Raw genomic sequence first — 144,179 nt, 5'->3', positions numbered from 1 at the left:
AACCCCACACGATTACGCCTTCTTCCAATTACGCGAATAATTAAACTTGTCTGTCCGCCACTGTTCTCCCTGTTGGATGTTGCAATTGAATACGAGCTCATGAATGTGATATTAGTCCCCGGCAAGAATGTGGGGACCATAGGGGAATTGATCGTGTCCAAAATGTTGGGGGTAGTCTTGCCAATTACGTGACCTGATTAGGACGACCATTCATTGATGGGTAAACAGACGTCTGGGCTGACATGGAATAAGGAAGCCGGTATCTGCCTTGAGCATACATTCATAATTACGGAATTTGTTTCCATAGTAAGCAAGAATGTGTTCAAAGAATGTGTATTGTGTAGCAACCTATCTCTCAAGCGTCTAGCAGTTTATGCAAAACGTAAACGAATCAGAATAACTATTAAAACACTTGTGAACAATTACGTCACAGTTACATTGGCATGCTTATTTCGCAGGATCTGAAAGTTTGGTAGTCACGATCGAGGTGAAGATAACAGACGCCGATCTGATGTGCATGCCTTTTGCGCACAAGGGAATTACATGGCACCGCTTGTAAACCAATCCGTCCTCCAATTATACAGCATGTGTGTTCATTATATACGATATTAAAATGAATGATGTATCCGATGTAAGACATTCATATATTCTCGATTTAACAAAAGGCTGACAGTAAAAGAGCGAGACAAGACAGGCTATATAAGGGCTGTGCATCGGAAGCGGATACCCGAGTACCCAATCGTTGATGTCAGGAACAGGTTCCAGATTATGGGATCGGGTACTCGTAACCAACTTTATAAATTAACTTCTCAGACAATCTCAGACAAACATATTTCACATCAATGACGCACGCAAAAGTTGCAGTTTACACCATAAAGCTATAAAGCTTACTGTACAGTGTAGAATCGTGTATCTTGCTGCATTGATGCACCGATGTACATGTAGTAGTATTATCGTGTGGACCTTTACGAACAATCTGGACAGCAACTTCCCAGATTTGAATTTTGGGGTGGGATTTCTTTAACAGGTACCCGGGTACCCATTCTTTTTTTTTAAATCAGGTAACTGGTTCCCATACTATCCGTAAATACGCACACTTAGGCTATACATGTATATGTTAGGTCCAAGAACGCATTTTCTGCCCACCGCCGATGACCCAGACCATTAAAATTTATACTCGTAATGTTGTGTCCCAGTGTTGAGCAGGAGGCGGCCAAATCCATCATTATTTTTTGACGTCCACGACGTTTTTAGTTTGTCTTGGCTTGGAATTTTCCCGGTGACATTTATTGAATGGTTAATACCATACTGTCCTTTGTGGCTTGTTTAAAATGGTGTAGATTTTCCTTGTCCGTTTCAATATGTACTTCCCTTGTCCTTCCATCTTTTAAGATGGATGCTGTCATGCTACTCGGAAACTTAAAAACAAACCTTGATTTTAGTAGATCTTGACCTAATTTGCAGTAGGTTGTAATATTTGCTAACGTTTGATTAGTGATTGTAAATCTGTTTTTAATTCATCCGAATTTAATGCTGCTTATGTTGAACCCTTCACTTGCAGAACCATTTCAATATCGAGCTTGATGTCGATTTGATAACAATAATGTGTGGTTGATATACACACGTATCAAACAGCTTCATTTTCTTTAGTTCAAAGCCAACAGTACAATTTAAACATATGTCCAAATAGGTGAAAAAAGGGGCTTTCGAAAGAGTAGGGTTTACAGCCTCAAATCACATTATTGAAGACTTTTTCAAAATTAATCCCGTTTGTAGCAACCTTAGCCGTAAGATGGAAACTAAATCCGTGGCAATTGTCCACTTCACACCTACAGACGCACGCGGAAATACGATCCAAGCTGGGATACCTTCTTTTGATCCTATTGAAACTGAATACTGTAGTTAACAATTAAAAACTGCTGAACTATCCAGAGATTCGGCACAACCTGGATGAATCGGACATTGTTCCCAGATCAAATAAGTTACTAACGTTATGAAATCAAAGACGTGCATGTTTTTAAATTTCGCGATCATACTTTCACTTGCCTACGTAGCCCGCCAAAAGTGTGTGGACGTTCTTTTGTAATCGGTTACACAAATCCAGTTTCCAACACTGATATATTGGTCAGGTTTTGTTTGAAGCAATGGCAGCATTTCTAACATATTTGGCGCTGAAGCCCCCTGGATAATGATATACATTCAAAAATACAGATACGACTACTTTATGGCTCGCGGCATCAATTTAAGGTGTGGGTTGGGTCAATGTTTTGCATGGTCATCGGTTGTGGAATAATAGCTCTGCTCCAAGATATATTAAGTGGTTCGAGTACGTTGTACGCAATCCTTTTCAGGACTATTCTGGCTAAACTAGGTATAACTTGAATAAGTGACCAAAAAGAGGTCGCGATCAAAGGCGGATTGATTGCCCGTATTGAGTTTAATAAGCCTCAGGGCTTGAAACTGCCGACAGTGCAATTGTAGCTAGTAGTATTATACGAATCCTGAGGGGTTTGGCACAGATTCTTCCTTTTGAAACGGCAGGGAAAATATCAAAGATGTGGCGCCGGCGGTATATGAATGTCTGCATGCCGCGGAGAAAATGTAAATACAAGATATTGAAAGCGCACCATAATTATCCACTACGTCTTTGCTTGTGCTTTGGTGTTAAGGTGATTTGTGTCGTCTCGGAGAATAGACAACTTTTGGTGTTTTCTTTCACTTTGCCTCTGTTTGTTTTCCTACTCATCTGCTTAAATGCTATGACATTAAACATCCCGTGTCCCTGCTGCGACCCTAAATGCGTTGGGTTGGGTTACTGTGTAACCGGAGCGTGGCGAGCAATGGGACTAGAATATAATGTTAGAAAGAAAAGGGAAAAAAACGTAGGTGTAAAAACAAGCAGGTTGTGTTCTCTCTCTCTCATTACTTATTAAAAGGGAAGGAGAATGGAGGTGTTTGAAAGGAGAGGACGGGGGGGGGTGTTGCAGGGGAGCTATCTCTGGCGATGAAGACCCTCGCTGGGATATCGGTTGCTCCCGGCCCAGAGATCATTAAGGCACCTTGTCGTTAATCACGATTCGTATGCAGACGCACGGTCTTGGGGGAGGTTCGAGGATCGCTTGTCTTTCCGGCCCGGGCCTGCCCCTCATACGGTCCCAGAAACTGAGGGAGAACCTCAACTGGTTACCATTATCAGCGGCTGATATTATTGCATATGGTTGACATCTTAGGAAGGCCCTGTGTCTTTTCTGACTCAATTTGAATTTCACGTTGAGATCATTAATCTCAAGCTAGATCGGCTAAATTACGGGTAGCTTTCTCCTGAGTAGTTTCATGGATGGCATATCAGTGTCTTCTAAGTTGAATAGATGATTGGGCATCAGCAAGGAGTGGTCGATATCGTGATTATATATAAGGCAAGATGATGTGTTCACTTATATTCAATTTCTTTAAGAAATAAACTGGGTTTTTTTCACATTTGTTCCAGCTACTCTATTCTGCTTGCTGCAAAGTAGTCCATAAATTCAACTTCACTGTGTGATTTCTTAAATCGACAACACGAGTCAAGCGCATTGGCATCCATGGTAAACTTTCCCTTTTTGAGTTCATGGAATGGATCAATTCCAAAATTCCAAAATCAAGACCGATTGTCTAACTGTGAATCCGAGTTTTTCTTTGGTGTAAGAGGTCCGAATATGTATAAACAAAAATTTCAAAAGCAATTCATTAAAACACAACAGACAGCAAAGTTGCAGCGCAGGGTACTGTAATGGCCATGTCATTATATGGTGTTCATTCAGCCCTCTACTCGATACTAAGGACATTGCCTCCAATAACTCAGTATGCAGTATAACACACATGCCCTCCTATCGGAATGGTATAGGGAGATATATCATTCAAATGGTTTTTTTAATGCATGTGTCTGAATCGGCAATGGACCCTGTGGAATTAGAGGAGGGATAATAAAATCAGACTGAGTGAATGGAAGTCGCATCCATTTGGTTTATTTGTAAGTCTCGGGCCATTGTAATCGCAGTGTGGACTTCTTTGCTGGAGACCTGGCCTCCTTTGTCCAATTGTCAGTACAAAAGCGGGAGCATCACATCTCTCGCGATTTCATTCGTTGCCATGCTTTGTTAATTCTATTGTTCCTATAGTTTGATTGGCCAAGATAAGAAGTCTGCAAGTGTATACATTAAATGAGTTAACTCTGCATCAGGGGTCGTTTGGAAGAATTTTGTTTCTTCTGAAGCGGTGACTTGTTTCTGGATTTTTATGTTCGAGAGTCTGACACGCTGGTCAGACAGCGTAGACTAGACTCAAGATTTACAAATACCCTTTTCTTTTTCTATAGCCATTGAAAAGTCACAATTCAGTAACGAACGGGTCAGTTTTTCTTTACTTTTTTTATTTTATGCACAGCCTTTCCTTCTAAACAAACACTAACTTTTTATTCTCCATGGTTTTTATAATTGTAACTGCTTAATCTAATTGCGATCAAAAGGAGCGACTGTATTCTCCTGGATATTTATTTAAAAAAAAAAAAAAAACCTTTTGATACCTCATCCCTACTAAGTGCTGCCTATAGTCCAAATGTTTATTTTTATCATTTGCATAATGTCTACTTTAAAAAAGAGCTCTGAGCCGTCATAGGTAAATGCACTTCAGCGCGTTTTTTTCCCCTGATTTCTTCAAAATGTAAAAACCGTGGTGCTTGCAATCGGAGTTAAAGATTAACGAACCAGAAATAGGACGACAAACATGCAGCCTCGGTACATATCACGTACATATCTAACGCTGTTGTACTTTCGATGTGAGGGTCGTCGTCTTTGGGATGGAAATGGTCTGTCATCGAGCTTATACCGCACAGTACAATCCGGCTGCATGATTAGGGACTACAGTAACAAGCAGTTGACCTGCGGTTGGCCTCATGGATTGTCAATGTCTCCATGTCATTCAGGACGCAAGACAAGCGATCAATGGGCAAGGTGGACACAAGACTGTTCAGGGGCAGATCCAGGAATTTGTTGTGGGGGGGGGGGGGTTCATCAGCAAATCAATGTTGAAATGTAGACAGTTTTTATTTCTCCGGACACTTGGCCTCCGTAAAATTACAAATATCCCCGTATCCCAGCTGGCTCAGAATGTTGTATTACCGGTGTAATTGTCATAATATTTTTTGGTGTCAGAGCAGGGGTATTTTTAATATATTATTTCTATATATTTCTATGAGTCAAACCTGGGTCCAAAACCCCAGCCCCCCCCCCCCCCCCGTCTGGATCCGCGCCTGATGTTATGTGCTACATAACGTATTCAATGACTAAAAAATATCTCAAACCTTCAGATATGCGATGAGATCGTGCTTTGTGTTCATTAAGAAATGTGCTCGGCGTGAATTCTATGACTCTTGATGGCAAGTGAAGGAGGTGCGTGGTTCAGTCCACTGTTCATGGTGTCGGAATAAGGTTAAGGCGTGTGTGTGTGTAAAGAGGTCCGATTACATGTTCATTCTTGGAGGAGAAGCAGATTGTTATCGTGCTTGGGGATTATGTCAAGGGCAATACACAGACAAGTCTCTGATTTATGCGGTTGTGCATCCTCGCTGCAGCTCCTTCTCGGAATTAAAGGCACGGAAATGAAAGTAATTCGTGTGGTCAATTTGGGGTCTGATGAACAAAAGAAGATAATATATCCAATTTCCTCTTCTGTCGAGACGTTGAAAACAAATCGTCTGATTTCTTTTCATCGCCATGTTATTGTCCACGTAGTTAATCAAAAGTAATTAAAGCATCGCAATCTTTTCCATTCGGAATCGTCGGATGTATAGCTGCACGTTTGAAAAATTGGAAACTGGCTGGTGATTTATTTATGATTAATCTGTATGTGTAAAATTTCTGTCAAAAAGAATATCTTAATTGTAATAATTTGTTATTTTATTTCAACTGGTTTTATACGAACATTACATTAGTAAACTACTGGTGAAAAGGTCATTATACACTTTTTATGGAATATAATATGCCGAGGGCATGTGTGGAATAAAGGACTATTTACACCCACAAAAATGATGCGTCAGACTAGTGTGGTCATATCTTAAAGCCACACAAAACAAATGTGAAACAGTCCTAGCCTACAAAATATTTAAGCTGCCGTTGTTGAAATGTAAAGAAAACTTGTCTGGGTTTCTTTATATAGCTTGCCTTTCATTCTCGCTTGTTTTGCCTTGCTCATGCACACAAACCATCTGTCGAAATATAACTCACTTAAAAGACCGAACAATTTGAAGTATTGTGCACTTTTTTATCCGGTAATTCTTTATAGTAAAACTTAAACGTAATGCCGACTGAGATTTTTTTTGAAAAGTCCGTATTCGTGCAAAATTGAATGGCTTATTCTTTTCACCCCGTGGCTAAAACGTCGTCTTTGTCAGCGAATTACTGTCCCAGAGCTGCATAGGTGAGTGTCGACACTTTATAGTCGTGCCTAATTCAATACCAATTCAAGCCTTTAAATGCAAGGCTACTTCGCCAAACCCCTTTCATGACTTCGCCAGACATTCCAGCGCCGGCCTAATGTAATAACGCTGTTCTCGCATCTGGTATAAAATGCCAAAAAGACAAATCGAATCGCAAAAAAATGACATTCGGTCGGAGTCCATCAAGTACGCCAGACGACAAGCTGTAGAATAGGTTATCGGTTGAAATTCGTAATAAAATTGTCAGAATACCAAAGTCGTGCCAGACCGTTTGAGGAGCGATATTTAATGGACAGTCGTTTGTTTTACAACATGAAGGTCTCGTCCCTGCGCTTGTTTTCTGGAAGTAGCGGAACCAGCCTTCGAACGAAGGGGACTGTTTTACGCAGACACTTTTTTTTTTAATTTGCAAAAAAAATGGAGTACTGGACTCATCCTGCAGAGGAAAGCAAATCTGCTCTTTGTAATTGTGGTAGATAAATGTATAAACATTGTTACAATATATTCAGTTATGTTTGAAACGGTATTACATGAAAAGGGCTTTGGAAATGGGTATGATTTCACAGTTGGTTTTTATGTCGCATACCATACCAGTGTTTCTTGCCAATGCTTGTAAGGGCGAGTGTTGGTTGTCGACATAACTGCATGTCCGTATTGCAACTGTAAATTGGAAAGCATTACCAGCACCTTTGACAAGTGGCCCTGGCTTCTTTTTTTTCGGCTCAGGTGGTGATACTCAGAGTTCTATATCACGCTCCACTTATTGATGATGAATAGAAGTGGTCCTGGAGGGCTTATCTGACGAGGCATATGGTTGAGGAACTTTCATTTCAATGTCGTCTGGTGCCCCTACCTGACAAAAAAAAAATCTTTCTCAACAAAATACGGGCATTCAGTTTAAAAGAACAATGACCCATGAGTACCAAAAAACAAACCTTTCACAAATGTACCTATTCAATAATAATAATTAATATAATAATAATAGCTTTATTTACAGACGGTAGCCATGTCACCTGACAGATGATTTTCAATGGGCCATTCAATAGCACATATCTGCTAAAGGACATACATTTGCCAAGGAAAGATATTATATATTATGGCTGATTTTTGGCTATGAACCGATTTTTTTTTTTGGCAAACAAGATTAAGCTTACCACGCGATATTTACTGCTTCAGAGCGGCACCTTAACATTGAGGCCATGTTTTCGCTGAGGGTCTAGCGACGCACCTTGAGCAGTTTGTCAAACGGAGTGTCTGCAGACAGTCTGTCTAATTTGCTCTGCATTTAATTTCATGCTCAAATTCATGATTCCAGTTGTTGCGATTTGATTTAAGCGAGGCCGGGGCCCTGGAAGAGTCCTGCGGTCTCGATGATATATATGTTTTTGGTTACAGACAACAGTTATAATAGTAATGACGGAACTGCAGAAGTTCTTTGAGTGTAATTCGGGCTTGAAAAAAAATACTTTTTTTGACGCTGAATTATTTATTATTATAGTGTAGTCCGTTTATCCTAGTTCCAAACCTAAGAACAACAAGAACAACTGCCTAATTCCCAACAACCACCATTAACCTTTTACAAAACATTTTATAAGCATAATTCTTTCTGTAATGTTTTCTGCTCCTAGCTATCCGCTATCGCAACAGCTGAACGGGAATTACAGAAATGTATATTTCTTTAGCGCAGCCAAAAACTGATCGATAAATGTATCATGTAAAGTATTTACAACTGACAGATTGTCTGAGCATGTAGTATTGCATAAAAAAAACCCGCGTTTTGTAGCGTTTGTGTTCAAACATACTATGCAACGAGGGAAAATGGATCGTTAAAACCAATCTGTTTTAGTCACAATATATTTGTGATGTCGAGATTACAAGTAAATTGTTTTTAAATTCAATCCGTCGATTTTTCCTAAAAATTCAATTTAATTACACAATCGGATTGCTGTTTGTGTTTTTCCTAATAATCGAAAATATTATGACAAGCAGTGTTCCATGTGAAGCGTGCTTTGATAAGGAGTATTTTAATAGGGAGTACTTCAGATAGCGTACCTGTCAATCATCGCTGAACATGTTTCAGCTGTCAAACTAATGAGTAAATTTCCAAATGGCAAGCGTTTTTGAACGTGCAGCGCATGCGCTGTGCGCGTGTATTGTGTGGAAATTAGAGTTTAAAGTTAAAATGCGATAACTTCTGTGTTCTAAATTTTAAAAATTGACAAATGAATGAGCTAAACGCATGAGATTGCACGTCCCTATCGCATATCAGTGGGTTATATCTTATTGTAAATATGTAGTAGTAGAAACACTTATTGTTCAATGTTGCCATCAAATAGTTCCACACTATAAAATGTTACAATGTCGTGTAAACTTATTATACAGAGCAAAATGCAATGAATTATGTAATGTTGTATCATAATGTACATGGATCAATACTTAAACAAATTTACGACAACATTTAGGTATAAGGTGAAGCGTCATGCTTTTGTACCCTAACCTATCGACAGACAAGAGGACATGATCGAGAAAAACAGAGACAGTGACAAAGTACAAAATGGACAACAGTCAGACACAGAAAGACACAACCTAGAAAAACAGAAACTGGTATGAGACGAGAGCATACTTCTAGATTCATAAATGTACAGTTAATGTAGATAAATAATATTCTCGCTGTACTTTGGGTAAAGCCGTGTCACAGTCAACTGCTTGTCATAAAATATGTTTTCTGGAACGGCTCAGCTCAACGGGGTACATCTGTTTGGAAAGCGCAATTCCTTAAAATGGTCCGACTAATACACCACAATCTGTATTTAAAAAAATATTTGACCTGAAGATGTACTCGAACTGTTACAAAAGTCGATTATTCCTGGATTACGTTTTGCGATTCGTCATTCAGCGACTGCCCATTGGTTCATTGGAAGGAGAAGACTCATGAGTGAAAATAACGAAACAAATCTTTTCCATAGGAAAAAGCCGATTGGCAATAACGATTGATCGTCATTATCAGAATTACCAAGGAAAAAAACAGTGGGTGTTACATTGACCCAGTGAACAAAAATACCGACATAAACAGGCAAAACGATGATTGAGTATAATTCTCCACCTGTGTTATGGTCACTACTATGGTATGCACTTTTTTTTAATCTCAGTGGCAGTTACAGTGTCTGATATTGTCTGATTATACAGACAGCCTAATCAATGAATTGATGCGTCCTGTCGATTCCATACAAGACTTCCTTTCTACTTGTATCTCGTCGCCTACAAGCACCAAAATGCATTTCATCGTATGCACCAAATTGGCTGTTGAAATAATTGTATTCCTGTAGCCCCCTACTGATATTGAAGCAGAAACGCATGCTGCATTTCAACACGTCCTTTTCGTGTATGATTTCTTGTCGGGAGTGGGGGGAGGGTGGTGTTCTCCATATCAACTCTATGAATAAATCCATGGTGTATTCATCTTTCGCACCATCTGGCGAGTTTATTTAGCCCCATACCCTACAGGCCATGGGCCTGTGTGATCTTCACTTCATGCAGAAAGTCATTCAAACTCATGAATAATTGAATGATGTGTGTTATTTCCGAAATTAAATGCATGCTGACTTAAAGATATAAATACGAGCGGGTTTGCTATATGCTCTGGGAATAGGAACGAATTAAATTGAGCATCGTAGGTACATGCACAGTGAGTCTGCATTCCGAAATATGAATGAAGCTCTTACACAAGTTTCATTATTAAACGGCGCTGGAGGGATTCGCTGAAGCGTAGGCCTAAATAAGTCCTGTGGTTTTCCAAAATCTCTAGCGTGATAACTGTTGATTACGAATATCAATCCGGTTTATTTTTGTTCTGTGCAGGGTGAGTCAGAAAAAAATGTCCCTTTGGATACGTTCTTGTCTCCGACAAAAACGGGAAAGGTTACCAAATGTTTCTCTTCGGCCAACATTCATTCATTCGTTTACTTCATATGCACTGCGTTGCGTATAAGTTACCTCATATACACTGCGTTGGGTATAAATAATTTCTGCGTTGCGCGCGCGTGACGGGCAGGCCCCCGGGCTTCGCGACATTTAACGAGAGCAAGCGGAATGTCAAAGACCATCCTCCGAGGAACATGCAGGTAAAGAGGAGATAGGGCAGACAGAGGAAAAAGTGGACAGACAACATCGCCGAATGGACCGGAGAAAGCTTTGCCACAACACAGGCCCTAGCTCACAACCGTCAGAGGTGGAACCAGTTGATTCATAACGCTCATCCATGCAGCGCCCCTACGACCCCGGCGGGTTACGGGACCAGTAAGCAGTAAGCAATAAACATACACCCGCTACCACCACAACCAGCCCTGAATGCCATCACCGACATCTTTCCTGAAGCTCAACAAGCGCCAGATTAACTTTAGTCTGGTTCCCTGACTACATTGTCCTTTGGACTTTAAAAGTGGGGCCCGGTAGCTAGCGGTGAATCTTCCATATATTGCAAGAAACTCCGTGTAATGTATGCTAACTATATGTACAATGTATGACGTGTGTAGGTCTGAATCCCGCCTTCTGAATTGAAAATCGCAACGGTAATGGTTGCCCGCAACCAGCCTATTGCAAAATGGCAATAGGCCGCGCCACGGATGTACAATTTTGGAGGTGATGAGCTTAGACTTTTGCTGAATTCTAAAGTGTCTCCGGCAAATATCAATAAAGAGAGGGAAATTACTGTTCAGTATTAGAACCTATGCAGTTGAAATGCTTGAAAGTTACCTTCATGGAAACACTATTGATATCCGTACTTTTGTGTGGTACGACAAGAGTGATTTTGTTTGATAATCGTGATTTCAATCACTGTCCATGCACGGAGCTCAACAGCGATTTGAAGTTAAATAATCATGATGCGTGCGTGTAGAGGTGATCCAATCAATGGTTTTAAATGGGAGCTTCTACCAGTCCCCCAACCTCGCCCCCAGTGCTTACTTTATTTCCAACCTCGTTTCCAATAGTAAGCCCTGGATAGGAAATTTTCTTCCTGTATCCTGATTCAATATCGCAGTTTGTTATTTCCAACGTACATTACGTGTTTTCACAATCACTAATTATAACGTCCACGCCTTCTCAAAAATATTCCTTTCCTTTCCAGTTTCCTCATACAGGGTGAGCGGAACCCAAACCCCAAACAATATATTTCATATTTAAAAAAATATGTAGAACCAAAAATGATAATGACTGGAAAGCCAATTTCATAGCTACTTTTAGATGGAAAAATTACTGAAATTGGTCAATCCGTTCAAAGAATATCACCATTTAAACCCAATGAACCCAAAACCTGTCTCGTCCAAAAAATGCGATTTCAACAATCGTCGTCGCAATTGTCTTCAAACATCATCAGCGATGAAATCTTAGTTTAAACGTTAAGAATACGCAACAAAGTCCTTTTGAAGGCACGTCTTTTCAAATAGTAGATTTTATACATCGTATTGTTTGCCTAACCAGGGTTGTTAATCAAAATATTGTGTACTACAGTTTGTGACAGTTGTTGAAACAAGTATTCTGTGTCATTTTCTTTGTTGTTCCAAACAGTCAAAACACACAATAAATTGCTTTTTTTGGACGAGACAGGTTTTAGGGTCGTTGCGTTTAAATGGTGATATTCTTTGAACGGAGTAAGCAATTTCAGTAATTTCTTCATCTAAAAGTATAGCTTTTGAAATTGGCTTTCCTGTCATTATTATTTTTGGTGCTACATATTTTTTTAAATATGAAATATATTGTTTGGGGTTTGGGTTCCGCTTTTTTTGAATCACCCTGTATTAATATGAAAGGTGATACTGCATATTGGCGGGCCAGATTGTAACATTTTAACTTCACAAAAAATCGTGTTTTCATAACTCACGGCGCGACGAATCGATAGTGTTTTTACCCCAGACACCGCATACAAAAACAAACGCTAATGTAACGCATATGCAGGCACCAGACTATTCCTCATTTGCATACGTGTTCAAAAATCTTGCACATGCAAATGATCCAATACCAGGGTGAGAGAGAGCAGGTAGTGGTGGGCGCGTACTGCTCGACACCCTGGGGACAAGGTTGCCAGTCCCAATATTTTAGGGGGGGGGGGGGGGGTGGCAGTCCAGCGTCACTTCAGTGCTATACAACAATGCGCGCATGCACTTGGTGTACAGTACGCGTACAATACACATGTATGTAGAGTAGAAGTACATAAAATGTGCATACATGTGATTTCGAAAAAATAGCAAGTCCGAATTGATCAATTTACCACGAGCACCCCCAGCTAATATGCATTTATTCATTAATGCATATTCAAAATTATCAATATGCATTATCTGGTGCAACAGCTTGGCTAATCAATGTAACGAATCTTAGAAGACTTGTTCATATATAGGTATATGCAAACGTAAAACACAATCGGAAAATGTTTTGAAAATCTAACTGAACATTTTGCTAATTAAAACAAACCTTTTAAGAACCAATTGAAGTAAGTTTTGGTCTCATCGAAATTGTGACTTCAAATAAATAATGTGCCAACAAAAAGGTTTTTTATAGATATGATTGTGGTCAACCTGTAAAGGATTTTGATCCATTGAAATCGCGCCACGTGTTGCGTGTACACACAGCTGCAAAGATATAGATTAAAAATATCTATGACACAGCTGTTTGAAAACATTCGAACTTACGCGTGCGTGTATCTGTTGATACTGCTCACCGTGGGCTGCTGTGCGTTCTCCACGAAACTTTGGCTGTGCGTATATGCAAACAACTGATTGGGTGTTGGGAATGAATATGCATGTGGTTCAGAACAATCTGCACGCGTTTTTGGAATAAAAACGCCCATTAACTCTAATACTATGCTGTCATTGGCCGCTACGTATAAGGGTAGATTAGCTCCATAGACCGTGTACACATGTCTGGTAGATTGGCCAAGTCTGTGTTTCCGATACTCACATGAAAATAACACGTTTATGTATATTTTTAACATGTTGGTCTGGAACTGACGCTTGAGGGCGCGCGTTATACAAAGATCCGTAGTATATAACCGTGCCATGCATGTAGTGTGTATATTATATGCATCGTTCTACTGCACCGACCAATCGAAACCCGGACTTGGGCCAAGTCTAGCAACCGTACAGTCTCATGTCCGGCAGGAAAGCTCGCAGTTATCAAAGATATAACACTGCAGTGCTTTAATTGATTTCTGGCATGGTGAGTTACAGCCTTTATCTTTCTGAATTGTTGGCACGATATAACACAGCCACTATTGACCGCTGTGATGTGGGATATGAGAGGGTTTAACTCCCGAGGGGTGCATATCACCGCCGGCTTTGCCCCGGGTACAATGCGCCCATCGGGTGTTAAAAACGCCGTATCCCACAAGCAATTGTTAATCGTTATATCGTGTCTTGGATACTGCAATTCCATTGGTCTAGAATGGCCATGTGTCAGTCTATACAAATGACTGTTCACTGTTTAATTCATACAAAATGCTTTACATAATTACCTCATTACATACCGCGTTGCGCACAAGTTACTGCTGCGTTTCGCACGCGTGCATGACCGGCCCGTGCGCCTTACAACTGAGAGCTGCAACCGCTCAGACTGGAAGGAAAATGGCAGTTTTCAAAAGTTTTCAGAGCAGAAATTTAGTTTATTTCTTGCATAGTAAGTTACAAGCCTGAATCTCTTTGGATTGCTGTGATGTTCGATATGTTGTTTTTAACCCTCTCGAGGGGCGCATAGCACCCTCGGCGGGCGCACCTCGGGTGTGAAAAACGTCATATCCCACATCACAGCAGTCAACAATTATTGTTAAATATTCCATGTTGTACATCCGGGGAAATATAAATAATTACACACAATTTAGAACAAATTCGTTATTACCTTCGACCGTAGTCTGAAACATTATCCGGTATTTTCATGCGGACTTTAGGCCGACAAAAGGAGGCATACGTATGTAACTATTGTACAACGCCACTGATCCTGATAACAAGACATAAACATGTTGATTTTAACGGTCACGTACTGGAGTGAGCAGTGTATAGTACGCCAGGCAGCCAGGACAGTATGTTTTCATTGTCGCTACCTCTGGCTCATGATCCCCTGCGCAAGCCGGGGAAGTCTGCAACAAAACACCGAACAAAACAAGCCTTCCTGGAGAAAACATCTTATCCCTCGCAATTGCAAAGCCTGCGTCACCAGCAGCGACGGCCTCATTTTAATGGAAAAGCTGTGTAGAGACAGACAGGAAAAAAATTCGCCCGGCAACCAAAAACTCAAAAGAAGAAACCTCGTCTCGTGCGCTGCCTTGCCATCGCCCAATTTGTGCTTGGGGAATATCGTCCTAGCGAAATCTTTCCCGTTGTACTGCTGTTTAAGGGGGAAAAAACTTTCAAGATGAAAAAGAAATTGTGTTATTTCGACGGAGTGGGAGCAGCTGCTACTCCGCCGCCGTAGTTTATTCAGCAGCTGCCTGCTCCCGGCCAAACGCTGGCAAGTTACTTCCAAATAACGTTAATATAACTCATTTGCTCTTACATCGGGTATGTCAGTGATTTTCGGGCCAGGAGGAGAGGGGATCTTTTTCTTTTTTTTCCGATTTCTGGGTTGATGCATTGCAGTGTCAGCCTGCCGTCAACGCAGGTTTCAAATACATGTGGGTAGAAGGGACTTAATGCACAATCCAAAGTCTGATGTGTTGAGTTGCAGGTCAGTACTTTGATTGAGACTCGGAGCACATTAATAGGCACTTTAACCGGAATAGCAAAACCGCGATGTTAAACAATGTCTACTTTATAAATCCTTATTCTGATGCTAATTATTAACCATTAGGTATGAGATCCCTTACCGCCCGGTTCCCAGACGGTCTGGGCTAAGCCTCGCCCACTCCGAGAAAGGGATTGGGACTCCTCTCCAAAGTGGGCAAGCTCGGATTAAGAGAACGAAGTACAAGCCTGACTGGTGGGCCCTCTCCTGAACCTAACAAAAAAAGCAATTTGCAAGGCGATAATCCTCACTGCCGGGTAACAAAGACCCGGCAAATCAAAGGGCGCGCCGCCGATAATCCCTGCCATGGACTGCTATTGTTGGTGACCCATTGCCCTCGCGCAGGCCTATTGAAAAGCTTGAGTGATCAGTGAACATGGGTTTCAATTAGTCACGTGGTACGTTTTTCTCCCCTTAAATGTATACAAATGTATACGGACATGCACCGATGAATCCCTGAATCTGACTTTTAAAGCAAACAGGGTTGGTATTTTGTTCAGTATTAAGATCAGAATTCCCCAGTTTGTTCTATTTACGTGCATTAAAGTTAATGTGCTCGCTGCGACATTAGAGTTCCGTTTATCACAAAGTATAGTGAAAGGGTATCAGACTAATATGTTTACAGCGTGTATCACACTTTCTGTCTGACACCCAGTCCCGGCGTTGAAACAAAGCAGTACAAATGGGCTGTTCATTCGGTTACATATACATGTACCCCGTTGGGCTGTATGTATTCGATATTAAGACATGAGGGAGATCGTTCAATGAATGACAAAGAAGGTTTGCTCTGCGCTCGCTTGATGCCGGTGTAGCATGAATTTAGGTTGTATGAAGTACGGCCTCATTGGAGGTATTGCGCATGCTCTTGCATAGATAATTAGGAGATGGACCGGTCACGTGAGAGGGTTTAACCAATAAAAGGGGGAAAAGAGTCCGATTTCCATATGAGTCCGATTTTCGTATGACACCGGGTCCCGTACACTGATGACGGGCGGGAACGTGGTCCGTGCAGTAGTCATTCACAAGTTGCTTTCACAGCTCAATGGTTTGACTATATTAGAATGTACGTGTTCACGTACAATTTTGCAATGTCTTATCTTGCATATTTTCTAGATAGAAATTAGAATAGTTAGAAAAAATAGTCCAACTATTAATTGAAATGAGTCTCAGGGTGAACAAAAAATGTACACATAAAATTCTGGTTTCAGGATTTAAAGTGAATGAAATTTTTGCGTCAACAGAAAAACTTAAACCTTAAAACAAAGGGGAAAAAATAATGCGTTTTACGTCAAGCAATCAGTAACCCCCATATAGGCCTACATTTACACGTGTTCATGCAAAGAAAATACTGCCGTTCTATACTCTATAGCAAAGACAATTCTGCAGATAATCATAGCCAGGGCGAACCAACTGCAAGTTGGCCAGGCGCTGTAATCCTCGAACAATAACCACTAATCCGTTGATAGCGACCAAGAGAGCCACTCCAGTCAACCAAGCTCACGCTTGAATAACCGAGCGTTCATACCGATCGGGAGCTACAGAGTTGGTCATTCCCACCCGCTTCTCTAGCGTAATCCTTGAATAAAAGAGTGCCCGGTATTCATACCGATCGGGGCTACCGAGTGGGCCACTTCATACCGATCGGGGGCCAAACCCATCCGCTTCTATTCTCAAACGGGTATCAGACTTTTCTGTTTGAAATGCGTATAAATTAACGTGAATAAGGGGCAAGTGCGGTGTCGTAGTCTAAAATTCAAAAACATCAAATTATTACCACACGCAAAACAATTCATGTTCGTCATATGGGGAATACTTTATTTCAAATAATACAGAATGAGGTATTTCGTAAATTTGATCAAATCCGAGAATATAGATATCGAACATCGTATTTCGACAAATGCAAAGAAAAAAATTCACACCTTGATCATCTAGCTTTTTAACCATTGTTCATTTATAGAACTTTGCAAACTAGGCAGTTGTATCAAGTTTATTTGTCAAATGATTTCATGCAAAAACAAAACACTTGCATTTTATGAAGCTAGAAAAGAATAAAATTCCACCAAAAAATTTAATGATAGCCAGTGTCTTCCACACCAACCCAACCTGAGTTGGGCTCTGTAATCCTCGAACAATAACCACTAATCCGTTGTTAGCAGCTATTGTTGTGACCCAGAGGGCCACTCCAGCAGTCAACCGAGCGTCACGCTTGAGTAACCGGGCGGGTACAGTGTTCGAAGCGGGCGGCAGCTTACTGGGCGGGCCGAGCTCGCCCGGTTCTCGAACGGTCCCATTCCGGATCTCATTCCTTAAATACATCGTACTAAGCAACGGCGTGTTAAGGCAACACTTTTCAGGTATAAGCAGATTTAATATAATTTTCCTATGTCATTTTCATAATATATGTGAAACATCCACGTCTAAGCAAAGCACGTCAAAGGTTAATTGCAAATATTTTGCAATTAACTTTTGACGTGCTTTGCTTATTCGAGCTACTCGGATGCGATCCCCGAGGTGTGCTTTTGCTGGTAATTTACCTCTCTCCTCAATGCCACCAATATGGGGAGGGGGGGTCTTGATCACACATCACATTCTAAAGCTTGTTATTCTTGCGAAAGGTTTGTATTTAATTATGTCGTATTTTTTTATGTAGCACACTAGAGGCTTACGACATTTCTCCAACCTGAAATTGCTTCTATGGACTTCCACCAACAGATGTGATCAGGGGGATCTCAGAAAAGCTGGGAATTTCCTCAAATTGTCCTCTCTCACTACGAATCAATTTCCTGCCCCGCATGACTGTGGCGATAGAATCTCCCCACGGGAATCCATTTCAGTTCGGGCAGGTACAGAAACTAAAGAGCACGGAAAATAATCCTCCAATGATGAAGACTCACCTTCAATCCTCTTAAGACGTCCTGAAGAAAAGGAGCTAAGCGAAGGAATGGAATTTGGAAAGTTTGTTCTTGGATGCCCAGCTGGAATTTTGTTTCCCCCCCCCCTTGTTTTGTCAACCACTTGCTTTGCGTGGATTTGTTTCCCAGCACTGTGTTTGCCAAGCTACGTTCGCGCCGCAAGGCGGGTCGAGTCTTTTACTTCCCACTATCCTTCGGGGCCCGTCGGGGCTCCCTTGAAATCGTCAGACGTGACAGGATGACGGCCCGTGATGCATTGACATGCCGCATCAAGTACCACGCGGCATATAAAGATGCTTGATAGTCACATGTTGTGTGCAACCACGTCTCCCCAACGCCAACAGGTAATCAATTCAACAAATAGCCTGATGCCGCATACGGGTTTGATGCTAAGTCCTCGACAAATATTTGGCGCGAGACTATCTGTTGTAAACTTTTATTTCTTGGTTAGTTTTCTCTGTCCGAATGAGATGGAGATCATCTGCGGAAAGATACAGCTCCGCACCTGAAGGGATCTATTTTGTTGATGATGTTTGTGGACAGCTTTTAGGGCGGTGTTCGCTTGCAATCCGCGCGGTTTTGGCCCCGCCATCTGATCTCAAAACTAACAAAATAATTCTCGATTGCAAGACGGGAATCAGGCGTGAAGAATGTTTGACAGATGCCTCACATATGGATTCCATATGGACGAGCTTGTAATTTAAAGCTTTCGTTGGTGTTACACTCGGTTCAAATGGAAAGGGTTTCAAGTAGAAACTCAAATTGTATATACGCGCTGGGACATTCCATCCAAAATCTTAATCTATAGTGAACTTGCATTTTCAAAATTAAAACCGTAACTATGTGGAATATCTCACAATGCAAGACACACAAAATGTATTTTCTTTCTCCAGACATCACTTGGCTCAGCTCAAGGGAAATTATGATGTTCTGGGGAACGTCGTGAATGCATGCCCTCAACAAAGCTCTTGAGAGCAGGAGACGGACCGGACAGACTCTGCGCAAAAACACTCGGCAAATATTTGGGCTCCTCTTCGTCCCCCAGAGCGGATCACCAGTAACCACGATTGACTAAGATCGAATGCGGTAATTTGAACATTTTCATCGGGGCAAGTGGACTAGGGCTCTATTTTTTCCTCTGTCTTCCTTCCCGCTCACTCGATGGAGTTGGCGCGAGAGACAAGCGGTAAATGCAAAGTACCCGGTTCGTTGTGTCAGCAAGGAGATCCCAGTTCAAGCGAATTGAACGTGATATCCATACGTAGTGGTCTCTATAGCTCTTTCGCCGGCGATCAATTGAAACCATGCAATTTAAATGAACTCACTTAAAAGGTGACAGAGTGTACTGATAAAAAATTCAAATTAGAATTCGTCGAGTGGTTTGTTTTAGCCAACAATGCGGGAAGTGTTTGAATCAGTTATTTGGTCTCGAAACATATGTGTGCTTCATGTAATATATTGGATATTGTCTGTTCTAGAATGGCCTCTGATTTGTTTGCCCCGCGAACGACGAGGATTCTGAAGTAGTGGGTAACAGTAGACAGCACCCCTTGTTGTTGGCTGGTAACTGACTACAGTGCGTAACGGTAAATTCCTTGCAAATCACTCATCCGCGGCGGCCGCTTATAGCTTCGGTTCTAAAGTAGGTCAGGAAGAAACGTTTGGAGTGTTTGCCTCGTTGCCACATGTCTGCGTGTTGAATACCAAAAAGCAGATCTGCGAGATTTGTTCGTACCCGCCAAACTATGCGCTTGCGCTGAGTCCTCATTGGATGTCTTTCACCAATGACCTGGGGTCAACATTTTCTGCCCGCGCACGACACGTGCGCAGTAAATATACGTGCAATGGCCATGGCGTTGAGCTACCTACAATGCCTTTTAGAAGTCTGCCTTTGAAAGTCACTATAGAGTGTACATAGGATAGGGCGATGGGTACTAGCAAAGCTGCAGGCTCCAAAGGTTTAATGCAAAACCCGTCAGGGGCGTTTTCGTACAAGATTCTTTTCGAACAGTGCTCAAGGCATTAGTAGCAGTTTTGAAATGTGGTGCAACATGTCTACGAAATTCTCAAGATAAATGAGCTCAGCGATCGCCTTCTTCGGTCAAGTAATTTTTGCGATCTGTGCATAATTTGCACTTGCTTCTATCCCCAAGTGATTTTAAAATTGGAAGCCCTCGTCCGAATGATCCGCAGGGACATCTGTCTGGTATTTCTCCGTTCAATTTACTTACTATACGTGAAAAGCACTTAGCGTCGAGCGAAATTTATGAAGCAGTTGAGGTGGTCCCTGTACGATGAACGGATGCGAGCGCTAGAAATTACAATGTCAAACATCTGGAACGATTTGTGGCAAATATGAAGCGTTTTCTTGAAGGGTAGAGATGCATCTGTGCGTAAAGTCAGCGCGATGAGGTCGGTGTTGTGCCGTTTATTTCAATAAAAATCGATAGGATGCAGCGGACGGGCATCCTTCTCTGACAGATCGGCAAGGCTGTCGGGCCGGCCGTCATAACACCTGTACATAATTCAAGGCTCTACCAAAACCAGTTAGAGATGAAAGAAGATGTCACGATTATCTCAGCAAGTACAAAATGAAGGATATACTTATACTTATTCGTTAAGAGAGTATTCAAGAGGGGAAGAGAAACACACTGAAAATACAATTTAAATAAGTCACAGATGAGGATATCAAAACTATAGCTGAATTAATGAATTAGCGATATAGTTAACAATTATTGTTGACTGCTGTGATGTGAGACATGGCGATTTGTTCATTGCTGTTGGAGGTTTCTTAACGAACATAGGTCATGATGGGTTGCATTGGTTGGACTGCTCTGCGCGGTGCGCGCGCCCTGCACACACACACCCGCACACCCACCTCTCACCCATGTTTACGTTGCATACCAAGTGTGGACATTCCTTCTTCTTTTTCTTGTAAAAAAGTTAAGAAAAAACTTTTAAAGGGAATGTACATCATTGGCTTTTGCTGTAATTTTCAGAAATGAACTATTTGAGGGGTTAGTATAATAGATCAAATATTGTTACACTGACATTGTTGAAAGGAAAAATGTTCAAGTAGTCTGGTTCCCTGACTCCACAAAAGATAAAATGGATCAATTTATAGATGATGGAAAATTGTAAGGCAAGGGAACCGGTCTAGCTGACCTGCACCCGTTCATGAACATGTAACCAATAGCAAACAAAAAAAATTTACTAAAAAAATGGTAAATTTTGAGCAGTAGTTGAAAAATAGTTAGGTTTTTCCAACGCTGGTCGGCCGACCACCGTTGGAAATGTATATAAAAATATCATTTTCTTGAAAATGACTTCACACCAGGTGCCATAATTTTACAAGATGCTTGAGACTGTCATTTACCAACATCCTAGTAAGGTATTTCGTAAAAACTTGGTAGTTTTATTTTTCGATGTTTGCAAATGTTGTATATTCACTTTAAAAAGACCTCATTTTTCTCACACTGTGAAATGTCTGTGAACACATTTTTTTTTCTCTATGATTCCCTTTAGTGTTTCTCTTCATTTTGCCACGGATAAACCTAACCCCAAAATGCCTCTAAATCTGTTTTCCAGAGGGTGGGAAACATTGTATGGACGTGGGCAAGTCCACACAACGTTGCTGTTACCTGGTTTATGTGGACATCTTTTGTTCGGAACTTCCACACAGTGAATGTAATGCTTGTACACGCGCGCGTGCAAAGTAGTTTTAATGCAACGCGGTGTATTATGAGGTAATACACAGCGCGTTGTATATGAAGTAAACGGTACTTTTTATATTGACTAAGCATGTGACCGTTTTACTTTTAGATCGATGAAATTACGGTATCAAAGACTCGATGTAGCGAACATATTTCTAGCCAATAGTAAATATCTGTACGGGTTAACCAAACGTAATATCCGTACTTTGTTAATAGTAGCGCCACTAGGAGTTCTACATATTGCCTTAGATCGAAAGAATCGTTTTTCTCTTATATCAAACTGATCTGTGCTACTTGGACGATGATCGTCGAATAGTTCCAGATAATGTTGCTGTTTACTCTTGTATCTGATAAATAATTGTTTAATAGTGTGTGCCAATTTCTGACCTAAATTAGTGCGAATACTGCTTCCAGCAACGATTGGGAAAGTGCTTAAAACGCCGCGAGCACGAAAAACCCCTAACATCAAGACAGCGTTATCACATCGTTGTCAAGTGGAGAACAGATTTCACGCCTTCTATCATCAAATCTATGATTCCAGGCCAAGATCGAACGTGGAAGTCCTTCGCTAAACATTACCGAGAAATCGAAGACCCCGGAAGTCAATCTCATTGGGAGTCTCGGCGGCTGAGAAGTAGGTATATATGTGTCCTGATGACGAAGGGAGATGCAAAAGTCAAAGGGGATATGCAGTCTTGCTCTCGTTGAGATCAGGGAATGTTAGGGCCAGGGGTGTGATGGAGTGGGGTGTGTTTCCTTTACATGCATTCCGTCGAAGTCATAAGCCGTCAAACAACAAGTTATTTGACGTACCCGGTGGCTACAACGGACGAGGAGATGGAGGCGTGGCAAAACAGATCGTCTCTGACTTATATCCTTATCGGCCATTCCACCCAAATTCACTCTCAGCCAGTCTGCAGAGCCTGGAGGTTTAAAAAAGATAGACAGCAATGTCATTTGTTGTGCGAGCAGCAACATTATACACGGAGGAACACGTACGGCGATCGTATCGTATTTATGACTCAAGACTATTAAAGTGAAAATGATGTGTCCTCGCGACTATCCAACCTCTTCTGTTACTTCGTTTTGTCGCCCAACGATGTTGGTTGTTTTGACTACTTCTTACGTGCACATGCCATTTTGTTTAAGACAAAACTCATTTCTCTTCATCTCAGGCAATACGAATTATACCTGTCATTTCGAGATGCAGTTTGGTGACGAGGAATAAAACCACCTATAGCTTAACATACAGAAAAACACTGTCGCCCGGATATTGATTTTGCAGAAAAGAAATGATATACACTGCAGGGTACAATTTCAAACCGTGTTAGTATCAATGCATGCAGTAGGTGAAAGTACAATCGATGGATCTCCGCAGAGGCGCATTTATGATGCAGACATAAGTAGTACGCTCCAAGCTTAGGCACCTAACACGTGTGATAAATGGAGGGCTGGCAGGACACACAAGGAAGTACTGATTGGAAGGATATTGATGATATTGGACTTTTCCAAGTGCGCGTTTATTCACCTTGTCCAGCAGGTTGTTCTGTGCTCCGCCCCGGTGAAATAAAGCCCGGAAATCCCATCGATGTTGTCGTCAGGCAAAAGGGGCTGTGATGGAGTGGGCTCCCGGATACTGAGCCTGAGCCAAAACGTGCGCGCCATCTCTCTTTCATTCCCTCTCTTTCGATCTGTCCCCGCCCAATGATCTTTTCCGCAAGCAGCAGTCACAATTGCGAGGGTTTGAGAGAAACACAGCGTGCTGTTGCGGTTGGATTAAAGTTTTGCGATGTGACGGGGTGGGCCTTCCTAGATATATCTTTGATTGGCGGTTTTGATCTCGAAGCCATACAAGATTAAAGGTAACACCGACGTGATTGACAAATCACGTCATCAGTCCAAACCCCAAAAATGACATGTACACAAAGAAGTATCAATCTTTTTTCTTTTTGCAAGGCGGTGTTGTTCTCGGCAAATATGATGTGCCCTTTTTTCAACCACAGACGTTTTTTATTTGGTATCAAGCATGATGTGAGCTTTTGCAACCGTGATGCGCCTTAATTCGGTGGAATCTGCCACAGGCTTATCCGTCGGCTACTTAATTAGTCTCGTGAATAAATGATGAGCTATCAGTGGTGCTTGTAGTCTTTGGCATTAAATTACTGAGCACTGGCTTAAAGTTTGGAAATAAATATCCGGGCGGTGATACAGTCGAGTCCCTGGAGGCAAACCATGTAGATTAATTAGTCTGCAAATCCTAGTATCAATATTCTTTCCAGTTAGCGCCTTAGGGTTATTTGTCTGCATCTAAAATTGACATGTCCTTCATTATCTCCTACTAAACAAAGGATTAAAAAGAAGCCTTCCTAACATTGAGATTCTATTGTCTTGAAATGCCATTGTTTTTCCGAATGATTTATTCATTCGACTTTTGTATTTTCTCTTCAAGGCAAGAATATAATGTTTGATAAGCCATGTGGCGAAACCTGAAAAGCACATCTTGCGTTGGGCGTGTCACTTAAAATGAAGTACGGAATTTCACAGAAAACCCACTACTCACAAGGACAGATGAATGAAACAACAAAGAAAAGCCTCTACAATGGAGCAATCAACTTTGCGCTAAAATGATGACCTCCGACTTGAAAGAGAGAATGGCCATGTACTATTATATTGCCTTTGCAGAAATACAATTAGCGGAAAGAGCGATCTTGTGGTGTGTTAAACGCCATATGATTAATACATGTGTCAATCAAGAATCGCCTTCTGTATATATGGCTAACACTTTAACAGTGTCTGCTTTTTTCTCACCAACAGGTCACTGTGCAGGCCACATGTTTCACCCTGGCCGCCATGACAGTTGACCGTTACTATCTCATCGTGCACGCGGTCAAGTCGCGCAACACTAGAACAGTGACGAAAGCCGTCATCATCAACGTAGCCATCTGGATATGTAAGTCATGAAGCTAATACGAAGCAATTTTTTTGTTACAGTATCTCACGCGTACCCACAGCTACTTCTTATCTGCTGTTATATATATGCGATCAGAGTGAGGCTTTATACCAACGCATTAAAGACATTTTTTTATTTTGTGATAAATCATTTGCGTTACTGACATGAAAGGGCGCTGAATGAAAGGGTCAATGATAAAAAGTTTCGTAAAATGGTAATTGCTCAATGGTATACATTCTAGTTTATGCTGTAAACTACATTTTCATGTTCTATTTGATTGTATGAACAATTCTAGCTTACCATCCAGTTAATCACCGGACTCCTGTATATTCATATGCGGTTTTTATCGCGCAGTGAACCCGGTCAAATCTTGATAAGCACATGCTCAGTTGGAATACCGTTTGGGCTGATTGTTTACAATAGTTTTATTATCGAGTGTCTCTGGTGAATACTATAGAAAAAACAGTGCTTTCTCTAAGCAGGATTTAGATCACACTCAAAAGAGGACTGTTCAAACAAAATAACTTACGTTGCTGGAATCAATCCTTTGCTAACACGTGTAAAATATATTGCTCGTCGGAAAACACATAAGCCATCTGAAACTTATACCGGCAGACGGGATAGTGGCATTAAAATGTCTCTATTAGTTTAAATTTTGGTAGCATTTTCCCTGTAAAAAAGTATAAGCCGGATGAGCAATCCCATTTTGAAGACAAAAAAGGCGTGTCCCTTTCACGTAACAATCAAGACACTTACTTTTTGGTTTAATTTTGTCTTTCCACCCCATCGTCACCATGACCGATGTTTGTTGAAAACTTGCTCCGTCCCCTGCGGGGTTGCACGTTCCCATCAAACTGACCTTCACGAACAGGTGGTCAGTTTCATACAAAATCTTAACATTTGTCTCTTTGTTTTTCGCCGTGCCATAGTTGTAAGTTGCTCAAGCAGCGGAGACAAGAGACACACGTGCGTACACAGACAAACGAAACCCCTGAATATGATAAACGCGAATTGTGGTGATTTCGAACGTGAGCAACCCGAGAATAAGGCACACACGCAAAAGAACTTTGGGATGTACTATAGACGATGATAAATCCGACCTGCGAACGATTTATTTAATCGCTTTTCGACAGCAAAAAAAGCAAACCAACTCGTTGGAGTGTAGGCCTATATGCACAATGTGAAGAAATTAAGGTCTACCTTTACCCTTTTTTTTACAAGCATTTCCTATTGAAACCATGAAAAATATATGTATCTCATAACCCTGTTAAACAGGTATAGGCCTAATGATAAAAGCACACAAACATCAATATCACTATTAACAAACTTCACCAATTGTCTTTAATATAAATGCCTTTTGTTTCTTTTACTAGTCTCGGCGCTGATTCACTTACCTTCGTTTGTGTTCACACACCTCAGTAATGAGAAAGAATGTTCGAGACTCTTCCCGAAGGGACAGAGCGGCGCCGATATATACGCCGTCTTCGTGTTTCTGGTGGTGTACGCCTTGCCTCTTCTGGTCATCCTCTTTTGCTACACAAAAATCCTCATTGAAATATGGCACAAACCGAGCTCATCCTCAGAGTGGACTGAGGGGGCGCAATCGCGCGCCCTCACCAGGAAACGGAAAGTCACTAAAATGGTGTTCACCGTGGTGGTTCTATTTGCCCTGTGCTGGGCGCCAATTCACACCCTTAATACTTGGCTTCTCGTCAATCAAACTGTCGAACCGACAGAAGTCATTGCGAACCTGAAAGGGGCCTTTTTGTGCGTTGCATACCTTAACAGCTGCGTCAATCCGTTCGTGTACGCGTTCACTACCACGAGTTTCAGAAAGTACTTTAGACGTGTCTTTCGACTTGGCTGCGGCAAAGTGCACCGAGATGGGAAAAGTAATAGTGCCGCTGTAAAAACCAAAGTGGACCGGTTAACATCTGGAAAGGAGGAATCTGTTTTATAACTAGCTGCATGTTTGTGGAGACAGTGAGCCGGTGAAGGAAAAACTTATCATATGTAACAAGTCTCTTTTTGTTTCTTTGGCAGTCTCATCCTTGATCCACCTTGCTACATTTGTCTTCGCTTACCTGTCTAAAGATGGCCACTGTGAAAGTAGCTTTCCGAATCCCGAAATCAGTGGAAAAGTCTACGGCATGTTCTCCTTGTTGGCAATGTACATCGTGCCCTTGATGGGGATCATGTTCTGCTACGCACAAATCCTGATTCAGATCTGGCGGAAGACGTCGGGAGGGACGGAGAGTGCGCAGGCCCACACAAGGGCGCTCCGCAGGAAGAGGAAAATCACCAGAATGGTCTTCATCGTCGTGGTACTCTTCGCCTTCTGCTGGGCACCTATCCAAATGTTCACCGTGTGGGCCAGATTCAACGGTGACCAAGTGACCAACGCCAACCCGGCGGTTCTGATGAACATCCATGGGTTCTTCTTGTGCCTAGCCTACGCCAACAGTTGCGTCAACCCTTTTGTTTACGCGTTCACGACGACGAGCTTTAGGAAGTACTTTCGGAAAATGTTCGCGACTTGTTTCAGGGGCGCTTACAAAGAGCGTACGAGCATCAGCATTAGCATGACCACCAAAACGGAGCGCCTTCCACCTGGGGAGGAAGATTCCTCAATTTAAAATCTGGACGGTTAACAGAAAGCAATGATTGCTTAATCGTGACAAGGGAATGTGCAAATCCATGCAGAGAGACTGCAGTGAAGCAGCGGTATATAGCTAAAGGATCTTCATGAATATAACAAAGTGTTGCCGTTCACGGAAATAATCTCAGCGATTCAGAATTGTGCTTAACGGTGGGAAGAGCATTTTGAAAGGAGAACATCTCCAAAATCAGAAAATCGCGAGAGGCAGGTTGGCTTAAGTGTCACGCTGGAGTTGAAATCTTCCTGTATTCGCACCACCTTCGGAGCTACGATGGAAATGTTTTCCACATTATTTGGTATTTTCATGTTAAAAACATTGTCGCACATTTGACAATAAATTCTAATTTTAATAGTTGTAGTACACTTGGGGCAAATTAATGATGTTTAGTCTAATTTATGTTTCGATGGTCCAAGGCAAAGAATCTATTTTGTCTTGAAGTGCACAATATTTACCTTTGAAGTGCAAGTAAGAAATTAAAGGAAAATTATTTTTGTGCGATTTCTTAACTTATATAGATCAAAGGACGATTTTCCATTCGTTTTATTGAGCATCATGTCAATATAACTCAATAATATCGAAACTGCTTATGTTGTGCTTATGTTTTTTTGAAAGGTTACTAACGAATTATTGAGTGATTATTGATATCAACAAGGTAATATTGTTTGTATTTAAGTAACTTTGCACCACAATTTATTTTTATATGGAAGAATTATATGGAAGAATCATATGAAAGAAGGTGGGAATATTTAGGCCCTAAACACGATTTATTTATTGGTTTTCATTTCAAGTTTAAGAACAAAAGTAACTTCCCGTCGCTAAATTCGTATGAAAAAAAGAGTACGCGTTGTTAAAACTGCACTCAACTTCGACGTGCCATCCTGTGTAATCTGTATAGGGACAAATCATATTATAATATGTAAAGTACATTGTAAATTTCGCGCGTCCTGATCAGTTGACTAGCTTTGTCAGTGATTCCTCCTTTAGTGGTATAAAATATACACCGCTATGTATGTAAATATTTATCTTCAAAACAAGTGCTTTGTAAAAAAAAAATCGTTTGACTGACACTTGGACGAAACGAGACACCGCCGTGTACAGATTATCGTTAATGTATTCAGTTGTTCTATTGCAAGTGGTGTCATGTGTTGGACTGTATCGTTACGCATAAGTAGATGTTGTCAATCCTAAATGCTACACTTCGAGGTGCTGGATAAAAAAAAAACACTGGCACAGTATTTACTATATATTCGCTGCTCCTTAATCTGGAATTTGAACGCATGTTTTCTGTGTGGGTGTTTTCTGTGGTGGCGCTTAATTTAAACCCATTTCATTCCAACATTCTGTCCAGGCATCGCGTTGACCAAAAAATAGGCACCGTGTCTGTGAAATATGATCTTATTTTTAAACGTGGGACCAATGGTAAGAATCTATTATTAACTGTATCAGGCGTAGCTGGGTTTATACAGGTCGGATCATGACTGTAATGAACAACGTTTAATGACGCTTGCATGTAGAATCATTTTCATTTATCCCAGAAGTAACCTTTCGAATTATTAAAGATCGTACTGGTACCAAATACCCAGTGAATTTTAGAAGAAATCAAGAAATGAAGATGATTGTTCAACGATCACTTAATTGAAAGATTTGTGGAAATATGATATTATTGACGAAGTCGTGTTTCGTGATCAAAGGGTTGTGCATGGTTTTTACTGTTTTCTCGGAAAATTTTAATTTTTAATCAAATTATGTACAGCTGTGTATAATGTTTAATGAAAACAGTATGTTTAGATAATTGGTTACGAAACATCCGTTATGGGGATTTTTTTATTGGATACCTACGCCTGTTGGCTAACACGCCATGCAGCTGTCACATATCCGGATAGAGCCACTTGTTAATCATCACTGAATGATCCAAAGTGCAGTGATCGGTCCTCGTAGCTTACACCCTTTTGGACCAACCGTTGACATGTGCCTTATAAGTACAGACATGTTTCCTGGACGGGATTTATTTAGTTTTGTTTGTTTGTGTATCTGTTCATTGCATATTAGAAATACGTAAAATACTATACTGATCAAAACAGAATGGGACTTAGTGTATATATATATACCCACCGAAACAGTTGCTTAGATAATTTGCAAATCCAAATCAAGTGAAAACCCAAACTTATTTTAGATGAGTGCCAGCGATGTTGAATTGTGGACAACAACATAGGATATTTACTTCGTGTTGATTTCCCAATCTTTACAGTTTTGAGTGGCCTCATCTAATCCTTAGCTGAAGTAGTCTTGGTTGATGTATGGAGTTTCCAATGGGCAATGTGTGACTTTCAGCGTAGGCCTCGGCATCCGCTTTAGCAATAAAGCGCTTAGAAAATATGAAACTTCTGATGTTTAAAGCGCACATATCCATATCAAGGAAGGCCCAGGGCACTCTGTAATATGCAGAAGCAATAGACACCGTTGATGTCAGTATTCAACCAACATGAAGGTTAAAAAGCACTTTAAAAAGAGCGAGTGGTTAAAGGGAACCTATGCTGCTCACATAGGATTTAGTTATCTGTGGCGTTTAATATCAAAAGAGACACTTTGATTGACTTTTGGCTTCGGTGTTATTCTGATCACTTCGATACTTGATACTATACTGTTTGAGATTCAAACAAATTCATCTGCTTTGACTTGTAAGAAATCTCAAATTACCCCTGCAATCGGTTGCTCAGAATGAAGCATATCAAAGAGAAGATTGCTTAGGGTGCCATCATTGCAGGTATTAAATGCATTATGTCCGCCATCAGTCTCCTGTGGTTTTTCTGCCTTGGCCTGCCAACAGTATCCGTCGGTTTGGGTGTACATGGCCAGGAGCGAAAGTCTCAATTTACTGATGAATTCGCAACTAACATGCAGCCTCGCAAGGCACGTGACGTCGTCCCTAAAGCCGTGCTCTGCACGTAAAAGTTTCCATTAAACAAAACCTTGCAGTTGGTTCCGACAGGAGATATCCACCCTGAGACAGCATTATGCCGTGACTTGCCGTGCACGCTGGCGGCTTATTAGCAACAAAGGTTATTCGGACACAACGTCTCGCGTCGTACGTACGTTCTCAGTTCTTTTCTTTACTTCGGGACTTATAATTATAAGGGGGCGTAGTGGCCGTCAGTCGCATATGCATGCAATCAGATACTACCGACTAAATTGTTGGAAACGCTTAGCAAGAGAAGCCAGACGCGGATCCAGAGGGGTGTTTTGGGGGTCAAAAAAACAAACAAGCTTTGCTAAAAATATATATATATATATCATACAAATGCCTAAAACATAAGTCCCCCCCCCCCCGTGACACCCCCCAAAAATTATACTGGTATAATGTCCGCCGTTCAAAATACGGTACACCATTCTGTAATCTAGTGTTAATAATCGTCGAATTTGAACAGCGCCCCCTATTGAAATATGGTACCAGCCCCCCCCCCCCCCCCCTGCGAAAATTACTGGATCCGCCCCTGGAAGCACCAGGCCATAAGAGTCCGGGAGGAGTTTTGAATAAAACATGGTACTCCGACTATATACCAAACTAGGCGTGCCGAATTAAATTATGTTTTCCTTGGACTTGACTATCATTTTACAAGTAAAGAAAATGCTAGTCACGTCTTAGGTTGCGTCAGCGGAAACTGTTATGTTAGACGACAGTCAGTGTTGGGTTTCCGATATTAATCCTGGACGAAACAGTACCGCATATGTCTAGGCATATGGTTAGCATCATGTCTTCTGCGCTGCGTGAATAATGACTCTCAGACGGCAGTCCTGTGGGTGTGATCAGCATCAAATTCAGCCATAATACAAACAGTGATAGCTGTAGAACAGTTTTTCCTGACCATTGAGATATATAGATATGCGGTGACTATACTTCACCGTGCCAACTTTTGAAAATAAGAAAACACGGGGACGAAGTTTACACCAAAAGGGAGTTAGTGCGGGTTCCAATATATACCCTAACGTAAGGTCCATTTGTTCACGAGTGAAGAGTGCATCTATGGTCAAACTAAAAAGAAGTCTTGCTGCTGAAGTCATTTCATTACATGAGCTAAAGAGGAAGGTTCCTTTTTTATCAAACGATTCAGACGAGAGTCACAAGTTACCTCAATTACCATAAATGGTTGATGCTTGAGCGACAATGAAGTAGCACAGGATCGTGTTTCAATCGGTGTATTTTAACATCAGTCAACTTCAACCTCTGATGTGGAAGCTTTTGGTGAATATTTCCTTGTATCAGTTTACATCTCATCGCTTGTTCCAAACGATGTCTCTATATGGATTCGTGTCAGGATTGCAAGCTGCCAGGAAGCAAACCTTGAGAGGCAACGAGCCTCAACTTACGATTGAAAAAAAGACGCTTGCATTTAGTCTGAAGGTTAGGCCCTAATGGCCGCCGTAACTTGACCCAACAGGTACTGCATTCCTTGTGCATGTGTAGCGCAGGCAAACTTAACTACAGGTAAAATAGATTTGTTAAGGCACATGGCAACAGATGGAATTTCAAACGTGTTTTGCAGACATTGTTTCTTTATTAAATATGCATATACATGTTTAATGTTAGAGGGCGGGCCTTCAGTTAGCATGCTAACTGCTGATTTCAACATTAACCTTAGTATAAGGTATCGTTTTAGAAATTGACAGTCCCTAAGCTACAATGACGCTGACGTCGCATCTGAAATAGATATTCTTTGACTGACAGACGCAACAATACGACTCGCCGAACTGACAGTTGGACTGATGGAAATTTGCGATTTACACTTGTCACTGGTAATCGCATTCCTAAGTGCAGCTAGTTTTTCCAGCGATCATCGGAACTGCAGTAACCATACGAGAACATCCAAACATGGAAATGAAATACCTTACCTTTTTGCGCCTTTGCAATTTTTCTCTTTTGTGCAGGGACAAGCCTTTACCAAATAAAAGTTCAAAATAACACCTTTACAACTCTGCACTTATTAAATTGATGAGCAGAGGAACCTTCCTTCTGTATTGGGGAGAAAAAGGGTAGATAGATGTATGGAATTAATTGAAACGAAGTAAATGTGTGGTTTTTCAAAACATACCGGGTGCTTGCTATGTAAACACTCGGCCATCCGAATTTCCTGTACTATTTATCAGCCTTGTCATTTCTGTCGGTCTGGCTTTGGACAAGAGACGCATCCAAATGGTAATCGGACACGGCAGCCACCTGCCACAGGTGCAGAAAATGAAAACTGGGCCGATTGCAGGAACGGCATCCTGTGAACGCGAGCGAGATCGTCACTAGCCGGAGATGGGTGCGGGGGGGGGGTGTCCCTTTGGGAACAGAATGAGCCATGAACAAGGAGTCATAAATACATGCATAAATGTTACAGGATATTAATTCATTGGAGTTATGACTGAATATCACGTGACCAGTAAAATCCCTTGCCAAAAAAAATCCAAATTCCTGTTAAGTTTCTTTTCAGAATTTTAAATATGTCAATCTTGCGCGGCAGGAAGGGCATTAATGATCTTTATAATGATTAATATATACTTGATAGCTGAGATGTTGTAGTATCTCTTCCAACCAACAGCAGTTCATCAAACAGTTGTACTTCGCAGGGTATTTTGGAATTCATTGCTCGTATTACGTTGATCTTGCCTTGTACATAGCAAATGTCATGAGTTATATGCTGATTAATAACTTGTTGATGAGGTGTTTATGAATTAGATGTGCACTACCACCAATGTTCTGTGATTGCCTTTTTCGTTCTTGTATTAAGCCGCTAACATGTGGTGTGCTAACCCAGATTTATAAATACAGAACCAGAAATTCAATTAAGCTGGGTCAATTAGTCTAAGCATTGAATTGATGGAAATGTTCCGAATGTCGCAGGTCTAAATCCCGCCCCAGTCAGTTTCGTTGTTCAAACTTATATTACATAAAGTGATGCTAGTCATGTTCGCTGTGTGGTTCATCATGAAATCGTTCGGAGCTTGCTTTCGCTGATGTACCATTCAATCACCAACTTATAATAGATGCATGTGTTTTAGCGCATACCTTCTTCGCTGTCGAAACCAGACCGCTTTCTATACCTCATCTGAAGCCGTCGTGGGGTTCTGTTCGCTCTGGCGCGGACGAGGCGCCCAGACATGCCCGCTGGAATTACCAATGGCCTTCTCTGCCGGATCGATTTTATGGCAAACTTGGAAAGGTTCGAGATGTTCATGGAATAAGGCTGAGCGATGGCCCGTCGATATCCGCTGTCAGACGGAGTCTCCTCAATGCCAACCCCCAGGGCCCTGCTAAGGATTCATGGCGGTTGTCATAACTGACAAGGCGGTACCTTAAAATACAAACTCTAATATGTATATGGCGAATATTTATTACGACTCCTTGGAAAGTCAGATATATTTACCCAGGGAACCCACGGCACATTCAGGAAACGATAGGGTTCGACAGCCAGGGGCAATGTCACATTAGTCTTTGATTTCTTCGAGTGTAAACGATAAAAGAAGTGACTTAGTGTGAGTGCTCGATGTTCTCGCTACAATGTGAGCACCTAATAAATGGCAACATGAATACTTGTCCTTCAGAGCGTAAGCCTGCCGCGTCGATACATTCGTCGTGATGCACATTAGGCATGCGTTAATGTCGCTTAAGTAGAAACTCGTCGCGAATCTATGCGGCTGATGTTCCTGACCTTCGTTTCACGGTGGTTTGAAATTGATTGGATGGAGGGTAAAACAAAATGTTCCGTGGGTTGAGTGAGGTTAGGAAACGTACCGTCTGACGTGGTGCTAAGAACATTGGAATAACTGGGAAAATTTGCTGATTTGCTTCGGTACTGTAAACAACTTGGTTCAGATTAAAATTAATAAGCTTTTAAATCATCGCATGTTAAAAATGACGGCTGTTTACTTATCGGTATTACAAAACATAGCATCTACATACGTTCGCCTTTATGTTGCAATGTAATAAGAGAATATTTGATTGATATTCTTTATAATGTTATATCATACATGGGCGCTCATTTAACAGTCTGTGTTACGATTGTTTCATCACGGTAGAAGTGATAAATATTGACTGACTTAACATTTTGAAAAATGAAAACATAAACAAATGACGGTATTTAATATTTCAGTAAAGCTGTGAATGGTAAATGTAAGAAGAAATTACCGTATGTAAATGTATGGTATACTGTTTGTTCGACAATTTATCAATGTAATCTAAGATTTAAAAGACAGTCCAAAGTTATCAACATTTTCAATAGAATACAGGAGGTGGCACTTATAATTGGTAAATGAACGTGAAGTACTCACTGCTCGTTTGGTGTTAGGTAATTGAGTGTCTGTGAACCCTTAGTCAAAAACAATGCTAAAAGAAAAATCTATGAGAGCGTTCGTGTTCTAAAGTGGTGGCTCTTTAGACGAAAACGAAAATGTTGATAGCTTTTGAGTACCTGTCAGTGACTACCAGTTGTGAATTAAAATATACTTATATCTGTACATAATGTGAAAAAACGAAAATAAAGTTTTGCACATATACGCACCGTCCTGAATTGGAGTGAAAATGTCGTCTCGTGACTTATTTAAAAAAGCTGTTTTCTGATATGCTCCGTATATAATTTACTCTTGTATGTTTCCAGCCTGTTAGTTCTGACTGAACTTCTGCAGAGCTATTTTTAACATGGAGCATTTAAAATCGAACATAATGAAAACATCGGAGACAGACACACATGCCTCCCGAGTCAAGTTACGTGATTGAACCGTATGTTTCGAGAGTATAAGACAATCCATTTCCTCCTTTGGTGTTCCTCCCGAGCCCAATGCATACATGCATACCTCGTGAAAACATTGTCTGATAAGGTCAGTGGCCATGAGCCGAGAATAATACATATATCTCTTCATGTGGGTTATTTTCTAAAACTTCTAGTTGCAGCACGAGAGTAAGGGCTGAATATTCTATACCAAATCCCAGGTTTGGCCTCCGCTGATATAATTGATGTTGAATCCCTCTGTTAAATAATAAATATACGTACATTTCCATATGGTATCTGAAGAGCTCTGGATAAAACAAAAACACACGCAGCGACCCCTCCTACGAAGAGGGAAACCTAACCGAATACATTGGATACACAGTTGGAAGATTTTGTCACCCCTTTAACTATTAATAACTTATTAAAAGAAAGTGCACTGATTCATGTATACTCACCTATATTCCCTACAACCTTATCATAATAACAGCCTATAGACACTTGGATATGCAAATTGTTCAATAGCAGGGATAAGAGGAGTAACGCAGTGGGGCCACTACCACTCGAAAAATAATGCCGGGGAAAAAAAGGTTCCACAAACACCACGAAGAGCAAACACAACAGTACAGGCTCGCCTGCTCATTGCAACCCCCCCCCCCCGTGCTTACTGTTTCCGTCAGCACAATGTTTTGACATTAATGACGTCAGGGCACGTTTCACTGACGTTCCGTCCAATCTCATGTTACGCAGAAACAAGACTCGCTGATCGCCGAATCCTTTTTTTTTTACTCAAGCATGAATGGCATCAACAGAAATAGGTATGCCGTATTCACCGTGGCATACTCATGAATTCCTACACTGTCTAATCCTTACGTTTAATCCAACGAGCTAGCTGGTCATTTCTCGTTGCATCGCTGAAGTGTGGATTTTGTCTGTAGGCCTACCTGTTGGGACATGTTCCCTTGGGTTTTACATTAGAAATACTTTTTTCTGTTTGGTTAAAGTTCCGATAACATATTTTTTTCATATCATCAAAGAAATAAAATGAACAAATATAGTAAACGTTGGGAATAAAATTTATTCGGAATTTAATCAGCAATTCAGAGTTCAGACTGTCGCTCTGATAAAATGGGCCTCTTGTATATGTGCGTGTATCCAATTAGTTACATTTTTTCAATAATATCAAATTTAGTTCTTGCAATTAAAATTTTTCGCTTGTTCTCTTTCATATTGGGGTCGTTGTTGGTTTGAAAAGACATAACCTGATTTAGAACAGTTAGGTGATATTTCAAACATATGTGAAAATAACTAAGACTCTCATTTAGCTTGAGTTTGAACAACCTCTGCCAAAACCTTTATATACCATACATTAGAAAGTCAACATTCTGATACCTTTATATCTTAAGTGTAACCACTATATAACACTGAAGTTTTACTCTTTGCTCATGTCCGCAGTTTGATCTGGTACCGTGTAATAAAGCGCCATCGTGCGTCGATAAATCTATAGGTAGTGGTATTTCTTCGCTCGTATCCCCCACTCTGCAAACAGGGCGCTGGGGAGGGCTGATGAGCTTCACAGAATCTTGTGAAGGAAGTTGGGATGGCATTCTGGGTAACTTATCATGACCTTTATAAACACATCCAGCTGCAGCTGTTCTAGACCGTGGTTAGCTAATGCGCGCAAAATGCTATCCGAAAACTTTCTCATAGAAATGCATACATTTCATACTTGATGTGATTTCTTTTTCATTGCAGACCATGTAGACAAAAATTGAGCGTCGCATAATATGCAATTTGACCCTTCCTGAATTCGAAACGGATTTTAATGCAGATTTTCCTACATTATTACGCTTTTCAACAAAAAATAAGCATTTATGAATGGGAATAAAGGAGTAGTGACTCGGTAGTAACGGCCGTTTAAAACCTTGCAGGGTCGTGGCCGTGATGACCTGCAGGTCACAGGTCACACAAAATCTATCCAATCAGAGCTTAAATTCATCAGCCCTTTCCAGCGTCCTGTTTGCAGGGCGGGATGTGCGAGCGAATGGTATTTCTGGGATCAGATGATTCGGCCAACTTCCAGCACGGTAATTTTTGGCTTAAAGCAAGAGCCATATTCAACGAAGGCCTGGAGTGCGCACCCCAACCTTTGCCTCCAAGGTGCACTTTTTAACTTCCAGCTCCCCATCCTATATTGATCATCCTTTGAAAACAAAAGTCGTCGTTGTCCCCACTAAAAACTGATATCGTACAGGGCAAATAGCCGATTCCTTCTGTCAACGGAATGCAATTTTGATCACTCATATATCGACCTTCTTCCACGATGCTCACTATTTCTTTAACTATAGCTTTTCCCGGCTATTTTAACACTTATGTCACACGAATTCCCTATATCGATACTTTAATTTCGTCCCCGAACATCGCCAAGCTCAATTCTCAATTTGAATCTCAAAAAACCACCAATAGATTTCATTTAAGGCTCAGTATAATTCAAATTGTTAGCATTCCGATTCGTGCAAAATCTTTGAAATTTGTCTCGTGAAGCAATCGGCGTTGAATTGACAAAGCAAATTCGTTTTTTGTCATTCGTTTTCATGTTGTTGTCATTACATTTCGTCCCCGGTGACTTAAATCGTATACGATTAGAAAATGCGCCCAATCTTTAGACTTATTTGAAGCATTATGCGTATTAAAACAATGATAATTCAACATCTATTTCCTTATATGTATAAATAAAAGTACTCAGCTGTAAGGTATGAATTTTTATTTCTGTGTTTCACAATTAACATTAGAGTCAGGAATTGACATTTCACAATATGCACTTATGACATGGACACTAAGCATTAAGTTCAAAGACCTTCTAAACGTTGTTCTTTGATAGACATACCTTATTTCTGTTGTTTTATTCATATACATAATCAAAGAGCAACATTACGAAGGTGTTTGATCTCCATTTGCTATAAAGCAAAGAGCATATTGTGAAAGTTCAATTTCTGATTTAAATGTTTATTGTCAAGGAAAACTCAAAACCTACAGCTATACTTTTATTTATAAGGAAATATTTGTTAAAAAATTTAAACTTAATTAATGCGCAAACAAGTCCAAAGAATGGGCACAATTTTAATCGTAACGTTTTAAGTGACCAGAGACGAAATGTAACGACAAGAACATTAAAACGAATGACAAAATACGAATTTGCTTTTTCAATTCAACGCCGATTGCTTCACGAGACGAATTTCAAAGATTTTGGACGAATCGGAGTGCTAACAATTTGAATTATACTGAACCTTGAATGAAATCTAGTGGTGGCTTTTTGGAATTCAAATTGAGAATTGAGCTTGGCGATGTTCGGGGACGAAATTAAAGTATCGATATAGGGAATTCGTGTGATACAAGTGTTAAAATAGCCGGGAAAACCTACACTACCAATTCAGGAAAATGACAATGTTCTATTTCTCCGTCTAGTGACGTATTTCTTTGACAACTGTCTTTGATCGTTCTCTAGTTTCAACAAAATCAGCAACATCAACTACGATCGCCACGAGTGCAAAAGTCGGATGCCGTGCATATTTAATCTGGAAATCTGTCTAGCCGTCACCTTCTTCACAGAAGGTTTACCATTACATGCTTCTCCCCGGTCGAGTTCCTAGCCTGCGCTGAATTCCAGGCACTAGATGCAGCTCGGCAGGAGGCCTACGACCAATAACTTGCTATCAATTTAACATTCAAGCTGAATTCCAAGCAAGTACATGTAATTCTAGAATACCCCCATATATCCCCTAAGTAATCTCGTCATGGTCATGTTGACCTCGGCACAAGAGGGCGCTTCACTTCTGTGATGACATGACGGTTGCATTTTCAATAACCAAGTTTTCCTTAATCAAGCATCTTTGATTCCCAACCGCCCATGCAAAAACAGGGGGCACCTAGTTTTAAGCACCTACACCGAGTCTCCAAAAAAACAAAAACTGTATACTTGGGCCATTATACACTCTAAAAAAAAAAGAAATGTAAACATTTATGTTGTGTAAAACTGTTGTGTAAAAAAAATTGTGTCATTTAAGCTCAATATTGAGCAAAATGAAAATTTCGCTTGTACCTCTTACTTGTGTCAAATGCGTTACACATGAAAACGGTAAAATACAGCGTTTGTCAATAAAAACGCAGGATTAGAAACAAAAATATTAAGAATATAAACCACCCCTATTCATCATAATGTTAACCCTCTTTTCAAAGTACCTTTCCTTCTCTTCAATATGCTTTTTATCCCATCTCATTTGGACAATCCTGTCCAGAGATAGAGTACATTGAAGAAGGGTTATAAATTCCAAGCTGGTCTGATTTGTGAAATCACACATACCTAATGAAGGTTTGAATTCAGTACAGGTGAAAGTATTTGTGGATCACAAAGACGGATATGTGTGGCAGGATTAGGCTTACATAATCCTTTAGTCCACAATCAATGTTATTTGATATGTCAGAGACGACATTCATGATGCTTTGAAACAATGATAGTCCAGTTATTAAATTTAAGTGATACTTATCATCAGTTGTTTCAAAGAAAGTTTTGTTCTGGTTTAATTGTCTTCAATGCATACCTGCATTGTACATAACTGGTCGTTGTGTTAAGGTCATTGAATCAGACCAACCCGCTTCAGAAGGGCTTCACAAAACTTTTCATAACTTTTGAACCAAAAGTCCAAATTCCACCAAACAAAAATCTTGTCAATTATGAAATTATGGACAATCAAATCCTTATCAAATTAGGCACACCAGAAGCATAATTTTCTCAGAAAAAAATCGCTTTGAATCCTGCGTTTTTATTGACACACGGTGTAGTAGGCCCTACCCAATATTGACTACAAGTCCCAGTAGCACAGGCAAAAAGTTAAAATCATGGTATTATTGTACAAGATGGCCGCCGCTTGTGAGACCTTCAACAATTTGGGAATTTTGAAGACGTGATTTCTTTGTTCCAGGTAAGTCAGTGAAATGAATTTCAGTGTTGTTTCCTCCAAATACGATTCTGATGTATGAGGATTAACATCGGGGAGATGTGACATGCTTATTATTTAGACATTATTTGCAACTTGGACGTCACGGCTCTGTCAACCACGATTCCATGCATGCATGATGCATGCGTTTCATGCACCGTATAGTAAGTGTTCTCAGATCTAGAAACACGGAGTAAAGTGACCGACTTTTGGGGAATTGTTTTTGAATGAGTTGATTGAGGGAAATTCTAACACCCCTGCCCACCATTTAGCCCACGTTCCTCATAATAGTCCTCATGAATCCGCAACATATTTGGGGAAATATCATCCTATTCATTTTACTGACTTTCCAACCCAGGACAAATTTATTGAAATCCATCCCGATTGCTGTCTTTAGCATGCAATTCACATTGCAGAGTTCAAAGTTGAATATAACCACAAGGGTCAATAACAAAGGTACACAACAACTAATTTAAAAACAACCCAAGTGATGGGTAAATTTAGAAGCCAACAGTGCAGGGTAAAAATTAGAACCCAATATCTGGGTAAGAAACTGACACAACACTTGGGTAAAAGGAGGGTTGGGTAAAGTTTACCCAATAATTGAGTAAAAAGGGAACATGGTCGTCACATGGGTAAACTTTCTTACCCAACTTTGTTGTGCAAACATGTAACACAATTATGGGTAAAAGTTACACTGAAATGGGTACTTTTCTACACTTTAGCTGTTGTGTAAAAAAAACTACACAAGTTGACGACCATGTTCCCTTTTTACTCTCGAAAAGGTAGTAATTTTACCCAATATTGAGCAACTATTTTTTAGAGTGTACGTTAACTGGAGCTTCAAGTTGGACTTCCCTCCCTGAGAAAGGTTGGTAAAGAAATAATATTCCTATCAGCGACTTCCATTCCTTTAGTGATAGTGACTTCCATTTCAATAGTAACTTCCATTTCAATAGTGACTTCCATTTCAGTAGTGTCTTCCATTTCAATAGTGACTTCTATTCCAATAGTGGCTTTTATTTCTAGAGTGAACTCACATCGCTGATTAGACTTGGGGACAAGTCGCTAGACAGTCTGTCGGCGCACCCAATATTTGCCAGCACGACGCCTGCCGCAAGCATCGTGTTTATAGCAGGCGCTGGCCTCGTACTAACGATTGACTTATGTGGATTGGGACGGATATTCCACCCAACGAGTTGCATGCGCATTACGTTTCTATAAAAAGGGCCACCTTTACCGCTGACGAAGCATCCATTACATGTATTCGAACTTTTTTAGAAGTAGGGAAATCTTTCTCTTGATCAGTGCAGAGAGCTTTTGTACGTTTCTCTCGTTTTTTTTTAATAAGATTTTAGTGAGAATATTAAACTCTGCAGTGGTATAATTATATTAAATTTGAAAACATTGTATGCCAAATTACTGTTTTCTGAATTAAGAAAATAATGTTATGATCAAATACCAAACGGTCCAGGAATTAGCTTTTGAGCAGTCGAGGGATGGGATTCGCTCCATGCTGTATTGCATTCACCACATACAAGGGCGGATCAAGAACACAATTTTTGGTACCCCCAAAAAATGGGGTTCGGGGCCCGCTTAAGGGCCCCGAAAATTTTTTGGATTCCAGATGCTCTGTGGTGCGATCTGAGGCAATTTCTGACCACTTTAACCAATGTTTTTTTGAGGAAAAGATGGTGGTGTACTCATTGCCTGCCTTTATTGCGATGTCACATAAAAACAAAAAAAATTGGTTTAGTTTTGGGAGGGGGGGGCATGGCCCCCTTTGGCCCCCCCCCCCTTTCTGGATCCGCCCTTGACCACACATGTGTACATGAACGTGGCGCGACGTGAGGTGCAATATGAATAGTTTTATTCTTCTGATTCTTTGCCAATCAGACCATTCCGTCCAAATCTGCTAGCGATTGCCATACGTTGTGTAGAAAGCCGAGAACGGATTATTCAAGTCGGTGATTGGTATCGACCTTCACGCGTTATTGTTGCCGAGGATGCACAAACCGTCCCCGCAAGTAATAGCACCATACCGAATGCTGCCCGTATACCCTGACTATGCTGTATCTGTCCGCGCCGTGGCGGTACCGCCGTGCGCTGTGGGTGAACTCAACCCGGCCAATACCGACTTAATGTCAAGTCTAATTACTGATCTGAATAACATGTTTTCATATTTTTGATAATTGCACTGAATTTTTTTAAACCTTCCATTTGTTTCTTCTGTATTTGAAATGTTAGGAATTCAAGACTAGCATGATTTTGCAAGAATAGTGATCTCATAATAGGGGCATATACGACAAGCTTGGAGTGGTCGCATTTCTAACCGTTAAAGGCGCATATTATTGGTTTTATTTCATGGGCAAAAAATCGGCCATGTTTCCTATAACCATACGTTTTCGTGCTCATTGGATGTCAGGCAATGCTTAATTGTCTTTTATCATTTTTTTTTCAAAGAATTTTTCCTTACAACATGACTCTGTTTTAACACTTTTTTAATGAAGTAATTTAATTTCAATAAAGTTACTTGGCCTGTATAGTTTATTTTGCGACAGAACATACTCAACACATAAAAAAGGGAACTACAGATGAAAAGCTTAATAAATCAACAACCCAACACCTCAAAAAACTAAATTAAATTTTACGTTTAACAGGCATACCTTTATCCGAGCTAATAAAGTTGTACGATTTGGCGGTCGGATATCTAAGACTCATATCCAAGACCAAGAATTCAACATGAACGAACAAAACAATATTGAGCAGCGTTTGCCCGGAAAAAAACACTCCTGCCGTACCGGTGAATTGTGAAATTTACAGAAGCACCGACAAAACCAACAAGAAAACTAAACTCGTCAATTCAAAGTGATGTTACAACATTGATGTGCGAGCAAGTTAGACTGAAAAGAAGTAATGCATGTTCACATCAGGACATTCGAAGCAATCATTGGAAAGTATATAGTCTTCAAACGCTACGGTCCGAAGATGCGGAACGTTAATCGGGCGAGAATCGCCGCGTGCGAAAACCTTAAAGCCACGTACCTACAATTATGCATACATCAATGGTGATTTACAGATTTGTTTGTATTTTTGTTAAGAGGCACAAATGGCGGCAGACCACGTTATCCACTTACGCCCTTCAGTGCCCGCCGTCAAGGATGCTTCCTGAAAAAACTTCTTCCAAGACGTCTTCCGTGCAAAAAAAAAAATTGAATGCAGGATTTATAAGGGATAACAGAGGGACTCTGTAAATAGTCCGTCTAGATGAGACGGTTTAACGAGTAGAGCACAAGCATCACAAAATGCAATTCTAAACCTCATTATGAACTCTAGCATTTGTAGTGAATAACAAAATTGCGCGACCAAGGGAAAATATGCTGTTAGGTGATTTCTCCCCTTTCCAACTTGGATATTTAAAAAAGAAATTCGTCGAATTCAACAGGTTAATTGATAATTATCGCACCACGCTTTAGAAGCTCAGCTGATACATCATGGATCATCCTTGTGGATTTATACAAGTATGTCTATGTTATGAAACATAATCGCATATTCAACGACTGAAAATCACAAAACCACAGCGAGCAAAATCAATAAGATGACGGGATTCAAAAAGACGTAACATAAAAGTGGGTAAGCCACCATTATGATAATTTTGTCTTAATTTATTTTTATTTTTAATGGCGCCTTGGCGCGCTCAACCGCGGGTTGATGCCCTGGGAATTTGGTTCATCAAAGCGACTCCGCGCTAAATATATACAAACTCACGCGCAGGTCATTTGTTTTTTTTTTCTCTGCGGGTAATTACCTCTGTCAATTTCCGCCGAACAAAACCGGGCCTGTGTCAACAGTTTCTAATTAACTTCGCCGGCGACATGACCGAGTTAGTCCGGCTCAAGTAAATAATTGATTCTTACCCTCGGCTGTTAAGCAAGCCAACATTATTTCCTCAAGACTTCGGAAATTAGTTGCATTATACAATCTCCCTGGGGGTCATTTGCTCAGTTTTTCCTGAAAAACGTTTCTCCCTATAAATCATATATATAACAACAATTATTATTTACGGGAAATTGTACCTTGAGGATACATTCCCACAGCGTTGTTTTTCCAACTGTAATGTTCCCTAACGCCATTTTACCTCATCCTACCCCCATGAATTCACAGTATTTGGTATGTTTATGTTTTGGACAACGAGCAATCGATCTAGCATATTTTGCGACTGTAAAATTTTGCCTCTAAATAGTTGTGACATTAGGGAGACATTCAAATGTCTCCTCAATGTCCGGTGTCTCCCTAAGGTATAACTATTGATGAAAATGTCTCCTTAAGGGTACATTAACAGGAATAATCTTAAGTGCTGAGTTATGTTTGCCGAAAAATGCGTACACTGCAAATCAGAATATGTTTATAGGAGGTAAACAGAGCAATGCGAAGATGACTTAGGAATTAAAACTTTGCACCAGCTGCAACCACGGTCGGTTTCTACTCACAAATTTGCAGCTTACCTGCCTATTTTGTTCTCACAGCCATATCAGGAATCCACGGCGCTTCAGAGCAGAGCCCGTTTGTAGTATTCTGGCATTATCGTCTTACCTGCAGATCTCTCAGGCTATTAGGTCCTGTTTGCTTTGTCAATTTGTTTCCTCTTTATTTGTTTTCCGTCTGATCGGTGCAGTTTGCTTCCCCGAAAGCTGTCATTTTTTTGTATATATAAAGCTCGTGATGAGTAGAACAGGGTTCAACTGTATTGACAAATGGCCTTGCACTTTACATTATCTCATTTGCGCTAGTTCGGAGAAAGCTATTCAATGCTGAATCTTTCAATGGCGCTTTTTTTAGTTTCAAATATCACAAGTTCACTTTTGCTATTTGCCTTAGACAGTGACGTAACTGGGGTTCGATTTGCGGGAAGGGGGACTTTGGAGGTCTTATTTTCAAGGGAGGGGGCACTCATTTGGTCTTCAATAATACTGAAAAGGTTCATTATACTCCAATCTCTGAAGGGGGCAAAAGAGGCGGGGCACTGGTCTCGGGTGAGGAAGGGGCGTGCCCCATCCCTAGTAACGCCACTTGTGTTGTTACAAGGTTTCCCCCCTCTCTGAAAAACAGTTTGAGGTGAATTTTTGGGTTAGGGGTATCTGTCGAAAAAAGGACGGGAACACCCAAGAAATCATGATCAAAAATTCGGGTCGAAAGAGTATTCACTGTGCGAGTTAATTTTTTTTTTACAACACGAAAACAAATAAGACGTGTCCACACTAGGTATGTGGTGTAAACATTTGTGTGTGCACACATCTTTGTAAACACCTTTAATCGTGGACCCCTATTGTCCCTCTTTTGTTTGTACTTTTTAGGAAGACCTGCCATATATTTTGTACACATATCTCAAAAGTGGACCTTCGGTCAATCTATTGTCCTCTATCATTCTAAGTTCACGAGTTAAATGTGTATACTTGTACCCACGTACATGTATTAGCATCCTTAGAAAACACAGTAGATCAATAGACCCCACTGGGAAGTCTTATAGAAATCTGTCTGCGCGTGTGTGTTCAGTGCTATGATAACCAGTTGTTAACCAACGATATGATCAGATTAATTCTCGACCGGAAGCACGATACCAATCAACTAGTGTGGTACCGACGCAGGTAAATTGAGGTATGGTTTGCCGGGTACTAATGGATTGGTCCCATAACGATTAGATAATTTAATATTTCCCCAAAACAGTCATATGACAGATTTCTGGTGATTTGTTTCACGTCCCACTATCCATTCCCTCCCGTCCCTCGATACTGCCTCCGAAGCGTTACCGCACACGGTCCCATTTATCACCGACAACTCAAGACTTCTAGCTCTCTGCACGATGTGGGTGCATAGGTTTACTATGCAAAGGTTTGTTAATTCGATGTGTCAGTGACGAATTGCCGGCTCTGAGGAGCGAATCGACAGGTTCCCTTACCGATGAATTATTCAGCCCCCATCAAATTTTAATATTTGACGGTTCGGACAGGTTCCTCCCTGTGAACGATTAAATGTAAATAATTCAGGACAGACTGTGTATTCACACACGACACTTCACACTTCAACTGTCACGGAAACAGCTGACCTATTCGCCCCCCCCCCCCATATCGGCAAGCTGGGTATGCCTTTTTACTGCCGTACGCGGTTCCCTCCTTGTTATAAAGTGGGCCTCGGTTATTGATATCTGTATTGGAAAAATCCAGCTGCATTAAGTTGACCCGCCCACCCCTTAAAAAACACCCTGCCCGTAGAAAGGAGCTTATTATTACTGCACAAATAGTGGCGTTGAACGGATACAATGATGGGAAATCAAACTTTTTGTGACAAGTTCAAACGTCATTTTTTTCGCAAATACGAAAATTTGTTTACATTCAGGCTGAACACTGATAATGTACGAATGTCAGCTATAAGCTTGTCAGGAACTGAATTTAAATGACCAACAGCCTCTTCATTGAACCGATTGGTGTAACGTTCGCGTTAAAGGTAATAGAGCCTACGAAACGGAGCAATTTATAGACTTATAGGGAATTTTCAGGTCAGGGAACTAAACTAGTTGGCTTGCACCCGTTCACAGATGTTTAACCCATTGCACAAAATATTTGGACTAACTAAATGTGGCAAATTGGGGCAGTATATAAAAAAGCCTTTCTTTTTCAAACGATGGTTGGTTCTTGAAAATGGCAGCTTATATACAGGTGCCATGACGTTACGGGATGCGTGAGGCTATTATTCATGTACAATCAAGTAAGTAGCTAATAATATTTGTGTATGTTTGCAAATGTTGTATATTACTTTAAGGGCTAAAAAGATCGACCAATGAGGAAAATCGAACGTCTGAGTCACAGCTATTTATGTTCATTTGTAAAAGGGATTAGTGGAAAGCATTTCAAAAACAACACTTTTTTAAAGGTTGATTTGTATTGATTTAGCACAATGACCAAGTATCTCAATATTCTGCACTGATTAATATATCTGGATTCAATTACAAGTAAATCATTTGACCAGATATCTCAATATTCTGCAATGATCAATGAATCTGGATTCAATTACAAGTAACTTATTTGTGCTTAAATGATGACCATTTGGCGAAATTTAAGCTCATCCTGACTAGCACCCTCTATCTCTGTTAGACGATTAGTCGAGGAGAATTGTTATGTTCCTACTCATAGGCAATGAGGGCGCGGTTGCACGCTGGATTCGAGCGGTTCACAATACCTGGACATGGCAGCAGCAAACGTTTGCCTTAAAATCATCAGTCGATACCCTAATTACATAATTACACTGTTAATGTCACTATGATATATTATGTTTTTTACCTGTCCTTTATTGTTTCAGTGCAGCAAAAACATATTTATGTATAATCCTCGTTAAAAAAGCTGTCAATTGTGCAAATCAATCTGAATTCCGTAATTTAAGATTGCATTGTCGAGCCATATAAAATAACATGGAAGTTGGTATGCAGCAGATTAAACTGAACGACTATGCTCGCAAAGTATGTGTCCCTACGTGCTCAGGCTTGTTGTGTACAAACAGTACACGAAAGCTTCCGTGCGGCGCCAGTTCGGGTTAACCTTTCGCGCAGGATAGGTAAATATAAAGATGTTTATGTAAGCCTGTATAAGCACGACAGAGAAGGAAAAACATACATAGACGTCTTTCAAAACGAGGCTAGAAACCACTCCAAATGAGTAATGGAGGAGTAAAGGAAACAGGAGATTGTGGCAACAAAGACAGAAGTGGTGGCATAGCGTACTTCATAGAATACGCACAGTGCCACCGTGGATTCGATTTTGGCCTTTTGGGAAACCGTTCTAATTGTAAATATTTTTAATCTTCAAATAGAACAGACAGTAAAAAATTCAAATTCTTACGGAAGGTAGACTGACTCAATATTTCAACAAGAGCAATTCGCGGGCTACCGCACGAATGGGTGTTCGATGTGGAGAAAGTATGCGAAGTATAATTAGGCAGTAGATCCCAAGAATATTCACAGTGCGTTTACATTATCCTATCCGTCACTTTTAGTTGTCTTACAAGATAGCTGGTATAAAATAGAGCACATGTAAAGTTGTGAACAATGCGTGACGTCATTTTGTCTAAGGTCTATTCTCCGCCGGGATTCCACCTCAATATAGATATTCAGAAGCATTGATGATGGAATGGTGCCATATAGGTTGCTTTGCGAGCATATCCTGGCGCAAGCATAAACTAATGTCATCTTTACTATTACACTATTTTCACACTGTGGTAGCTGTTCGTTAGACATATTATTATACAAATATTGAGTGGCTCAGAGTGCAACGGGAGGAATATAATCGCAAAGAAGGTATAATCTGGACTTTTCTATTTCACGAGACGAAACTGAGTGAAATGGAACAGTCCAGATTTTTCTGAGCGATAATATTCCTCTCATTTCACAATTTAAAGCCACTCAATATTTCTTGTATATAACTGACATAAAGATCCTTGCCATTTGATTTACAGTTAAAACGAACTTCTATTTGAATACAAAATTGTTGGAAAAGACATTTCTCTCTTCCAAACCACCCCTTCACGAAATATTTGAACCCAACTCTGTAGCTTCTGCCTCTCGGGAACTATACGCGCTGTACACGCAACGCTCAACGCGCACACCAGCATGCATTTTTTTCACACAAACACCGCGCCATGGAACAAGAATGATCCTAACTGTTGATAAGTAAATTCCATTTACCATGGGCGAATGGGACTTTTTGAGCCCCGGCGTGAATGGGAGCAATAATGAATGTCACTTAATGTGAGTTCCACCAATCAAATGATAAGGATACGTATGTCAGTTATACAATAACGGCTAAGAGGTGTAAGGTATTGCTTTAGGATTTCAATTCAAAGGAAATACCATGGCCCCTGGCGTTTCTATTTATAAGTCGATCTGCTCGAATCTGCATTATCGCCGGAGTGCACACATTTAACGCCTGTGCCTTCCTACTCGAGGACCACTCAGCTGGCTGGCTCGCTTTCAGGCAAGGATAAGATACCAAAAAAAATGCCAGAAAGCACGGAGAACCGGGCGCCGTTAACGGTGACTTGGGTTTCCAGAATGTGAGTCTCCGGTCGGTTTGATTCGAAAGGAAAACAATTTAGAGGACCGCTTTCCTTGCTCTTCACGTCTCTCACGTTACGCCGATTCGCCCGAATCCCGTCCGTCCGTGCACCGTCTCGTCGCATCAATTCCTATCGGAAGCCAAGAATCATTTTCGCCCCGGTGCTAAACGGCACAAAAAAGGAGAGGATTTTGTTTCTGTGGATCTCATTAAATAAAAACACCGTCCAAAGCCAGGTGCAGAGAATCGGCCGCGCTTCGGGAATATTTTGTTTCGAAATCGAGCTTCAAGGGAAGAAGCTGCGAACCTCCCTTATCATTTTCTTGAAGCCACTTCTTATTGAGCAGATGACTTGATTTCGATTTTTAAAAAAAGTTCAATTAAATGTCAATATATATGATTCCCTGTATTAAAGGACATCCCATAACTGAAGGCCATCAGCAATGTTGGATAATGAAATGTTTGAATGAAATGTCTGAATGAAATGTCTGACTAATTAATATGTACATAGACTACTCTTTAAAAAAAACCAATTCAAAACATTAACACAGTATTATAAGGGGGCGGGGCTACCACCCAACGGCATTTTGTCTATAACATTTTTATTATTTCAGTTTTAAGCAAACGTTGCACAAACACCACAGCGATAACTAGAAACGGTGAAAACTCAAATTCGCTTTAAACAGCTAGTTTTAATGAAAAAAAGTAAGGCCATTTCCCCCATCTTTCCCAAACCGGATACGGTACTCTTTATGAGACAATAAGACTGCACTAAAATCAATGTTCGGGGGTTATTTTCTGCACCTTTTTCGTAATAATCTTTAAAATGTGTATTATTTGCATTCTTTATTAGGTTTCCAATGAAGGTACTGCACATCTGGTTATTGGTTTTAAAATGTTGTCATTTATCAATCATGACAAACCTAATGCAGGCCTCACAGCGAAACCTTTAAACTTATAAAACCTATACAAATTATGTATCAACCTTTGAGCCTATTTTGTTAAGGTAATCTACACAAAACATTAAAAAAAAAACATCGTTTTTTATTTTGCTATACTTTTCAACAAGTTCGGAAGAAAAAATTGAAAATCTTCCTATCTGAAACTTGTCAGAGACAGGAAGAGGAATGTATCGCTGACCATGAAAGGGCTACAAAGAAACTAAGGCACAGTATATTGTACACATATGTAAGGTGAAAACAAATTCCACGGTGCGAAGAAAATCACACTGTTTCATTTCTTTAGTTTTTTACCCTAAAGCTGCTTCAGGCTACTACTCCCTTGCAAAATTCAAGTGAAACTTTAATGTGCAAAGATTCATGATGTATTATGATAGAATGTATGGCCCGGCAGCGAATTTTTTTCTCCCAAACGACATCCGCATACACGGTTGTTTAGCGCCCTCTACGATACTTTTTTTGATACGCACGCAGGTATATAATTATTTGTATATCTTGGCGAGTAGTGCGACAGTTCAGTCAACTGAGGATAGGATTTTGCACCGCGAGGTTGCGGGTTCGAATCTCGATTTTGCACCCGATTTTTTTATTCCTTTTCTAACCTGAGGCTTTGGAGGATTTTTTTTCAAAGGGAAGTAAAGTCCAAATTTCATAACGTTCAAATTCACTTTTTTTCTAATTTTATATTTTCTTCTCATGTTTTTATAAAAGTTAAGTCCAAAACGCCATATGTCGTTTGGGAGAAGAAAAATTCGCGGCCCAGCATGCCTAACTACATAATTTCTCATTTCTGCAAAATACTGTACAGAGTGGTGTAAAAAGAAGGAAACCCACTTTGACAGCAATTTTCACCTACTTGTTGAGCATATTTCAAAATTCAAATTAATTGTATTAAAATATTGATCTTCAAACATAAGTGACGAAAAAAATTATTGCAAATGCAAAGTGTCTCTGAGATATGGTAGTTTAAAAATTTCATTTGCCAAACTGTTTGTTCTTCTGAGCTTGATTTGAAGACAAAAATATTCAAATTAGCATAATAACATTATTCTTGCGATTTTGTTTTAAAGATTTTTTTTCACCATGCATTATTGAAGAGTTATACTCCACTACATTATACCCAAAAAACCAGTAGTTGGAATAAGTTAAGTGAGTGGGTTAAAATTCCTGTCAAGAGTGGGTTTCCTTCTTTTTGCACCACTCCACTCTGTAATGTAGTCTTGGCTTTAAGTACAATCATCCAGTAATAACTGTGCTTCATAAGGTGTCGGTAAATGAACCTTTTTCTTTTCTTTTTCCTTTCTAATCAATATCAATAACGTTATAATCCATATCTACCCTACCATGATATTCACTTTGTTACTGTAAACCATGCACTTCTTGCTGAAGCTAAAGTGAGATTGTAGTATTGTAAAAAGTAGCACATATTGGAGTAAATACCTTACTTTCAGATGAGCATGGTGAGTGAATCTATCCTGATGAGCCAGAAAACACTGAGTCTCCCTTTGTATTTAGGTAATTTTATCTAGTGTGGAAAACTTGAAGTAAACAACCCACTGTATTTCTGCTACCTCATGCTGAAAAAAATGGCATCCTAAAAACCTATAAATGTCTATATTATTTGTGCACCTGGAAAATATTTCCAAACCTACATTTTTGAAACCGATAAAAGAAAAAACTGATTTTGATGAAGAAGGACCCTGTGAGGCCTGTAAATGTCTTAACCTTTTTTTTTATATATATAATTATTGGAAGATTTTGTTCCACTATTCTAAGGGGTTAAATCAAAGGAAACAAATACTGTATATCTCGTTATACTTTTTCCGTGTTTTCGTTTTAACAGAGAAGAATAATAAATGGCTATGAAGGTGGTATTTATTACCGATAATGGGTCACTAGGAAGACATTCCCATAGACGTGTGCAGAATTTTTCCAATTTTAACGGGCCCCTCACCCCAATTTTGCCTTATCCTACCCCCACGAATGTTCGTATTTTTATTAATCGGACCACGAGCAATCGATTTGCGACAATATAATGTTGCCTTTAAATATAGGCTGAGGCATTAGGGGGACATTGAAATGTCTCCCTCATTCCAAATGTCTCTCAAAGGTATAACTTATGACGCTAAGGTGTCTCCCAAATGTAAGAAATGAATTCCGTAAGACTTCGAATGCTGCCGTGCCGTTTAAAATTCTGCAGAAAATGTCACTTTCGGAATGACACTAACTATTAGATGAAATGTGATTGCCCTCAAGAAGAAATTTATTTGGCTACGATAAAAATAGTTTTCAAACACCGACAGTGTCGTTTATCCACACTAACAAAATGACTTCAGGCAAATGAAAACAGATGCACCGCTCTCACATAATAGCCAATCAGTTTGGCGTAGATTTACCGGAGAGTGTGTATAAATGGCTCGGTGATATATCATCATCCAAATGCTAAAGTGGAGGGTCCGTCGCAGTGGTTTCCAGGCAATTGGGCATTCGAAGAACATGCGATCATTACCCTTTCGTTGTAATACTTTCAGCAAACAACTTCAATTAGGGTACGATTGAAAAAGGCAGCCACTCTTGTATTTTTAGGTAAGTCTCTTCCGATAAAAGAGCGTCTGAAAGTACCATTACTGGGGCCCATAAGTAGCCATCCGAGAAAGCACGGCCATTAAGGATGTTTATTTGACTTGATAAATTTAGCCGAGTCCCGGGGCCACTCAACTTTAAAAGCGAATGCTGCTTCTAATTTGTCTGGACTTTTTCCTGATTACAGCATTTGATCATTATTTAGTATTCAATCATAAGTTTGTTTTATTAAGCTTCGAAAACTTGTCCTCGCAGACAGGACTAATGTACTTTCAGACAAAGACAACAGACATTGAGTGAGCCACGATTCAACCAAACGTTAGGTGTTCTATCTCCGATCTTCAATCGACTTCGCCTTGGGAAATGGAACGCACGACGGATCACTTCAAGAGGCTAGTTAAGTTTACTTTACCCCTCGAAGCGATCAATATTTTGTATACTATTACCTTGGAGAGGAAATAAATGTACGAATAATAAAAAAATAATAAGCAGGAATGACTATTGAATGATTTAGCCTACAAGCGGGGGAATTATTTTTTTACAGTCAGATGATCCAGCTTAGACGTATTGAAAACAGACACACACAATTCTGAATTCTTTATTCCCCTCGGCAAACCGTTAATAAAATGAATGAATAAAACTATACATGTTTATATTTTTTAGTGAAAACAAAATTGAAGACATCTATTTGTCTCGTTTGCCTCACATATAGTTCACTGTTTTATTTTGCTCCTTTTTTTTTCTTTTGTATTTATCGCGATGTTAACAATGTCGTGTCCGTCCTCTCGTGTTGGTTGAATACCAAAGCCTACCGAATTCAATGTCTCTGAGGGCGCTGTTACAAATAAGCGGGTAACGACGTTGACCTTATACAAAGCCTATTGGGGGCGCCCTGTACAAAGTCGATCACCAATCCTTTGTACTATACCTAAAACAGTCGTATGCATATGAAACAGACTGGCTCATAATAGGGGATGTGAACGATCGATATCAATCAAAATCTTAAATTTTTACCAACACATACATGTACATATACATTTATTTAACATTCGAATTATTGTGTATGGATGGAGGTCTCCAACAAGCATGAGCTTGATTGTTTAGACCTATGCCACCTGGTGAGATCGCAGACAGAACAAACACACCTGAATCAACACAACAGCTTTAGCAACAGCATTGATTATTACAACTTGATAAATGTACACTGTATTTATTACAAATGTACAACTATGTTTATCTTATATTTCCCCGTGTGTGATTTAAACCTAGGTACAATTCTCTACAGTATACAAAAGGCGCTCTGTGGTTTATACTTGATTCATTTAGAACATATTTTACAATGTTGTTCACAATGTGTACAGTCTTGATGTGACAAAAAAGAATAAATAAATGGTTTGCGGTAACATCATGGTGATACCGCAAACCCTCACTAGTTAATGCTTAATGACAAAGGACATGTATAAGTGTGAAAACACCTTCAATCTTGGACCCCGTGTCTCTTTTTTGTTTGTACCCTAACTTTTCAGGAAGACCTCCCATATGTTTTGTGCACGATCGTCAATTGTGGACCTTCGGAAAATGTGAACCTTATGTCTTCTATTGTTCAACGTCCCCTATTGAGGGCAAAAACGTACAATCTGGTGTGAGAGAAGACCAAAAAGGACAGTTCATAAGTTTAAACTCATTATATGAATAGAGAAATTGAGCTTCAGGTTTATAGCAACTATAGATAACGAGGATGATGATTTTAAAGGATCATCTGAACTGTCCCAGTATAAAGTGTCTCGTTCGATAACACTATTTTTTTAACAACGTCGTTTTGTTAAATTGAAAAATTGACCTTTTTTTTCTAGTGGTAATTCGGGCATTATACAAACGAACATCAGAAGTAAATGTATGAAAGGAATTAAAGCAGGAGGTAAAATGCTTTATAAATATGTACATGTAGCCCTCAGCTTTTAGCTGACGAAATGCGGACGCAAAGCGAACAGCGCCCTCATGTGGCAGAGCGAAGTTTCAGCCATCCGCCACGTCTGAGCAATTTTGTTGAGAGTTGTTTGCAAAAGTTAATCGCAATAAATCAGATATAATCCACTTTTGAAATTCATCTTTTGTTTGTTTTTAATAACTCATCAAGTGCTTCTCTATATCAGAGCACATTTTGGAAAGTTACTGTTGTGTCTCAGTGTTATCTAAACTTTGCCGTCATCTGTTGAGCTGGGCGTCGGGAAGGTGCATGTCATCACGGGACGGTGATCCTGAGTTTGGAGCAGCCAGTGAGCAACCGAGATTTCCACCCCTTGGTCTGGAACCCTGGACGGTGAGGTTTGCTGACTGATTTGCCTGCTGCTGTGGGGATTGCTGGTGCATGACGTTTCAGTTTTCTGGCAACTAAACTGAACCTTGCTGGAGCTTTCGCGAGAAGAGAGTGGTCTCTCAAACTAACACGTGTTCTTGTAATTTTACGCCAGCCGGCTCATCTCTACTCGAGTATCCTTGCCATTATATCCTTCAAGGGGAATATACAACATTTGCAAACATCGAGAAACAAAACTAACACATTTTTTACGAAATACCTTACTAGGATGTTGATAAATGACAGTCTAAAGCATCCTGTAAAATTATGGCACCTGGTGTGAAGTTATTTTCAAGAAAAGTGGTATTTTGCATAAATTTCCAACAGTGGTCGGCCGACCATCGTTGGAAAAACCTAACTATTTCTCAACTACTGCTCCAAACAGTTTACCATTTTTTCAGTCCAAATTTTGTTTGCTATTTGTTACATGTTCATGAACGGGTGCAGGCCAGCTAGACTGGTTCCCTTACCTTACAAATTTCCGGCATCTATAAATTGATCCATTTCATCTTTAGTGGAGTCAGGGAACCAGACTACTCGAACAAAATTTCTTGGTTTTTCCAGCATTTTTGAACACAAAACTTCAAACATGTCAGTGTAACAATATTTGATCTATTATATTAACCCCTCAAATAGTTCATTTCTGAAAACTACAGTAAAAGCTAAAGATGTACATTCCCATACCAGAAAAAGTATCCTGTTTCTGGTATGCGCGCGTCGCCGTAGCCGTGCGCGACGGCAAATTAAAAAGTTTTTTTCAATGTTAGATGATGTCTTAAAACCGCCAAACTCACTGGTTTGACTCGAATCCTGCTGCTGCACAATTTTAACGTGTTTTTAGATGGGGTTACGATCGAGTATAAGCTTTATGTGGCATCTCTGAGCTCCCATACATTTGCAATAAATTTAGTCGGGCCCCATTTGCAGTCATCAGCCATTTGCAGTCATCAGCCGACGGAAAAAAGTAAAAAACAATTTAAAAAAAAACCGCGTCGCCGCACCACTTTTGGGGCAAGCTCCATACCAGAAACAGGAGACTTTTTGTTTTGGTCTTAGCGTCCTGCCTTTTTGAAAAAAAGGAAGGCCCTTTTCTTTCTTTTTTTCCCTCCAAAATCGCCGCCCGGCCGGGATATTTTTCAAGATGGCCGACAGCTTTTTTTTTAAATGGCCGCCATTTGGACTCAGGAAATGACATACCAGCTTTATATGGGCTAGATGCAACAGACAAAGAGGCCAAAATGATGTCACTGTTTAAAATTTATCATTTTCTCGGGTTTTTTTTTTTTTTGGGGGGGGGGGGGTTTGGCCCTATGTTGCAAAAAGGCTGAAACCTATCGTGACAAGGGGGCGGATCAATTGACACCATTGCAACTTATCGTTCTTAGCAATTAATCAACTATTGGGTTGCGTTTAGGACTAATAATAAAAATAATAATATGATAATGATAAAGAACATTTGTTAAGCGCCGGTATCCGCCTAAAAAGGCGCTCATGGCGCTTGAGGAGAAAGTCAAGTTAGGATTGTGTGTTGTGAGAGTAAGCTTGTTTGTACAGGTGAGATTTTATGTTTGTCTTAAATGTTGTGATGGATGGAGATGATTTGATTGCCAGAGGGAGTTGGTTCCGCACTCGGGCTGACGCTGCAGTAAAGGATCTGTCACCCCAAAGAGTGGAGGTCCTGGGCTCATGAAGCATCATAGCTCAGTCCGGTGTGTGCTGTTGAGTACGGGTGGAGGAGGTCGATGAGAAACTCCAGGGCATTGTTGTTGAGGATTTGGTAAACAAACAGGCCCAGTTTGTATTTGATTCTGTAAGACTCTGGAAGCCAGTGGAGATCTGCTAATACAGGGCTGATGTGAGAATGTTTACTAGTGAGAGAGATTATTCTGTAACTGATGTTTTGTGTAGCTGCACACTAACTTCTTAATGCACATAAAATGCAAAATACATATCTACAAAAAATGTATTGAATTTGAGCAGAAATTTGTCAAATTTGCATTAAACGCCCTCTGTTGGTACATGCGGGTATAAACAAATCGTGAAGAAAGTTTTCCAAAAACGAACACAGCGACCTCTAGTGGCAGAAGGTGTAAAAAAAAATATATATATATAAGAGAAAAATATTTATTTCCTCCTTTTCACTTTGTAAAAATCTCCCGTGCTATTTTTTGGTCATTTATGCTCTAAAAACGATGTGGTATCCACGTTTTACTGTATTTTGTTGCAAAGGCTGAACCTTATCATGGCAAAGGGGCGGGCCAGTTGATATCATTGCAACTTATCACACACCCATTGGGTTGCTTTGAGATTCGAACATTTTATGACCATTGTTTTTAAGGGTGATTCTGAAAATCAACATTTTTCAAATTCTACTATCACGGTTATTATTGGAAGCTTACTCCTTTACCTGATCGCCCCACCCGATTTCACCATTTAAGAAAAGGTGCAATGATTACTTGTATGGATGACAAGGCTGGGGGAAAAAAATAATATATAAATAAATAACTTTAAAAAAAAAATTCAAATTATGAAAAAGAGCGGGGATTCCACTGCTCCATATAGATTAAGACACTTGTTTCATTTGTCAAGTCCACGTGTTCAAGATTCAAGAGTCAAGAATCGATTCCTCTCTCCACATACCACTTTGGTTTTCTGATGACAAATTGCTTATTCTACCAGTGTTTTTCTATTTTCTAGACAGTAACTGTTCAGACTGATATCTTTTTGGTAAGTTGTTTAACGTTAATAATTACGAAACAAAATGGTACAAAAAGGAAATTATACTGTGGAGCGTACATTGTTTTTTAATGAGTTTGTCCTTGCTGTTATTTACCCAGCCATAATGCTAAGTCAACTATGGCAAGCAATGCTAACGGAAGCACTTTAGTAATTAGCACTGAAGAATAGTTATTTATTCATGGAAATTTGTCATGGCCATTATTCCTAAAGCTGAGCACGCGTAATTATGAACTTGTTCAGCAATAGCGTGTTTTTTTTTTCGTTTTCAAGAATGGCGTTTCATCATGGTAAGAAATCATCCTGTTAATACCCTGCGAGCGAGTGATTGGTACATTTTTTATAAGTTATTGAGGAGGCAAGGGAAAAGCCGGTGCGTGACATTACGTGAGTTAGCATGAGTTGATGAGCTGAAGATGCCCTTTACCTTATCCTTAGTTTTTTTTTATAATCAGATGACAACAAAGTGTAATGATGAGATATCAAAGAAGCTCCAAAAATAGAACTCCGTCGTTATCGGCGGAAAGTTAGTGTACCTGATGACCACATGTTCTAATTTTGAAGCCATTTCACCCAAGCGTCTTTCTTCTATAGCATTTTTCATTAACGCTGCATCGGCGATATCAACTTTCCCTTTGGCGTTGATATACCAATGATGTGTAATAACGTGCTCTTTTGAAACGGGCTTCCACAGTGACAAAGGGGACACAAATTGACCTGCAGCTCGCCGGTTCGTGCGTTAAAGGCAACTGCATGAATAGATGCCCACCATGCTGTATTAGGCTCCAGACAGCTGACATATTCTCACCTGCAATTAAAATTTGATGCCATTTTCCCTGCTCATGCCACACGCAAAGCCCATTCACTAATTGTGTGGATGCCTCGGGGAATTAGTCTCGCCAAAGAAGCGAAATAATTACTGTTGCTTTCCAGGATATGCGAAGTCTGCATTTCTGGAAATACGCCTCGCTAATACAAAACATTTCCCAGCGATTCTGCTCAGCCATTTTCAGCGGACACTGTTAGCGGCCCAAGGCGATCCCTTTGGCATGTAATTAGCCGCAGTAAATTTTCCAATTATACCTGCATTACCCGCAGAACAAAACACTGCCTCTATTTCTCAACTAAATGGTACAGAAGCTTATAACAATGTAGATGTAAGCCGGATCAGATATCTTCATGAGAAAGTCTTGGCCACACTTGCTTAGTAACAAACTTGATATCTTCTGTATAATATATAGAAGTTACTACAAACAATCAGCTGTAACAATCTTCGCTAACTGCGCTTTTACATACGAGCGCCAGTTGGAGCCGATATTTTTTGCTTTGTCTTGACATTATCCGAGATGTTTTGCACTTCAGTAATTTATGAGTCGCCTTGTTTGACATAATGTACAACCAACCCTTTTACGTGAAAGGTAACATCTCAGCAGCCATTTACTTGTTTGATCTGATACCATGCTCCATATCCAACTCTTGCAGAAATAAGAAGCACAAGTGTTGGCACCCATCATTTCATTTTGGCCTCGATCATGAAACATGAGCATTATTCTTAAAAGGGTCACGAATTTACGGAAATGTCAAAGCTACACAAAGCTCAAAGGTAATGGATACCATTTGCAAAAAAAGTGTAGGTAACTAGAAAAAGGTGACCTGACGAAATGTTAGCTCTGTAGATATACTTTTTGAGAAAACTGTGAAAATGAATCTTCATTTTTCTCTATGCAAAGCATATGTTTTTGTTGAAAGTGCGATGGTTTGGTCCAAACCATCGCGAGGAAATTATGGTAATTCCTCTTTACTCGAAAATGACAGTATATACTAGGAGTCATGATTTCACATGATATATAATCCTATTACCAGCTTTTGCAAAAGGTATCCATTACCTTAACGTTATGCACGGCCAAAGATTTTATAATGTACAACTGGTCCCTCGTATACTGTTTTAAATTAGTGCTGAGAGCTTCAGAAAAAAAAGGTTTATCGCCTTGTCTTTAATATAAAAACAGTCTCTATGTTAAGGTTAAAAAAAGCGAAGGCGCGAAAAGCTATAGAAATGCATCTAGGGAGCAATTTATCACCACCAAGCAGATGGGCACAACAAGTCGACGATAAACAAGCTAATGCAAAAGTAGAATCCTGAAGACAACTATAGCTGGAATGCCCTCAGCTCGTCAGCCAATCTGTTTAATACCGCTGCGCTGGTGTTGTCTCATGAGCCAACAGTTAGCCTATTTCCACAGGGGAAAAGAGGATGGAAGAAAAGCTACCATCAAAATCTGGAAACATCCTATTTGTCGTTCTCGTCTCCTAGATTCGTAAAGTGGGCTGGGGAAAAATGTTCCCCAAATCAATACCTGCCATCGATTGGGCTCAATCCCAACGGCGGCAGCAGAAATGGGTAGTTTAATCGGGTCACCATACTTCTAAAACAGACAGAATGATGTCAATCGTCTTAAGACATCGTGCCTGCAAGATGTTCAAGTTATCAAAGTTGTACCTGTGCAAGCTGTCGTCTCTGTGGATCCCTCTCTGAGTGAGCATTACTCCAACTTTGTTTCATCTGAGTTTCTTTAGACCTTTCTCTATCATAATTTCACTTAATCAGATTTTTCCTCCTTACATCAAGCTCTAGATTTTAGTCGTTAATGCTTTTCCATATTATTTACCTCCCGAAATTACATGGTTGTTTAAATTTCGTGGAGTCAGGGAGGGTTTATTTATTTCTTTTTTTCTCAAGTTTTTTACGCCTATTAACGATATCTCTAGCCCTCGCCAGTAGACAGTTAACAAAAGCGTGAATTACGTCGTCCCGGTTCCTTTTCAGTAGATAATTTTACGTCTCGCCTTTACTGTCATAGTTCATCATTAAAATTTCGCACTTAGATCTTGAACGCTTTCCAAAAATTCTTGGGGCTAATGGTTTAATGGCTTTATGTTTTGAACAGTGGTGTAGCGTGACGGCGGAAGTCTCAACAACACGCGAACGTGAAACGAGACAACCCTTTCTGTGGAAGGAGGTATTAAATATCACTCCCTACGTCAGGGGAAGCTCTGTGTGGAGATAATGGAGACATTTTCAGTTAGATCGGTAGGAAATGATCTACCGAATTGGTCAGAACAGTGTTTACTCGTGAAAAAAATGTTTCAGGTATATCAAGTATATATATAAATATTAAAGTAAACCAATTTCCCCTATAATCTTCAATAAAGTGAATTACCACTGTTTGCCTGCCGTGTACAGTCCAAACATTTTTCCTCTTTGGGCCTTAAAATGGTTTTTCTTTATGTCAACATAGAATCTTTTAGTGAAAAAAAAATACAATGAGTGAAACAAAAAGCGGGAATACAAGATCCGTACGGGAGGACGGTAATGCAAAACGAGAATGAAATGAACATTTAGATAAAATACAGTGGGGCCTGCATCGTGTACAATTACACTTCGGATGATGAATTGTTTAGTCGTGCATTAATATATCGGAATGCTCACTGGGAAAACTGCGTTTATTAAAATGAGTTTGGTATTAACAGTTATTTAAAATCGCCTATCCAATTGACATGAAAATGAGCTTAGGTCGTTTCACAATTGCATGGCATTTTTAGCGATAGTTTAAGTGTTATACTTAAAAGCCTACATCAATGACTTTAATGAATTTTACTTATTCATTGGATTGATTGAAATGATTCGAACTCGAAGAATGCTCTTATCTCAAAATAGAAAGTTGTACATTATGCCGATTCTCTGCCGCCGAGAATTTCGTTGCACTTTTCTTGTCTCTTTTTTTTCTGATGAGCGTTTTCTTTGGACCAAGATGTGTCAAATTCCTGAGACAGAGAAGTGCCCAAAGTGTTTTGATATGAAAAACGGGAGGAGCTATGAACAATTCATAGGCGCAAATCACAGCCCTAAGAAATGGGTGAATTATTCAGAGCTATTTCATCTTGGCAAACATAATAAAACTGGATACAGAAGCGAGAGTCAGGCTGGATGGAACGCGATGACAGGTTTCACACGAGGCTTTGCCAAACAATGTCAACATTGCTTTTGGTTTTGTTTTGAGAGGAAACTGTCGCTTATCTAGGAACGCTGTTAAAAATCCCTCGTACAAGGAAAATGAGAGTGTATATTTACACCTCTCCTTGAATTTTTCTGATAATTTTGTTTATTTTGTGATGAAAATATCAGGATTTCAGGGTTTTGAAGATTGAAATGATTTTTGAACAACACAACTGTCGTCGAGTTTTTTTATTTTTTTATTCGTGTTTATTTGGTAATGAAAAGATCCAGTGTCGTATCACACTGGAGGCGGCGAAGAATTTTGAAAGATTTAAGTGATACTTGAATAACAAGAATCAGCTTCAGTCGATTTTTGGCAAGGTATGCACATCTAGAGTTGGAAAATGTGTGATAGCTTTGCAGTGTAATTTTTTTTGGTATTATCACTTTCAATTTTTCTGAATGGCTGCCAATATGCTTGTTACCGGATTAATTATATGTGGTAACAAGCATGTTTTGGCCGCCATTTTTTTTTTAAAGTGATATCACCCAAAAAGCTGCCACCGCTGCAATGCTATCACACATTTTCCAACTACAGGGGTGCATACCTTGCCAAAAATCACAATGAGCATTATTCCCCTCGTTTGATACCGCCCAAACCCCCAGGCTGATGGCCTACTGTAAGATTATTCAGTTTGAGCTCATGTTTCTCACAACAAAACCTTATACACGCCATTAACGTTGAAATAAGTGCGAGTGCACAATAAGCTCTGGCCGTCTTGCATGAAAATCTTGCAGGTTTGATTGTGCGTACAAGCCCGGGCCGCCGTTCCACACGAAAATCACGCTGCGCTATCGCGCTAGTCTTTCCCCGAAAATTGACCAAAATACCCCTCTAAGTTTCCCATAAAATATAGCGTGCGATACATGTATAGCGTATATAGCGCGCTACACACCACGTGACTATAACGTCACTGCACATATTTTGCCTCCATTTACACAATTTTCCTAAACAATTTTACGCATTGATACAAACAATTTGTGTTAAGTATTTAATTAATTTTGTTCGCCTTTTTTATATTAAAATTTGGTGTTATATTTTATGGGAAACTTAGGGGGCTCGTTTTTTGGTAAATTTTCCGGGGACAGACGTATGCAAAATAGACGCGCATGTTCATCGATCTAAACAAAGCCGGTCTTCCGAAAACTTTCGGCAAAAGTGCATTTATATGACCACGGCATGGCATTTGATCATTTTTTTGTCAGACAGACAGACAGACAGACCGACCAACCGACCGACCACCAAGTGACATGTAGAAGCTCCTGCCAGAACTTAAAAACGTAATGTACCCCTATGTAATAAGAAACCAGAACACAACACTTGAGCAGGAGATGCTGAAGGAGCCTATTCTTCAGTGTTTGGGCGACATTTGTAATATTTGTAAGAGAAAATTATGTTGGAATGCCGTGCGCGGAAACATAAGGCTGCATGCAGTCGACTGCAAATAACCGTGCCTTGCTTTTCTCAAAGGACATTTTGTCCCTAAATAAATACCCTGAGTGAATTTTCTGTTTCTTTGTCCTTCTGTAATGTTTTGCAAAGCATCCATGTAAGGGTATAGGCTAATCGATGAATGACGGTGGCCGGGGAGTCAAAAGCTATAGAACGCAAGGGGGAAAATCAGGACATAAAATGAACCAAGTTCTACTAGCATCAAAGCTCTGACGGCATGGCATAGATTTTATACACACTTATTTTCGGAACGTTACAGAAGAAGTATTAAAACATTTCAAAATGAACCCAGACATCGGGTGCTTAATTCCAAATATCAGATGGTCTTCTCTTGTTTCCCTCATAAGTTGCAGTATCATCTGAATAAAAGCAAAACTTGATTTTCATGTCGTTAGACTATAACAGCTGTGGCATACCACTGCGTAACTTCTTAGTTCGTGAGCTATATACTCAGGTGATGCAAGATGAGCAGTCAATGAATGCCTACAAAATAAGATCAGGAAACTCGCTCGCCCTTCAACCATCAATAGCTCTTGAATAATTGGCATTCCAACTAAACATACAATGCCGATGATACCAAAAATATCATGTCGATAATTAACTTCTAGCACCTGACTTTGTACAGGATACATTACTTTGTTTTATGATATAAATATTGTAAATGAAGCATCTAAACCGTAGAAGTCTTTGCAAAACAAACCATTTTTCCGCCGTTTGAAGAGGGACTAGAGTTTAAGTATTGCACTGCAAAACTAAGATACTCACTGGAAAATTTATTTAGAAATTATTGTCATGTTTCTTTTGTTTTATTTCATTTGAGTTTAATTTGTGGACGCATTTTTACCATGACCGTCGCTACGCTGCAGTCTTAGTACAGCTCCGCGCGTGGATTGATAATTAATATTGTTCCATGAAGGAACCTCTCAATCATTTTCAACTTGCAAGGAGAATATCAGTTCGAAAAAAGTAGGCATCTACTCTCTTCTTTTTCCCCGAGCGGCAAATTCATCAGTCTTTAATCTGGCGTATTAGACCATGACTGATCTGGTGAAAGACAGACTACAGGTGATTACCGTCAGGACCTCAGCAATGTCCTTGAAGTTAGATAGTAAGGTTTAGCATGTCATTTTTTAATTGTTTATTTTTTGTCTATTATTCAAGTTCTCGTCTACTCGTCGCTCCACACTGAAAAATTGCCTGGGTTAATTTTACCAAAGAAAGGGTGAAAACTGGAACTACCCAAACTTGGGTTGTTCTATAACCAATTGTTTGGGTTAGAATTTCTGCTAAATTCAACCAAAACTTGTGGTCATTCAAGACCAAATTTAATTTGGTCTTGTATGAATACAGCTTTTGGTTGAATTTAACATAAATTATAACCCAAACAATTGGTTATAGAAAAACTCAAGTTTGGGTAGTTCCAGTTTTCAACCTTCCTTTGGTAAAATTAACCCAGGCAATTTTTCAGTGCATGGTGTTTTAGAGCCGGTTGGGACTTGGGAGAACAACTTCGCTTAGGTCATACCCTGTCAAACATCCAATTTATACGCAGTCCAATTTATATCACAGGGAATGATGCCGCATGGGTTACATATAGTCTGGATATTAGCTAGTTTGATTGATCACTCGTTTTGATACCATCATATTAGCCACGTGGGTTGATTGCACGTTCACTACTGGCCAACCCTACGAGGGAAATCATAAGCGTACCATTGCCGACTCAAGTAGGACTATCAGTTATTCGTGATCATAAACGCCTTACAGGAAGAGCGCACGCATGCGTCTTGTTGGACACTCCCCCGGATTTATACCTTTGGACGCATTCTGCGAATACTTCCCTTCAGTAAGGAATTCTCAGTTGAAAATCCCGTCTTCAAGTTGTTGACGGCAACCAGATTAAACATCCCCAGACGAACAGTTGGATGTATAAGGAGCAAACCAAATTACTTTTCTCTCGGCAAACTACTGGGTCGGCTCCCCTAAATCCTTTTAATACCGGGATCATTGGTATTGTCATCGGTTGTCTCCCGGCAAGATATCAGGAGGGCACGTAGCGCTGGGATTAACGAGTCCCGTCGACAGACATTGAAAGGTTCTCCTACACACATTATTTACATTCTTTAGAGAATATCTGGAAAGAAGCCGCAGCCCAGCCGTACATTATCTGCGTGAAATGGAATATCTAGACGAACGGAGGACATAGACAAGATCTTTGCACGTGTCACGTGACAATCTATATCCACTCTTGGTTCGCTGTTGATGGAATCAAGGGCAGAGAGCACTTTTGGCAAAATGTTTTCCTCAAAGATGTACGCGTATTTGTCAATTTTAAACAGAATTTTACTTGCATTCAGTTCAGTTTTTATGTGATGTAGGTTCTTTCAAGAAAGAGTGCGAGTTAATGAAGCCACAGGTTTTGATGGCTATGACTAAGGTTGTTATCCTTGTCAGACATTTGTTTTTATTATTCATTGCACTGTGCGCTGCGCGCCACGCGCGCGCCGTGCGTTGGTACGAATAATTCAATGACATGTGATCAACGATCCACCAATCAGATGACGGGGATTTATTCAGATGTTGTATAAAAACAAATATTCAAACAAGTTCAACTCACAAATAATTGGCTGAGACAATGAAGCATTTTACGAAAACTCTGAACATTTATTTTAAATCTGTTTTTACACGCCATACATTTTTTTTATACATCGACATGCTATTTATTGTAATGGTTATATATATATAATTTGTTTATTTTGCAGGAGAAAAACCGGAGACATTTTAATAATAATTCACGTCTTTCCTAGTACTCGTTTGTCAAAAGTCGGTTTTCATCAGTTCTCTCAGTATGAGTGAGATGACAGCTTTCAACCTAGAAACAAATATACTTTTTCAACATTAAAATACGACATTAACAGCACTATATACACGGATGTCATAAACATCAGTCAGTCTATGCGTTTATTCAAACTGTTCTTAGTTGTCTACATGTATTTTGTGTCCTGTTGTACTTTTGCGTGTCTTTTATTCCATACCCATACCAACAGGGAAACAGTGGATGGGGAGTTACGCTTCCACCCTCCACAATCATGCACTGATGTCTTCCGGGCACACAGGTGCGCTAATTATTCTAGTCGATTTCTATTATCAAAACCGCGGCGGATCGATTCTCATCAGGGATTGTTAGTATATTCGTGCTCATCAGTATGCATATGAACAAGGAAATAACGCTCAAATGGATTGGACAGGATTTGGACAGTGGCGCCAGAGATACATCCAAGAGCATAATTAGGTACTCAGATTCCTCATAATGCGAATGACTTTGCATGCATGGTATACATTGTTATCAAACGGCACAATTAAAAGTTTTATATTTCACTGAATAACGCATTCTTAAATGTTGTTAGCATGCACCAACATCACCCAAAGTAGTAGTAGATTTTTACCTGCACTCTTGTAAAAAAAAAAAGATCAACCACGTAATTAAAAGGAACGAAATTATAATTTATATAATATTCGAGTGAGAAATACATTTTACCGTAGTTGATTCGACTATGCAACGCCAATACACCTTATCAAATGAGCTTCCCAGGTAGCTCATGGTGTGACTATATCTGAGAGTTGTTAATAAATTTGAGCCGTTTAAGTTGATTAAACTACCCGCTTGGGACTATACTTATCAGGACCGCTTAACAATGTGCCTTCGTAAATACACACGCCCGTCTGAGGGATCCTTACAACTAATCCTGTCATGCTGACATCGCTTTTGTGAATGCAAACAACGATAAAAAAAGAAAGAAATATATTCAGGAGCACCAAACAAAGTTTTGAAATGCAAAAGTTACAAATGTAGCCCCATTGCACATATTCCTCTACAGAGCCTTACATACAAACAATTAAAAGTTCTTAATTAATCAGAAGTCCTTTTTTGAAAGTTATTAAACAAAATGCCCAGTGTAATGTGCGATCTTTGATTTTTTTCGGGTGGCATGACATTAGGAAAAAACAAAGAAGAAAACATAAGCCCAACTGGGACTTCTGCACAAACCATAGCATTTAATAGTCATTCGCATAGCTTCAGCAACTTCCGTATGGAACATTCGTATAGTAATTAATAGGGACCATTAGAAATGGAGCGGGTACGGGATGCGTAACAGGCTCGCAAAAAAACCCAGCTGGATATATCACCCGTTTGTGGGGTTACTTCACTAAACCCAAATAAATACACCTTAAAATGTTGATGTGAAACGCTCATGCCCACGAGGTGCCAGATGAAACAGCTATATACAAATAAGAGATCTAACAAGCAACTTTGTCCCAGCGGCATACGTGTATCCAGTACGTGTACCATCTCTAATGGGCGCTATAACTTCGTCCTTCGTAGGTAACGAACCCGTCCCAAAATATGCGAGGTATTGTTTCGTAACCGGCTGAGTCAATATAAAAGGACATCTGGATGAAGAAAATACCCCTTTTAAACTGTTGAATGGAGAATCCTAACACTGTATCGGGTCCAAATTCCAATAGCTGTTGACAACGAAGGTGCATTTGCCAAGAGTGGTATTTCACCTTCCACATTTCCAGCAACATGTATCACTTTAGAACACTGTAATTAATACCAGTCCAGATTTCGACATTATACGATATGTACGTAAATAATTAGCAACGAGTATTATAAACAGCGAGTTCCTCATAACAAATCTGATACTTTGATATAATAATAATATTTTATCATTTACACTCTGTACAGAAATAAAACTTCATTGCGGATATTATCTGAATTGTTACTTATCATGGACAACATCATATATTTTCTTTTTCCCATTCACAATCGGAGACAAAGCACACAATTATGACCACTTTCCAACTGGTTAGCAAAAAGGAAGGTAAATACATTGTAAACCATAAATCATTAACTAAGAATGATTTAAGAAAATTAAACAATGATAGCGTTAAAGACAGTCTCGAGATCATTGATATTATAAATATCCTCCGGTGCTTTTGGTTTTGAGATTTCAAATTAAAAATAGTAGACCTCCTTTCAAACACGTCTTCAAAGCTAACATCGCATCGATACTTGCCGGAACCGATTTTAAGTTAAGTACAATATCACTATTATAAGAAAAGAGGAAAATTAATAATCACATTACCCGGGATAATACAAATTCGAGTGACCTTTCCAAACTTGATGTTGATTACGTGGTCGGGGAAAAATATTAAACCAGCAATTGCGCAAATTACTTTTGCGCTTGTGTTCTTCTTTTTTTTCGACCATTATACATCCAATTTGGAAGGGTTAAAATCAACGAAACAGATATTTAATTACTAAAATATATACATTTTTCATGACAGAGATCTCGAGAAGAAGTTGCTTGGTATTACCAGGAAGTTGATTGATATTACCAATCAAGTTATTATCGAGACCTGAGTCATGAAAAATGTATCGCATTATTGTAGCGATTAAAAGTATCAGTTTCGTTGACTTCTATTATTTTTTTTAATTTGAACCAGACTTCATATTCATATTACTAAGTTAATTTTCTCCCAAAAAGTCATTATATATTTCTGCCTAGTACCTACTCCCAGAATTGCTACGGATTGGGCAGTTGAATACTCTCCCAATGGATCAAACATTCCACTTAGGATTCTCATGGATCAAACATTCCACTTAGGATTCTCGCTATAGATCGACCCATTAGTGGGTCCAATAAACATGTGCATTTAACATCCATATAAAAAGCATTTCAATTCGCAGCCTCTGCCTCCCCCCCCCAAAAAAAAAGCAAAAACAAAACTTGCAAACGCGGCCAAACAAATCCAAACAGACCTGTTTGTCGTGGACAAGGCTTACCTTTTATGATTCGATCTGTTTAAGTACCTTTGTATGTCATTTTTAAAGGTTCCAAGATCAAACTTTCATCGGAAAGGGTAACAAAATATCAAACCACAACGACCCCCGCCCCTCCCACTTTTACAGTAAGGCAAGGTATGTCGTCGATGTGTGTCTGTACGTTAAGTCGTAAGTATCGGTTTCGTATAAAATAAAGTCAGAGTTGAGAAATCCGTCCGTTCGTTGAACGTCAGTCTGAACAACATTAACAACCCGTTAGAAAACCTGTTTCGTTGATGATTCCTAATAGATTTCCCGATGTTCTTTATTTGATAACTCTGAACCTGTGTCTATGTCACTAGCCCAAAACATCGCGTATAAAAGTTATGTATGTTCTGCTTCTGAAAATTGGTCCCAAGTTACACAAGTGAAAAATTCCCCTCAAGCTACATATATCGGTAAATTGCTGGCATGCAGTTTCGCACCTGGTTTTGCCTGGAGGCAGCCATCTATTTTTAAAGCTGTCATCGAGATTATTACATACAGGAAAAGGTTAATGTCCCGATTCTACGCCAGATGCAACTGATATTGATCACGAGAATGCAGATGACATGTCTGTGTCATGTCCAAAGGAAGCGGGCAAGAACCTTTTTTTCCCTCAAGTCCCGTACCTCAAGACAGAACATGTCACAAAGTAGGTCAGCCATGACAGGTAATGGTGAGCTGTAACGACAGAAAATGGATGTTCGTCTCTGAGACATTTTCATCTTTGGTCAATATTGATCAAGCAATGCCTCAAGGTAATATCAAAATCAAATTCTCTCATTCCCCCGCGTAATGGCAAGTTACTGTCACGCTACCTGGCCTGTCTCATTACCTATGATCAAAACAATCGATCCACTAGACCTGGTCAGGAAAAAAAGTACACATATAACAAACGAGGTTGATTTAGTCATTAACCAAGATTTGCTCCTTTTTAGACTTGTGTATATAGGCCTAAAAACAAATGAAGACCTACTCTTTCTAATCACCGCAAGTTTTCATTAGTGGTGACCAGACATTAATCATAATTATGTAAGCACTGAAAGCAATATAACCATCAAGTTTAAGACGTGTAATTTCTTCCTATAGTCTCTATTTTGCCGCAGACAATATTTGTTAACAGTCTAGATATAAAAACGGTTGTATATGAGACAGCGGAGAAGCGTACTCTTCAACATGACAGGGTTCTATTTTACACCTCTAACTTATTTTGTTAATAGGAATTCGATTAGTATTTAAAATCGAGGCACAAAATTATGGGGGAAATAATTTACTTAACATAAAACTGATCACTTTTAAGGCAATGTGTAATATGCTTAAATACAAAATTCAAAGAATACTTAATAATTTGTCAATTTTTGGGATTTCCTTTTTTTATACTTTCACCCAGAGTCTAATTTCCATATGTACTTTTGGCGGATTTTTATTGAATCCAATAGTTAGCTTGTCGTGGAAACCTCTCACTTTAACTTTAAAACACAGAAAACCGCTGGAATTTAAACAGTGATACAAAAACATTAATATCCAGGATTCATTAACAACACCGAGGAGTGTCATTGATTTCAGCAAGGATGTTTTCGCACTCGGCTTTTGTGCCTTTGAAAGAGCTCTCTTTAAACAGTGAATAATAATCTTTTTTTTTCTTTTTTTTTCTTTTTTACAATACATAATTTTACAAGAATACCCTTTAGTACCGATAACCTAAATATACCAAATGGAGAATTCATATAAGCACTCGCAAAGCACATTTGATATCAAGACAAGCATTGTCCAACCTACATTATCCTTGAATTTAGCCGGGATTAACAGATATTTACAAATGGCTTACCAAAAACAATCTCGTTTGAATAAAATGAGCAGAATTTTTATTACGAATTGCCTCTGCCGGAGAAACTAGTTGATTGTGTTTACTATCACTTTAAATGCAAAACCATTATATTTACTCTTATCTCTTTGAGAGGCACCGCAGAGAGCACAATTCCCGTTACATACATTACAATTGAGAATACAGTGTTGGAGCGCCGAAGAAAAAAGTCATCCGCGGTGAATATTAAAAAAAAAAAAGGAAATATATTCGGGAAAGAGGCACAATAAGAACGTTCGAGTCATGTTGTCGGTGAAAAGGAACTTGGTCAGCAAATCAGGAAATTCGATAATACATTCACTTTAGTGGACGGTCATGTGCTAGACTAATGGGTGAAGTATTGATATATACATATATATATATATTTCTTTATAAGTTGAAACCTACTTCTAAGGAACAGAAGAGTAAAAACACTCAGCCTAAAAACAACCTGTTTCCGTGAAACAATTTGATGCTTAAACCATTTCAGCATAGGTGTACAGTAGAAAGAGCCTCGTAGTATCGCATTGTATATAATTGCCCGTATTTGACTTAAAACAAATCACACACATTGCGCAAATACACATACTTTGCTTTGTGTACGTAACGATAAGCGAAGCATATTCATACTGCTTATGAGGACAAACACGAAAAACAAGAACGTACTGTCAAGGAGTTTTGAAGACGCGGCAAATTCAAATCTTTAAAGCGCACACGTGGCGCTGTCTTTGCCGGTATGGTGCCGCTACACGTCCTGTGCAGGCTGTCTTGTTTTGAAAGTTGACTGGGACTCGACCAGGAATCTGAAAACAGTAAGGCCGACAAAAGGAAGCCATTAGCCCGGTTCATATCGCTGAGGGGTCAAGTCAGAAGTACGTCTGGTCCTGTGTTGAACCGGTCGATATATTCCAATCAATTTCTGACGACGGTGGGCGTCACAGACATCAAGTATCTTCGTCAGTTTTAGAAAAGAAGCCCATTTGGAGGCACCAAGGTAAGAGCTTAGTGTTCTATAAGCACTGAGACATATCGGTGACTCTTAATGGAATTCCAAATTTAAAATGTGCATTTATTTCCTATTTCGACGATGTTCTACACTGATACTTTGAATGGCGTAAGAGCTCAAGGGGAAACCTCCCCCATTGTTACAAGTCACACTTTAGTGTCACAAGTGTTCACGGAGGAATATTCATTGACGTACTTGCCAATCTTCTTGTAGGTGTTGGAGGGGCCCATGCTTTTCGTGTCAGTGGTTTCGTTGCGGGTTGAGCAGGACAGTACACGCTTGAAGTGTTTCTTAAAACTGGCAGTGGTGAAGGCGTATATAAAGGGGTTGGTCAGACTGTTGGCGTAGGACAGGCAAAACGCAAAGAGACGCAGGACTGTCACGGCCATTTCGGTCGTCAAACTCAGGTCGAAGTTCTTCCGGAACTTATCCCAAAGTAGGATGCAGTGGATGGGCGCCCAGCAGACGGCAAATAGCAGCACCACGATGAAGACCATGCGAGTGATCTTGCGCTTCTGGCGGATGGACCGCTCGTGCGCCTGGGCGCTCTCCGTACCGGCTGAGGTTTTCCGCCACACGATGACAAGAATTTTGGCGTAGCACATGAGAATAACGACCAAAGGGACCACGTACATGGAGAGAAAGGAGCCCAAGTAATAGAACCGGGCACCTGCGCCGTCATGTCCCATGTATAGATAGCAATCGCCTTTCTCCAAGCGGTAGAAGATGGCAACTGGACTATGCACGATAAAAGAACCTGTGTAAAAGAGGGGAAAAAAAACAATCAGAGATTTAACTTGGAAATAAAAAAAATGGGACTATGTGCACCATATCAGTTTAGGAAGCCACATTGTTAAAATCCTTACATAATATACCCAAAGCGATCTCATTCGATCTTTTGATGTAAATACAAAGATTTTTTTTTAAATTAAATTACTCTTCATAGGTTCAATGAATAGAAGTTATAAAGAAGGAGAACTCCCTATATCACAACGCCGCGCTGTAATTTCACTTTTGTATATGAAAGTCGATCGAACCAATTAAAAAAATACTGGCGACCTATTAGTCTTTTAAATATTTATTATAAAATAGCTGCCGAAGCCTTAGCAAATCGTTTATCAAGTGTTATAGGAAACATCTTTAAAGAAGATAAGTCTGGTTATCTCAAAAGAAGGTTTATAGGAAACAATATTAGATTAATTGATGATGTCATTCATTTTAGAAAATAAAGGACAAAAATACGGCAATTCTCTTCTTAGACTATGCAAATGCTTTTGCCACAGTAGAATGGGATTTTCTATTAAAAACGATTATGAAATTCAATTTTGGATTTAGTTTTATGAACTGGATCCGAACAATGTATACAAATATTCAAAGTACAATCATTAACAATGGCTGCATATGTCTCAATTTTTCACGTAAAAGCGATGCCTGAGGCAAGGGTGTCCTTATAAAAAAAATAATGAGTTACTTAGGGTAAACTTACCATCCCTGACTTTCAATGTGTTTTTAATAATTGTATTTGGCAATTAAAGTAATAATTTTGCTCTTAATCACCATTGACATTAACCGCAGTCAGAAGTAGTTTTTTTATAATACATTTTACATGCTCTAATTGACGTCATTGGGAACACCTTTTAAGCATTTGTTATTCGAACCCCACAAAAATATGTTTCGAAAATAGATAACGTACTGTTTTCGTTTATCTGGAATGGCAAAACAGACAAAAATCAAGAAGAACAATGATTTGCAATTTGAACGAAGGCGGTCTTAACTTAACTGACTTCTAATCTCATAATATAGCATGCACTGAACTGTAACTGGATATACAAATTGTTAAACACTACGATCGGGAAACGGAAAATCCTTTGCGATTTGCATCTGTTGTCGAGACCTTTCAGTCCTCAATATGAATTTTAAAAAAGCAAAGTGCTGTTCACGTATTACAATAAGCCTTCCACAATTTTGTAAAGAGTTAATATTCTGTTGGCAGGAACTGAACTCAACAAAGATTTTAAAATGGATTTATAGCCAACTGATATGCCTATCAGAGACAAACTAATTAAGAAACATAACTGGTTAGCAGAAATGTATACATTAAAAAAGGCAATACCAAAAGAACGGTGAATAACCCTAGCAAATAATAAAAACAAAACTCCCTTTGAAAAACAGGTTTACGTTCATGATGCTTTAAGCAGTTTAGAAAATATCACAAAAATATACAAGGTTTTAATTAATGAAAAAAGGTAGAACGCCATAGTCACAAACGCTGGGAAGGTTGTTGTATACACCCTTTACTCTCATCACTTTGGTATTTAGTTCTTGTTGACCATTAGTGTAAGATATTATTCTAGATTCGTGGCACCGTCTCACTCTGAAATTCCCTTGGTATAAGTCTCTTAAGAAATGAAACGTGGTGGGCAAGGGGCAAGCCATTAAGCATTCATAAACACCGTCAAGCTTAAAGGGTATTTAAACTACAAAATTTTGCTTGAATCCCTACGAATCCTATTCAAACATATCCTATGTGCATATTCTTTGCACCTACGTTCTGTACATAATCTTAATCCCTTTTCAAGTTTTCCTTGCCACTCAAGCGGCATATTTGAATGTTTAAAAGCTTTTGTGCATTTGTCATCTTTATTGGTAAGCGATGATGTGCATGGCAGACACAAGGCAAACGTAAATTACAACCAAAACGGAAAACTATGGAGTACAAAAAAAACGTCCCCAGCAACATACAATGTACTCAGTTTTGTGTAAAAAGAAACAAAGGGGGGGGGGGCTCTGTAACAATATCCAGAAAGGGCACCTATAAAATTTCTAAACATTTATTTGCCACAGAAACCTGCACAATAAAATGTGCTAATGTTGATAGGCCTTAAGGGATCGCAGCTGAGCTCAAAGAAACTTGACGCCACCACGTACTGAAATTAGGTACCAGGTTATGGGATGAATTCTGCATGCTCTATTGAGCTATCGATATTCCCTCGTTACCATGAGGCAAACTGGTGAATGGCAACTGACCTGATGGGTAAAAGTCAAATTACTATGCATTCCATTTTGAGCTGCCACATACTTCCTTATTACTCAATCCTAAAGCAAAAATGTAACATGTGGAGGATTTAAGACTTTCATCTTCAAAATTTTGAAAGATTACGTGGGTTCCCGTGTCACAAATATCACAGTGTAACTAAGACATCCCGTTTTAAATCAACTTGCTAACCAACAGGCCAGCTAGCCAGCCAGAAAGATGACCTCCCGCGTGTATACGCGCGGCCTTACCTGGAGGGTCATTTGCTGGAGGACGGATACCAAAAAAACCGCGCGCCAAACGTGACGAACGCAATGCTGTTTACGCGCACAATGCACTGTGCATCGGCACCCTGGTCTTCATGTGCATTGGGTTTCTAGTCCCTACCTGATTCCGTGGGACTTTTTTTCTGGGGTTTTCCTCCCACCTTTAAAACTGTAATTTCTTCTCATTGTCTTCTCTCTGCAGGTTTCTTCAGGTTTGCGAGCTACAGTGCCTGGGGCATGCACTTTTGAGGAATCCTTGGTTTCATAACCAGAAATAAATAATTAAGAAACATCTTTAAAGAAGATAAGTCCGGTTACCTCAAAGGAAGATTCACGGGAAACAATATCAGATTAATTGATAATGTCATTCATTTTAGTAAAATAAAGGACGACAATACGGCAATTTTCTTCTTATAATTCGTTTACTTATTTCAATTATGCACTTGTCATTTTTAAGGCTGGGTTGGGGCAACCTTGAAAATATACAAGCACATATTTCTGCGCAAAAAGTACTGCATTTATTAAAGTTAATCACGAAAAAATAATATTAACAAAATTCATATAAAGTACCGTACAAATAATACCATAGTTCGTGTGAATAAAAACTGGGATTTGCATTTACTGCCCAATTGTTTAGCATTTACTCGCTTCAGTATACAGATAAATCTAAATAAAGCAAACGCTTTTACTGAAAACCAGCACAATGTAAAGGTTAACAGGTTTATGAGTTTGCAGAAAATACAATCATCGTAATCGAAATGGAAAGCGGCACATGTGTGCGCGTTGAGCTAGGTCACGTGCTGCAGGACAGATACATTAAGCTGTATTACTTTATGTTAATTTTTTGCGCGTCCACGAGAGACCACAAAAAGGCGCACATTAATCGCATAGTGAATGGGGGCGTATGCACGCGCTGCCGATCTAGTCTGTTTATTTTATATCTATGAGTTCACTAGGCTTTCATAGGTAGTTAAAAGCGCCATCTACTGTTTGTGCACAGAGATCGTCAACCAGCCAACCAGCAAACAAGCCGGCCACCAATCCAGCAGACCTGCCAACCTACAAGCCAGCAAACCAGCCAGCAAGCCATCAAGCTAGCCGTCCTACCGACCGGCAAACAAGCCAGCAACAAATCTAGCCAACGAACTATCCTACCGAGCGGCAAACAAGCCAGTAACCAATCTAGTCAACCAGCCATCCGGCAAGCCAGCAAGCCAGCCGTCCTACCGACAGGCTCTCAAGCCAGACATCATTTCAGCCAACCAGATAGCCGGTAAGACAGCTAGCAGCCATCACACTGACGGGCAAACAAGACAGCCACCAATCCAGCCAACCCGCAAACCGGCAAACCAGCCAGCAGGCCTTCAAGCCTTCAAGCCAGCCATCCTACCGACCGGCAAACAAGCTGGCCACCAATCCAGCCTCCAACCTGCAAGCCAGCAAACCAGCCAGCAAGCAAGCTAGACATCTTTACCGACCGGCAAGCAAGCCAGCAACAAATCTAGCCAACAAATTATCCTACCGAGGGGCAAAACAAGCCAGTAACCAATCTAGTCAACCAGCCATCCGAAAAGCCAGCAAGCCAGCCGTCCTACCGACGGGCTCTCAAGCCAGCCATCAATTCAGCCAACCAGATAACCGGTAAGCCAGCTAGCCAGCCATCACACTGACGGGCAAACAAGCCAGCAATCAATGTAGCCTACCAGCTAATCGGCAAGCCAGCAAGCCATTCGTCATACCTCTCAAGCCAGCCACCAATTCAGCCAACCAGATAACCGCCAAATCAGCCAGCAAGCCGTCAAGCCAGCCATCCTACCGACAGTACCAGCAAACATGAGCCAGCAACCACTTTAGCCGACCAGCCAACCGGCAAGCCAGCAAACCAGCCGTTATACGGACGGGCAAACAAGCCAGCCACCAATTCAGCCAACCAGTTAGCCGGTAAGCCAACAAACCAGCCATCATACCGACTGACAAATACGCAAGCCACCAATCCCGGTGATCAATTTAGTAGCCAACCGGCAAACCAGGACGCCAGCCATGATACCAACGGGCAAACAAGCCAGTCAGCAATTCAGCCGACCAGTTAGCCGGTAAGCCGACAAGCCAGCCATCATACCGACCGACAAATAAACTAGCCACCAATCCCAGTGACCAACTAGCAAACCGGCAAACCAGGACGCCAGCCATGATACCGACGGGCAAACAAGCTAGCCACCAATCCAGCCAGCCAACCTACCGACTGACCCATGACACCGACTTTCCGTTACGGTTCAGGTTGACAACATTACTTTTAATGTTCTTTTCGTACTACCCATCTAATCTTTAACGTGTTTATTGCTATCGTAACGCGGCGTGCGTAATCCCATAATAAAACAAATCAAAGGAGCAACCCGCCTGTGTGGGATACATTTTTTTCCAATTGGATGCTCTGTGTTTTCTGGACATTTTGCTTTGGGTCTTTTCCTCACTCTCTCGTTCACGTGTTCGTCAAGGCGTTCAAGAATTGGTTATCGTTGCGCGAGAATTAGCGCCAATGATTGGTTGCCTATCGCCTTAGTCCGAGCATGAAGCGGAGTGACAAGGGAAAGAGTTTACGAAGACAGAGATGGGTTTCCCAGCCCCACCTGATGAAACTCACCAGCGCAGAATTCCCGTAAAAATGTCCAGTCACCGCTAACAAAATGTCCAATAAAGTTCGCACTCCCTCGACTCTGTAGACAAATCTCAAAAATCCAGGAGAGTAATAAGAACAATGCATGCTTGACTGTATCCATCGGCATGGACTATAATGCACACAATCTTAGAGATATACAGCGGACAGTACAACGCCATGTCTTTGTTGATTTGCAAAACAACGTATTCCTAAACTACTTTGTCATTTAATAATTACCTGTCCTTGCCTGTTCCTAGCTATGAGCTTTTTAGACATTATTATATAGGGCTTACTCTAAAGTCCACGGAAACCCGTTTCTTGAAAAAAAAAAAGTTATTGGCCATAATAATGCGTTAGATATGTACAAAAATTGAGGTATTTTGTTACAAGGACACAAATTTCATTGCACGCCTGAATTCATGAATCTTGGAGAACCTATAGCCGCATCTGATTAAAACATATTCTAAGGAACGAAAATTAGGAAGGTTATGGTACTAAAGGGAACACAGTAATTATGGTGTGGATACGTTTTTCTTTGACATGTCATGCTTGACAGTTCCTTCCAACGTGACTCTTGCTTTTGACACTTGAATTCCCGAGAGATATGCCTAATACCTCATCTCTCCACAGCCCGTTGAATCGGCTTCATAACCATGACAGCGGCAGACAAGAACCGAGGGAAAAAACACAGTTTCCTATTAGATTGTCATAGAGAAAAAAATCTCCATGGTTACAAGCGTTCCTTAAGTATGGTAACGGGAGCAAGGGTGATGTCCCCGGGCGGGATTTGACCGACAAAATGCCGTCCGATCTGATCAGATCACGGTGCAGCAGTTCGCGCGTACTCGGAATTCCAATTCCCGTGTCCCGTACACAAGACGAGTCCAGATACCAATTAGGCCAGATAACGTGACGTCATAATGACGTCGTCAACACCCACACATTTTGATCAGCAAATAATCTTAAAGAAGATAAATCAACAGGCTGCTAGAATGTTCCCTATCAAGTCTACTCTTTCTTGACATAAAGAGACACAACATAACAAGTAGGAGACCGATCGTTCCTGCTTATCAATTAATAATTTCTAGTCCCCGGAAGAAGACAAAAATCCTGAGTGCTCAAGGTCATTTAGATTTGCATTTTTTTATCAGCCCCCGGGGTACATTTCCAGCTTGATGACACCGGTTGGGAAAACAAAGAACTTGGGTTTTGATTGGCTGGACAAACAAGGCAGCGAATTCTGAGCTGCTTCGCGGACAGTGGCTCTTTACCAAAACGTGGAAGTCCAAGGAAACAGTCGCTCGGGGATAGTATACCCATGATTAGTGCTCGACGAACGCCACAGGCACATGCCGCACACTGAAAAGGCTTAGGTCTACTACACCCGAATCCAGATTGATACCTAAATCACATTTCCTCTTTGGCCTGTAGTGCTACAGCATGTCCCTTCTCTCTATTATTTTTTTTCTCGGAAGCGCCGTTCTAAGCCTGACAAGATTTTGTTTGTTCCCTCCACTAATTCCCCGCGAAATGCCGATATTGCTGCGAGAATCGGAGTGTCTCCTGCCCGCCAAAAATAGAATGAAGGTTTAATCTGGACTGTCAAATTCGAAATGAACTGCTCGGAGTTCCGTTTCGGGGGTCGCATCAGAGGGCATTTACCGCCAACTAAGAAAATAAGCGGAGGCAAGAGAATTAGAATGAAAACGTAGAAAAATGAAATATCATGGCCTACACTCGCGGCGTTTGATTTACCAAAATAAATTGGGAAAATGCAAAAAGGACAAAGCGAGGGAAAGCAATACAAGAAATGGCCCTAAGCACCGCAAAAATAATTGTTGACTTACAAGTTTGCGTGTCTGCGTTTGAATTTAGCCTCAGTCGCTATCTCAACGTATTTGCTTCCCAAACTTTTTGTCTGTTTCTTTTTGAGTACCTGCAAAAACGTCAATTGAGGCTAGTGATTTAAATCGATTACTTTAAAATCTAATGAAGAAAAATTAAAAGTTACCTTAAATAAATAATTCAGCGCAGCAAGTCGAATTTTTGGAAGAAATAAATGGTTAAAGTACTCGAGACCAGCATACCTGGATTCACAAGCTGAGAAAGAAAAAGGTTGAAGTAGTCGCGGGGAGAAAAATGTCGCTTATACAGAAACGTGATTAAAAAGTCGACACAACAGAGAAACAGTAATAACAAAAAAAAGCTGATTCAAGCAAGATAGAAATGAATATCAGCAAAATGATAGTTATCAGAAGACTAATTAAAAAACAAATCAGAGTCCCTGGCTTGATACTTGGTTCTGACGGGAAGTCTGCTGTACGGACTCCTCTTGAGGGAGACGGTCAGTCTCTGTAGGAAATCACTTGCAATTCGCCCGGAGGTACGGCTTCATTTCCACCTCATTCAATTGCTCTGTTCCAGTTGCCGAGTCTATGGTATGCATATATGAGGGCGGCTCGGCTAGAAACGGAAGACGCCTCCAACAGTCGTCACAGAACTCAGACATGCTCATTTTATTCTTCTCTGATTTTTTTTTTGCGGCGATATTTCATCCAAGACCTAGGTATATTTGCCAAGCTAAAGTTGCAGGCCTTGCCTGACTTGAAGTGGAGCAGGGAAACTCTCTCGAATGAGCCTAGAGCACCCTCATGCTTGCCGCGGTGTTTGTCGATGCTAAACCGGCGTTGAATATCAGTTTTAGTCCTGGATGTTTTGCAATATATATTTGGCGTAGTTCTCCTCTACTCCTTCCGTTAGGCTTGCCTGAATGACGTTTCAAAGCTCAATAAGCGTCACCCAATACAATTCTAATATTGTCGAAGTACTGCCCTTTGTGAGCGACCGTCGATATTAGTTTGGAAACGCTTGTTCCTTTTGTCATTCAACTGGGATACTTGAATCCAACACCGTGCCAAATATTTCCTTTCGGATAACTTCGATCTCATCAAATACGAGTGCCTCTTATACGTAATTTCGATATACGATTACAGACAAACCAAAAGGTTAAATCGTTTGCCACTGGCTTCTTAATCTTAAGCACTACTGCGGGGCGAAATTTCATGACATCCCGAAATAAACCTCCACTACAAAAAACTAATCAGTCGTTTTCTTTTGTTTGTTTGTTAGTTTGCCTTTTTGTCATTTTCCTTAATTTGACGACTGACCTAGGTACAAATACCTAACTGAGGCGTCCCAATTACCTCTTGCTCAGGTTTGTTCTGATGATCACTGCTTCTGCCCTGCTGTTGGAACACGGCATGTAGTGCTTTTTACGGCGTCTGACTAGCATCCCCAATGAACAACGAAAGTAGTTCAAGTAGCGATAGGGTGCTGCGGGATCGCCAATTTGAATCTCGCCATAGGCATTATTCTTTAGTCAAACAATGGTATTTCGTTTACATATGTAATTATTTTCCTTTTAAACTATGGCTATGGATAGCGAGTCATGGTCCAAAGCCGAATCCTTAGCCTCAACAACTAATTATTGATGCGGCTTTAACCTGACGTGCACTCCGCAGTCATAGCTCATGGCTGCGTGTGCCTCATTAGTGAAAAATGCTGTCCACATTTGATCCAAATATACAGAGACAACCAATTGGACATTAATCTATCATGCTTATTCTTCGCCATGACACAGGCGCCCAATAACAAATATCAGGATGATTGAGGGGCGGTTGGGATAATGCTCCTTTACATTACGTCTTAAACAAGACCATCCCTTTAAAGTGTGATGGGGCGCATATGGTTGCATCTTAAACAAAGTCACTTTAACGACCATGAAAACTTGTTACATTATTTGACTGTATTGTCCTGTTCAGAATCAACCGTAGCTCTGGACGCTCATTTTAAATGTGGAAGTTTAATCAAAGCTAGAGTACCGAAATGTCCCTAGATGAGTCTTAGGCTCATGAACAAATAAGTTCGGTCACAATTCGTAGGAAAGACTTGGGGAAAGTTTAGCGTTTTGCGTGTAGCCTTAAACATTTCTTGGGCCCCATGGCTTTTAACAACCTCAATCTGGATGGGAGTTATCCTTCTATTAATTTATGCTGAGAAAAGGGTTAGCATACTGGGTCGGTTGCATTTTGTCTCATGAGTCGGAAGCCACAAATAGGGTCGCTCGGAAATGAGATCCTGGAAATAAAAAGGGACGCCGTTATAAAAGTCTATTTTTAAGTCATTCAATTTAAGCAAGAAACAAAATGTCATAGGGAAACTAAAAGGTAAGTGATGATGACCAAGCATTCAGGGTCGGACTTACAAACCTAACTCAATGAGCCCATTTCCGACCCAACTATAGGACATTCCCGGCCCATCCACTTCCTTCCCTGTCTATCCATAATAACCAGGGGGCCAAGCACCATAAAAAGGGACGAAACAAGACGGCACCCTAAACCCCGGTCTCCAAGCGGACCAATATCTACCTTGAACCTTTTACACAGATGCTCACCTGAACTTTGCGGACAGTCCCAGCAGCACAGCTAAGCAATGACGCTAAGCTACCGTTGGTACTTTACGACCGTACGGTAAATTGAATCTCTTATACAAAGTGTAGAAGCGCGCGTGTTGAAAAATAAAATGACACCATCGGGATTCGAACACACCCTCATCCACCCGCATCCACCCGCAGGTTTGCCAAATAACTACAAATTTAACAGCGAGGCTATTTCATCAGATGGGTCATTTTTTGAGCTTTAAGCCTATAAGTGTGTAACTGAATTGTGTATTGTATTCCGAGTCTAGAGAGCGTGTAATTGGTTTCCACTTCGACTCATCGTCGAACGACAGGTGCAGTGCGCTATTCATTTGCGGGCTTTCTAACAGCTGTGCAATATCAAAGCCACGTTGCCTATTTGTAAGTCTCATTTGAATTGAGCTACATGACCCCACCCAATCACCTCCGCACCATGTAGACCTTAGACATCATGACGTCACGCTTTGTTTACATGTGCGCTTTCCTATGGGGGCCAGGGGGACGCCAGCCAATCGCCCCCACCTGGCTCCCATAGGAAAGCGCACATGTAAACAAAACGTGACGTCATTATGCATAAAGCCTGGCACACACCTTGCCGATTGTACCGGTTCAGCGCGTCATCGGGCCATCGTACGGAGGTGTGCGCGGAACATTCGGACCGATCTGGCCGTAAACTAGGTAGCCTGGATGAAATCAAACATGTTTGATATGTTCGCAACCGATTTCACCGGATCCGATGTCACCGGAAAGGTGTGCGGGCAGCACTCCCATTTCTCCGGGCGCGATATTTATGTTAACCAATCTGTCAGATTAACGAAGGAAGTTACATGATTCAAAATTTACGGCTGCCATTTTGTCATCATGTGACTGGTCATCATGTGACTGATCATCATTTGACTATAGAACGGAATCGGGAATGTGTGCGGGTAACGTTGCGGTCTAACCGCAACGGTGAAAACAAAAACCATATGAGGTGATCCGGTGAACCGGTAAAATCGGAAGGGTATGCGCTGGGCTTTAGGTCTACTGGGTATTCGAAACGCGTTCAAAACGTGGACATACGCGCACTACACGTGCATCCACTTGTTGCGCTATTAGCCTACGAATTGTGTACGTGAAGTCATTAATTAAGTTTGTTTCGTGTTTTTAAATGACGGAGTGTTTTTTTATTCCACGTCACCATTGATTATTTTTGTGGCTCTCATAGGTATTGTGCGCATATGTTTAATGAGTTTTTGTTATTATTTATTATTTTGTTGGAGGGGGGATGGGGTTGGGCGCTGTGACCTCGTGAAAAAAACAACAAAGCAATATAAAGAGATACCATCGGCAACGAGCAATTTGCAGGGGCGTAGCAATGTCATTTGTATGGGGGGGGTGGGGGTTAAACGTTTCTAGAAAGGGCACTTGCACATCCGTGCTGAAATGTAAACACGTTTTTCCTCCGGACACTTGGCCTCCGTAAAATCAAATCGCCAGTAACGGCCGATGGCACAAAAAAGGGCACAACTTTTTTTTTTTAAAGGGCACTTGTTCAGAAAAAAAGGGTAATTGTTAACAAAAGAAGGGCACTTCTTCACAGATATGGGGGGGGGGGGTAGCGCTGGTGAAAAAAGGGCATTTGAATAGAAAAGGGCATTCTTTACCAAATATTTGGGGGATACCCCCTTTACGCTGGCTACGCCTATGATGTGGACCCACTTTGGGACCAACCTAGTTCGCGAAATTAAAAGTAGTACAATGTTATCGGACTTTCGCGCACTGTCACCAGTTCCACAAAGTTTCTGACTTGATTGATATTGACAATATACAGGGTGTTTCAATCAAAAGGAAACCCAGCTTTGAAGAACTAGTATGGACAGACTAAATGTTTACTGGCTATAAAACTGTTATCATCTGAAAGCGTAATCTCTATGTTTTTCAATGATACCTTGTTTACATTTCCAGGGTCATGCATCACTGAGCGCCATTGTCATGCGATTTTGATGCAAAATTGCAGTTGGTTCACTTTCATGTCAAACACAATAGGCATGGTGTGCACGAGAATAAGTATTTAAGCAGACACGAGTGCATAAAAAGAAACCAAAGAACAAGTCGGGTTGGTTTCAAAACTGAATTTTATTGTTTGTCATGAATTTCTCGTTTTGACCAAGCCACGTTCAAAACAATGTGCCAGTTTCCCGAGGATTAACATTCATGCCATTTCACAGACATTTTCGTAACAATAGGCACACCGTGCCCAGTGGTTTTTTTTTATGAAAGTGAACCGACTGCATTTTTGCATCCAGTTTTGAAGACAATGATGCTCACTGATGCATGACTCAGAAAACCTAAACATACTATCATTAAAAAGCATAGAGATTACGCATTCAGATGATACCAGTTTTATAGCCAGTAAACATATTGTCTGTCCATACTTATTCTTTGAAGATGGGTTTCCTTTTTTTTAAACACCCTATATATGATAAAACAATACCCCCCCCCCTCAAAAAAAAGAACTTTAGAACGGGACATACTAATGCGATTGTCCAGTTTACGGCCCCGCCGTTCCTATAACAGAAAGAAGTACGATTTTCTGAACGGAAATAAACATGAAAGCACAATATTCTTGTTTGTCAGTTGCGTGATTTCAAAAATGGGTACAAACGCCAGCAGCTTTTAGAAGAAATGCACAACATGTTAAACTCACGTGTACAGAGTACGTGATTTCATTGGATAGTTAATCTTTTAGCTCAGCACGTAGCTTAGAATTTCTTTTCCGTACGTGGTTTGCTCCAAAGTCATGAATAATTCAATAGTTTCGATCGGGCCAGCATGTTTATTCATGAAACAGAACAGCGATATCAAGCGTGATGAGCTTTGGATGCAAAGATCCCTATTTCGAATCCACGTCGATGCTCATTTTCATCGACTATTTTGATTCTCTGAATTTATTGCTGAGATAATTTTATTTTAAAGGGGAAAAGAGAACGAGAACCTAAGTGTCTTGCAACGATTCAAAGGAAAACTGAATTATGCATGACATTTGAGTAACCCACCTACTGCCCGCACATGGTAAATTTTTGCCTCGTGAGGCGAAAAAAACCAGGATAGATAGTTTCCTCACGGCCTGGAGAGGCAGAAAACTCAGTAAAAAAATTAACCGCACACGGGGATATTTTGTGAGCTACGTGCAGAGCAAACGGCCTCGACTGACTTTTTGCTCAGCACGGAGATCTCGTGTGCGGTGGGCTTATAGCTCATCCTGACAGGAATTCCGTTCACAACGGGAATATATTGTTCACGCCTTAATAAGCCATGATGTCATATTTTTTTTCCCTGGAGTCTTGCCCTGTTTTTTAAACTAAGAAAAAACATCAAATCGAGAAAAACGTAAAGCTGTAATTTGAGAGATGATGCATAATTGATGATCCGGTAGGGAGCAGTAAACATTCAACCTACGTCAGGCGCCGGAATTCATGGTATTTAGACAAAAAGCCAGGATTGCCTGTCGCGAGTCCACGCATTCATTCATTTCTTTCCTGGCTGAATCAGTCACACGTTGAGAAGAAAAAAATTGTCACCTGATCGAGCGAGGCCCTTTTTGTTATCCACGGTTAAATGCATGCAGGTTCACACGAAACAATGACATTTTGCCCCAAGCCCCGAAATCCCGCCACGCCAGAACCTGTAATTGGATAACTACGCGAGCGCATATCAAACACTTAGAAAATACTACCTCGGCCCTTGGAACTAAAGCAGCCCTCATATGCATCGGAAAGAGAGGAATACGAGTGTAGTAGCTAGTACCAGTCAACAAATCCCGCACAGTCAGCCTTGCATGCTGATGGGATTGTATAACATTGCTTGCCTTGATATTTCCATTGAACCGGCCCATCCATCATGGATCCGATTTCTAGCAAGCTTCCCCACCCGCTCTGATCCTTGGCGATATTTTTTAGCAACAAAATGCACGGTCGGCTTGACTACTTTCGCCAGAGACGTGCGATCCGATAGCGCAAAAGTCATTACACCATGCCGGGTATTACTAAGAGCCGTGAGCCAGGGGTTCCTGATAGGAATTACATGGAAACTCTGCCGAAAGGTTAGAGCTGATACCGCTGCAGATGCGAACCATTACTAATAAGACATATTGAATAGCCTTCCCAGTAGTGCGCAAATAAAGAGTCTTTACAGATACAGGTGAGATTTGCCAACTCTTCTACATCGCGCCGCAAGGTGTATTGACTAGGCAGCTTTCATGTCAAATATCGCCAATAATTTTAATCCCCCGCTCAGTTTTAGAACATGTTTTATTATTCCAAATTTCGGAACTTTTTTAATTAGAAAAAAGGGGAAAACAAGATACATCCGGATTATATTTTACTTGTTATTTGAAGTCACACTCACCACCTCTCTCCGTTCAAAGTTTGTTTTAGACGTGTATGATATAACGTGAATAAAGCCTTCGGAAAAATAAAATGCCGATGTCCTTATCTTATAAGGAACGAGACGAGGTCGGTTTGTCAGCCAATACGGGTCCTGTTTACTACTATATTGACTTTATCGGGTGTGCAAAATTGCTCCGTAAAACCAAATTGCCCCGGAGGCCAGCACAGGTCCCCTTGTAATTAGGCCTAATGGTTGACATACACAGACAGATAATGTGAAGAGGACACTGATGGGGCCGTTGCCTCTACAAGGCTTCAGGGAAACCTTCTTCGCATCCACAGAGTCATGGGTTGGCTTGGTATCAAAGTCGTCGTGAGTTTTACAAAAACTAGGGCACAGGCACAAACTTTATTTGCCGACTGGACCAAAATATTATGAATGTATGAGCAGAAAGCCAACATTTTGCCAGAGGCAAAAGGGTACAGAATGAAAAAAAATAACTAATGTTCAGGGTTAGTTTTTTATATATGTATATATATATATATCTATCACACAGGTTTTGAACCATTCAACTGCCGACGTTTGCACTCATAAAGCGCCGCTCGTCCACATTCGCCTCATCTTTATACCATAGATGGATCAAAACTTGAGATCTTCGCAGCAAAAATTACTGCATTACCTTGGTGATGAATGTGCACTGAACAAAATTTCCCAGGTGAGTACTGCGCGTACATTTTAGAATTAAACCGGTTCAGGCTACAAGCAAACATCAACTCAAGGGTTGCCTAGGACCATAGTTAATCGTGAGCTCCTTTATGCTCAATTGTGTTGAACCCTGAATGGCAAAGATACTCTGCCTCCCGAATGAATGAGGAATCTAGTCATGCTCTTGTTTCCGTGGACTCGCTCTAGAAACGTGACGAGATTCTCGAAATATGGTCTCTTGGCCAGTGGATGGCAATAGAGCCAACCCCACGCGGCCAGTACCGCATCAGACAAACAGAGATTTTCCTCCTCAAGTATGCAAGCCGTGCCTCCGCGCCGCTCGGAAAATATTTACATTTCCGATTATTTTAAGAGACACTAACTCATTTACCGCTGGCTGTAAAATCAATTACAGGAGCGTTTTATATCGGTCAATCCAATTACACATTTTCGGTTATACAAGTACGGTCATGCGCAGTTCGCGGAGGCCGGGTGCTGGTTGTTCGTAAAACAAATATAAAGTAAAACGACATCAAACGACTCATCTGTAAACGCCAGTAAAGAATCATTCCTCAGCTCAGGAAACAAGGTTAAATATTATCAAGTTATATAATTACGAAGCATGACTACCTCAACAAATACTCTTGCAAGTGCGCTTTAAAAAAAATAATAATACTAATCCATTGGAAATAACAAAAAAATGTCAAAACTGGATAAAAAAATGTATCCACGGGTCACGTTCGAGGGACCAGTAGCGGCGCTACGGGGTGCCCCCCCCCCCCACCAACTGTCTTCCTTTTCACCCAGTCAGGCCCCCACGAAAATCAAACAAACGATAAAAAAGGTATTAAGGTTAAAAGAACACGAAATACGAAAAGAGACTCAGGGTCAATATTGTGCTGTACAATGTTTAAGACTGGAAACCCCAGAAATGGCCCAGAAACTCATAGATACTTTGTTTTTGATTGCCCACGCTACCCCCCTCAAAAAATAATAATAATAATAATAAAACAAACTTTTATTTAAAAAAAATGTATACTCTGGCGCCGCCACTCCTGGTGACCAACAGGCATGTTTTAAATTACTGTTATGAAATGATTTTCTGAGTATCACTGTACGAATCTATTCTCCAGTGATTGTTACTCTGAAATATTGTCCGTGATAATGCATGCGGCGAGCAAATATTGAGGAGCTGTACAGGACCCATGAGACGGTAAAAAACTTTGAGGGAATTGAAATTCAAGGCTTTCTGGTTAATCTGCCCGCCGCAGAAATGGGACCTGTTTGATTGACAGAATATCACAACATATTCACACGCGAACAAAAGTAACACAAATATAGGAACCTTCTTGAGAGACGTTCTTGGTTTTTCATTTGGTTCGCTCTTTTGTGGTCACTGCTTTTGTTATTTCCAAATCATCCACTGGCTTACAAAATGTCACTTTTTGTAAGTTATGAGTTTGTTGTTTAACTTACGTCTAGAGTAACAACTATGCAGCGATTTGAGTAAGTCGAGCAAAGTCAAGTAGATCAGGGTTTTAATGAGCAACACTGTCTGTGGATTGTAAAAAGTGTAAGGCTAATGAAGAGGGTAATACTGTTTTGCAGGTATAATTATTGATGAGTAGAACCTGTGACACCAATGTAATATTGAGGGATTCAGTTCTGTGTTTTGTTGAGCGGATTAAAAAAAAAGCAAAGGTCCGCAATTCATACAGCGGTTTAGAACGAAGAGCTTCGGGTTCAATGTTAATTAGAAATTCGTCTATAGGATCATTACTACTTTAACAAATTTGTTGAATATAGACCAATCCATCTTTGATTTGTACCAAACTGATTTTAGAAAACTGTACGAGTATTCACTACGCACTAAAACGAGTCTGCAATGACCATGGATCCTAACTACTGGTATGTAACAGCTGAAAAAGGTACAGATAACTCATCATGAATTAGACATTAATGTGATCACAGGCAGAGGTGTAGCCAAAGGTGGGCCTTGGGGAAACGTGCCCCCCCCCCCCATAAAAATAAAATTCCCACTTCCCCCATGCAGGCACAGGGGTAAATCTGTGCCGGCTAGTTGGGGGATAGGGATGACCACAATCCGCAAATTGCCCGTGGAAATTGGGGGGGGGGGCCTGGGGCTGGCTCTTCAGGATATAGATGCATATCAATACTCGCGCTTACATGTACATCAAAGGCTTTTGCACTTTGTTTCTCCACTTTTCAGTGCTATTGAATTCCATTTGGTTGTTGGGATATTCGAAAAAATACCTCGAAATACGCTTTTTTTTTCATCACGATAAAGTGGGGGGATATATACCCCCGGGATGTACACCGCTGCCCCCAGGTTCCCCTCCCCCCCCCCCCCAAACATTTCGACATTTGCGGATTGCCAAGGTAGTTTCTTTTTAAAGTATTTGTTTGAGTTATTAAAACGAAGAGGTATCTAGATGGTTATTTTTGACTTCCCTAATAACCGCACGTCTGTCTGAAATGTGAAGTAATTGATAGGAAAAAAGATCGCCCTCTAGCGTCAAAAGAGGTCCAGCCCCCCCCCCCCTCATCCCCCTCCGAATTTGCAGCATTTGTGGTGGCCTGGGAATCTTGGATAAATGCTGTTGGGTCCGCCAATGGTGCCCCCTCATACCAGGCTAGTGCCCCCCCCCCTCCCAACTGAACAAAAAATTCCTTGCTACGCCACTGATAACAGGAACTACTTGTGTACTAACATTCATGTAAGCCTTATTCAATCATTCATGTAAGTCTTATTCAATCCTTATATAAGCCTTATTCAATCTTCGTCTGTTGTTGAAAGTGCGATATGCATTCGACTGTCGTTAATAAACACTCTGTTAATACAAATTCTGGTTATAGTGTAAGCAGTGGCGCACCCGGGGGTGGGTTTTTTGGGGGGGTTCTTTTTTTTGTCCCACGATTTTACCCTGGTGATATGTATGTGGCCTATTTTCGAGTAGTATAATAGGGGTGTAAGTGGCGCCACTAACGTCAAAATAGTCCCCCCCCCCCCCCCCCCCCCACCCCCGAATAAAAACTCCACTTTTTTCTGCGGCCAAACATTTTGGGCAACATTTTTTGAAACAAATTTGAAGCCCCCCCCAAAAAAAAATACCCAAATCCTGGGTGCGCCACTGAGTGAAAAACAATTCTGTGCATTTACGTGCACAATGAATTGGACCGAACTCCTCTTAACACCTAGTTCTGATAAAAAAAAATAATGGTGTGGTCTGGCTGAGTTTGTATTAATAAGAGTCGACTGAACACCAAGTTAAAGTGTTCCTCACCATGGTGACACAGACTACAGTATATTTGGCTTCGAAAGTCCACATCGGGAACATTTGGGGTAAATACATACACCTGTTTATTGCGAAGTGACTGATACTCTTAGCTGACCAAAATAGACGTGACGAGTACTATAAGGAATGAGTGCCGCATTCCCTCTGCCCCGATTAAAGACAGTTCAGAATTTGCAAGCCAGAAAACAGGGGGAGATTACTCGAATTTTGTTTCCAAAAAGAGACCAATGTTCATAAATATTCAACATATAAACGTGGATGGCTGCTTAGTTAATATCCAGCTTACAGTTAAAAAAACCCATAAGTATAGCATAAATATGTACATATTACTTGTGTATCACAATATTTGGCCGTTGAAAATGAAACTACCTTACTTCTTCTGTTTTTTAATTTGTATTTCTCCCTCCCCCAAAAAAGTAACATAATACGGTTTCCATCAAATCATGACATAACATGTATCGCACATCCCACCCGCACCAACAAGAGTGCTAGGAAAGAGGCCATTTTGCAAGGCCCTTCTCAGCCAGAAAAAAAAAGACGGGCGGCCAAAAAGCCGACTGAACAATACATCCTTTAGAAGTTCCTCGGAAATAGACGAAAATGATATTCCGTGTGAACCGGCCAATTCAATCCTCGGCACACTGCACTTTGTCTGGAAAACACCCGCGCCCTCGATATATTTAGCAAGGCGGCGGCACTTTCGTGTTAGATGGTCAAAATGTATTGATACTTTATCCGAATGGGATTCTGGCGCTCTTGAAACCGCAACCCCTCCGAAGATTCTATATTTATAAATTCAATGCAAAATTTAGTAACTCTACGGTTAACTGATTCTGAGTCCCTCTTAGTAGCATTCTTTCCTCAATTTTCTGGTTATCACCACGGCCTAGAAGCCTCAGTAGATCCATTCTATAAATAATACATTAGTGCTTGGCCGATTATCGTGGTCATTCTCAACCCAACACGGCGTCGCCTTCATTGCTGAAACAGCCAATTTAATTTGCCCAGATTATCGGCGAAATATCTCGGTCAACCATATTCATCGGCAAATTTTGTCGTCCGTGATCTAGTACTTTTCCACACACAAAATAAGAGATAGGACTATATATAGTAGCTCTGTTTCATTGAAATGCTCACGGGAGAGATTGCTTGCCCTGGAAAACTGGCTCAAAATTTAATGGATCTTACCGTATCAAAAACAAGAGTTGACCTGAATGGACCTATTCTATTAGCTTCTTTGTAATTATTCCCGCAGTCAGACGGCCTTTTGTGTGTTGTCCATTCTCCTACCTTACGAAACAACCTTTGCGGCAAAGCCATTACAGCGAGAAATGGCTGATCAGTGGTCGAGCGGGGTTGTTTTTGTAAATCAATCGCCATCGTTTTATTGCAAAAAAAGAAACACTTTTTTTTTACACCTGGCATCCTCTGTCCAATGACGATAAGTCGAATTGTCATATCGTGTCTTGAATACTGCATTTTTTTAATAAAAACAATTACTGTTTGCTTCATAATACACCGCTTTGCATATAATTATTGCAAGCGCGTTGAGGGTGCGGGTGCGAGCGTGTGTGGGAGGGACTGCACGCCTCGCAACAAAGAACGTCAACCTCTCCTTCTCGAGTCTGGCAGGAAAGCTCATAATAATCAAAAGGTTACACTGCATTGATTGAGTTTATTTCTTGAATAGCGAGTTGAAAATTTTATATTTTTCACTCACTGGCTCGATATAGCAAAACAATTGTAGACTGTTGTGATGTCGTTTTTAACCCCCTCGGGGCGCATATCACCCTCGGCTTCGCGCACAATTATATATACGACTTTTTGGTGTTGACAACGCCGCATCCCACATCACAGCAGTCAACAATTTTTAAATGTATTCGGTTGTGATGATAATCCAGTGCTAATGCTCCATATGTCCAGTATATTCATCAAGGAATATATAATCGGTATGCATTATTCCATGTAATTTTTTTTTCTGACACCAAACTGCGATCCTATCTTGTTTAGGTTAACATAGGCTACACACATGTTGCATTTTCATTGCAATTAATTACCCCTTCCAGCCGTCACGGTTGTCAGCCTAAACCAAATAAGGTCTGCTTATCACTAAACCGACCTTTGGTTGTGTACAAAGAACTCCAATTAGCCCAGTTGTAACAAATGGAATTTGGTTGTGGACACAATTTCTAGAAAAACTCCATTAACAATACACATACATTTTGCACAGTTGTAGTTCCTCTTGAGATCCTTTTTTTTAAGCTACACTTGAAGGGCGTTTGTCCTTAATTGTCATTTTTCAAATGTGAAATCGAGAAATAAAAAAAAGAAGATGAAGACATTTAAATCTAGAATCTGTAACGCCAACTTTTCGAATATTTTTGTTTAATTCTTCAAACCGCTCATAGATTCCGACCGTTGGTATACCGGTAATGCACATAGCTGAAAATCCTCGCACAGGTGTTTACCTAACGTTTAATAGCCAAAACGACAACGACCTGCACCTTTTTGACGACTTCTTCCAGAAAGTTGGTATAATGTTATTTTAATTAACTGGCAACTGGTGTTATTTTATGCGAAATGTCTTGTACAACGACATTTTTTTTCCACCGACTCTATTTTACGGTGCATCACTCATGTTAACCCATTCGAGGTATTATTGAATATCTGACGGGAGCAAGATTAAGAAATAGTTCTAGTGTTGTCTTTCACGGGATTCTTTTCCTTAAACAGGGAGTGGTTTCTTACCCATCTTCCCAGGTCCCCATCATCTCATCAAAGGCTGCTGGTGACCCCTAATCCTAGATATCAAAACGAAAGGCACGCGTAGCACCACTGATCTCTACTTTAAAAAATCTGTATACTCCATTGGCTGTTAGAAGTGAAGTCACTGAAGTCACCGTCCACCATATTACCACTCCCATAACACAAAGGAATTGTAAACAAAGTAATGTATCCTAATTTAACCGCAATCTTTGCCTTTTTTATTAAATGTGTTCACAGTAAAATATACTTTTTGACTTGTATAATATTTTTAATTCAGTTGAGATAAAACAAATCTCAATATACCATATACTTTTTACTGAATGCACGATTGGAGTGGCAGGCCCGTCGCTAAGGGGGTGGGGAAGGGGCGGAGGGACCACCCATCCCACCCTTGGACAGCAATCTCCCCTCCCCTATAGCAATTGCCCCTCCCCCGGCAAAAAATCATAAGCATCCAAATTATCTGTACATTGAATTTTTTTGTGGTGTGCCGCCTAGCTCGTACTGCCCCCCCCCCCCCTTCCCCAATGCCCGGAGCTGTCGACGGGGTTGAGGTGTGGCTATGCTGGTTCCCGTACCATATTCAAATTGAGAGATTGGGAACCAGCGCGTAGCTTCAAAATCTGTGTACGGCGCTTACTATCGCCAATGAGCAGTGCGTAGCACAGCATTTTTTGGGTAGGCCACTAGCTGTACGTTATGTGATGGGTTGTGGGCACATGGAATGCTAGGTCAATTGCTATGCAAATTGTATCCAATGAAAGCTCAATGAACTACGAGGTGACCAACGCCCAATTGGATATGATGATAGGGACAGTAGGCCTACGGACGGACTTACCAATCCAAACAGCAACGTTGACAATGATGGCCCTGGTGGTGGTTCTGGTGTTCCTGGATTTAACGGCGTGGACAATGAGTAGGTACCGGTCGATGGACATAGCTGTCAGGGTGCAACACGTGGCCTGCACTGTCACCTGTTACACAGAGTGAAAAAAAATCAGCGTCATATAAAAAAAATTATAAACTTTGGAAATGTTACATCTTCTTGTAAAGGGTCTGTCATAATGTTTTACTCAAACTTAAGCAATCACGTGTGTTTCTGATATATCTTACATATTATTAAAGTGTGATTGCATGTTTATTATCGAAACTGAATTTCAGGGTGACTTGTGTTAACTTAGGCACTTTTATACCATGCCAATTGAAAAGTTTACTTTGTTCATGCAAGACTTCCTCTTCCAACAAATTCTCGTGTTCATAAAAGCCAAGGATGATGGGTAAATAGGCAACTGGAAAACAGAAAACCAAAGACGAAGGTGATGGCCATCGCCATGTCCCAGCGAAGTGAGCAACCACCTCACAGAACACAGAAATAGTACCGCCTAATAAGCGGGATAGTGTAATACATATATCGCAGATTCGTGAGGGTACGTGTTGCCTCGAAAGACAGTTTCAAGCTTTTGGATCTCTTCACTCAGACTAATATGATCTAGCTAGCTCGGGCGTCACTTTCCTGACAGTGAAGCCCCCTTCGCCAGGACATGGAGCTATGGCCAGGACACACCAAAGATGCCAAAAGGTCGAGGTCCGCACACGATAATGCGCAAAAATACTACACCAGTAAAACCATGGTAAAACAGTGTTGCACTTGGGTCCTATAACAAGTCCTCACAAGTGAATCACAACTTTCACAAGCCGTCCAATTCTTAGTCACCAAGTGAACTGTGACAAAGGCTTTGCTTTGTTCTTGTTTAATTCCTGTTACTCATGATTGGGCCTATAGGTCTTCTGGTGAACTAGTGACCTGACTTGTGATGGACGTATCGCCTACAGCACCGGTGTACTGTTGGATCATGTCTACGTGACCCTTTCCTGACCTAATAAATAACTTAATCGACATGATGAGAGCATCTGTCCTGACACCGGTCAATTAAATTTGGAGCCCTAATCAAATTGGGGGCAATATCTTGTAATCAAGAAAGGGGATATACTCTATCTATGACGTTATTGGGGGGGGGGGGGACCGGATACGGACGGTACGGTATCATTTATGATTCCTTTGATATTATTTCAGCGTGTACTTTTCTTTAGCTTGGCATAAAAAAAAGCTGTGCAGTCTGCAAAGTGAATGAATGAATGAATGGCGAATTGAAAGGTGTCTTTTACAGCAAGCTCCCTTAAATTAATCTTAATTCCGAGCACCGAGGTGTTGATTATGGTACATAACAAGGCCGAGTCTAGGACTTCTTTCTTCCTTAGTTGTTTATCCATCCGAAGTTGTCACTCGCCAGAATTCCACGAGTGATATGAACTACAAAACCAAGCTCACAATTAAACGTACTCCCGGAAATTAGTCCACACTGTTTCCCCTCCTCTTTGTCAACCTTTATAACTTGGTTCTTCTTGGCGGCCAACCTGTAAAAAACCTGTTTGGCTATTCGACGCGTGACATGATGGAGATAATTTCAATTATTTGAGGCAGGGGAAACGTGTGGAGACTTTCTATGTCTGAATTACTATACTGCACTTCATATCAATTTGCGAGAATGATCATACCGAGTGCAACACACAACACACATATACTACTGTGCCTAAATGAAAGTTTCGGCTTTAACCATCTCCTTTTTTGCTACTTCAATTCCTGGATTTCTTTACGTATTTTTTTTCTCATCATTGGGGACTTTTTTTTATTTCAAATTATCAAGTATCTTAGTTCAATCTGAACAGACCGGTTGTCCCATGTATTATCGTAACCAATTCAATAACATCCAAGGAACTTTTGGTACATAAATTGAGTTCACACAGGTTACATTGTGGTCTTCTGTTGTTTTCGAAGGCAGCGTATAGCAGAACTTGATAAAAGTCAATGGTGTTTGCTATACACTGTTTCTTCAAAACACGTCACGAGAAAGAAACCCAAAACGACTGCCTTTCTACTTAGTCCACGTTTCGTAACGGGTCCCGCTGTACTTCATACAAAATCTAAATCAGTAAAACGACCCTGGAAATACAAAGTAAAAATGGTTCTGCCAACGGTACCAGAGCCGAAAGTGAATTTCCCCCGAAGAAACGTCCGTTGAAAGTTAGAAAAGGTCAGGACAGCGTGTCTGTTCCAATTTGCCGATAACGCACTGGAAGAGAGGGCCAATTACGAGGTGGGCGAAAATTATTACGGCACAAGGAACATAGAGCAAAAAAAATTGAAGCTTGGCTTCCTCTCGAGATGTTTAGTGCACCCCTGGGCAACATGAACACTCAACAAGATGTACAAGTGTGCGCGTGCTTCAAACCAGATGCCACCAGAACACCGCCAAGAAAAAACCTCATCTTGGGCACGTAGAGTTTTCAAGTGCCCGTAATTACGTCAAATTTCACTCGCGCGAGCCTGTCTCCCTCAGGGGCTAAGATCTCTTCTTTTACGCAAACGCCCTTCTAAAGACTCATGAACAGAAAAATACAAACATATGTATGTTTAAAACTTTTGGGGGCAAAGATTGTCTAGCAAAGACGTTTTCTTACGTCATACCCACACCTCTTTCCCCAAGATCGAATACCAATTTTATGCATGCATCTATATGTTTACCCAGCCCAAATTTAATTTAAGCATTAAAAAACTCGTGGATCAAAATTACTTACTTTAAAATTAAAAGACTTGCAAACAAACAACCCCACCCCCCCAAAAAAAAAAAACACTGTTAGCTATGCAAGCGCAAAATAGGCAATATGTTGAAATATTTACGATTAAAAAAAACTAGTAAGTACATGTAGCTAAAGCGTTTAACAGACATACCACTTTTTCAGAAGAGCGGCAAAACTCTTGTTAAAAACAAACACCAAGTTAGTGTCTCGATGGTTAAAAAAACAGAAACACGAGCATAATAAATACAATCGTCTTCAATATTCTCTGGCTTAATCTGTATCGATTCCTGGAATCTTGTAGCTTTATAACAATTTGCAGTGGTCGTGCTGCCGGTTTTGAGTAATATAAATTTTGTGCTGCTGTAGGCCTAAGCGACGGGGCGTTTTATCGCGGGTAATCGGTTTGACAGTTTCAATCACATTTTGAAGAAAAAAATGTATTTCTTTGAACGGAAAGCAAGAATACTGTGCAAAAGCACTCATAGCAAGTTACGGTTACCGACATGAAACACGTCACATCAAAACCTATCAAAGGCGATCATGAAGTTTCCTTAACAACCCGTGTTGAGTAGTTTGAAATGTTCAAGTGTCCGATCAATGTCGTAGACATGCAGGCTCGGGTTCAAACAATAATATTTTCCGAATCGACCCATATGTCGGCCTAAATAGTCAGTAATCCGGACTTATAGTTCTCATTTTTCAGTATAAATAAATCACATAGAGGGTATACTGCCTTGAGGGAATAAGTCTGGGCCTACGCTTTCACTACCTATCCGGGGAGATGGTACTGTGTAATGTAACGGAATTGGGTGTTTGGTAGCTGTGAACCGATCCGACTAAGTTCCGTTGAGATTTCTTCGGATCCGGCCTTGGTGACAACGAGGGATGTCATTACTGTTCCAATTTTCTGCTCGATGTACGACGGGATTCGTGTCTGAAATTACATCTGTAATCATCCGCTGGTCGGTGCGACGGGGAATCGAATATGCGACAGTCCCAACGGGCCCACATCTCCAACTAAATCAGAAGAAAATATTATACAATATATACAAATATGTCGCATTGCATTTCGACTCTATTGTTCTAAGAGAATTACAGTTGAATTGCTTCGATGAAAAACACTGTATCGCTGACGCCTTCTGGTAAGTGAAAATGAAAGCACTAGGGATTCAGAAGGGAACTTGATAAGTCTTGAGATACGATAATTGTTTCAACTATTTTTTAATGTTTGCATGGTGGAGGCTTAATGCTGTAACAGAACCCGCTTGGATTGTAGATTGGATAGTTTAGTGGCATCAAATACTCTCTCTGTTTTTTTAAATAATTTTCTGGCTGATGATGACTGCATGGCTCTTCAGAAGCATGGCTGTCCGGTTTCTCTGTGATTGGTAGCCTGTTTGTTTGATAGCTGCTCCCATGGACAGTTGACTGGCAGTGATTACAAGAACTGTTGCCTCATGTAAGCTTTCCATGCGATTGGCGTACCTACTGTATTACTTGTTTACTTGGCGTGCATTCTTTGTTTTGATACTGGCTTGTCACATGTCAAAAACGTAGACCTTCATTGAGTTCCGTGCTTAGGGGCTAGTATGCAAGCTGGATATTGCTTCTTTGTTGGCTTGCTTTGATATGCTGCTCAAAAAACTGACTTTATGACGGATAGCGCTGACTAGCGCGCTGTGAATGTATTATGTCTAGTATTGTGGCCGTCAAGCTTAACATATTGAACAGGGGAGGGTCATTTAATGGCAGATCGATGACTCGTTGGCCGGTTCAATGGATCGCTTGAATGCCTACCAGAATTTGTGAAGTGTCAATAATGTAGTTTTCTTCACTGTGCCACACTGAAATAGGGACGGGACTTGACAGACAGACCGTCTCCTCTTCAATTATTCGCATTTTTTTGGCAGTGACCACGCACACACATTAATTATTAAGTAGTGCACTTTGTACTGCCGACTACAAAGTTCAAGAGCCGAGCTCTATTTAGAGAGCTAACCGATCTTATGTGTGAAACACGATAGGGCTGGTCTTGTAGCATTCCCCCTTTCTATACCAATCCTTGAAACCTTTACAAAGGACCTTTACCTCACTGCGCCTCTCAAGTAGTCTGTTGAAATTTGTCACTCAGGTAACATAAAAAAAAAAACCCAGGAACCTTTAAAAATGATGCTGTAAACCGTGTACAATTTAAGACAGACGGGAACCCTCGCCAGTGTCCCTATACACACTTTATACACCTGCAAAGATCCCCGCCTAAATATCTTACAAGAATTCCTGAGATTTCGGGAACATAACGACCAAACACAAAAGAGGTGGATGTCCTCAGTCACCTATCTTGCTTCAAATATGACGATGACATCATACACAATATAATATTTCACCTGTTGCCATATTCTCTTTATTGAACCTATTTTATATTTCCATTTGGCAATAAAACTTAAGCTTCCTCAAAAAGCGCAGGCATTGTACTGGGATGAATAGACAAACAAATTACGGGCGGGGACGAGGAAATTAGAAATGTTAGTGTGATAGGTAGGAGGGAAACAGGAACCAATTAAGTCAGGTAGTGGTAGGAACTGAACACCAAATCCACTAGTCGGCACTGGTTGGATTCGAACCCAGATCAATGAGGTAAAAGGAATGTACCGCAGCGGTAACATCTCTACAAACGTTGTACCAACAACGACCATATGGTGGTATCTGACAATTTATCAACGCGTACTTTATCGACGCGTAGGGGATACAAGTGGTTTGGGACAATAACCATTGGCAGATATTATCTTCCAAATATAATAGAAATTAACTCCAAAAAAAATAGAGTAATTTGGAAAACACACAACATGCATGCATGTGACAAAGATTAATTGTTACAAAGCTGAAAGTGTAACCTTTTTTCATCAAGATTTGAAAGGTTATCAATGATCAGTATTCTGTTGCTTTATAGCGTCGTTTCAATTTAGGTTTTTTTTCCTGCCTGCTTGCTGTCTCGTGTGTTACGTCTGGCCTTGTCTCTACTCACTTCACCTCCTTTCTTGTGTTTTTCTACTTCGCTTATCACTAAATCTCCGTCTACTTTCAGCCCGTCTTGCGTATCATGGTTCACATCTGATCTGATATATGCCTCTCTCAATTAAACAATAAAAAGACGGAAGGAAGGTCATGAATCATCAGGCAACCGTGTTTGTTTCCATGGTCGTTCTGGCTAGACAAATTATTGGCTGATAGTTAAAGCAGAGAAACAAAAAAACAGGGAAAAGTGAATTATTTGAAACTCTGTTAATTACGAACGCCCGACAGCGAGGGACCACATAGAAAAAGCGTCGTCCAATAGTCTCCATGTGATGGGATATTTTCTTTAAAAGAGGCGCCACTTTCTTTTGAAGCACTTTAACACGCAAATCAATTTCAACACTGTCCTTGTCAGTTATGGCAAGTTATTGAATGACACGTTGCAGCTCGTTAGATCTTACAGTGTATTGACTTTTTTTTCGTTTAAAGGGAAAATACAACATTTGCAAACATCAAAAAAAAAACTACCAAATTAATTTGAAATACCTTGCTGAACTGTTAGGAATGATAGTCTAAAGCATCCTGTAAAATCATGGCACCTGGTGTACTGTCATTTTCAAGAAAAGTGGTATTTTCGTATCAATTTCTAACGCTGGTCGGCCGACCAGCGTTGAAAACAAACTGGCTTTTTTTTCAAATACTGGCCCCAATTGACCATATCTAGTTAGTCCGCATTTGTTTGCAATCGATTACACACCTATGAACGGGTACATGCCAGCTAGCCTGTTTCCCTGACCTTACAATTCCCCAACGTCAATATATTGCTCCGTTTCATCTTAAATGGAGTCAGGAAACCAGACTACAGGAAAATTATTGTTTTTCTTTGTTTTTATAGCATCTGCGAACCCAAAAACGTCAAAACGTCAGTGTAACAATATTTGCTATATATTACCAACCCCCCAAATCCATCCATTTCTGAAAATTGCAGCAAAAGCAAATGATGTATATTCCCGTTATGAATAACCATTTTTAGCGACCTTCGATAACGTTTCTATGGGTATTTATTAGTCATTCGAATGAATTATTCCATACTTTATATTGTTATTCAGTTACAGCTACCGTATGACGAGTAATCTAGCCGTTATAACAGCCTTCTTACCCGCACATTTTCTCGTGGCATTAGTATGAACGGCGAGCGATAGATACAGCATCAAGATAACTTCGGGCACTTTGCATTTGAAAGGGAAAAAAAACATTAACGCTGTTTGAGACAGGCAATAAGAGAACCAAAATCTCCCAAGACATAGCTGGGAAAATATCAAACATGGTTGAAAGCTGCGCGCACCTCGGCTTTAACGGCCACCGTACACATTATGCTCACCGTGCACGAGATTGATACTACACTCACTCTCCCTTTGCAACTCCAAAACAGATTACTCGCCTTCGGTTATTTGTGCTCGGCTGTGGCCGTAATATTACAGCCGGGACTACCTCGGTGCGATCCAACGCCGACTGATCAATTAAAACAACAGCCATATATATATATAGACACGGGCTCAGTGTGGGTGTATTCCAAGGTGAGATCGCTAGGGTTTGATCTTCGCGTGGAACAGGCAGTGCAATGCGCTAATGAAATGGAAGCAGGGTCGATCTGTGTGCATTTCTTTCAAAGGGACATTTTTGTTATTAGAGTCTATGGTATGTGTTTCTAGCTAGGGTTACAAATTGTGCTGTGCAAGCAGTCGACTCGTAGGTTTACTTATTGATCAATAAAGAAAGCCTTTCTTGTCGTCTTTGAGTGGAAATTATGTGAACGTTCCTTACACAAAAGACATTGTACCAAGTCCCAGTTCTGGGTGGTTTTTCTTTAACACAGACTGTTTTCCCGACTTGTATACTATTAGTACTTTGTTATTGCGTTAGTGACAATCCATACCTTGAAAATTCCATTTTAATCCAATCGTTAGCCCCACACATGCCACTCGGAGGCGGCAATTTAGTTGTGAATTATCCATATCAAATAGCAGTGTTATATCGTGTTACATTCTCAAATACCATTACCCGATGTGTCCAAAATTCAATACCTGACGACACATACCACTGCGATTCGGATTGATATTGGAGAAATTCAAACGCGCAGGTGCAGTGACATTACAAGTTTGTTGCCTCTTTACATTTGTTTCGATGTTTCGCTCAAATGATCATTCTATTGTTACATTATTATTATTATTTTGTTTATTATGTTAATGCAAGCTGTAGCCCGTAACAGCCATGACCCAATGCATGTCATCGATCATTTAGTACCATACGGCGGAGTTTCAATTTGTGCACCAGAGAACATGATCTCCGGTGTGTCACAGAAAACTCGAGTGCACTGCTTAACTGAGCAAAGAGCTATATAACCAACCAGACATGCCACTTTGGAATTCTCCGTAAGTGAAACACCACTCAACGGAAGCACAGCTTGTAGGGAATTGATTTCCCCCGAATGAAAGTAAAGTCACGGACCTCGTCGTGACACGCTGAAGGTGCCGATTATGGGCATTCCCGAACGGCTTCGTGCGTCGTAATTACGCCGAACAGAAAAATCAAAGAAACGCACCTTGCAGTGCACAGATCTATAAGTCAGCCGGGGTATACCAAGCACCTGGAGCCTCTAAAAATGCCAACCATCGCGCCGATTTCCTCTCTCTTTAAAGTCATCCCTGCTTGTAGGTGACATTTAGATTTCCCCCAATGCTTTTGGTAGGTAGGCACTAGGCACACACATGTGTCGTGCTTGCAGCCTGCTGTTGCTTTTTTAGGAGCGAGTGGGTATGAAACGTATGAAGTTAATTACGACAGCTAAGGTCAAAGAAAATTGCCTAGAAGTTATTATATATTAAGATAACCTTGTACTGGGTCGAAACAGAAGGGGACTTACGTCGAGAACGCTAATTAATCTAATCTTTGGAATATGAAACAATATCCGTACATTTTAATAGGAAGCACTGCCCGTTTTTCCCTTTCAAATCGTGACGCATGTAAACAATGTATAATCCCATAGACTCAGTGGATAACTAATTTGATCTTACTTTTGACATAAGGGATATGCGTCATACCAAATATGACCATCGTAAATTTAAATGACTCATTTCTGTGGAGCGAAAAGCCGATTTTAGCTGTATTGTTAATATCCAAAGACTATTATAAATCATTACTGAAGAGATAACATAAGCCAACGCAATTACACAAACGGATTAAACGGACTTGGAAAAGAGCTTCCCTTTGCTCTATTCGGATGTTTTGTAGCCACAATATGTACAGCCGCAAACCCTTTGCGTTCTTTATTTAATCATTTGTTACTAATTTCTGATATTGTTCAGATTAAGGTTGGTTAAGATTAACAATGTCGATACCCCACGTTATGTTAACAAGTTCTGTGCGTGGGTTCACTGTTTCAGTCAATACCATGGTAACATTTTAAACTGAATCAAACGTCGCAGCAAATTATTGAGTCAACGAGGCATGGTTTGGCTGAATAAAGCTAGAATATTTTTCTTTCAAAAGATCACACAGTCGTCCTGAATGGTCATTTCGGAAAATCTTCTCCTTTTTTTCTGCCACGTCCAATCACCAAACTCACATCTTTCATTAGTACTAGTACGCTAAGTTGGGGTCGGATTACAGCATACACCGGAAGGCTGCGAGAGTCGAGGGGAATATTAATATTCCTGCTGTTCGTTGTGGACCATTTAGAACATCAAAACGTTTCTCGAGTGTTTCAATGTTGTTTGGATTGGATGTCAGTGTCCTAGGACGTCCATGAACTCAGGAATGTGTTCACTATGGCCGACTCGGCTGCTTGTCAAGCCAATATCTGTAGACATTTCCAAGTTATGTACAGCCACGCGGACGCAATTTTTCAAGCTCTTTTGAAATCGCAGTTAATTTGTATATATTGGCGACAGTTCTACAGTTGGTACTCGCTAACGGGTTGGTTTTCGTTGAGTAGTTTGAATGAAGATTATCGATTTTCGTAAAACTCAAGACATGAAATGCACATTTTTTGCTGACTATATGTTGTAGAGATTGTTTGTTTCTTGTTCGCTCTTATGAATTGAGTACTGGGTAACTTTTGAGGCGACCAACAGTGATAGGCATATGTGATCTACTCATAGTGTGTGTGGCCGTTGGCAGGGCGTGGCATTTAGAGTTTCCGAATATCGCTCATCCCACTGGCTCAGGTTACATCACTGGCCCCCAACAAACTCACCCCAGCCAGCTAGGAATGGAATTCGGCTTTCTCTTCAGTCATTATTTGGGTCAATCCTTCCAGACGAAATTTCGTATTTGTCGTCTGGAGCGCGCGTCTAATCCATCGGAACCACGTTGCTGCGATTGATGATGGATGTGGGCCTAATTCCGTGAGTATATAGACCGTGGCCTTTCATCAAGTCGTGATATTCTCATTTTTTTTCCCAGCTCGTGCCACCCAACAGGGGGTTCGTATAGTGATTAACTTAAATTTTTCAATCCGGTGCGATGATAACCTCCGTGATGGCCACTTTTCACCACTTCGTACCCGAAATATGCACCTTTTACCAAAGCTTCTACAAAGAAATATTACTAATGGACAACGCGCACAGTCATCTTGTAGTCATAACTAGAGGCGTTATACGCATCGCTGCTACACTTCCTACTCACCACGAAGCAGTGAAAGTGTAATTCGCATTCGTTGGTTATTTGTTCATCATCATTTCCATCATCCTTGGCTGGGTGGTCTAGTCCATTTGTCGATGGTTCAAGACCCTATTAAACAGCTGTGCCACGGATGGACTTGGTGCTATTAGTGCTAATTCGTCTGCGATGGGAATGGAGTCCAGGTGCATTGGGACGGGCTCGAAGCCATAACCTGACTGAAGCGAGTGAAGTATCTTCCTTGCGGAAAAATTAGTCATTGAGACAAAGTTCTGTTTTTTCCAAATAACTTGACACAAACATCCCATTTTTTTTATCAAGCTTGCGGGAGATTGTCAAAACTGTTCCAAACATTTTCTCAGATAATGCCTATAATACGATTTACAACTACAGCAATGTCCGCTTTATGATTTTATATTGGGATGATCATGAGGATTTCTTTAGTTTCATTTATCTATTATTTTGAAACCGACTTGGACAGTTCCGCGGAATTCCCTAAGAATTCACACGCCTTTTTTTAAGGCCACTTGGAGTTGCAGAGCCAAGATAGTTCAATGGGTCTCAACTGCGAAACAATTGCGAATGGCAAATAGGCAGCGTATATTCTGCGGGCTTCAAATGTCAAAACAGAGTTGCTACATATCGGGGTATTTGAGACGATCGATTCAGTGCCCAATATCACGACGATAGGTTAGGAATGAAATAGTTGTAATCTCTCTGTAAATAATTCAGGTGTCTGCCTGCCGCTTCCACAGGGAGTGAGCGAGTCGCTCTTAACAGACAGGCAATCTCTATTATAACGTTACACATTCTATAGGGCTTTTTCATTTTCGACAATATTTGCTCTGGTTGAAGCATATTTGCACATCAAAAATCATTTTCCGTCCTCAGTCTAATAAGAGCCCAGCAGACAGGCTCCTCGGCGGCACAAGACCGTGAAATGTAATTACAACATCCCACTGCCCCACGGCTACCGACCTTTTTGCATGTGTTTGGAAAAGCAAAGGGGACATTATTGCCAACGTCTTGGCTGATATGCAAAAAAACTACAGCGCGTGTGGCTGTACCAATACAGAACACATTAAAGAAGAAAAAACATTATGAATTTACATTTAATTTACAGTAGGCGTCTACTATTCGGTACCGTGACGCTTAACGAAGCTCAGCAATTCCCAGTCGACGGGTTACATCTTTATTGCCTGCTATCCACGACACTTATAAGGGGTTAAGACTAATTTCGAGCACAGATGATTTGAAAATAAAAATGGGAGAGAGAAGGTCCCCCGTCACTTTCAATGAGCTGAGTCTTTCATCAGTGAGATCACAGAATGTACACAAGTTTGTCTTGTACTTCTACTATAGTCTGTATGTAAAGCACCATATCAAATATCGTATCAGTCTGAGCAGTTTATTTACTAAAATTTGCTCAGACAAATAGAGTGATTTTCCAGGAGTAAGAGCAAAGTTTTGATTTTTTTTTTTTAAAAGAGGAGGCTTAGTATAAACGGTAAAAGGAAATCCGTAGATGGCTGGTCATATAGTGCAGGGTTGCGATATACACGTAGTTATTTTGAAAATAGGTCTACGTGAACATGTGGCTGTTCCACATTTTTTTTCACATACATTTAACTGCTTAATTGTCCTACTTTTTTCTTACATGAGCCACTGCATTTTAATAGAATGTAATTTCAAAGTGGAATTAAAGGTTCATTAATAACCAGTGGGCCGTCAGGCATTTTGTGGACAATGGAGAGAGGATGTATAGCAAGCAATGTTTTCAATGGGCAGCAGGCGGAGCAGAGTATCGATTTTCGGCAGGAATTTAATTGGCATAATATTAAACCGTATCTAGCTAAAGAGTCTTCGGCATGGTTTTGAGAGGAAAGGGGTTGGTACTCACAAACTGCATGTAGTTGATGCCTTTGCAGAGTCCCTCGCCGATGGGCATGCCGGCAATGTTGGCTGCGGTGGGGATGGCGCAAATGGCCAACATGGCCACATCTGTCACAGCCAGATTGGCTATGAAATAGTTCGTAATGTTCTGCATCTCCCGGTACTTGAAGATGATGTAGAGCACCGTGCCGTTACCGATCAGTCCAATGATGGCAATGATGGCAATGATCGTCGGTACCACGATCCGTATCGTGGTCTCGAAGCTCTCCGGGAACCCAGCCATGGGTGGTGGGTCGGTAACATTGTCCAGACTGGTGTTGGTACCGGTGTCGTATCGAGGAGAACTGTACACGAAGACGGGAGAGTTCGTGCTCGCCACCCGCTCACTAAAGTTTGTGGGTGCAAATAAATCCACCACCGTGGTAGCAATGTCGGTGACGAAGACCTCAGAGTCAGTCATGATGGAAGTTCCTTGTCAGTACTGCAGCAAAGAATGAAGACAAAACATGCGCCAATAATGGCTTCATTAAATAAATAGAGTTACAAATTAGAGGTGTTGCATTTCAGCAGAATTCCGGCTATTCTTTACAATCGATGAAGTAACTGTCTAGAATGACTTGAAGGAGCATTGTCTTTTCCTTGTTTTCTCTCCCTCCAAAAACGAGCTTCCGTCAAGTATCAATCCGCAGCGCAGAATGAGGCTCGGGCTACTGGCGCGATTGATTTTGACTCTGCTCGGTAAAGCCCGCCCCCTGTCTTCCTCCCGCGTTATACGTCACACATTCACCGCGCAGCGCCTGCGGGCGAAGCGTGGAAAATGTCATCAGCGCTGCAATGCGTGCTTTCAAAAAGGGATACAAGGCATGCATTTACGACGCGTGCGGCCGGACTGCACGCATGGCGGGCGAAATAACTAACAGCCGGCTCGTTATAAGCGAGATCAATTGGTAAGGGTAGAGGCAGTCTCCAATACAAAACAAAATGGCAAAATGGGTGACTCGTGGCCAACTAAATATGTTTTCATTTGTTATTCCACTCCGTGGTTTTGACAACTCTCCCCAAATTGAAAACACAAAAAGGCGCAAAAAACTGACGGAAACAATTTTATTTATAACACCAGCCTACCCCGTGAACGTCAAAACAAGATCATTTATAGTGTCATAGACTGCGAAAAGACTACAAAAACACTGCCGCTTTTGAGCGTCAATTTGTCTATTTCCAGATGGCCAGAACTGAGCGGCAAATATTGTCTACAATATTCACGGTTCATTTTTTATGGTTGAGTAATAAAGTTAATTTACAAGACGGCACATTTTACCGGGTGGTGCTACTGCATAGAGACGCCCAGTAAATATGGGAGCATTCGACACACTTTGGTAGGAATGTATTAGAATGATGTGAAGTTCCTACTTGAGGTACACAGAAAACAAAACAAATATACTGAACACATATATATAGATATGTTTTTTTTTAATAATTTGCTGGCCAAGAAGCAAAGAGTACGTGATAAACCCGCTTGCATTTACACATAATCAAAATGTTTATTCAGTTACATCACAAATGTACTTATCTGACCAGCAAATGAATGCAATAACTTGGTGTGTGTTTTTTGAAGTAGGGGAATTCGAAATGGAAACGAGACCCCTGACACATTAATTCAGATTTAAGATCGAAATCCGTGTTGAAAGTTGGATGGTGTACAAAACCAATCCGATTTTATAAGGGACGATTTTATAAGGTATCATGTTTAAAATATAAGGCAAATTATAAATGTGCATTAAAATCTCCATACATAAAAATGTGAAGTACCTTCTTTTTACAGTAAAAAAAAGTATAAGTGTTTTATTACTAAACGAATAATGTTCCCTCGGGCTAGAATCACATTACAAAATGACGGAAACGGCATTCATGCTTTGTAGATCAGAAAGGGCCGTGTGATCATTGATCCAAGCTCTGATACTGATCTACTTAAACTATTTCAAGGCCTTCTCTGTTTCAGCAAGGATGCAATGGGTGTTTTCTCTCCAAAACGTTGTATAAAGTTCATGATTCTTATCTAGGGCAACATCAGAGTTTTCCATTATTATGACACGTTTCCGATTGTTCATCTTTCGAGCCCAAGTAATTAATGTAATACGAATACAGGTCTTAGGGCTTCTAGCGTCAAAACCTTCGAACCAGGTGTTCCACCAGACCCCTGAAGGTCCAGAGAAACAAATATATGGGCTGGGCCGAAACGGAACTGCCGGCAAAACATTGATCGAAGATCGAAAGCAAAGCAGGCCGGGAGCTCTTTCACTTCTTTATGCATCTTATGATGGATGCAGTAAGGAATCACTAAAACATCCTCTACGCAATAGGTGCAGCTTCTATCAAACAGCAAACAGAAGAAAAGAAAAAATTGACGAAAAGGGGCGTGACCATTTTGGCTTTTAAACACTTGGGGTTTAAGAGGGTGCTTGATTATTCCCAAAAAAATTAACAAAACCAATTTAAAAACTAAGTTATGTTCTCCGATATTTAAAACATTTACAATGATAGAAGTGAAAGCCTGTTTAGCCGCGAAACACTGACAGAATCCCAAGTATCATTAGAGAAATGTCCTCACGGACAGATGTGGCGGACCAGACATTAATCGGCTAGCCGAAAAACATCTCGTGACAGAAAACGCCAACCTCAACTTACGTCAAAGAGCCACTATTGAAATAGTTTGTATTGGTATGTGGAAGAGAAGCACCCGTAAGAAGCAAAGGAAATGAGACTTCCAATTTCGGTGCCCGATATTGCAGTATAGGCCTACATGAGAAAAAAATCCACCGCAGGTGAGCGTGATAGCCGAGTTGAACAAGTCGCAGATCACAGACAATGATGGCTAATATAACGAAGGCAACGAGGACCATGCCACAATGACCACGAGGCCACTGTGACTGAGAACAGTGGCCATGTCCGGCATGACATCCCCCACGACCATCATGACCACGTCATTCCCACGATCATGACGACCAACAAATCCCTTTAGACAAAGACGACCATGACACTCTTTTAATCCATGACAACCACGACATCCATCTAGGCCTTGACGACAACGACATCCTAAACTATTAAAATGAAATTTTGTACCAACTAAGATGGCAATACAGGCCATTAACATCCCACACACACACAAAATCTAATCAACAGGCAATCACGAAATTCCAGACAAATCACTTATATGGCCGTGTCCATCGTCAAAGGCGCCGTCTCATATTTCATTTGAATTAGAGTATAATTACCTGGAATAACTCTAGGCTATGCCACGAGTGCCGATGGAAAGGCATCATCGGTACAGCATAATACATTCACTCTGTGGATTAACATCGCAACAGTAGTCCTTCCATGAAGCGTTTCTCCCTATTGCAGACCAAGGGAAACACATTTTGGGGCCGTAAATTGTTACAAGCAAAGCAATTTAATGGACTTATTGATAATGAATTGTACGACAAATCCACGGAAGGGCGCTTTTTTAAGTTGTAGCTTGATAGCACGTGCCCCTTTGATTCAGCCTAACTAGCTTGTCGATCGTCACGTTCGAGAGATCTTGACTCAGTTTTCAAACCATTTCCTTGAATGCGCTAGCAGTGATGAAACTGTATTCCTATCTGATTCTGTTAAGGACAGGGTAAGAAGCGTGCTGTATTACCCGCTGCGCTCGCGCCAAAAACAAAACTTCGACTTAGGGACGCTGTGAGATAAATTCACAAGTACGCCCTCAAGGTGATTCATCATCTCAGTGTTCACTGAAAAAAAATGTGGAATGTAGATTAATTGCTACTAGTCCAAAGTAACTCAATGCATATCACTTCGGAGAAAGGGACTAAGGCATCTTATAAAGACATGAATCCCCTCCCCTGCGGTGAAAAGCAACATAACAGAGACGGCCACCTCATGTTGTTGAGAATAATAGGTCTAATGAGATCGTGCAGTTATTTTAGTCTTCTTATTAGGAGCTGATTATTAAACCATCAGGCTAGCGCACAATAATCATGTCTTGCATTTATTTCCTGCAGGTTGATACGGAATACCAGAAGAGCGAGAAAGGCAGGTGTTCTCTCGGTGCTGAACGACTAATGAACGTTTCCATGGATTGCAGCTTTTTCCGTATCAGTCAATTTACGATCCTGGCAAGAAAAAGCACAGGCCTCAAGTCCCCCGGATATTAGGGAAGGACCGATTGTATCCTTCCACACATCCTTCTCTTAATTATTTTTTCGTCTGGATATTTCCCTCCGGTTTCTTCAAGTAATGAGATTCAAATGTCAAACATCTTTGAGTTTGCAATCACATCTTGCGAAAGAAAAACAGCTCCCCTTTCAATTCCCCACACAACACTGTCCATCTAAGTAAATTGGATATTTGTTGGTCTCGCTGCGTCTTGCTATATTCTTCGGTTGATGGACTTTCTGTTGCAGTCCGGGTTCTGGACACACGGGGAAATTTACGGGTTGTCATCCGTTCTTGAAATAGTGCGGAATGTCCCTCAGTGCCTTTGGTCAAAGGTACGATATTGCGCATGTGCCATTGTTCAGAGCAGGCAGAATGTCAACAGGTTGAACAAAAATCCTGAAGTTATTTATTGAAGTGCACAATAGGGTAAGATAAAAGTACATAGGGTGACAAATGATATGCTAAGAATGCCCAGGCCAGGCAAAGCCAGGCTCAGTCAGACTAGGCCTACCACTTCAAGATGGGTCAAGATACTCTTGTACGAGACCGGTTGATTCCCCCGACAATTCCTTTCGGAGTAGTGCAAAGTCATTTGACAGTTTGCATGGCAGCTATGTTTGGATATAGTGTTTTTGCTTCTTTTGGATTTGCACGAGTAGACAGGCGTACATCCATTGTTTATTACAATTTCAAAAACTTCCCCAACACGGCTGGTGTATGAAGTATTAGTGTGAGCCATACATTACAAGATTTCCTCACAAATTGCAACATCTGGATTGTATTGTTTTTGGAAAGTCTTAATGCTCTAAGAAGTCATTAGTCTCTACATATAATACGAGATAATTTAGGAGTTATCTGGAGGAAAGTCTTATGTTTTGAAGCTTTTACGTTGTTAGTCCATAGAGTTTTGTTTCCAACATCGGCCTCTTAAACCCTTTCCAAACCCTACATATGGCTGGAAATTCACAACAAAATTACCCGTTTACAATAACAATATTGTCTCAGGCCAAGTCATAATTAGATATTTTACACCTTATTGTTTAAAAAGAGAACAAGTCTAGAGAAGCAATGCACATTAAGTACTTTGAAAACTTTTTTTTAAAGAATTTTCCAGCACTACTTGCACGTTGTGTTTTCACTACTGCAATGAAGAGGGGAAAACTGATTCGAAATTACGAAAAGATAACAATAACATGACTGCGAAGAATTCGCGTAAAAGTATGTTTAATGCAAACTAATCGCGATATCTTAACAAAAGTATTAATAATGCAACGTTTTTCTTTTAGCGTAGTGTATACCTTGCATAGTGTCATTACCTCCGATGAGTGGGGTATCGATAGCTTATCATTACACCGCTCCAAAAGAAAAACCGGAGCCTCTTACCGCCAAACTTCAGGGTATTTTATCCATACACTGTTGGCGGTAATCTCTCGAAATACTTTGTTTTCCGAAACAACAGGAAGTGTTTTGAAGGCATTGCGGGCATGCCGGTAATTTTGTGCAATTTAAGGTGAGCGGGCAGCACGTCACCCGACACCTAAGCTGTCGAAGGCACTCATCGTCAGAGACAAAACGGGAAAATTAAAAACAAGTACACTTCAAAAAGGGACAAGCTCTGCTTTAAGCTACGACACGTTGGCTCTTTTAATAACCAACCGTTTGAAACACAATTAAGGGCATCATTTATGTTGATAATAAGTCAAAGAACTAACCGACCACAATCAGCCGGTAAATCCTGTTGCTCACAGGAACCGGCTAGATATCGTGGTCTGCAGCTATTCTGGCTTGAGCATGGTCATTGGATAGTTTAAATTAATTACACGCGAGCGATCACTCTCAATTGATCCGGACATTTATCAACGGGAAAGTTAAAGTAACCGTTCAGTGACCGTTCCTTGAACGAATGTAGAGTAAAGAAAAGTGCTCACAAACGCCGCAATATTGCTTCATTTAAACACATCTGCACTAATTTATAAGGAAAACTGTACCGTAAATGTTTTCGTTGTTTATTGTTTTCACCATCACCATGAAATCCCATTGTTAAGAGGACTGACGATCTCGATATAATTTTTCGTTACGTTCAGGCAAAAGTACTTATTTCACATGCCAAAGTTTGTTGTTCTTTTATCGAAATGATACTTAGAATATTGGGCCAATTTAAGTTTTCGTAAACAGTGGGCCAATCATTGGTGATGGTTTCACAAGGAGAGAAGGAACATCAGCAATCACAGGTAATGTACGAAGATGGGTAGGCCTATACCAAGTACACACTACCTCCGGTATAATGATGAAGAGATGGGTATCACGCCCACACTGTGACAGCTAGACTAACAATTTCACACATTCCAAGATATATAGGCACGCAGTGCACACTGTCGCAGGCACCATAGGGAAATGTAGTTACGGAATACACACTGTCCAAGGTACCATAGGAAGATTTAGATACGGAGTACACACTATCGTAGGTTCCATCGTATGACCTACTATTGCGGAATCCTACATACATTGATAACAATTGGTACTATACATGGCACTAGGTGTCAAAATGGGTATCATGTATAAACTGTTGAACCGGTACGTCAGGAGTAGATGGATACAAGTGCGCACTGTTCTGAGTACAGGAAGACAAGTATACGATACAAATTATGAATATTTAGGAGTTCAAAGGTCAGAACAATTTCATCATCTGTCACCGAATGAAATGATTAATTCCATTATTTGTTTTATACAACACCTGAAAAAAAATCTTCGTCATCTGATTGGTCAGAGCCACCTGTAAACATGATGTTTAGGTTTTAAACACGTTTGTAACATGTTAACAGTTAAATGCGTTTAGGAATGTGTTTGAATGCTAAATGCTTCTCCTTTTTAACCTCACGAAACTAAATGTGCTTAGCTTTTCAACACAATGTTTACATATTTGCATGGAACGGGTTAAGGAAAGTTTGTAAACGCCACAAAGCTGTAAACAAGTTTATTTTTGGAGACGTGTTTATTTACAGAGAATCACATTACGCAGCAACTGACCAAAACGCATTTTCTTGACCGAAATGTGTAATTATTCAAACAAATCCACGATACGATTTTGAATTTTGCAAACATAGGTAAACAAAATCGCATTAAGTCGTTTTTCGTATTTAAATATTGAAGTTATTCATGGTGAAACCGTGACTTCATCATGGCGGGAAAAGCTGCATATAAAGATAAACCACGACAACTTCTACTATGTAGTGTAGAGTAGGTTAGGCCAATCGTAGCATTGGTACATTCTACTTTAAATGTAATATGTGAAATAAGTTATAATAAAAACAAACCTGGTTTCCATTTAAGTCTGGCTCCCACTTCTGTAAATGATTCTGTAAAAAAATATGCAGTTACTTTCTGGAAACATATAACGTATACAACAGAAGTCGTTTATTAGCTAAAGCCAAACATGTCAAAGTTTTAACATTTAAATGCAAAATCTAAACATGTAGTGGGCTAAACAAGTGAAGAAAGAAAAAAGTGGGCACAAGATGTGTTTAGAAATGTGTTTATACTCTAAACGCCATTTTTACAGTCATGTGATCGTGCAATGGAACTTCTATTTTCGCGGTGCGGCTGGGCCGTGGGTTGGGACGAATAATTCAATGACATGTGACCAAAGACCCACCAATCAGATGACGGGGACTTATTCAGGCGTTGTATAATTACAAATATTGCAGAAATGTACTAGAAGATTGTTGCCAAGGGCTAATTATTGTAGGTACTATAAAAGCAAGTACACATCTGTTACAACACCATAAAGCGATGGGTACCAAGTTCAAACTGTTGCAGATAGTTTACCAAGTTTACATTGATGCAGGTACCACAGCGATATTGGTACCTGCAGGTGTACAACAAAAAACTACACCAGTATACACACTGTCGCCAATACCATTGGCAGATAGTTTGCGAATATTGTGACAGACATCATAGGGCTACCACGTGTCACAGGTATACCACAGGAAGATTATGGTTATGGGTTACATGCACAGACTTTCACAGCTACCAAAGGAAGGTATGTACAATAGGAAGGCTGTAAATAACCGGTACCAATCAGCATGAATGAACATTAATGAAACGCAATTAAATATGCATGCCACCATCAGTTTCGATTTCAGATAGGTTGTAGGTTTGCAGGGTGAAGTTAGCAATTAATGTAGTCATGGATTATGTTTTCGTTCCCCTGCGGTTTTTCCACGGACAGGTATAGGTATGCAGGTATTTTGTCAGCCAGCTCTTTCGACAGCAGGTTCGGCAAGCCCAAGAGGCCTGCAGATCGGCGGATACCCATCGGAGATAACAGTTGAGGCAGTGCCCCAGTGCCTCTGTTACTGCGGACAGAGCAATCTGGGACTGCTGGAACTAAGCCTGCCGGTCCAGACTCTGCTGCAGAATTTAATAACTGGTGCATCTCAGCTGCCTGCCAGGGCTCGGCTACGCGCACGGATCTGAATGGCGTTCCGTTTATCAATCGTCGGGGGTATTATACAAGTCTGCAAAGTTCATCAAGATAGGTAGCCATTTCTATTGCCCGCCCGTGGTGAACAAGTCGCCTGTAGTCGTATTGGAAAGGAGACTGTATTTGTTGAGCAATCTGTCCCGGAATGCTGGCAGCGAATTAGATTCTTTTGTGTCGGAGGTAGTTTATATACATGGCTTTTAACAATCAGCCTGTGCAATAACATTGCATGCTCATCTTTGGAAAGTACCATTTAAAGTCCCTACCAGAAAAAAAAACATCTGGGGAAGTGGGGTACGATTCCACATCTTCTGATCACGAGAACCAACTCGCAGTTTTTCAGAAGATGAGATGAGATAGGACTCTCGACTAACCGGGGAAGGCCAGAATCCTAGCACTAATACCAATAGAGCTTTCCAGCAGTATTTGTTGCCAACAATTCAATCATAGCTTAAGTCCTCGGATGCCCTGTTGCCTGTTCCTCCTTGATCCTGCAACCAATACATTGCAACCGTGTGGCATTCAGATAGGTAGTGAGGAACATTTTCCCATTAGTTGTTGAGGAAGAGTTTCCCAAAGCAAACTCAACCCATGAGCTTTAAAGTATAACCACTGTTGGGTTGGCAAAGCGCATCTGACAAGGAGCGACAAAAGTCTATGAGACATTGGCGTGATATGCCAGGACGATAACTGTACGGTTGAGGTAATGAATATGTTTAGATTCCCTCGCTTGTCAAGATGATGCTGCATGCTCAGTGATGTGTGAAAAAAAGACATCCTTCAGAGGTCTGACAGTCATTAGGGTAAAAACAACAGCACAACGGGAGGAAAGAAACTCTGTTCACTCTTTGTTCCGGTTGTCACGTATCGTGCGAGCAACCTTATATAGCTTATACATGAGTTAATTTCTGTACTGTCAACGGTAAACACAGAATCATGTATGCAGTCTAGCTAAAACGGATGACCACTTTCCTGCTGACAACGTTTACTGACAAATAGGAATTAAGATAATTCATATATGTGGACAAAACTTCGTTTTATTTTTAACTTGAAGAGAGTGTCACAATGGCTCCAACAAAAATGTGCAGCCATGATAGCATCTTCTTCGGTCAGAGATACCTGCAAAACACACAGTTGGAAGTCAATACAAATCAATTGACAAATACTCAAATATATATGCAAATTGAATTTTTCCGAAATGTTTCCCAATCTGTGTAATTTAGCAGTAATGCTACACTTGGGCAATAATTCTTAATAAGTTGAATTGATCATTTTACCTTTAAGGAGCTGTGAGCTATGGCCATTAGGTATATACATGTGCGCCATTTCAACTTGAGGAAATACGAGAATTTGGCTTTTGACAATTGGAATTCTTGCCGGTGGCAATTGCCAGTAAGAGCATTTTCACCGGAGATGAAAAGTCAATGATGACCACTCTTGGCAAAAATTGCATGGAGAAATATGAACCCGAAATTCCTCGGAGTCTCACGAAGCGCACCTTCAATTAAACTTTGGGCCCTATTTGTGCGGCACAGGAAGGACAGAAATTCGTGTAAGATGATTTTTATTACTCGAGATTCATGACTGGAACTCCAAGGGAGGTCACTCGTGACACGGTGGCTGTTTCATGAGTGCGAATCACTCGTTTCCATATCCCTTTGGCGTCATACGGGTTTTTTTTTGGGGGGGGGAGGGTATTGGCTTGGCAACAAAATAATTCGCAGAAGGTAGTTCCGTAGGGGTGGTCTTTAAGAGCCGTTGGGATTGGGTTAGTGGTAGCTGCGATGTAGCGATATGGTATTAAATAATACATGAAGATAATTCCACCTTTAGAAAAATGGAAGAGCCGAGACCTAATCGAAACATAGAGGTGTACCGGTCAAAGCCCCGATGTTCCCTTGCTCCGTTTTGAAATGTTACTTTCCTCTGGGAATTTAGTGTGAACCAGACGGGGAAAAACACGTGGGAAATTGAACATATTGTTGATTATATTTGTTGCTTTTGGTTGTGTCCATCTTGTCCCTCGAAGGCGAACTTGTGTGAGAAAACTGCTGCACGGGCAAAGAAAACCGTCAACACATTCAACAAGGCAAATATACAATACATCACTGTACTATTCTGTTCAACCGATCGGACTCAAAGGAGCGTTCCGAGTGAATTGCTCTCGCGATGGTTATTGAATTAGATAATGCACGGCGCTTTGACGCAGGCGGCATTGGCAATTACCGTGCCAAGGCCCTCAGCTGACACTAATCGGACCTGATACGGGGCATATAACCAGAAATACCAAATAATCACTTAAAAAAATCGTCTGCAATAAAAATGCTCACCGTGGTCTCGAAATTATACTGCCTAATAGTGGTTTCCACGACCATGCAGAAACAGAATCTAAAAAAAGCCGCATATGGTGGTCGGTATAGTATGCACAGGAAGGCATGCCACGATTCCCGTCTATCATAAAATTGTTCCTTGTTATATCAAATGGCTCGTCATAGGCTGCATGCATAATGCTTGTTGGCAGCATTCATTGCGTTCGGTAGAATGCCTAAAGCAGATGAACTTTCTGTAGTGCACACTGTGCAGGATGTTGGAATGGCATATGGCCAGCATTGAAATTAAAATACATAGCATGTTTTATTCCAAATAAATAAGCAATATTTGCAATATTAAGTGGGAAGTACCCAGTAGTTCTTGAATACCAAGTGAGCCTACATATCACCAGCGCCAACGTAACAAACTGGAAATATTCGCAACACGCGGGATAGCTTATAAGTTTAAAGGTACATAGGATCGTTTGCCATTTCTGTATTTTTGTTTTCAATTGAGGCAACAAAATAGCTAAACATTTTGCTTAACAACTAACTTGCTGAAATTTCAGCTTAATGGATATTATACATTTTGATTAAATACAGAAAACGTATACACAATTGTCTCGTATGGATTCGGTTGCTAACACACGTAACGCACGTTGGGGATTTGGGGTGTTTTATTGTTTGTTTGTTTGTTTGTTTGTTTGTTTGTTTGTTGGGTTGTGTTTGTTTGTTTGTTTGTTTGTTTGTTTGTTTGTTTGTTTGTTTGTTTGTTTGTTTGTTTGTTGTTTGTTTGTTTGTTTGTTTGTTTGTTTGTTTGGGGGGGGGGTTTTGAGGGGGAGGGGTTTCGAATCGTTTTCCCCAATAATTTCACTGTTTGGTACCAGTCCTATCTTCACTTTTAGCAAGGATTTTCTCGTTAAATCTGAAGGTACGTTCCCGGGTAATTGCAAATGTTCCTGCTGCCTTTTATTAAACTGAGCCTATAATATATCCACGGCACCAAACGTATACGTACATCATCCAGGCAACATACAACCCCTATTCTTCGCACCCTTCACTGGCTACCTGTCAATGAGCGAATCGCCTTCAAGATTCTACTCCTAACTCACAAATGCATCCACGGCTCAGCACCAGCATACCTCCGTGAACTTATTCAAGTTTACCAGCCACAACGCACCCTCCGTTCTAGCTCAACATTGCTGCTTAGTACACCGGTCACTCGCACTAAGACTTATGGACATCGTTCCTTCATGCATGCATCACCATCGCTTTGGAACTCTCTCCCACACCATATTAGAACTGTCAATGCCGAAAATGAATTTAAAACACTCCTTAAAACTTACCTGTTCCATTAATTGCTTTTAATTGTTGTTTCCTGTGAAGCGCATCGAGACCTTGGTGTGATGCGCTATATAAAAACTGTGTTATTATTATTATTATTATTATAACTATAAGGGACCGTCATTCTATATAAGTAGACCCAATTAAAGCATTACAATTTAATTCAAAATTATTTTGAGAATAGCTTTCGATATATTGATGTTTAAGCACAAATAGCCAATGCCCAAAGGCATATAAACGAACAGTTGAAGACGCTATCGCCCACGTGTAGTCACTTAATAACTGTAAAGAAGGAAGCTCATTTGTGTGACCTACTTCACATGTGGATCTAGAAGCAGATGCATTATTATTGAGGTATTAAAGGAAACCAACGGACGATTCTCCAAACTCAAGTGAAGCTGTTGGGTTTTTTTTTTTAGAAAACGACGTTCGATTCATCGAAAAACAAAATGCACGACGAACGCAATGAGTGTTTTTAACGTTATATCCTAGCATTCTATCTAAATACCAAATGGGGGTAAAATAGATATCTTCAATTTCACAAGGCACGGTTGCCATGAATACAACATACATGCGGGGTTTTTTTACCCTCTTTGGACAGAACTTCATTTATATTTTACAGAACTCATTCTACGCATTTCATAAGTGGTATTGAGGTGATAGCTCTGCTGAGATACTGCGTATATTACGAGTAGTAGAAGTTTCGAGTTTGTAGATTGGTAGAGAAATATTCACACTGTGTTTTTCTCACTCCAAGACATCGTAAGTGCGCCTCCTCTCACTTATGCACAAGAGCAAATTTGAGACACAAGGGCAATAATTCAAAAATGTTAATTTTCACGACCTCAGGGGAAAACAATTTGTTAAGATTTGTATGATGAAAGATGAAGTCACTGCAGGCGCCAAGCAAGGGAAGACAATACATAAAACCCCTTACTGCTTAACAATGCGCAGCGAGAGGGAGAGAGATAGAGTTGATAATTAAAAACAATATGGGTAGATTGAATTCAGCCTGACAGACAGTATCACAAGTCGAACTTCATCTTATTACTCGCCTTGAGCTATAAACATTCATTTCTCCGTTTTTTTCCTTCATGCCATCATTTTCTGTTCTTGTTTCTTCTGACGACATTTCTACGAGCACGTCTGGGAGAAGGGGGCTTGAAGGAAAATTGGCTTGCAATTTGGGGTGTTTCAGCTTACGGGTTGTCAAAACAATCCCGATATTAGGCGGGAGAATTGCGCTCGGCGTGGCTCTGATGGTGAAATTAATCCGACCCTACATTATCCATAAGGGCGCTCTGCATGCATGCAGATTATGGTCGGATAAATATAAAACACGTACGTGTACAAGTGCTATGTTATTTCGCGCTTGTTATGCGTCGAAAAGGTAACTAAAAGGTAATAAAGGGCTGCCTAACATTGTGTTATTAGGGCAGTCAGAGTTTCTCCGCAGGGTACCAAACATGTCAAACTGCTAGAATTGATCTACAGCACATTTTGAACATGCTTTAACATATTTTGATTGTAGTTTGCAAATGTACGGTGACAAATAGTATAATACGTGTATGGAGATTCACTGCGGTACCCGGTACATAAAAATAACAAACGAGAGTTTACATCGACGATGATAATTCATTTTGCTCTCCTTCCACGTATTAAGGCCAATCAACATTGATTTTTAGGTTTTCATTATTCAAGATTGAAAAACATCAGTTGGGAGGGCAATTAAGATTACATATTTTATAAATTCCACTTCTTCACATTCAAAGTGAGTTGAGGGGACAACGTAAGATAAACTTTAAAGAAGACACAACAAATAAGAACAGTACTTAATATTAAGTACCAGTCAGTTGTTTAGTGACCTAGGGTTTGTGTCTAGAAGTAAGAAAGTGTGATGAACCTCACAGTGCGGCTGTGGATTTGGTGAGAAACTTGTCTGGAAAAATACACTTTTTTTAAGGAAAAAGACACATATTCAGACAAAAATATAAAATATAAAAAAACGGAGCTGGAGAGCAAATCGAGGAGGGATGTGATGAAACGTAAAAGTCAATGTTGATTGGCCTAAGCTCAACAAGGATCATCTTCCGTGGTTGAACAAAAAATATCTACATCTTTCTCAACTAATATAGACGCTATGACGCCACTCGGTGGGTTGGGACTCATGTACTGTGTACTTTCCTTGATCGACTTGCTAGGTCTGTTGGGGGTTTGCAATCCTCGGATTCGTCTGCGGCTCCGACTTAAGGACGTTTCATTTTGGCGCTCCTGAATTTCAGAGACTTAATGCAGGTCAACGTTCAGCTTCATGCACGGTCCATGTTCCAACTATGGGACTAATGGGTAAGGTGTTTCCGTTTGGTTTGGCCAAAAGAAAGATTCAGGAAAAGACAGGGAAAAGATTGCGGCAAAGAAGGAAAAGAAGCAAAAACCTCTCTCTGAGCGAACCCTTCGGTTTAACGTGGGATAATTCTTTTCAGGAAATACACCATCTTTACCTCCTCTCGCCAGCTGCAAGCAGTAGCCAGAACAAGCACAAAAACCAGCACTGATCCTTCTCTTTATCGTTTCACATTGATAAATATTCATTAATCATATCATTATTCTCACCTAATCATGCCATTTAGTACCGGAATCCTTTTCTAAATAAGCTCCACGTTGTTATCACCAATTTGCGTAGGATCAGTACATCATACGGACGTGGATGAACGTATAACGGATGTCATTAGCGCGGGTAGATCAAAGTACCGGCACGCGACAAGTCCCAAGGATGCCACTCACTGTATATGGTTAATTACCATCAGGTTGCGGAAATTTCAAAAACAGAAGAGTTTTTTGGACTCACCTTTTCGAATGTAAATAGTACAAAACAATTCCCTCAGCTAATCTTATAGACGTAAATTCAACATTGGTTTAGGAATATCCAAACAAAAGGGTCATCTTGGCCTTATATAAAGTGGCATTTGTTGAGAACAATTGATCCGAAACATAATGACGTCAAGTTTAGTTTATGTCTTCTCGGGGGAGCTTGGTAGCTCTCCTGGCTACCTGTTTGTCATCAAGAAAGCGCATAATAGCGTAACACCATTACGTTTTAGGCCTATCGATCTGCTGGTTTGTGTCGTTTCTCAAATCGTCACCAGGAAAAGCGCTCTGCAGATAAAAAATATCTAGAAGCAATGTACTGTTATTTTTATTTATTTTTTTCATTTATGTCGCTGATTAAAAATATGAAGTTACATCCCTAGCGGACTGCCGCGGTATACAAGGTGAAGCAAGCTCGGCAAGCTTGATTCTATATTGACGGCTAATACTCATATCTGTTGACGAGTAACGCCCACGAGGGGACTTTAGAGTACACCCAACCCCTTACTCATCCCGGCTATTTCACATCCATGCTCGCCAAATTGAAGGCTGTCCTTGCAACAATTATTAAATTACGACTTGTATTTCCGAGTACAGTCATACAGATATGGAAAGAATACTCGAGCTGGATTGGCAATAACTAACAGTCTATGATAGAAATTGCTTTCATCCTATTACCCGGTGCGTACAGCGGTTCAAAAAAAACAATTGAGGGTACTTTTCATTTGTGACGAATGTGTCCATCATATCCTGGGGAAAAGGAATGGGCAATTTGTGATGTTGTTACTTGTTTACTCCATACTTTTTTGTGTGTTTACTTCGGCCGTGAAATTCTAGTCACGTAGCGGCAATCCTTTTGATCGATCACTGCATTCACTGCTTGCACCGAGGTCACAAGCCGTTCGATACATTGCTCGTGATTCGTTGTACCAAGCTTTACCAGTGAAAATGGTGGGAGAAATAAGGCGTGATAGGGACCCACAAGTATACACAAAAGTGCACGTGTTAAATTGCTATGTTGAGCTGCAAGAAAAAGATTGAATAGAATAGAAAAAGAAAAGAAGCACAGAATTGCCAAACTGGAACTTAATGTTACATTGAAAAGAAATCTCTCGAGTTGTTCCATGGAGGTTTCTAAGCTTGTCGGTGCAGACTCTCTGTCAACCTTCCATGCAAAGGGCTAGTATTGTAGACGAGTCCATTGCAATTCCGGTCTCAAGAAGACTAAGTAGATTGCAAGTCCCTTCACCAAAGCCAGTCACAAATGGCAAGGGACGAACAATAGCAAAGCAATGCTTTTATCTAACATTTTTTCGGACTAGACGACTTTAGTTGGAATTGTACTTGCGATAGGTTCGACTACACAATGCAAATAGACGAAGATAAACAGGAGAAGAGCGGAGCTGATGGTATATTGTGTTCTGGGAAAAAAACGAAAACAGGGATTCGGGGTGAATTGCTCGGTAACTAATTAGCATTTTTCATAAGTACACACTAAAAAATCACGGGTACCCGGAATACGGGTCCCTTGCAATGGGACTAACCCTTCTCCGGGTCAAAAACAATACGTTTTTCGGGTCAACGTGAGACTTTTCCGGGTCAAAAATACACTTCAATATCCGAGTCAATTTGACATGGAAAAGTGTTTTTTTGACCCGGAAAAGGGTCATGCCCCATGAGACATATAATCCGGGTCAAATTTGACAGCGGACTTTTTTAAGTGTATTCTCTGTTTGAATCTTAATGTTTTCTTTCTCTTTCATACTATACCAGCAAGATCATGGCAGGGTCACGCAATGACTGATCACGAACTATCTGAACTATTGCTTTGTTCTGGATAAGGGGTATGCGGAGCTGCATACCTTCAGACTAATTCAATTACCTCTTTACTCTTTTGTACTATTTGGATTAGCCTAAAAGTATTCACTACTTTGACTTTGTTCAGATAGTTTCGGATCAGTCATGCGTGACCCTCGCATCATCTTGCTGGTATCACATAAAAGAGGAAAAAACTAGGATTGAAATAAAGTATACACTTATGAAAATATGAAATAGTTACTGAGCAATTCACCCCCTCTCCAAAAATCACCCCATATTTTTCTTTTTGGACACATTATATACGCCTATTCGGGGTAGTGCCGCATGATATTCTTTAACATTTCATTGCAAATACAATTAAAGTCTATAATCTTTCACCTTTTTTATTATTTGATCATTCATTATGTAACTAAATATAGTAGACAGCAACACCTTGGCAAGACAAAGCAAGGATCTGTTGCAGCTTCAATTACGTCACCTAATAACCAGTTTACGTGAAATAAAGCCAGTGTTTTCACGTCTAATTTACCCGGGACTATACATACGGCTCAAAATACACGCAGCCAGCAATCTGGTAACAATTTAACCAGGTTCATTTGCCACGGAAAATGCTAGCTTAACACAAATACAAAAATCATTTTTCATAATGTCATGCTAGGAATAAACAGCATATGACAACTTCCCTGCTGACTTTTTGGTCACACCTTTTTTTCACCTATTTTTGAGGAAGCTTTGTGTTTTTATGTGTGCACGATCTACCAACCCTGAGGGAGTTTGATATGCTTTGTTCCAGGTATTAGCGCTAGTTATATGACGCGCTAGTTTCAAATACTATATTAGCACAATGATGCCTTATAAGAATGATTTGGTTATGCATCATGTGTTTAGCATTTTTTTCACGTGAATTTAGGTCTGAGATATCTACCTGAACCTAACTCTTTATTTGAGTCCGAAAAAAGCCGAGTATTACCAAGCTCTCTATGTACTTGTAGGGAAATTATCCATCATACCCGATTCCGAATACCGGTAACGATCGGCACGGCTAATTAAGTGTACATGGCACTCCCGGCTTACCTGCGTCGGGGATGTATGTCCTTCCAGCAACCAGCTGACTAAGCCATGCAGGGTGGTTCAGCGATTCATTAGCGTCATTTTCCCCCGCCGTAATGGCGATCACGGACCGATTATCAAGTGGTATATGATGGGCCGTGCCTCCCCGTTTTCCGTAGTCAGCCTTGAAGAGGAAGAGAAAATGACAGTTTCTAGGTTACTTCACGAGAATTACAGTTCAATTCCCAAGTTCCGCCGTGGAAATATAGACCTAGAGGTACTCCAAGCACGAACACTTGTTTTACTACTGCCGTGGATGGCTTGTTGGTACGCTGCCGTGTGTGAGAGTTCGACCGTTTTCCTTATCGCCCGACTGCCGTGTCCTGGTTCCCACCGATAGTTTTTCTCGGACTCTGGACGCGTCTTTTGTGACTTGTTTAAAAAAAAAGTTGGTTTGTTGACACTGATCGGCGCTGCCGGTCGAAGTTTGACCGGCGTTTGACTAAACTTACCGGTGATAATGTCAACAAATGACACACGCGATAAACAAATCGTCGGTTGCGATGGAGTAGGCAATTTAATGTCTGATCGAGTAACCTGTTGAATCATGAATAGATTAAATACTCGATTCTATACCTGCACGAAATGTTGCTCTTAAATATCAAGGGGAAAAAATACTACTTTGGCATCAGAAGTATCATTAAAGAATATTTATATTAAGTTAAAGTTGCATTGTAGCCTACTTAATGACCAATTTTAGGCAACATTAAAAATGGGTTAATGACCCGTTCGGTAATACGACCGATATAATGCCAGGCATATTTTGCGAGCCTTGTTTAGTCCCACGAAAATTCTGAATCAATGGTATCAATTAGGACCTATCGTTCTTGAGAAGGGTCAAAGAAGGGTGACACAAATGTAAACGTTGTCTTTGACAATGCACAGGAAAAGAAATCGTTGGTGGACAACAGTGGGAATATTTATGAATGTAATTACAAAACGCTTCGCTCGTTTAGAAGGAACCTTTGGAGAAGTAGACTTCGCATTAATGTGTTGATATGCATACCAAATTTCAATTAAATTTATTTTTGCATGGCCGAACAAACATTACTGTGAGCGGAATTAATCCAAACGGGCCTCCTGCAGCAACTGCTGGCTCTCTTTGCCGCTTAGGTGACCTGTTTTCTGATCACATTTTTTTTTCTGTCAGCTGTGTTGGATTGGTAATAATTGATATAGAAATTGAACTTTTTACAGACAGAATCTTCATGGTTTTTACCAGTATCGAATCGCATGCACGTCAAATGCAGTGAGTGGCATTTATGCCAAGATATAAACCCCAAGAGAAGATGACAGCATAGTTTCTGAGACTGACGAGTGTTTCGATTGGATGTAGCCAACCCGGGCTGGGGACCGACAGCTTAATCGAAGAGGGCAGGCTTCCCGGAAGGATCCAAATTATTACAGCTTGTATCCCCTGCGTACGACAACGTCGGCCAATCTTCGATCGCTTGATTACCTTTTAAATGGTCTTTGGTATAGACTTACGGTAATGTGAGCTGGCGTAGTGTAAGTTTTATGTCTTGCTGCAGCAACTTGGGAAGGAATGAAGGGAACAGCAAAAAGAATAGACGGTGAAAGTAGCGTAATTCTTTCGAAAACTCTATCGGGGTGGTCTCGGGAGTAAATCAACGCTGCATCTGTGAGGCAAATTGGACACCGAACGGAAATATAACACAGGTAATCGATTCTTATGAAAGTGGGGTCGATATGATGACAAATATCCCCAGACATGTCTTTTATACGTCTGTGAAATCTGACCTAAATTTTTGTTTTGTTTATCATTATTATCCGTGGGGTCTCAATGACATGATAATGGGTTATTACAGCCTGGGTATTCCGTCCTGTCAACAACTGAACGTTTAGGAAGGGGCGGAACAAGGGTCAGTTCGCTCAGGTCACTTTGTGTTCGATCCTCTTTCTGATGGCCCCAACAGTGGCTGGATGAGTTGCCATTCATACCAAGCTCTTCACTCTTTTTTTCTGCTCAAAATTCATGTAGAGGGCGCAACGAAAGCGGAGGGCGCAATTGCCTAGAGCGGGAAGGCCCACGTTTCAGGATGATGACGTAGTTTTGGAATCATTCAGTTGTACGAATCTCAAAAATACCGAAGTAGTTTCTCAGCATTGCTTGAGGTAAAGCACGTACATTATACGAAATAGCTCTCCCTCTTTTAAAATGTACTGTTGTGTACGTAAACATTCTACCATACTTCGTTGAGTGCAAACACACTCTTAATGTTCATAATGCAATGGATAGGAAATGAATGCTTCAATATGTAATTCAACAGTCAAATATTTGCCCTGAAAAGCACTCCCGACATTAGAGTATTCATCCGAGACATTTATGAACATTCAAATTCAAACTGAAGTTAATCACAAAACTTTACCATATATGTATATTTCGTGTGAACGAAAATAGCATGACTGCAATGACGCTCATTGTGCATTGCTATATCTGAATTACATTCAGTCGATTCGGAGCGAGGAACTTATAGGCTAGGCTTGAAGGCATTTTATAATCATGTTCTCAAACAAAAGTGATATCACCCTGGGAGAACCTTGGGCCAAATCCGAACACAGTATGCTTACTTTTGTCCGTCATGGTATTTTTCTTCGTGCAGAGCTTTTAATGAGTTTTGCAGCTGCTTCCTTGCGCACGTTTTAACACCCATTTCATAAAGGTCGAACGGTAAAGTACCGTTGGAGCAAAGTGTCAACTTTTCAAAATCAGGCGGGCGCAAAAAGTCAACTTTTTTTTAATAACAGTTGGTAGGAAAACTGTTCTGTCGTTGCATAAAGCTGTGTGATTTTTTTTAGTGACGATAAGATTTTCAAACGCCCATCAATCTGTTGCACTGAAACTTCATACTTTGGATTGAAATTTTTGAGCCATGATTAGAATTCGATGAAATCCGTCCGAGCAACGATGAGATCCAAGGGTGGGGGTGTAATCCGTCCTCTCCCACCTATCAGCTGTCAGATGGATCTCAAAAACAAACAATCATTCCTGAAAAACGATTTAGTGCATTATCTTTTCACGAATTTTATATAGCCGTCTGATCTTACACAATGAGATTTTAAGCAATGTTTTAGAATTCGATGAAATCCGTCCGAGCAACGATGAGATCCAAGGGTGGGGGTATAATCCGTCCTCTCCCACCTATCAGCTGTCAAATGGATCTCAAAGACAGACAATCATTCCTAAAAAAAAAAAAACCCGATTGAGTGCATTATCTTTTCACAAATTTTATTTAGCCGTCTGATCTTACACAATGTTACTAGATACGTTTGTCAATAATTAATTAAATGTGACGAGTGAGCAGACGTTTTCCCGCCATTCCACCTAAAGAGGGATTATCTGTGAAGCCTTTAATCTCATTATTGCCTTTTCTTTCTATTTTTGCCTGAGCTTGCCATTTCGGTTGACTGAAATATTGATCAGGGATACATTTCTCCTGCCAGGACAAAAAAACAGTTCATTAGATTCTCCGGTCTCCTGCAGCGAGGTCCTTTTGACGAATATTCCGTAAAGTGAATACCTCACGTTCACGCAGTCATTCTTCCTCCCCCCCCCCAGTTTGAAAGTGTGAATATCAACCCGAATTCCGAGGCTTCGATGGATCGTATACGCGAGAGACTGAAAAGGGGCGGATGCTTGCATTTTCTGTCGAACTAGGGAGAGGGGAGGAAAAAACCCTCAGACGTATCAAATTCTCAGATCAACACCAACCCCTTCCCGCAGGTCCAGAGCAAACACGACCGGCTGTTAGTGAATAGACAATGGAGGGGGAGTTGGCGAGATATGGCGCGGAGAGAAATCGTCAGAAAGCCCACGTAAATAGCCAAGTATCAATACGATCCAGGCAATTGGGCTCTGCGTCAGTACAGCTCGGGCCAATGCCCAGTGGTACTCGCAAGACACTTTTTTTTTTCTTTTCAATTGCCTTAGTTTGACAGAACACGCCGAACTTCTTTTCATCTGGTGTGATTTTTGGTGTTGATCTTTCCACAAACCTGAAACCCTCATGGGACAAAATTTATCACTTCTCAAATTAAACGCTCAGTTGTATAAAAAAAAAAAAACCGTTCGATTATAAAAATAAATAAACGGATATATAAATAAACAGATTTTTTTCATCTGAAATTATTGAAGTTGTATTGTTAACGTGAACAATGCATGCAATGTGGACTTGCATGTGCGTAAATTTAGAATTGGGCTGAATAAACTGATATTGGACGAGAGAAAATGGCCTTTTTACATTTCCAGGGGGGACAAGATTTATCAACTGCGGCTGTGTGCAAAATTGATAACTTGGGATCCGTTTGGAGGAGTGTGCCCACTATTGAGCCTACTCCTCCCGAACCGGCCTGTCGGATGCGTCATGAAAATTGTTTTCATTATCAATAAAAACTATAGTAGCAATATCAATAAAAAATATTAATATGATATTCGGTCACCATTGTTACGTTAACGTTCCACTCAACAGTCATTGTGTTTGTACTTTTGAAGACCAGAAAGTATAATATTGTCCTGGGCTAGCAGCACTATATGGCAGAAACTGATAGTCTTGTCATTGAAAGTAACCCTTATCAATCAGTTTCAAATTTGGACTGAAAATATACAGATGTTTATTTTTTTTAAATTGTCTATCGAAGAATATAAAACCTGATATTCAGGAGGAAAAGTGGCAGTTGTTTTTTTTTTCGTTTAGAATTGTTGAAACCTTTTGGATGGAGAAGAGTTGGAAAGTTGAGAACTTTAGGAGAAAATTTGAAACTCGGGAAGGAGTTCCGAACGCAACCGGCAAATACAGCATTTTGTTACGCCCGGGCAAATTTGTATATTTTATTTACTTGACATTATTATCCTCGACAGAATTCTCTAAAGTTCAATACGTATTTACTTCTAGCTGAAATGCTATGCCTAAATGGCAAGCTTATTTCCTTTCATTTCGAGGTTTGGTCAAATTGATAAGTCTTCATAACTTGTTAATTAAATCATGAAGTGATTCCGGCAGTTTTGCTTTGGTAAGCTTTTGTCAGCTGCGCACATCCAAGAACAAAATCAGAAAAGAGGCCATTATGCAAAATATTTATATCCCTTGAAGTTCTGGAACCTTTTTTTCTACATTATATACTTTGATGTGAAGGTCAATAAAGGTTATCTTATAAAGATTAACCTTATACAAGAACTGTCACACAAAGCCTGCTAAATGAAATGTATATTTGACGGTATCAATTTAAACCAGAATCCGAAAGGGCCACAAACTAACCCAATGGGACACGGTCTCAACCCCTCCCCCCCCCCCCCCCCCCCCCCCCCTCCCCGCGCCTATCGTCAGTCAAACAGAATTTGAGTCCAATGGCATTTCTCTCGGCTTACTGAAAGGGTGACTGGTAGCATAGAACTTGTGTGTTAAATCAAATAATCGTACCACTTATGGCAAATTAAAGGGTATGAATATACATCTACATCAATAAAGATGTGGCAAAATATAGTCTTTTGAGGTGCCCTTTGACATTTTCTGATCCACAGCGAGGTCCCCCAAAAATAATTTCTGGTTGATCGAGTTTCATACGGTGGTGAATACCTGCGCCTTTTAAATAATGCGTCACAATTATTTGCCCCGAAAACAAATTGAAAAGTCGACTATTTTCTTAACCTTTCTGACATCAATCAAATAAAGCACACAAAACAACGGGGTCATATTTTCATTGAAAGACGACCATTTAATTGTTCACCCTCCTGGGAATAAAATGACACGACCAGAAGACACAATTGATAAGAAGTGTACACCCTATTTACATGGTTGAAGACGTGTGCCTTGATACAATATTACTCACAGCTGGCATTCCATTGTATGTGTTAAATCATGACATCTACAATTTGAATGGCGCTGAAAAGGTAAAAGGCTTTACAGTAGGCCAATACACTTTCCCTTCCCTTTGCAGTTCTCACGCGACCGTAGTCTTCAAATGTCAGTACAAATTGTCAGTTCAATACACTCATGCATACCCTTTTCTCCAAGTCTTCAACGCATATCTCACGTTATACATACAAGCCAGCGTGGAGAGTTCGCCGTTTCTTTGCAGTGGTATTGGACTTGATATGGCCGGCGCGACAACCTTTCCTTCAACAAAGCGACAACCCGAAGATTCACCTTTACATCAGCCGACAATGCCCTCTTCTCCGATTGCTATTCTCGCCCTTATCTCGGTCATGTTTCTGGCTTCTGTACACATGCACCCTCAGGGATACTGTTATCTGCCCCATTTCGTCTCTGTCATATACGGACACCCTGAATGTTATATTTCTCGACTTCAGTATCGTCTGATGAGCCAGCTGGAAGGGGAGATGCAAACAGGGTTATCGCCCCACATCTACCCACCAGCCTCCCTTTTTCACTCTGATATTGTGGTATGGTGAGCAATCAATCAGTTCCCCAATGCTTTATCAAGACGAGCAAATAAACCGCCTCGTAGAATGTCTGTGTTGCAATACGGCCACGGAATTCAATAAATATTTGGTACAGGGCCGAAGTATTTGGTTGTACCAAGTTACAAAGTAACAACACCCAAAAATACCTTTTACCGAAACCGAAATTGAATTGGAAATTACATTCAATGTAAGTAAGTGGGTAGAGCATTTGAGACCTTGTTTCTTTCTTAACTGAAACCACAAGGGGGCGCACTCATTGGGCTTCCATTAACTCTCACGGGTCTAAAAGGCCAGCGGCGTAGCTACGGGGGGTGGGCGCGCACGCCCCGCATAAAACAAAGTCGTGCCCCTCAAGGGGCCTCAAGAGAAGCCTTCACAGTCCACCAAAATGGAACCACTGTAAAATTTCGTTTCACACTCATAAATACGTGAGACAGTTTACCCTTTCCAATTGGTCGGGAAATTTTTGGACCCACTTTTCGGTGAACAAAAAAAACCTGTTCCCCCCCCCCCTCCCCCCCCCCCCCCCCCCAAAAGTTGTTTATGGATCCGGCCTTGTTTCAAACCGCCGGTAAAACACCGCTGCGTTCTGCGCCACTAGGCTGAGTACGCGCCGCCCGCCCACCAAGTTCAATATACGTGTATGGTGCCCGCCAAGTTCAATATACATGTATGGTGACTTTTAACACCACGCGCGCGCGGCACATACCATAGACATGGCCACAGGGTTGTTTCACAAAACATGGAGTAAAATTGTTGAGCAAAATCGTTGGAAATTAGTGAACCGGAAGGTACTTATGATTTGCCGAAGGCGAGGGATATTATCGTCAACCGGCCAAGCACATTATATATTCCTTTATTATAAAGTGTGGTATTCCTGAACTTATATTGATCCTCTCACAAAGTCGGTAGCCCGAAACCTCCTGAATCCGAACCTGAGTCGAAGTTGAGGTTCGGAAAATCCGACAAGTAACCCCCCCCCCCAAAAAAAGTTTAGGTCTGACTTCATTTCTAAAATGCCAACATTACTGCCATAGCAAGGACCCATACTGTCCATGTGATTGTCCTTTACGTTTTACAAAAAAAATATGTTGCACCGCCGCGTAGGGTTAAAACTGAGATAAAGTGACGACATTAATAACGTGTATACATTAACCAATAAAATACAAGTATTTAAAAAAATACATATTAATGTTGTGTGGCCTTCTATAGATGTGTTTATCAACACTCGGTTCATATCACAGACAAATGCAATCAATGGTATCACACAACAGGTTCATATTAATGCCCAACGATTTTTCTTCACATCATACAATTAAAATTTAAAAGCAATAATTTATAACAAAAGGAATTAATTAATTATTTTCAGTTGAAACTTCAGCATAATAAATTGCGCAAGATTAACTAATGCTTGTCATGAATGGATGGACTCTCAACCCTGTTTCGCATCCTTATTGCGAATAAAAATTCTTAGTTCTACCAAGTACAACCATTTACTTACTTAAACAAAAGCAAGACTCCTCTTAGTTGAATATTGCCACTTGCGTTTACGCTCAGTCGAGGATTGGATCAAATAAATTAGAAAACCTGAGCTATATATTCGGGACACAAGCTCAACCAAGTGGTATTAGAACTGTCAACCCTATCATTATTATGTTCTTCCAGGGTCCAAAAAAGGATCATCACCACTTCACTACTTCGTTTCCCACAAAATCAGCCATCTCTCAAAAAAAATGTGGCAATTTCAAAACGATCAGTGTAAGGTTTCAGGGCCGATCGCAATTCTCAGCACGATTACTACCTCCAGCCGAGATTGCTTATTAACATATATCTATATACAAAGATGTGGGTTAGCAAACTGAGTTCTGATATTTTTCTGCAACAACGTCATCAACTACAAGAGGTTGTTTTGCGGCCGCCGCTTTGACTGGCATGGGTGGCCGGGCAAATTACATTATAAAGTCTAAGGCTTATGTTCTTCCTGCTTTTAATTTTAAAACAATGATACAGTAAACAGGAAACGAGTGAGTTTCATACATCAGAAGGCGCATATGAAGCCACTAACGTATTAGTGATGGGTGAAATACATTTAGAAGAAAGCCTACAGCTTCAAATGCGATACACAAACATTCAAGTGTGTGCTCCTCTAGGGAGTGATCGTAACTGAAGTTGGTGGAAGTGGGCAAATTAGGGTAGCATAAGTAGGTCATATCGCCTAGAGATCTTGGGTAGGCTGCAAGACAGAGGACTCAACACCACACACATATCCACCAATACTTGACATGCATAACTTGCCCGGTGTTTGATGATATACAGTAATCAAGTGGTGCGTGCAGCCACTTCAGATTCTCCCGGCCCATCATAAAGTCGTTATCGTATCATATGCAAATACTTGCCGTCCATGTAAAAAAAATCTTACCATTTCTCTCTATGTAACTACTTGTACAAGTTCAAAAAAATAGGCCTACAAGATGAATCCATACGATTAAAATTGTTCCTCTGAAGGTGGTAATGTTATTCATTAAAACAAGATTATTTATGGTGCCTTATTACTTTGTAGATTAGACACCTGCCCTGGTAATTATCAAACTCATTTGATCAACCCAATTATTTATTTGTGTGTTAGGGTTACTGTTCATGGATTAAGATATAAAAGATAGAATAGGGGGAAACATGATCACTGCAGAACCGTGTATCTATCCATGTATGGTTTTACGGACGATCCATATTGGATTCTGCGAGGCAGCAAACGTAAGTTTGGAACTTTTGACGTGTGTGGAATACCTTCCGCCGTCTTGGTATACTCCAGCTTTTGCATAATTAACCCCAGGCATACAAACACAGACGCCAGAAGTTATTTAAAATATTGTCCTTTTTTGCACTCCAGCATCTCGGTCTTTGGCGGGCTAAAAATATTCACCTAAGCCACCAAGGGGTTTTTAGGCCGCTATCTTCCAGTTGTGTTCCATCTTCTTGGCACAACTTGTCCGTGTAAGTGCACACGAATGACTCCCCTTTAATGGATGAAGCAATATAAGTATGGAAACGACCGCGTGACAGTGGCAAGACGTGCAGCAGATGGTGAAGGGTGAAATAGGATATCGATATTGAACTTCAAATCAAAGATAGGCATGGGAAAAGAAATCCGAATAACCATTATTAGTATATCAGACCCTGGCAATTTCCCGATCGGCTCCTGTATTAACTTGTTGGTCAAGGAACTTTCAAGGAATTTCATCATTCTGTGCGACGACCATTGCAGTCGATACGTCGAATGTATCACTGAGATCCATCACAAATTATACTCGCAATATTGTAAGCAGAGTGGACAGTTTTAACGTCACGGTCAAAGACTATACAATATATTTTGATATACTTTGTATCAAATTTCACTGACATGAATGTACAGTTCACTGTTATTTCTGTCATCATATCCTGGTTTTCAGTATTTACATCAATCTATAATCTTTGACCTTTTGCAGGCACAACAGCAATGAGTTCCTGGATCCCACGCACGTCGTACGGTGTGAAGTTGAACACGAGGAATCGCGTGGGATTTTCTTTACTTTTTAATTTGATGCACAAACACACCTGCTCACTTAATTGAAATGGGAGATCATCTCCAGAATGTTCTTTTGAATGGATGACTCCTACTATCATAGGAGAGAGTCAGGCTAGCATGGGGTACTGTAGGTGAACGACCCAACCCATGCCCTCTGAAAATCTTTTTTGTATACGCTGCTACCTACACTACCGCAGTCCGTGTGTCTGTCCGTTTTTACATTCGTTGGGGTGTCCCGAGTCCGTCATACAGTCTGTCATTTTCCTTTTCATTTATTACCTCCGCCAAGGAGGTTATGTTTTCATCGGATTTGGTTAATTGGTTGTTTGGTTTGTCTGTTAACAAGATAACTCAAAAAGTTATGGACGGATCTGCATGAAAAAAAAAATCAGGGGTGGTCCTTGGTACAAGTACAAATCTATTAGATTTTGGAAGTAATCCGGATCTGGGTCTGGATCGAGGATTTTTTTAAAGGATTCTTCACCATTTATGCGAGTATTTCTTTTGGGTGTACTGACAATATGGCGGGGAATTGTTTAGCCTTGGCGGAGGTTTGTGCTCTCTGAGTGCTTTCTAGTTTCCATTTGTCATTAACACCAGTCAGATTTAATGATAATTACTATAATAAAATAAAATACATGAACCAAGCAAAATTTTACTGACTAAAAAGTCAAAATGCGTGAACGGAAAAGTGGCCTCTCCCCTCTCCCTTCCGATGCCTCATGTCCACCGTCTTTAATAAAATATGCCGAGAGCTCTCATGTACGCTCTGAAGCTGCAAATCGCTTCAAATTCACAAAATAACTTGTGGACTTTTTCAGTCTTTCAGAAGTCGACTCTTCCCCGAGGCCAATATTCAGAATCAAGCGCCGATTTCAACGCCAAAGGAATGCCCTCTCGAGACTGTCTTCATTTTTATTTCCCTCCTGACATGTATTGATTCTGCACGCGCCAGATAATCACCCTCCTATTACTTTTAAGTTGTTGCAATTTGACAGGACCCCCTGAAGCCATGGACCTGCCACAAACGGGAAAATCCGAGCGTCAGGCTGGGGATCATGTCCCCCCACTTCAGTCCACACGGATGTTTCACGTCGTAAACAAGAATGCCAAAAGCACTTGTGAAATGGACTTGTTAATAACTCACTTCTGAAAATTCAGTGATTTGGACGACTTGAGAACAAAAGGAATAAAAGGAATGAACGTCAGACAAGTCATACGAGCTAGTCCCACCTTCCAATAACGGAAGTCAGACAGACCGATATCTCTGCGAAACAAACATCGTCTATCAACTAGGAGTGTATTTTGAAGGACTCCAGATGACAACTTCAGCTTTAAGACGTTGAAGATTGTCCTTACAAACAAATCCCCATGGCGTTTCATTCTCTTTAGGCTGTGCCTGCTACTTATCATCCCTTTCAAAATCCCCTGTTTGTTTAAATTCCCTGTGTCCGGATCTGCACGGCCTGAAAAAATAACAGCGAGATCTAGTGTAACTATGACTTTGACGCATTTCTGAGAACTTTTTCCGTCACCCAATTAACTTATTGGATTTCGCGATTTAGGTATGAGGCTTGGATACCTGTCAAATCATCCACAAACTCCAGGCGATAACACCTATATTTGGCTGGTTTTTAGGACTGAGTGTGAAAGATCTCAGATCTCTTGTTGTTCAAGGGATCTGGCTCTGAGATGGGCATGTGTCAAATTACCAAAGTAGGGCTGTCGTAGGTGGTCGTCTGCTCAGGTCAACGGGGAAATTCAAGTGCCTGGATTATTAACTCTGGTGAACTCTGGTGAACACCACACATTTAAAAATGTGTAGGTAGGCCAACATGTATAAGGTCAGCCACAGAAGGAATATCTTTCTTTTCATTCATAATATATATGGGGGGAAAACATTTGTGAGCAGATGGTTTATGTAACTCGCCCTTTGTACGTATATTTTCTAGTTCTAAACGGAGGACTCTTCCCTAGTGATGACCTTTGACACGCGAGATGTCGAGGGGCCCGTCGTACTCGTTGTCCTCGCCCGCCCGTCCGTGAACCTGCAGCATGGCCGGAAAACTTTCTTGAAGTACTTTTTAAAACTGGTCGTCGTAAAGGCGTAGACGAATGGGTTGACACAGCTGTTGCTGTAGGCGAGACACAGAGCCACGAATTCTATCGAGACCATCAGCGGGTAGTGCTCGAAGCGTAACCGGTTGTAGTTGCCGTAGTCGAAAGTCTGCCACATCCGGAGGACTTGCGCGGGCGCCCAGCAAATGGCAAAGAGCAGCACCACCACAAAGACCATGCGGGTGATCTTGCGCTTGCGTCGTACGGACCGCTCCTGTGCGTGCGCGCTCTCTGTGCCCCTTGCCGTCCGGGTCCAGACTTGTAGGAGAATGCTGATGTAGCACATGAGGTTGATGGAGAGAGGCAGCAAGTACATGGTCAACGTGGCGAATGTATGGAACACTCTCTCGGCCAGTATGGAAGAGAACACCGTCTCGCACATGCTGTGGTGAGTAATTCTCGAGAAGATGGCGATAGGGCAGTGAATCAAGAACGAAGCTGCAAAGAAAACGACAGGGAAAGAAACATATTAAAAGTTATTAGAAATTTGTAAACTTTAATGTGGAGATTACGTGTCGTGCTCAAAAGATTACGTTACACCATTTAGATTTTCGTTTTTTGCAACAAACAGAAATAAAATTAAATTAAAGCAAATTTATCCAGGTGATGCTTTCCCAAAACTTTAAATTCCCGTGTGGCTGATTCATTTCTTCCTTTTTTAACAATCTATTCTTCAGTTCGAAGGGTGCGATGTACGACGTATGATGCTGTGCTTAAGCTGAATAGGGTAAAATTATCACTGGATAGGCACAAATAATATAATGGGCGGTAATGAGATTTTCATTGGACTTAATGAAGGACATTGTAACATATGCCGTAAATGACGAGGTTGATGACCCATCTGCCCTGAGAAAGGCGTCTGTAACTACGAGAGATAGTGACGCACAGTACGGTCTGTCCGTCACCGGTGGTTATTCACCAAGCCAATTTACCCCAGCTCATTAAACTCCTGTTGCGTTTCCATGACAACCAAGCTGTAGGATTTTGGTCACAGATTGTGGTTGCACTGGTTTGTCCCTTGTACCTTGGTTTCATTTGGTTGCAAAAAATATACTACATTTCATTTGCAAAAAATACATTAAAATTTTCCGTTCGATAATCTCAAAAACGGAAGTTGTTCCGTGTTTTCTTGGACACAAAACTACTGATAATTATTTTTAGTGTGGCATACCGCCATTTAAGATACGTGATCTGTTATTATTTCATCTTTTCTTCCATGAACACGAAATCCGTGTTACGAAATCGTTTGCGAGTATTATTCAACATTTGAATGTGGAAAAGGTACTGGTATCTGAACTTGCTCGATTGGGTTAAATGTTGATGTACTATCTTGCTGAAAGACTGAAATGCAAATAAGATCTGTTCTATAACGTCATGATTAAAGGGGTTTCAAAATCCCAGCGGGACATGAACATTTGGTAAGTCATCTCCACGCGTCCGTGTACGTGAACGGACAGGTAAAGGGCAAGGTTGAATACACGAAGCTGAGTCCGGGCTTTGCCTGAGGTCTCTTGTAGATTTCATTGAAAAAGATTTAGTTATTACAGGATGTTTGTCCGTCATGGCATTTACAAGTAGCGCATATCTATCCTTTAATTAGAGACAAAATGGCATTATCTTCAATATTATTTGCCATTCTTGTATTCATTTACCATCTTATATTTTGCACAAGATGAGCCCGACGATCACTTTTTCAACATGCTGTTCACTAAATGAACTGACTCCACCCGAACTAAAGTTTTTATGAACGGATATAGCATGTTGTGATAACGTGGATTAACATGCAGTAGATATCTGATCGTTGTACATGTGCATTGTGTACAGCTAATCAATTGTCAATGTGTTGGCTAGCCATTTTGGCCAAAATGTTCTCTTTGAGATGCAGTTGTCGCAATTTATTGAGCGCTTTGTATACCAAGGAAGGTGCGCCCTCTACAGAGCTAAGTCAGACAGGATTCCTGTCCATCAAAATCTTCTGATCCATCATAATGCGCATGCGTTAGTTGTCTTGTTCAAGAAACAATTTTCGGACAATTTGTTCTTACTCCTAATCAACGAAAAGGTAAAAATGTATCGGATTAAGTTCAAATACAAGCAAATAATTCTCCCCGGCTCATTACGCGACAGCTTCAGTTTGATCAGCAAGAAAAAGTTAATTTTATTAATTTTGAAAACAAACACGGTTTTAACGCATGCGTGTAACGGTAAAAGACTGAAGGAGAATGCATAATGCAATCATCACACGCTGTTTTTTACCTGCCCAAATGGACGCGTTGACAACGAGGACCTTGGTGGTGGTTCGGCTCTTTCTAGATCGCACGGCATGAACGATAAGATTGTATCTGTCCACTGACATTGCTGTCAATGTGCAACATGTTGCCTGCACCGTCACCTGAAAACAAGAAAAGGAAAACAATATTTAAGGTAAACAGAAATATCCACCATGCTTTGGCAAACAAAAAGGTGTGAGTACGAAAGGTATGAACAAGAGCAGATCCAGGGGGCCAACGGGGGCCATGCCCCCCCCCCCCCAAAAAAAGAACCCAATTTTTGTTTTTGTTTTGGAAGTGAAAACAAAATGGTCAAAGTGGTCAGAAATTGCATCAGATCGCACCACAGAGCATCTCGAATCCAAAAAAAATTCGGGGCCCTTAAGCGGGCCTCGGACCCCACGCCGTTTTTTTTTGGAACCCACTTTTTGGGGGACACAATTTTTGTTCCCCCCCCAAAAAAAAGAAAATTGTGTTCTGGATCCGCCCTTGGTTATGAAGAAGTAATACGTGTGCGTTTTATGACATCAGAACTATTTCTAGAACTTTTGGCACAGCTACATACTCTGTAACTTCCAAAGAATGAGACAAGGGAGTAGGGACTAGACGATGCACGGTGATAAACGCTCTTATTTTAGATAGAAATATTCTGAAAAACAATTAACCAAGTAGAAACTCGAGTGGAAACTCACGCTAAAACGTCTGGTCTCCAGTTTCAGTAGGTAGCAATTAATTTTCATTCTTTGGAAATGAGACAGTATTGTCAAATTCTGTTTTCTCCAAAACTCTCACGAAAGGTGACTCTCATTCCGTAATATAGGCAATTGAAGAAAATACATTGTAACTCAAGATAAGGGCGAGGCTCGGGGTGATTTTCGGACACTATGATCAGCCCCGTAATTATGGAAAAGACCTACATAACCGCAACAAAACAGCATTAACTCAGAGAATGATACGACAATTTCTGAGCCAACAAATAATGGTTTGGCTCGTAGATGGGCATACCCTTAAATAAAAAAGGTGAGTGAGCTGGGCATCAGCAGAGCATGATAACTTTGTGACCTCCAATGAGCCGATGATTATTCGGCTGCAAGACAGATGGGGACACCATATATCTCAACTAGGCCAGGCCTGAAAACTTAAGCAGGTTAAATGGACTGTGCTTGGCAAGGTTGGATTTCTCGTGGCCTCAGGAACTCCTTCCATGTGAGATGTCCTGCTTGGTTGTGACGCGCCTTGACTGCAAAGCCCCAGCGTTAATAACAAAATCATTAACACCTCTCTCCTGTCTATTTTGTTCATCCTGCCAAGAATGCCACAAGACTTTGTACAGTGGATTACCAGTAGGCCTATACAATATATGCGCTACAGTATATACCTTGAAGTCTATATATAGACATAGACTCGATGTCTATAGATTTGAAGTCCATATATATGTGTCTCTTGACCGACGTTCTTTCAAGACGAGCACACCTGTTCATTCAATCCAAATTCAATGAAACTTTTCCCATTAAACTACCCATGAGATCCATAACAGTCTGTGCACATAGCAAACCTTTATCGCACCATTGAAAAGCCGGTTGATGAAAGACAAAAACCAACAAGTGATATTGATCAACATATAGATTTAAATTTGCCAAATGAAGTGTTACTGTGAATATCACTGAAGAATGCTTGACAATGAACACGCCTGCCTTAGATTTGGAGCCTTATAGAAAGAATACAAATCTCAACTTGTTTTGAACCTCCAGTGGCGCTAGAACTAGAATATTGCAAAAAAAACGTGTGGGCGATAGGTATTTATAAAGCTTTGTTTTCAACCGTATCCTATGTCTGCTTGTATATTTGTTTCGTATCCTCCTTCATTCTTGTACTTCCTTCCTCCTTCGTTGACTATCCCTTTTGCCCAGACCTTTCACCCCATCTCCCTATCGAACCTTCATTGCGGTTTCATCAAAATATGATGGTGAAATCGACCCTCGCATAGTACTTTCGTTGCAAGCCATTCAGGCCATCCGTATTCAAATATTTTTTGTCTGAGAACTGGAAAATAACACGAGTGAAAACCTAACTTGCTTGTTTCATTCCCAACGATTTCCGATCAACATGCATGGAATCAGTGGTCACTCCAGTTCTTGCCCGTTTACTCATGAAGCCCAAAATGCAAAGGAAAACACGCATGAAACCAACTACGGTACATTGAAGGATATATAGTGGTTACTCGTGAAAAGAAAATCCGACGGCTAGCACCCTGCAGCGGAAAGCATTCGAGTGAAAGTCTTTAACTCCTGAGGCATGTGTAATTTAAATCACGTCAATTGCATCGTTAAGAGGGGAAAAAATTGTCTGAGCGAAAGGAGATACTAAGGACGACTGAACTTGACCATGTTTTTCTCCCTGCGGCCAGTGGCCAGTTTCAGTGCCATTGAAATTCAAGAGTCTCCGAAAACGAAGCCCATGGAAGGTAAAGTGTGTCTTGGGCCCGGCAAGAACGACAACTTTAGAATGTGGGGCCTCTTTTTTTTCGGGAGAGTGTAGTTTCACTCGCCAAAAGGGGAGCGTCTGCTCGACATTTGGCGCCGTCTTTTCAGTTGCCGTGAGCCAAATGAATGCATAATTCTGTGCACATTTTAGGTCTACCACTGTCAGGAATCACGAATACGAAATTTGACCACTCTGGGATTGTCAGTTTCACTCAATGTTTGGAGAATCATTATGAAATAAGTTAGTCGGTTTGATTTTATTTTGGGATTAAATGCGCGGACTCAATATGGAAAAACCGGCGCCAATTTTATTTGATTATGAAAATGCACAAAAAAGGAAAACCCAGACTCATACAGGGTGAGTCGAAAATGCGGAGCCCAAACCCCAAAATAATATTTCATATTTAAAAAAAAATATGTGGCACCAATCATAATAATGAATGGAAAGCAAATTTTATAAGCTACTTTTAGATGAAAACATTACTGAAATTGCTCAATTCGTTCAAAGAATATCACAATTTTAAACACAATGACCCTAAAACCTCTTTCGTCCAAAAATGCGATTTCAAGAATTGTCGTCACAATTGTCTTGAAACATCAACAACGATAAAACCTCAGTTGAAAAGTTAAAAATATTCAACAAAGTCCTTTTTAAGGCCCGTCTTCAAAAAAGTGGATTTTATAAATCATATTGTTTGCCTAACCAGGGCTGTTGATAAATATATTGTGTAAAACAGTTGTTGACAGTTGTTGAACAAGTATTCTATGTCATTTTCTGTGTTGTTCCAAACAGTCAGAATACACAATCAACTGGGTTTTTTTTTACGAAACAGGTTTTAGGGTCATTGCGTTCAAATAGTGATATTCTTTAAACTGATTGAGCAATTTCAGTATTTTTTCATCTACAAATTGCTTGTGAAATTGGCTTTCCAGTCATTATTATGTTTGGTGCTATATATTTTTTTACATATGAAATATATTTTTGAGGGTTTGGGTTCCCCTTTTTTTTACTCACCCTGCCAAACAATCCGGTTTGATGTGTCAGGTTTTTCAATTCCAGTGATATCAGGGTTTCTGATGACAGTGTAAAAGGTTGGTTATGACTGTGGCCAATTCTCCTCGGTTATGATTCGCTCAGATCAGAGAACTTCGATTTTGTCTAGGGTTATCAACACTATTCCCACTATACCAACCAAAATTTGCTGTTACGTGCTGTATTAGATAATTTTTCTTAACAACGCCTATGGTAAAGATCCGTTGCATTACAGCCATGTTCGAGGTGCGTGCTTTTGTTCTCTAGGGATCCGCGGGAGTAGATCGCTTGTTCATTCTCTGCTACTGAATAAAAAAGACACCTCAAACATGGCTGCTGAGTGCAAACCGTCTATTGGAACGGCAGTAATTTTACTCACGTATTGAATATAATTGATAGCCTTGCAGACGGCGGGTCCCATAGGCAGTATACCGGCCCCGCAGAGTGCGGTAGGCAGCAGACAGATGATAAGCGTGAAGATGTCTGTGATGGCCAGGTTGGCGATGAAATAGTTAGTCACCGTCTGCATGTCTGGGTGGCGGACTATGATAAAGAGCACTGCGGTGTTGCCGATCAGCCCCACAAAGGCCAGAAGGAAGTAGGCACCGGGGAAGAGGACCTGCGTCACGTTGAGAAAGACTATGACGTGGTCGTAGCCGGTGTCGTTTCCCAGGAAGCCCATCGGGGTCGTGCCTCCCGTGTCACCCACGGCTGTGGTGATGTTACCCTCCTGCCACCAGTACGTGACATCGTCGACGTGCGACATCATCTGTGCGCCACAGTTGAGATCTCCAGGAGCAACTACAATTTTATTCTTACTGATGGCTGTTCTTTCCCAAAGTTGTAACTTTTGGAGCTTGGTGAAGCTGCTTTTATTCAACTGAAGACTAGATGCGGCTTTCTGCAGGGCTTAAATGAGAAAAGAAAGAGGAAGCTTACATTTGTTGTTTTTATATCTCATCATCAGCGGAGTGCTGCATTTAATTTAACTGCACGCAATCAGCTTCAAAGATTGGTGACAGCCTATATAATTACTAATTTACCCAATAAATTGCTTCCCTGTGCATTCTGAAGGAGCTACTTATAGGCCTAACTGCTCCTCTCTTGTTAAATATCACACTATTATGAGAACTCCGTCGGAGTAATTA

General features: G+C 40.6%; 3 protein-coding genes across 4 annotated transcripts; 1 reads left to right on the top strand and 2 right to left on the bottom strand.

The window, feature by feature from the left end:
* Nucleotides 1-13,554: 13,554 nt before the first annotated feature.
* LOC119742061 (G-protein coupled receptor 54-like) lies at nt 13,555-29,084 on the top strand. Its single transcript, XM_038218076.1, has 3 exons — nt 13,555-13,681; nt 24,678-24,813; nt 26,857-29,084. Exons 1-3 carry the CDS (start codon nt 13,679-13,681, stop codon nt 27,447-27,449), a joined length of 732 nt encoding a protein of 243 aa, XP_038074004.1. The 5' UTR covers nt 13,555-13,678; the 3' UTR covers nt 27,450-29,084.
* Nucleotides 29,085-66,113: 37,029 nt separating this feature from the next.
* On the bottom strand, nt 66,114-125,384 carry LOC119741785 (G-protein coupled receptor 54-like). 2 transcript variants are annotated; one of them, XM_038217681.1, is made up of 5 exons: nt 125,088-125,384; nt 106,996-107,469; nt 94,603-94,738; nt 72,368-72,929; nt 66,114-71,969 (listed from the first exon to the last, which is right to left on the bottom strand). In XM_038217681.1, exons 2-5 carry the CDS (start codon nt 107,446-107,448, stop codon nt 71,912-71,914), a joined length of 1,209 nt encoding a protein of 402 aa, XP_038073609.1. In that variant the 5' UTR covers nt 107,449-107,469; nt 125,088-125,384; the 3' UTR covers nt 66,114-71,911. The 2 variants fall into 2 exon arrangements, with proteins under 2 accessions (XP_038073609.1, XP_038073608.1); XM_038217680.1 differs by lacking the exon at nt 125,088-125,384 and having other exon boundaries at nt 106,996-107,669.
* Nucleotides 125,385-135,672: 10,288 nt separating this feature from the next.
* On the bottom strand, nt 135,673-143,935 carry LOC119740301 (kiSS-1 receptor-like). Its single transcript, XM_038215567.1, has 3 exons — nt 143,411-143,935; nt 139,502-139,637; nt 135,673-137,683 (listed from the first exon to the last, which is right to left on the bottom strand). The coding sequence occupies exons 1-3, from the start codon at nt 143,798-143,800 to the stop codon at nt 137,082-137,084; spliced, it is 1,128 nt and encodes a 375-aa protein (XP_038071495.1). The 5' UTR covers nt 143,801-143,935; the 3' UTR covers nt 135,673-137,081.
* Nucleotides 143,936-144,179: the final 244 nt, after the last annotated feature.

Source organism: Patiria miniata, unplaced genomic scaffold (assembly GCF_015706575.1).
Source record: "Patiria miniata isolate m_02_andy unplaced genomic scaffold, ASM1570657v1 HiC_scaffold_5, whole genome shotgun sequence".
Lineage (NCBI taxonomy): Eukaryota > Metazoa > Echinodermata > Asteroidea > Valvatida > Asterinidae > Patiria > Patiria miniata.
This window is presented reverse-complemented; position numbering and strand designations above follow the sequence as displayed.

Bases quoted from the DNA above. Each gene is read 5' to 3' on its own strand.
- LOC119741785 (XM_038217681.1), bottom strand. From the start codon at position 107,448: ATGACTGACTCTGAGGTCTTCGTCACCGACATTGCTACCACGGTGGTG. The intron at 94,739-106,995 runs GTGAGTACCAAC...TCTGTGTAACAG, and splicing joins GCATCAACTACATGCAGTTT to GTGACAGTGCAGGCCACGTG. The intron at 71,970-72,367 runs GTACGTCAATGA...TACTGTTTTCAG, and splicing joins ACCTACAAGAAGATTGGCAA to ATTCCTGGTCGAGTCCCAGT.
- LOC119742061 (XM_038218076.1), top strand. The intron at 24,814-26,856 runs GTAAGTCATGAA...TTTCTTTGGCAG, and splicing joins CAACGTAGCCATCTGGATAT to TCTCATCCTTGATCCACCTT.
- LOC119740301 (XM_038215567.1), bottom strand. From the start codon at position 143,800: ATGATGTCGCACGTCGACGATGTCACGTACTGGTGGCAGGAGGGTAAC. The intron at 139,638-143,410 runs GTGAGTAAAATT...TCTTGTTTTCAG, and splicing joins CTATCAATTATATTCAATAC to GTGACGGTGCAGGCAACATG. The intron at 137,684-139,501 runs GTAAAAAACAGC...TTTTCTTTGCAG, and splicing joins CAACGCGTCCATTTGGGCAG to CTTCGTTCTTGATTCACTGC.